The 144179-nt window shown below is 43.8% G+C and overlaps 2 protein-coding genes across 2 annotated transcripts; one reads left to right on the plus strand and one right to left on the minus strand.

The window, feature by feature from the left end:
* Positions 1–6749: 6749 nt before the first annotated feature.
* LOC124037163 (insulin-like growth factor-binding protein 3) lies at positions 6750–108244 on the plus strand. Its single transcript, XM_046351829.1, has 4 exons — positions 6750–7197; positions 30955–31229; positions 66529–66648; positions 107993–108244. The coding sequence occupies exons 1-4, from the start codon at positions 6834–6836 to the stop codon at positions 108116–108118; spliced, it is 885 nt and encodes a 294-aa protein (XP_046207785.1). The 5' UTR covers positions 6750–6833; the 3' UTR covers positions 108119–108244.
* An 8361-nt stretch (positions 108245–116605) lies between these two features.
* Positions 116606–118840, minus strand: LOC124037164 (insulin-like growth factor-binding protein 1). Its single transcript, XM_046351830.1, has 4 exons — positions 118245–118840; positions 117871–117998; positions 117365–117493; positions 116606–116834 (listed from the first exon to the last, which is right to left on the minus strand). Exons 1-4 carry the CDS (start codon positions 118633–118635, stop codon positions 116724–116726), a joined length of 759 nt encoding a protein of 252 aa, XP_046207786.1. The 5' UTR covers positions 118636–118840; the 3' UTR covers positions 116606–116723.
* Between the last annotated feature and the right edge of the window lie 25339 nt (positions 118841–144179).

A 144179-nucleotide genomic window follows, 5' to 3' on the forward strand; every position in this document is an offset into this window, starting at 1 on the left:
CTCTGGAGCAGGTTTTCATCAAGGATCTCTCGGTACTTTGCTCTGTTCATCTTTCCTTTGATCCTGACTAGTCTCCCAGTCCCTGCCGCTGATGGTGCCAGGTATTCTCCATACGTGACACTTGGCATTCAAGCCAAAGAGTTCAATCTTGGTTTCATCAGACCAGAGAATCTTGTTTCTCATGGTCAGAGAGTCCTTTAGGTTCCTTCTGACAAACTCCAAGTGCGCTCTCATCTACCATAAAGGACTGATTGGTGGAGTGCTGCAGAAATGGTTGTCCTTCTGGAATATTCTCCCATCTCCACTGAGAAACTCTAGAGCTCTGTCAGAGTGACCACTGGGTTATTGGTCACCTCCCTGACCAAGGCCCTTCCCTCCAATTGCTCAGTTTGGCCGGGCGGCCAGCTCTAGGAAGAGTCTTGGTGGTTCCGAACTTCTTCCATTTAAGAATGATGGAGGTTGGACCTTTTGTTCTTGGGGACCTTTTGCTCTGACGTACCCTGTCAACGGTGGGACCTCATATAGACAAATGTGTGCCTTACCAAATCTTGTCCAATCAAATAAATTTACCACAGGTGGACTCCAATCAAGTTGTAAAAAGATCTCAAAGATGATCAATGGAAGCAGGGTGCACCTGAGCTCAATTTCGAGTCTCATAGTAAAGGGTAATTCTGTTGTTATTAGTGCATTTTTTTATTTGATCAACTTTGGAATAAACCTATAACGTAACAAAATGTGGAAAGAGTCAAGGGGTCTGAATACTTTCCGAATGCACTGTATTCAATAAACCATTTAACGATGTTAGAAGCAGTGTTCGGGTTTCCTCAAAATAATAAATATTGAAGCAATGACATGATGTAATAAATTAATTTGAATATGTGACAAGAGCAAAGATAATTTGCCTTATTAAACCTGCCAGATCATTTCCCATCAATGGATGGTTAAACAATGAGGCACAAGGGGGTATGGTAAATGCCCAATATACCACGGCTAAGGGCTGTTCTTAAGCGTGATGCAACGAGGAATGCCTGGATACAGCCATTAGCCGTGGTATATTAGCCATATACCACAAACCCTCAGGGTGCCTTATGCTATTGTAAACTGGTTACCAACGCAATTATGACAGTAAAAAGTAATGGTTTGTTATACCTGTGGTATATGGTCTGATATACCATGGTGTCACACATTGGTCTTAGTATTTTGTGTTTTCTTTATTTATTTGGTCAGGCAAGGGTGTGACATGGGTTATTGTGGTGTGTTTTTTGTCTTAGGGTTTTGTGGGGTGTCTAATTAGTCTATGGCTGCCTGAGGCGGTTCTCAATCAGAGTTAGGTGATTATCGTTGTCTCTGATTGGGAGCCATATTTAGGCAGCCATATTCTGTGAGTGTTTTCGTGGGTGATTGTTCCTGTCTCTGTGTTATTTGTCACCAGACAGGCTGTATAGTTTTTCACGTTCCGTTTGTTGTTTTTGTATATATATAGTTATTTCATGTATCGTCTATTCTTCATTAAAGAACATGAGTAACCACCACGCTGCATCCGATCCTTGTTCTACCTCTACATCAGAGGAGGAGATAGAAGAACGCCGTTACAGAATCACCACCACACACGGACCAAGCAGCGTGGTAACAGGCAGCGACAGCAGGAGCAGCGAAAGGAGGAATGGACATGGGAAGACGTGTTGGATGGCAAGGGTTGTTACACTTGGGAGGAGACACTGGCTGGAAGAGATTGCCTCCCATGGGAACAGGTGAAGGCACTTAGAAGAACAGAGGCAGCCGGAGAGAGGAGCCGACGATACGAGGGAACACGGTTGGCAAGGAAGCCAGAAAGTCAGCCCCAAAAATGTATTGGGGGGGCTCAGGGGGTGTGTGAGTCAGGAGACAGACCTGTCAGGAGACAGACCTGAGCCAACTCCCCCTGTTAATCGTGAGGAGCAGCGATCAAAGGACCCTGGGCTCAGCCTGGTGAATATCGACGCCCCAAAGAAGAACTGGAGGCGGGGAAAGCGGAGAGAGGCGCTGGTATGAAGAGGCAGCACGACGACGTGGATGGAAGCCTGAGTGTCAGCCCCAAAAATGTATTGGGGGGGGGCTCACATGGAGTATGGCTATGCCAGGTAGGAGACCTGCGCAAACTCCCTGTGCTTACCGGGGGCCTAGAGAGACCGGGCAGGCACCGTGTTATGCTATGGAGCGCACGGTGTCTCCAGTGCGGGTGCATACCCCGGTGCGGTACATACCAGCCCTTCGTATTGGCCGGGCTAGAGTGGGCATCGAGCCAGGTAAGGTTGGGCAGGCTCGGTGCTCAAGAGCTCCAGTGCGCCTGCACGGACCGGTCTATCCAGAGCCACCTCCACACACCAGTCCTCCGGTGGCAGCTCCCCGCACCAGGCTTCCTGTGCGTGTCCTCGATCCAGTACCACCAGTTCCAGCACCACGCACCAGGCCTTCAGTGCGCCTCGCCTGTTCAGCACAGCCAGAGCCTTCCTTCCCTCTAGCGCTGTCGGAGCCTCCCGCCTGTTCAGCGCAGCCAGCGCTTTCCTCCTCTCCTGCGCTGCCGGAGTCTCCCGCCTGTTTAGCGCAGCCAGAGCTTTCCTCCTCTCCTGCGCTGCTGGAGTCTCCTGCCTGCATGGAGCAGCCAGAGCTGCCAGTCTGCATGGAGCTGCCAGTCTGCATGGAGCAGCCAGAGCTGCCAGTCTGCATGGAGCAGCCAGAGCTGCCAGTCTGCATGGAGCAGCCAGAGCTGCCAGTCTGCATGGAGCAGCCAGAGCAGCTAGATCCGCCAGTCAGCCAGACTCTTCCAGATCTGCCAGTCAGCCAGACTCTTCCAGATCTGCCAGTCAGCCAGACTCTTCCAGATCTGCCAGTCAACCAGACTCTTCCAGATCTGCCAGTCAGCCAGACTCTTCCAGATCTGCCAGTCAGCCAGACTCTTCCAGATCTGCCAGTCAGCTAGACTCTTCCAGATCTGCCAGTCAGCCAGACTCTTCCAGATCCGCCAGCCAGCCAGGATCTGCAAGAGCCAACTACCTGTCTGAGCTTCCTCTCAGTGCTGAGCTTCCTCTCAGTGCTGAGCTTCCTCTCAGTGTTGGGCTTTCCCTCAGTGCTGGGCTTCCCCTCAGTGCTGGGCTTCCCCTCAGTCCCGAGCTGCCCCTCAGTCCCGAGCTTCCCCTCAGTCCCGAGCTACCCCTCAGTCCCGAGCTGACCCTCAGTCCCGAGCTACCCCTCAGTCCCGAGCTACGCCTCAGTCCCGAGCTGCCCCTCAGTCCCGAGATGCCCCTCAGTCCCGAGTTGCCCCTCAGTCACGAGCTGCCCCTCAGTCCCGAGATGCCCCTCAGTCACGAGCTGCCCCTCAGTCCCGAGATGCCCCTCAGTCACGAGCTGCCCCTCAGTCCAGTGAGGTTCTGGGTGAGGACTATAAGGCCATGGTCGGCGGCGAGGGTGGATTATCCCAGGACGCGAGGGGGAGGAACTATGACATTAATGGAGTGGGGTCCACGTCCCGAGCCGGAGCCGCCACCATGGACAGACGCCCACCCAGACCCTCCCTATGGTTTTGAGGTGCGTCCGGGAGTCCGCACCTTAGGGGGGGTTTCTGTCACGCCTTGGTCTTAGTATTTTGTGTTTTCTTTATTTATTTGGTCAGGCCAGGGTGTGGCATGGGTTATTGTGGTGTGTTTTTTGTCTTAGGGTTTTGTGGGGTGTCTAATTAGTATATGGCTGCCTGAGGCGGTTCTCAATCAGTCAGGTGAATATCGTTGTCTCTGATTGGGAGCCATATTTAGGCAGCCATATTCTGTGAGTGTTTTCGTGGGTGATTGTTCCTGTCTCTGTGTTAGTTGTTACCAGACAGGCTGTATAAGTTTTCACGTTCCGTTTGTTGTTTTTGTGTTTATATAGTTATCTCATGCATCGTCTATTCTTCATTAAAGAACATGAGTAACCACCACGCTGCATTTTGGTCCGCTTCTCCTTCAACATACGTATGACGTTACACACGGCTTTGAGACAATCAGCATTCAGGGCTCGAACCAGGTTTATAGTTGTAAATACATCCCCTTTGTGCATGTGCACGACTATAGCTACATCATACAGGAGAGTGATGGAAGTTGGACAGAGGATCTCGAAATCTCTGAGCAAGAAACATTTGGATTAACATTAAAAAAACGAATGTTAGGCTATTTGTTGGCAATTGTGCTGTCATTGTGTGTCAGGTGTGAAGACTACAAACCGTTAAAAATAGCCCATTTGCGAGATTGACTTGTCAATGCATAGGCTACAGACAAAAATCTGGGTTTATAATTCTTATAAAATGTTGCTATAGTTTGTTTAGATAAAGGCAAGTAGCCCATAGCCGCTGATAGGCCTATATCTCATTTCAAATAGTCTACAGTAGCCTAGACAAGATGTAGGCAAGATGTAAACTGAACGATTTAGCAGCTTGCTTCGTTCAAATGAACATACACATTTATTCAACATGAATAGCAAGGCCATTTCGCAGTAAGAGGTGCTTGTTTCCCCAATAGCCTGCTGGAATAGGCTACTGAGGATGGGGTCATAATTTCAATCACTGAATCAAATATTAATAATATGTATAAATGTGTTTTACGTGTAGCTTAATTAGACTACTGTTACCATCAATCGAATGCGTTCATAATAACACAGGGCTACAACAACAATAAACTGAAGTTATAGGCTATGTATTCAATTGGTTTGCCAGCTCCAGGTAGGCTGCAGAAGTGGCACAAATTGATTTGCAACTCTAGTGATATCGTAATTTCAACATATGTATTGTATCAAATGGTAGCATACAATGGCATTTACCTTAATAGGCTACTTGAGGGACAACAGAGGCAAATGTATTATTCTCCATATTTAGCCTGTCCGTTTATTGAAGACTTTTCCCCATACAAAAATAACCACGCAAGGGAGTTCCAAAATGTCCACTTCAAATTTCCACTCCAGCAGCCCACAAGACCCAAGAAATGAGCATACATAAAACACTTCGCTTGATACCGATTTCTTTAAGCATTCAACATTAGAATGCAGTTTAAACCACCTCCGAGCAGATTTATGTAATGCCCAAAGTCGTTTCCCAGTTCTTTGCGCTCTAGTGTGCCCAAAGTCGTTTTCCAGTGCTTTGTCTCCATTATTTCTTGATGTGCATCAGTTATAGAGTATTAATATGTTTCATGGAAAAAGGTTTGGAAATAGGTGTCTCCATAAGGACGATCTAAATAGCCTTCCTACAACTGGTAAAAGGTTGACACAACGTGCGAACGTGCTGCTCTCTCTCATCTCGCTCACTGACTCAGCCAATAACTGTAGTGCTATCTCTTTCAATTCAATTCAATCTCAATTCAAGGGGCTTTATTGGCATGGGAAATATGTGTTAACATGAGGTAGATAATATACCAAAGTGAAATAAACAATAAAAATGAACAGTAAACATTACACATACAGAAGTTTCAAAACAATAATGACATTACAAATGTCATATTATGTATATATAGTGTTGTAACAATGTACAAATGGTTAAAGTACACAAGGGAAAATAAATAAGCATAAATATGGGTTGTATTTACAATAGTGTTTGTTCTTCACTGGTTGCCCTTTTCTTGTGGCAACAGGTCACAAATCTTGCTGCTGTGATGGCACACTGTGGTATTTCACCCAGTAGATATGGGAGTTTGGGTTTGTTTTCGAATTCTTTGTGTGTAATCTGGGGGAAATATGTGTCTCTAATATGGTCATACATTGGGCAGGAGGTTATGAAGTGCAGCTCAGTTTCCACCTCATTTTGTGGGCAGTGTGCACATAGCCAGTCTTCTCTTGAGAGCCATGTCTGCCTACTGCGGCCTCTCTCTCTCCTACTACTACTACTACTCACTCACTCAGCAACAGCCTGTCTCACTCAGGAGCAGGTCACATGGAAATATATTTATTTTTAAGAGTAATGCATTGGCGGCCCACCGTGCAACTTAGAAATAGCCCGAAAACCCACAACCCGTGACCAAAACATTTTCCCCCGCGACATAATTTTCAAAGTAGCCCAATTTTTTTGGCAGGAAAACCACGAACATGGCAGCACTGATCAATCCGTCTTTGCAAACTTCCTGGTAGTTGGCCACAAGAAAAAGTATGTTCACTCAAAATTTGAGCATTTCTATATCCCCAAACCCATATGAGTGATATTAGAGTCATTTAACAAGCAATTTTACAAGGAAATCTTAATTACTGTTCAATATTTTTAACAAATAAGACTACCTATGCCATGTAAACTGGACTAACACCTCAGTAATGGGTGTAATAAATCCAACCTCTTACTGATTGGATAATCAGTAAGTAATACTCAGTAAGTTATCTACTGATACGTTATTTATCTTTGTATAGTATAAGATCAATTCATCAATCAATTAAATCAAGCTATTCTAATAATTCTACCTGCAAAAAAAGCATATTAGGAAATTTAACGGTGCACCTCCCCATCTTTTTAACTTTGAAAGACATTACACATCAATTTCTAATGACTAAATGCACTCTAAGCAGGACAATGTGTAAATCAACACATAAATAAACACTTGGGAGTTATAGGTTACAGGAGCCTGTGTGTCGATGTCCGTGGTACCTCGAGATCCGGGCTCTCCGTTTACATTATTCATACGAAGGGTGTGACTTGTTGGCTGTTTTTTTCAGCCTGTATAAAACAACAAGTTCGCGTAAAATAAAATAGATGGAGAAGGCTATCCGGCACTCTTTGACACGGAGAGTTCCCGTAAGCCTAGTTGACAACTTGCCTACTGTCCCTTTGTGACCAGCTTTTCCTCAGAATGCCCGGTCTATGCTTGTTTTGTCTCACTGCCGTGCTCGCTGCATTCACACGGTTCGCGGAGACCGTGGGGACGGTGGTCCGATGCGAGCCGTGTGACACCGTGGCTCTCATGCAGTGCAAGCCTCTGGCAAAAGACTGCGCCGACAGGGTAAGGGAGCCTGGCTGTGGGTGCTGTCTGACGTGCGCCCTTGCGGAGGGCCAGGCGTGTGGAGTGTACACCGGGCGCTGTGGCTCCGGGCTGACTTGTCAGCACCAACCCGGGGAGACCCGACCACTGCAAGCCCTACTAGAGGGACGGGGAGCGTGCTCCAGCGTCGCGTTCAAAACACTCAGCCCCATTGCGCTCCCCACAGAGAAACAAGGTAAGCACCGTTCTATGTGTCTCTCTTTCTGTGAAGGGACTGAGCTGGGTGCCTGGGTAGGTGTGTTTCTATTAGAGAACTCTTACTGTATCCCTATTGGAGTATAGCCTGCAGTTTGGTGTTGGTGCGTTTAACAGGGCACTTCTTTCTATCAACATTAGCGCACTTAAGTTACATGACCTATTAACTCATGGCAATCGGTAGTATCTAGCTACTCAGCGGACTGCGACTGCCTTGTGACCCGCTTTCCATGAGTGCTGTGCAGTAGCCCTGCACACCCCTCTGGCAGGTTCGGGTGACTGTTGCAAATTGCAACGCATGGTTCAATTCATTCAATACTAAGAAGGTGTTCTTAATAGTCCGTTTACTTAGTCTAAATCTGTAAGTATAGACCGCTTAACTACAACATTCTCGGTAATGGTAACATCCTCTTTTTACTTGCTATGACTGTCCGTTTACTTAGTCTAAATCTGTAAGTATAGACCGCTTAACTACAACATTCTCGGTAATGGTAACATCCTCTTTTTACTTGCTATGACTGTGGTATATTATTGTTTACCTTAGTTTAATACACTGACTGTAAGTCGCACTGGATACAAGTGTCTGCTAAATGGTCAAAATGTAAATGTAAAAATGAACACTTGTAAAACACACTGCTGGTTATTATTCTAATGACCTTAGTCCGCAAACAAGGGCACATTTGATCAGAATACAAACAGTTTGAGGGCGGAGCTCGCTGGAATAATTACCCAGCAGTGTGCTTTGCAAGTTTTCGTAAGACATTTACATTTTAATAATTTAGCAGATGCTCTTGTCCAGAGCATAGTCAGTGCATTCAGCTGTGGTTGATTTAAAAAACACAGTCATAGCAAGTAGTAGCTGTCTAAGTATCTGTAACCGTTACAGGGAATGATGTTGTAGTTAACCATACATTGGCCTTCATAATACCTATTATTATTACTAAAATACCTTTTGAATGTAATTATGTAATGAGTTAGTTAGTGTAAAGTATGTCACTATAATGTTGATAGTGACTTGCGGCCAGCTTATTTGAGGTTACTGGAAAATGCAGTGCAATGACACAGAACAATGCTTTTACGTTAGCTGTATGTTTTGTGTGAAAGTAAATGTTGCTGACAGCGTGCTGGTGTGTTACAGTATATTTGTTTAATTAGATGGGATTAGTGCAAGCAGGTTGGCTGCTAGGTATTTGTATATAGTGCCTTCGGAAAGTATTCAGACTCCGTTACTTTTTCCACATTTTCTTACATTACAGCCTCAAAATTGAGCTCGGGTGCATCCTGTTTCCATTGATCATCCTTGAGATGTTTCTACAACTTGATTGGAGTCTGCCTGTGGTAAATTCAATTGATTGGACATGATTTGGAACGGCTCACACCTGTCTATATAAGGTCCCCACAGAGCAGAAACAAAGCCATGAGGTTGAAGGAATTGTCTGTAGGGCTCCGAGACAGGATTGTGTCGAGGCACAGATCTGGGGAAAGGTACAAACAACTGTCTGCAGCATTGAAGGTCCCCAAGAACACAGTGGCCTCCATCATTCTTAAATAGATGAAGTTTGGAACCACCAAGACTCTTCCTAGAGCAAGCCGCCCCGGCCAAACTGAGCAATGGGGGGAGAAGGGCCTTGGTCAGGGAGTTGACCAATAACCCTATGGTCACTCTGACAGAATTCTAGAGTTCCTCTGTGGAGATAGGAGAACCTTCCAGAAGGACAACCATCTCTGCAGCACCCCACCAATCAGACCTTTATGCTAGAGTGGCCAGACGGAAGCCACTCCTCACTAAAATGCACATGACAGCCTAATTGGAGTTTTGCACCTAAAGGACTCTCAGACCATGAGAAACAAGATTCAAGATTGAACTATTTGGCCTGAATGCCAAGTGTCACGTCTGGAGGAAACCTGGCACCATCAAATCAAAGTTTATTTGTCACGTCCAACGAATAGACCTTACAGTGAAATACTTACTTACAGGCTCTAACCAACAGTGCAATTAAAAAAGAAAGTGTATTAGGTGAACAATAGATAAGTAAAGAAATAAAAACAACATTAAAAAAGGCCTTGTCGGACTGATTGAGGTTGTACATGTAGGTATGGTTAAAGTGACTATACATATATGATGAACAGAGAGTAGCAGTAGAGTAAAGAGGGGTTGGTGGGTGGTGGGACACAATGCAGAGAGTCCGGGTAGCCACCGGTTAGTCGGGCTAATTGAGGTAGTATGTACATTAATGTATAGTTAAAGTGACTATGCATATATGATAAAAAGAGAGTAGCAACAGCCAGGACAATGCAAGAGTGGCTTTGTCATAAACAAATCTATAATAATAATAATATAATATATGCCATTTAGCAGACGCTTTTATCCAAAGCGACTTACAGTCATGTGTGCATACATTCTACGTATAGGTGGTCCCGGGAATCGAACCCACTACCCTGGCGTTACAAGCGCCATGCTCTACCAACTGAGCTACAGAAGGACCACGAGTATAACACATCGCAAGCTCCCAGCTACTACAGTTGAAGTCGGAAGTTTCTATATACCTTAGCCAAATACATTTAAACTCAGTTCTTCACAAGTCCTGACATTTAATCCTAATAAATATTCCCTGTCTTAGGTCAGTTAGGATCACCACTTTATTTTAATAATGTGAAATGTCAGAATAATAGTAGAGTGATTTATTTCAGCTTTTATTTCTTTCATCACATTCCCAGTGGGTCAGAAGTTTACATACACTCAATTAGTATTTGTTAGCATTGCCTTTAAATTGTTTTACTTGGGTCAAACATGTCGGGTAGCCTTCCACAAGCTTCCCACAATAAGTTGGGTGAATTTTGCCCCATTCCACCTGACAAGGCTGGTATAACTGGGTCAGGTTTGTAGGCCTCCTTGCTTGCTCATGCTTTTTCAGTTCTGCCCACACATTCTATGGGATTGAGGTCAGGGCTTTGTGATGGCCACTCCAATACCTTGACTTTGTTGTCCTTAAGCCATGTTGCACAACTTTGGAAGTATCCTTGGGGTCATTGTCCATTTGGAAGACCCAATTGTGACCAAGCTTTAACTTCCTGATTGATATCTTGAGATGTTGCTTCAATATATCCACATAATTTTCCTTCCTTCAATGCCATCTATTTTGTGATGTGCACCAGTCCCTCTTGCAGCAAAGCACCCCCAAAACATGATGCTGCCACCCCCATGCTTCACGGTTGGGATGGTGTTCTTCGGCTTGCAAGCCTCCCCCTTTTTCCTCCAAACATAACGATGGTCATTATGACCAAAAAGTTATATTTTTGTTTCTTCAGACCAGAGGTCATTTTTCCAAAAAGTACAATCTTTGTCCCCATGTGCAGTTGAAAACCGTAGTCTGGCTTTTCTTACGGCGGTTTTGGAGCATTGGCTTCTACCTTGCTGAGCGGCCTTTCAGGTTATGTCGATATAGGACTTGTTTTACTGTTGATATAGATACTTTTGTACCTGTTTCCTCCAGCATCTTCATAAGGTCTTTTGCTGTTGTTCTGGGATTGATTTGCACTTTTCGCAATAAATTACGTTTATCTCTAGGAGACAGAACGCGTCTCCTTCCTGAGAGGTATGGCGGCTGCGTGGTCCCATGGTGTTTATACTTGCGTACTATTGTTTGTACAGATGAACGTGGTACCTTCAAGCATTTGGAAGTTGCTCCCGAGGATGAACCTGACTTGTGGAGGTCTACAATTGTTTTTCTGAGTTCTTGGCTAGTTTCTTTTGATTTTCCCATGATGTCAAGCAAAGAGGCACTGAGCATGAAGGTAGGACTTGAAATACATCCACAGGTACACCTCCAATTGACTCATAGTATGTGAAGTATGTAAATCAGAAGCTTCTAAAGCCATGACATCATTATCTGGCATTTTCCAAGCTGTTTAAAGGCACAGTCAACTTAGTGTATGTAAACTTCTGATCCACTGGAATTGTGACACAGTGAATTATAAGTGAAATTATCTGTCTGTAAACGATTGTTGGAAAAATGACTTGTGTCATGCACAAAGTGGATGTCCTAACCGACTTATCAAAACTGTAGTTCACATACTCCACACTCCAGTGGTTGAACATTTTTATATTGTTACTACTGCTCCAGACATAAATTATCTGCAGATAATTTATAAAACATTCTCTGAAGATGGTAATTTCTCACTGCAGGAACAATATAGTGACGAGAGAGCCTCATTCCGGTCCATACAATTTTTTTTCAGTGCGTTACATTTTGTCATTATTCTTTTTGCAGGCCATCTAATAGTCTGGTCAGGTTAAAATGTATTTGAACTCACATTTGACTTAGTCTTTAAATTAGATTTTAGTTCAATTTCTAAGCATTACTGAATGAGATAAAGAAAAGACTCGGAATGCCCATCACTAGCAGTTGATCACTAGCACATTAGAGGCTGCTGCCTATATGAATAGACTTAAAATCACTGGCCACTTTAATAGTGTTTACATATTTTGCATTACTCATCTCATATGTATATACTGTATTCTATTATATTCTACTGTATCTTAGTCTATGCCGCTCTGACATTGCTCGTCCTTATATTTAGATATTCTTAACTCCATTCCTTTACTTATAGTTGTATATATTGGGTATATGTTATTAGATATTACATGTTAGATATTACTTGTTAGATATTACTGCGCTGTCGGAGCTAGAAACACAAGCATTTTGCTACACACGCAATAACATCTGCTAAACACGTGTATGTGACCAATAAAATGTGATTTGATACGTAATTTAGGAAAATATCAAACATAATCTGGGGAGAAAAATCACAGATTTTATAGGGCACCCTTAGAGTTTTTGTGAACCATTATTTTAACAGGTATATTGACAGAAGACACAGTGCACTACATTATCTTGTACCTGGAGAAGAGTTGCTGGTGAACGGAGAAGAGAAGAATGTGCCTATTCGATAGCTAGGAAAAGATTAGTAGCTTGTGACATGTTTCATTTTTAAAAGTAGCTGTCATGTAAGGGTGTCTAGAATGATGGAGTTGATGTGTACCATAACCAGCCTTTCAAAGCACTTCACAGATGTGAGGGCTACAGGGCGGTAGTTATTGTGGCATAAAAAGTTATTCTTAATGATGCGATGTGAACCGGGGAGGGACGACGGGTGCGCTCGGTTATTAGCAGCAGAACAAGGCGGTAGGAACCAGGGAGGGTGGGAACCCACGCAGAAGGCTCAGGGGCCTTGTAGTAGCTGACGCACACATACTAATATAGACTTGGCACATATATCACATCCATGTGAACCACTACTTTCTTCACCTTGCATTATCATGAGGAAAAGGGTATATTTGCCTAGTTAAAAAAAGGTGAAATAAAATACAAGGATGGATCCCAAATGGCACCCTATTCCCTATACAGTGCACCTTGGTCAAAAGTACTGCACTATGTAGGGTGTCATTTGGGATACAAATTAAAAAGTACAGACCCAGGTATGTGTGTGTCGGGGACCTTTAACAGAATGTGACTGGCCGAACGGGTGTTCTATGTGGAGGATGAGGGCTGCAGTATAAATCTCAGATAGGGGAGAATGAGGCCTAAGAGGGTTTTATAAATAAGCATCAACCAGTGGGTCTTGTGGCAGGTATGCAGAGATGACCAGTTTACAAAAAGAGTATAGAGTGGAGTGATGTGTCCTGTAAGGAGCATTGGTGGCAAATCTGATGGACGAATGGTAAAGAGCCTCTTGCCGCTCGAGAGCACCCTGACCTGCCGATCTATAAATTACGTCTCGATAATCTAGCATGGGCAGGATGGTCATCTGAATCAGGGTTAGTTTAGCAGCTGGGGTGAAAGAGGAGTAATTACGAGCCATTATGTGTTACTGCATGTGAAGGTTACAGATTCAGATCATTTTATAGCCAAAATGATCATGTAAAGGCAGCCATGATTGGGATCTCTTCATCTGAGGGGTAGTGTTCAGGTGTGTTTGCTGACAGGCAATATAGATTAAATGCCTGGTGAATAGAGGTATATGCCCATACTGTATGCTAGAATCCCAAATGACACCCTACTCAGTACACTACTGTGACCAAAGCACACAGAACTGAAATACAATAGAATGTCATTTGGGACAGGGATAATGACTCTCTCTCTCTCTCTGTCTCTCTCTGTCTCTCTCTCTCTCTCTCTCTGTCTCTCTCTCTCTGTCTCTGTCTCTGTCTCTCTCTCTCTCTCTCTCTCTCTCTCTCTCTCTCTCTCTCTCTGTCTCTGTCTCTCTCTGTCTCTCTCTCTCTCTCTCTCTCTCTCTCTCTCTCTCTCTCTCTCTCTCTCTCTCTCTCTCTCTCTCTCTCTCTCTCTCTCTCTCTCTCTCTCTCTCTCTCTCTCTCTCTCTCTGTCTCTCTGCTGTTTACCCCACTGCCATTAGAAAAACAAGTTGCGTAAGATATTATACAGAAAAAAAATTCAGTAGAGGATTACATTGCAAATAAATTGTGATGTTCTTCATGAATCCAAAAATAGACTGGTCTCTCCCCTTGGATTCTTTACACTTTTTTCAGTTTTCTTTAAGGAGTTAGTCGAAGCGATTTGCCTTATTTCTGGGTGAAGGTGACGGACAGAGCATCTATATCTATTCTATTGTTATGTTGTTGTCGCCATGGCGCTATTAACAGTTACGTCGATGTGGGAAACAATTTGACCCATGTGGGAGCGTGTGCTGCCTGGTTACCATGGTTACTAATTGATCAAGTTGTCAGGAAAGGGTAGGGTGCCACCCGCCCATCCCTGTTCACGGCTCTGCAACACAAAATCTGGTTCTACTTAATCCTTACAACGTGTTTGTGTGTGCATGTGTGTGAATTTGTAAGCGTAACTGTGTGTGTGTGTGTGTGTGTGCCCTTTTGTGGTCATGTGTGTATTTGAATACATGACTGCTTGTATGTGTGTTTGTTTGTGTGTGTGTGTAGGTGCATGCATGCGTACTGTATGTGTGTGCACGTAGTATGTGCAGGGTTGGGTGAGTGAATTTGTAAATATAAGCTGTAATAGTTACTACACTTCTGGGTTATTTGGTAACCCAGCACTGGGTAAATGTTGTACTGAAAACACACTGGGTTATTTTGACCAAGCCAGTTTGGTTGGGTGAATAACCGAACATGTTGTTCTGTAATTTAACCATCAATTAGGTTATTTTCACGTTCATGCTGGGTTGAACCAACAGCTGTGTCTTTTTTAAATCAAATCAAATCAAATGTATTTCTAAAGCCCTTCCTACATCAGCTGATATCTCAACGTGCTGTACAGAAACCCAGCCTAAAACCCCAAACAGCAAGCAATGCAGGTGTAGAAGCACGCATGTTAATGATTTAATGAGGGATTAAAATGAACATATCAATGAGCATACACCTTTCTCTTGGTTGTAAATACAACAAAGTATTTTAAAGTGGGTTATTTTCAGGAGATGTGGCTTATTGCGAGTGTGGCTTTCAGATAGTTCATTTTTGCTGATAAGTTGGTACAATGCAAATATAAATGTGCAATAAATAGGTTTGCACATGACATATTTTAATATAATATTAGTAACATGAGTATTTACATATTGTAGTAATGTGGGATTTGCATAGGCTTATAAGGAACTACAGTTGTCTCATTAAAGCTACAAATATAGTGTTCCCTTCTAATGAGGAACTGATTTAAATCTGGGTCACTAGATGGGTGCAATTAATTATCAGGTAGAACAGAAAACCAGCAGTAGATTTTATATGGTAAGAGTTGACTACCCCTGCTCTAGAGTCTTTCCATAGAGGGATCATGTGTTTGAACACTACAGATTGTATATGGTAAGAGTTGACTACCCCTGCTCTAGAGTCTTTCCATAGAGGGATCATGTGTTTGAACACTACAGATTGTATATGGTAAGAGTTGACTACCCCTGCTCTAGAGTCTTTCCATAGAGGGATCATGTGTTTGAACACTACAGATTGTATATGGTAAGAGTTGACTACCCCTGCTCTAGAGTCTTTCCATAGAGGGATCATGTGTTTGAACACTACAGATTGTATATGGTAAGAGTTGACTACCCCTGCTCTAGAGTCTTTCCATAGAGGGGTCATGTGTTTGAACACTACAGATTGTATATGGTAAGAGTTGACTACCCCTGCTCTAGAGTCTTTCCATAGAGGGATCATGTGTTTGAACACTACAGATTGTATATGGTAAGAGTTGACTACCCCTGCTCTAGAGTCTTTCCATAGAGGGATCATGTGTTTGAACACTACAGATTGTATATGGTAAGAGTTGACTACCCCTGCTCTAGAGTCTTTCCATAGAGGGATCATGTGTTTGAACACTACAGATTGTATATGGTAAGAGTTGACTACCCCTGCTCTAGAGTCTTTCCATAGAGGGATCATGTGTTTGAACACTACAGATTGTATATGGTAAGAGTTGACTACCCCTGCTCTAGAGTCTTTCCATAGAGGGATCATGTGTTTGAACACTACAGATTGTATATGGTAAGAGTTGACTACCCCTGCTCTAGAGTCTTTCCATAGAGGGATCATGTGTTTGAACACTACAGATTGTATTGTTATATAGGTAGAGGGATCATGTGTTTGAACACTACAGATTGTATATGGTAAGAGTTGACTACCCCTGCTCTAGAGTCTTTCCATAGAGGGATCATGTGTTTGAACACTACAGATTGTATATGGTAAGAGTTGACTACCCCTGCTCTAGAGTCTTTCCATAGAGGGATCATGTGTTTGAACACTACAGATTGTATATGGTAAGAGTTGACTACCCCTGCTCTAGAGTCTTTCCATAGAGGGATCATGTGTTTGAACACTACAGATTGTATATGGTAAGAGTTGACTACCCCTGCTCTAGAGTCTTTCCATAGAGGGATCATGTGTTTGAACACTACAGATTGTATATGGTAAGAGTTGACTACCCCTGCTCTAGAGTCTTTCCATAGAGGGATCATGTGTTTGAACACTACAGATTGTATATGGTAAGAGTTGACTACCCCTGCTCTAGAGTCTTTCCATAGAGGGATCATGTGTTTGAACACTACAGATTGTATATGGTAAGAGTTGACTACCCCTGCTCTAGAGTCTTTCCATAGAGGGATCATGTGTTTGAACACTACAGATTGTATATGGTAAGAGTTGACTACCCCTGCTCTAGAGTCTTTCCATAGAGGGATCATGTGTTTGAACACTACAGATTGTATATGGTAAGAGTTGACTACCCCTGCTCTAGAGTCTTTCCATAGAGGGATCATGTGTTTGAACACTACAGATTGTATATGGTAAGAGTTGACTACCCCTGCTCTAGAGTCTTTCCATAGAGGGATCATGTGTTTGAACACTACAGATTGTATATGGTAAGAGTTGACTACCCCTGCTCTAGAGTCTTTCCATAGAGGGATCATGTGTTTGAACACTACAGATTGTATATGGTAAGAGTTGACTACCCCTGCTCTAGAGTCTTTCCATAGAGGGGTCATGTGTTTGAACACTACAGATTGTATATGGTAAGAGTTGACTACCCCTGCTCTAGAGTCTTTCCATAGAGGGATCATGTGTTTGAACACTACAGATTGTATATGGTAAGAGTTGACTACCCCTGCTCTAGAGTCTTTCCATAGAGGGATCATGTGTTTGAACACTACAGATTGTATATGGTAAGAGTTGACTACCCCTGCTCTAGAGTCTTTCCATAGAGGGGTCATGTGTTTGAACACTACAGATTGTATATGGTAAGAGTTGACTACCCCTGCTCTAGAGTCTTTCCATAGAGGGATCATGTGTTTGAACACTACAGATTGTATATGGTAAGAGTTGACTACCCCTGCTCTAGAGTCTTTCCATAGAGGGATCATGTGTTTGAACACTACAGATTGTATATGGTAAGAGTTGACTACCCCTGCTCTAGAGTCTTTCCATAGAGGGTCATGTGTTTTCCTACCCTGCTCTAGAGTCTTTCCATAGAGGGATCATGTGTTTGAACACTACAGATTGTATATGGAGGGACCCCTCATGTCTTTGTTTGAACACTACAGATTGTATATGGTAAGAGTTGACTACCCCTGCTCTAGAGTCTTTCCATAGAGGGATCATGTGTTTGAACACTACAGATTGTATATGGTAAGAGTTGACTACCCCTGCTCTAGAGTCTTTCCATAGAGGGAGTGTTTCCATTGTATATGAGCTCTAGAGTCTTTCCATGTGTTTGAACACTACAGATTGTATATGGTAAGAGTTGACTACCCCTGCTCTAGAGTCTTTCCATAGAGGGATCATGTGTTTGAACACTACAGATTGTATATGGTAAGAGTTGACTACCCCTGCTCTAGAGTCTTTCCATAGAGGATCATGTGTTTGAACACTACAGATTGTATTTGAGTTGACTACCCCTGCTCTAGAGTCTTTCCATAGAGGGATCATGTGTTTGAACACTACAGATTGTATATGGTAAGAGTTGACTACCCCTGCTCTAGAGTCTTTCCATAGAGGGATCATGTGTTTGAACACTACAGATTGTATATGGTAAGAGTTGACTACCCCTGCTCTAGAGTCTTTCCATAGAGGGATCATGTGTTTGAACACTACAGATTGTATATGGTAAGAGTGACTACCCCTGCTCTAGAGTCTTTCCATAGAGGGGTCATGTGTTTGAACACTACAGATTGTATATGGTAAGAGTTGACTACCCCTGCTCTAGAGTCTTTCCATAGAGGGATCATGTGTTTGAACACTACAGATTGTATATGGTAAGAGTTGACTACCCCTGCTCTAGAGTCTTTCCATAGAGGGATCATGTGTTTGAACACTACAGATTGTATATGGTAAGAGTTGACTACCCCTGCTCTAGAGTCTTTCCATAGAGGGATCATGTGTTTGAACACTACAGATTGTATATGGTAAGAGTTGACTACCCCTGCTCTAGAGTCTTTCCATAGAGGGGTCATGTGTTTGAACACTACAGATTGTATATGGTAAGAGTTGACTACCCCTGCTCTAGAGTCTTTCCATAGAGGGGTCATGTGTTTGAACACTACAGATTGTATATGGTAAGAGTTGACTACCCCTGCTCTAGAGTCTTTCCATAGAGGGATCATGTGTTTGAACACTACAGATTGTATATGGTAAGAGTTGACTACCCCTGCTCTAGAGTCTTTCCATAGAGGGATCATGTGTTTGAACACTACAGATTGTATATGGTAAGAGTTGACTACCCCTGCTCTAGAGTCTTTCCATAGAGGGATCATGTGTTTGAACACTACAGATGGAAGTTGGCCGATCAGCATTAATGAATGGAATGGTTTGGACACACCTACTCTATGTACTATATACAGTACCAGTCAAAGGTTTGGACACACCTACTCTATGTACTATATACAGTACCAGTCAAAGGTTTGGACACACCTACTCTATGTACTATATACAGTACCAGTCAAAGGTTTGGACACACCTACTCTATGTACTATATACAGTACCAGTCAAAGGTTTGGACACACCTACTTTATGTACTATATACAGTACCAGTCAAAGGTTTGGACACACGTACTCTATGTACTATATACAGTACCAGTCAAAGGTTTGGACACACCTACTCTATGTACTATATACAGTACCAGTCAAAGGTTTGGACACACGTACTCTATGTACTATATACAGTACCAGTCAAAGGTTTGGACACACCTACTCTATGTACTATATACAGTACCAGTCAAAGGTTTGGACACACGTACTCTATGTACTATATACAGTACCAGTCAAAGGTTTGGACACACCTACTCTATGTACTATATACAGTACCAGTCAAAGGTTTGGACACACCTACTCTATGTACTATATACTGTACCAGTCAAAGGTTTGGACACACCTACTCATTGTACTATACAGGTACCAGTCAAAGGTTTGGACACACCTACTCATTCCAGGTTTTTTTTTTTTTTTTTTTACTATGTTCTACATTGTAGAATAATAATGAAGACATCAAAACTATGAAATAACACATATGGAATCATGTAGTAACCAACAAAAGTGTTAAACAGATAAAAACTTATGTTATATTTGAGGTTCTTCAAAGTAGCCACCCTTTGCCTTGATGACAGTTTTGCACACTCTTGGCTTTCTCTCAACCAGCTTCATGAGGTAGTTACCTGGAATGCATTTCAATTAAGAGGCGTGCCTTGTTAAAAATTAATTTGCTTTGAAACAATCAGTTGTGTTGTGACAAGGTAGAGGTGGTATACAAAAGATAGCCCAATTTGGCAAGAACAGCTCAAATAAGCAAAGAGAAACAACAGTCCATCATTACTTTAAGACATGAAGGTCAGTCAATGTGGAACATTTCAAGAACAGTCACAAAAGCCATCAAGCGCTATGATGAAACTGGCTCTCATGAGGACTGCCACACGAAAAGAAAGACTCAGAATTACCTCTGCAGCAGAGGTTAAGCTCATTAGAGTTACCAGCCTCAGAAATTGCATCCCAAATAAATGCTTCAAAGAGTTCAAGTAACAGACACATCTCAACATCAACTGTTCAGAGGAGACTGTGTGAATTGCTGCAAAGAAACCACTACTAAAGGACACCAATAAGAAGAAGAGACTTGCTTGGGCCATGAAACACAAGCAATGGACATTAGACCGGTGGAAATCTGTCCTTTTGTCTGATGAGTCTAAATGAGAGATGTTTGGTTCCAGCCGCTGTGTCTTTGTGAGACGCAGAGTAGGTGAACGGATGATCTCCGTATGTGTGGTTCCCACCGTGAAGCTTGGAGGAGGAGGTGTGATGGTGTGGAGGTGCATTGTTGGTGACACTGTCTGTGATGTATTTAGAATTCAAGGCACACTTAACCAGCATGGCTACCACATCATCCCATCTGGTTTGCTCTTACTGGCACTATCATTTCAACAGGACAACGACCCAACACACCTCCAGGCTGTGTAAGGACTATAAGACTTTTGGAAAAGCATTTCAGGTGAAGCGGGTTGAGAGAATGCCAAGAGTGTGCAAAGCTGTCATCATGGCCAAGGTTGGCTACTTTGAGGAATCTCAAATATTAACTATATTTTGATTTGTTAAAAACTTTTGTGGTTACTACATGATTCCATATTTCATAGTTTTGATGTCTCCAATATTATTCTACAATACAGAAAATATAAACAATAAAGAAAAACCCTTGAATGAGTACCTGTGTCCATACTTTTGACTGGTACTGTACGTGTTCCATTATTGGGTTATAACAGTTCATAGGTCAAACCATATGGATGCTATAGACATTTTTGTGAGAAGACTGATTTTTGGGATGCCTAATGGACTGACTGACACCGATAGTTGCGGAAGGCCGATATCAGTGAATGTGGTGGATTGAGACGCAGACCCTGGAAAAAACACATACAGTGGGGCAAAAAAGTATTTAGTCAGCCACCAATTGTGCAAGTTCTCCCACTTAAAAAGATGAGAGAGGCCTGTAATTTTCATCATAGATACACTTCAACTATGACAGACAATTATTTGCAAATTATGGTGGAAAATAAGTATTTGGTAAATAACAAAAGTTAATCTCAATACTTTGTTATATACCCTTTGTTGGCAATGACAGAGGTCAAATGTTTTCTGTAAGTCTTCACAAGGTTTTCACACACTGTTGCTGGTATTTTGGCCCATTCCTCCATGCAGATCTCCTCTAGAGCAGTGATGTTTTGGGGCTGTTGCTGGGCAACACGGACTTTCAACTCCCTCCTAAGATTTTCTATGGGGTTGAGATCTGGAGACTGGCTAGGCCACTCCAGGACCTTGAAATGCTTCTTACGAAGCCACTCCTTCGTTGCCCGGGCGGTGTGTTTGGGATCATTGTCATTCTGAAAGACCCAGCCACGTTTCATCTTCAATGCCCTTGCTGATGGAAGGAGGTTTTCACTCAAAATCTCACGATACATGGCCCCATTCATTCTTTCCTTTACACGGATCAGTCGTCCTGGTCCCTTTGCAGAAAAACAGCCCCAAAGCATGATGTTTCCACCCCCATACTTCACAGTAGGTATGGGGTTCTTTGGATGCAACTCAGCATTCTTTGTCCTCCAAACACGACGAGTTGAGTTTTTACCAAAAAGTTATATTTTGGTTTCATCTGACATTCTCCCAATCTTCTTCTGGATCATCCAAATGCTCTCTAGCAAACTTCAGACGGGCCTGGACATGTACTGGCTTAAGCAGGGTGACACGTCTGGCACTGCAGGATTTGAGTCCCTGGCGGCGTAGTGTGTTACTGATGGTAGGCTTTGTTACTTTGGTCCCAGCTCTCTGCAGGTCATTCACTAGGGCCCCCCATGTGGTTCTGGGATTTTTGCTCACCGTTCTTGTGATCATTTTGACCCCACGGGGTGAGATCTTGCGTGGAGCCCCAGATCTAGGGAGATTATCAGTGGTCTTGTATGTCTTCCATTTCCTAATAATTTCTCCCACAGTTGATTTCTTCAAACCAAGCTGCTTACCTATTGCAGATTCAGTCTTCCCAGCCTGGTGCAGGTCTACAATTTTGTTTCTGGTGTCCTTTGACAGCTCTTTGGTCTTGGCCATAGTGGAGTTTGGAGTGTGACTGTTTTGAGGTTGTGGACAGGTGAAGTTTGCTAGAGAGCATTTGGATGATCCAGAAGAAGATTGGGAGAATGTCAGGTGTATTTTATACTGATAACAAGTTCAAACAGGTGCCATTCATACAGGTAACAAGTGGAGGACAGAGGAGCCTCTTAAAGAAGAAGTTACAGATCTGTGAGGGCCAGAAATCTTGCTTGTTGTAGGTGACCAAATACTTATTTTCCACCATAATTTGCAAATAAATTCATAAAAAATCCTACAATGTGATTTTCTGGATTTTTCTTTCTCATTTTGTCTGTCATAGTTGAAGTGTACCTATGATGAAAATTACAGGCCTTTCTCATCTTTTTAAGTGGGAGAACTTGCACAATTGTGGCTGACTAAATACTTTTTTTGCCCCACTGTATCTAGCTTTAACAGAAATATTTTTATCAAACAAATATACAATGCTAATTACATTTCGCGCAGGGATGTGGAAATTGAGAGGATTAACATGTGAAATCAAGAGGATTAACATGTGATAACAATTCAACAGAACAGATTAACAAGAATGATGTTTACTCTCACAAGTGGCCAAAATAACTATCTGAAAGCCTCTCCCCTAAGTGACGCTTCCAGTCTACTGATCGAGGTCTTGTTTCCCAGTTGCGATGTAACTGATACATTACAATGATCGCACCAGATGCATCGTTATTTACGAGCCAACTTTTTAAGTGTTTCCCAAATGATCGTGAAGAGAGAATGTTCCCTAAGTGAGTCATTTGACCATATGTCGATATGGATAGGGTTGAAAGAAAAGCAGCGCTGCACTCAGACCAGCTTTCTCCATTCAAATCTTACCTTAACATTGTAATTTTTCCACAATACTAACGACAGCTCAGCTCCTAGAGAAATTTTACTACCTATGGCTGCAAATAGGCTTTTGGGGCGGCTTATTATGCTTACCCAATAATAATGAACTAAATCAAAGATTGGGCACATCATTGCACACATGTTGTCACACATCATGAACCACAATAAGGCAAAAATGACAGATAGAAGCCTAGTTGCAAAATATAACTCGATGGATTGAACATGAAATTAATTTCAATATGATTGAAATAGGCTACATGGGTCTATATAGGCTATGTTTCTTTTAAAGACATTCTCTGGTACTTTGGAGACTAGTAAGTCTTTTTTAAACCTACCTTTTTGGTCTGGATGTGTCAATGTGTAGTTCATACATGCACATGAGCAGAATTACTGTTTTACCTCAATTAGCCACAAAATCCCTAGTTTGAAAGCAACTTTTTCTGTAAGCCATGCGTGCCATTTTCCCTACATTTACATCGAAAGGACAGCAGTGGAGAAGGTGGAAAGTTTTATGTTCCTTGGCGTACACGTCACAGACAAGCTGCAATGGTCCAACCACACAGAGTGGCGCAACAGCGTCTCTTCAACCTCAGGAGGCTGAAGAAATTTGGCGATTCACTCAAAACCCTGACAAACTTTTACAGATGCACAATCGAAAGCATCCTGTTGGGCTGTATCACAGCCTGGTAAGGTAACTGCACCGCCCTCAACCGCAAAGCTTTCCACAGGGTGGTGCGGTCAGCACAACACATCACTGGGGGCAAGCTACCTGCCCTCCATAACATCTACAGCTCCTGATGTAACAGGAAGGCCAGAAAACAAAGATAACTAAGGTCAGGGCGTGACAGTACCCCCCCCCCCCCAAAGGTGCGGACTCCCGGCCGCAAACCTAAACCTATATGGGAGGGTCTGGGTGGGCATCTAACCTTGGTGGCGACTTTGGTTCTGGACGCCGCCCCCCCCTTTACACTGAGTCCCCTCTTGTAGCACTGACCCATGGATCATTGCCAGAGGCTCTGGACTGCGGATCCTCGCCGTAGGCCCTGGGCTGGGGACCCTCGCTGCGTGGATCATCGCCAAATGTTCTGGACTGGGGACCGTTGCTGGAGACCCCGGGCTGGGGACCGTTTCTGGAGACCCCGGACTGTGGCCCGTCGTTGGAGGTTCCGGACTGTGGCCCGTCGTTGGAGGTTCCGGACTGTGGACCGTCGTCGGAGGTTCCGGACTGTGGCCCGTCGTTGGAGGTTCCGGACTGTGGCCCGTCGTCGGAGGTTCCGGACTGTGGCCCGTCGTCGGAGGTTCCGGACTGTGGCCCGTCGTTGGAGGTTCCGGACTGTGGCCCGTCGTCGGAGGTTCCGGACTGTGGACCGTCGTTGGAGGTTCCGGACTGAACTGTCGCCGCGCGCTCTGGACTGGGTACTGTCGCCGGATGCTATGGACTGCCGAGGCGCACTGTAGGCCTGGTGCCGAAACTAGTGGTACCGGGCTGGGGACACGCACCTCAGGGCGAGTGCGAGGAGAAGGAACAGGGCGTACTGGACCCTGGAGGCGTGGTGCTGGAACTGGTGGTACCGGGCTGTGGACACGCACCTCAGGGCGAGTGCGAGGAGGAGGAACAGGACGTACTGGGCTGTGGAAGCGTACTGGAGGTCTGGAGTGTAGAGCTGACACAACCCGTCCTGGCTGGATGTTTATTTTCGTCCTGTAAATGCAGGGCGCTGGCACAGGACGCACTGGGCTGTGCAGACTCACCGTGGCAGGGTCTTGTCCCCTGCCATTACCTCCTCCCAGGTCCATGATGACCTCCACTCCTCTTTCTCCCGAGTCCAAGGACACTGCTTGGTCCTTTTTTGGTGGGTTGTTCTGTCACAGTCGTCATAAAGAGGAGACCAAGGCACATCGTGGTAAGCGAACATAACTCTTTAATTAAAGAGAGAACACTGAACAGAACTAAACAAAACGAACCGTGACGCAATATGGCTAGTGCAGACAGGCAACTAAACATAGAATAACAACCCACAAAATAACCAAGGAATATGGCTACCTAAATAGGGTTTCCAATCAGAGACAACGATAATCAGCTGCCTCTGATTGGTTCTCAATCTAGGCAACCATAGACATAAACACCTAGACTAGAAAAACCACTAGACAACACAAAACTAAACAAACCACCCTTGTCACATCTTGACCTAACCAAATAATAAAGAAAAAAGATAACTAAGGTCAGGGCGTGACAGTAATAAAACAAATTGTAGCCTGCCCTATACGATATTTCAGAATTTGCAGTCCATCATATTTCGGTTGAGGGAAAAGTCGACGCAAAACATTGTTGAATGAATGTTCTGCTGACAATGACAGTCCCCATTTCAGATCCAATAGTTCCAAATTAGCCCTATGCATCAAATAAAGGTCATTATTGACACCATAAGGTGAATGGAGGGTGTTTTCCAAACTTTTAATGCTGGTTCACACGTGCACAGTTTTACAACAGGTCTGATTTATAACTGGAAACATGCACATGTATGGCGTGATCCAAGTGTATAAATCTCCATTTTTTTTGTACATACGCAGAATAATAAATGGCGCACACAGAAATGTAGTGAGAAATATAGAACTCAACGGTTGATTAGTGGGGTCCTGTGACTGAAGTCCTGTGGTTGATGGCTGACCCTGGTCATGTGGTGGATTGTTCGTCCCTTTCCTATATTAGAGACCGGTGTTTATACCCCCCTCCCACCTCCTCTACCCCTACTCTCTCCCCTTCTGGCCAAGACAGGTGGTCTGTTTATACCCCCCTCCCACCTCCTCTACCCCTACTCTCTCCCCTTCTGGCCAAGACAGGTGGTCTAAACCCCCGTTGGCCAAGACAGGTGGTCTGTTTATACCCCCCTCCCACCTCCTCTACCCCTACTCTCTCCCCTTCTGGCCAAGACAGGTGGTCTAAACCCCGTTGGCCAAGACAGGTGGTCTGTTTATACCCCCTCCCACCTCCTCTACCCCTACTCTATCCCCTTCTGGCCAAGACAGGTGGTCTAAACCCCCTCCCACCTCCTCTACCCCTACTCTATCCCCTTCTGGCCAAGACAGGTGGTCTAATCCCCCCCTCCCACCTCCTCTACCCCTACTCTATCCCCTTCTGGCCAAGACAGGTGGTCTAAACCCCCTCCCACCTCCTCTACCCCTACTCTCTCCCCTTCTGGCCAAGACAGGTGGTCTAAACCCCCTCCCACCTCCTCTACCCCTACTCTACCCCTCCCCTTCTGGCCAAGACAGGTGGTCTAAACCCCCTCCCACCTCCTCTACCCCTACTCTCCCCCTTCTGGCCAAGACAGGTGGTCTAATCCCACCTCCTCTACCCCTACTCTCTCCCCTTCTGGCCAAGACAGGTGGTCTAAACCCCCCTCCCACCTCCTCTACCCCTACTCTCTCCCCTTCTGGGCAAGACAGGTGGTCTAAACTCCCCTCCCACCTCCTCTACCCCTACTCTCTCCCCTTCTGGCCAAGACAGGTGGTCTGTTTATACCCCCTCCCACCTCCTCTACCCCTACTCTCTCCCCTTCTGGCCAAGACAGGTGGTCTGTTTATCCCACCTCCCCTCCCACCTCCCCCTGGCCAAGACAGGTGGTCTACCCCTACTCTCTACCCCCTTCTGGCCAAGACAGGTGGTCTGTATACCCCCTCCCACCTCCTCTACCCCTACTCTCTCCCCTTCTGGCCAAGACAGGTGGTCACCCCTCCCACCTCCTCTACCCCTACTCTCTCCCCTTCTGGCCAAGACAGGTGGTCTGTTTATACCCCCCTCCCACCTCCTCTACCCCTACTCTCTCCCCTTCTGGCCAAGACAGGTGGTCTGTTTATACCCCCCTCCCACCTCCTCTACCCCTACTCTCTCCCCTTCTGGCCAAGACAGGTGGTCTGTTTATACCCCTCCCACCTCCCACCCCTACTCTCTCCCCTTCTGGCCAAGACAGGTGGTCTGTTTATACCCCCTCCTCCTTCACTACCCCTCTCCCCTTCAAGAGAGGTGGTCTGGGCTCTCCTCTACTCTGTCTTTAACGATTTGTCAGGAATCTTTGCCAGAGACATGGTCTATAAATATAAGTGACTGAGTTCCTCTCTTTCTCTCGCTCAACCTCTACCTCTCACTCTGCTTCCCCTCCTGTCTTGCTCTCTCACTCTCTCTGCCCCTTGACGTTACTCTACCTTTCCCTAAATCTGTCACTTTCTGTTTCTGTTTCTGTTTCTGTTTCTCTTTCTCTCTCTCTCTCTCTCTCTCTCTCTCTCTCTCTCTCTCTCTCTCTCTCTCTCTCTCTCTCTCTCTCTCTCTCTCTCTCTCTCTCTCTCTCTGTGTTTGTCTCTCTCTCTGTCTCTCTCTGTCTCTCTCTCTCTCTCTCTCTCTCTCTCTCTCTCTCTGCTCTCTCTCTCTCTCTCTCTCTCTCTCTCTCTCTCTCTCTCTCTCTCTCTCTCTCTCTCTCTCTCTCTCTCTCTCTCTCTCTCTCTCTCTCTCTCTCTCTCTCTCTCTCTCTCTCTCTCTCTCTCTCTCTCTCTCTCTCTCTCTCTCTGTGTCTCTCTCTCTCTTTCTGTGAGCCTGCTATGTTCTATAGATGATTGTAGATGTACAGTTGAAGTCTGAAGAGAACATACACCGTGTGTATGTGCGTGCATGCGTGTGTGTCTGCATGCAGGTATATACAGTTGAAGTTTACATACACCTTAGCCAAATACATTTATATTCAGTTTTTCACAATTCCTGAAATTTAATCCTAGTCAAAACTCCCTGTCTTAGGTCAGTTAGGATCACCACTTTAATTAAAGAATGTGAAATGCCAGAATAATAGTAGAGAAAATGATTTATTTCAGCTTTTATTTCTTTCAACACATTCCCAGTGGGTCAGAAGTTTGCATAAACTCAAATAGTAATTGGTAGCATTGCCTTTAAATTGTTTAACTTGGGTCAAACGTTTCGGATAGCCTTCCACAACCTTTCCAGAATAAGTTGAGTGAAATTTGGCCCATTCCTCCTGACAGAGGCAGGTTTTTAGGCCTCCTTGCTCGCATATACTTTTTCAGTTCTGCCCACAAATGTTCTATAGGATTGAGGTCAGGGCTTTTTGATGGCCACTCCAAAACTTAACTTTGTTGTCCTTAGGCCATTTTGCCACAACTTTGGAAGTATGCTTGAGGTCATTGTCCATTTGGAAGACCCATTTGCGACCAAGCTTTAACTCACTGACTGATGTCTTGAGATGTTGCTTCAATATATCCACATAATTTTCCTCCTCGTGATGCCATCTATTTTGTGAGGTGCACCAGTCCTTCCTACAGCAAAGCACCCCCAAACATGATGCTGCCAACCCCGTCCTTCACGATTGGGATGGTGTTCTTCAACTTGCAAGCCTACCCATTTTTCCTCCAAACATAACGATGGTCATTATGGCCAAAGAGTTCTATTTCTGTTTCATCAGACCAGAGGACATTTTTCCAAAAAGTACGATCTTTGTCCTCATGTGCAGGTTCAAAAGTCTGGCTTTTTTATGGCGGTTTTGGAGCAGTGGCTTCTTCCTTGCTGAGCGGCCTGTCAGGTTGTGTCGATATAGGACTCATTTTACTGTGTATTTAGATACTTCTGTATCTGTTTCCTCCAGTATCTTCACAAGGTCCTTTGCTGTTGTTACTGGGATTGATTTGCGCTTTTCGCACCAAAGTACATTAATCTCTAAGAGACAGAACATGTCTAGCTCCTGAGCAATATTTTATTTTTACCTTAATTTAACTAGGCAAGTCAGTCATGCTTTTTTCAGGAGTAGAACAACAGATTTTTATCTTGTCAGCTCAGGGATTTGATCTTGCAACCTCTCGGTTACTAGTCCAATGCTCTAACCACTAGGCTACCTGCCACCCCGGCTGTGTGGTCCCATGGTGTTTATACTTGCATGCTATTGTTTGTGCAGATGAACGTGGTACCTTCAGGATTTTGGAAATTGCTCCCAAGGGTGAACCAGACTTGTGGAGGTCTACAATTGGAGGTATTGGCTGATTTCTTCAGATTTTACCATGATGTCAGCAAAGAGACATTCAAATAATGTAAATTAGCCTATCAGAAGCTTCTAAAGCCATGACATAATTTTCTGGAATTTCCCAAGCTGTTTAAAGGCACAGTCAACATAGTGTATGTAATCTTCTGACCCACTGTAATTGCGATACAGTGAATTATAAGTTAAATAATCTGTCTGTAAGCAATTGTTGAAAAATTACTTGGGTCATGCACAAAGTAGATGTCCTAACCAGATCACTGCACCTGTACACAGCTCATCTGTAAATAGCCCATCCAATCTACCTCATCCCCATACTGTATTTATTTATTTATCTTGCTCCTTTGCACCCCAGTATCTCTACTTGCGCATTCCTCTTCTGCACACCCTACCATTCCAGTGTCTTATGGCTTGAATCCCGCTAATGTCAAAAGCACACCAAACGATTATGTTAGGTCTGCATCTAGTCACAGAAAAACACAGCCATTTTTCCAGCCAAAGAGAGGAGTCACAAAAATCAGAAATGGAGATAAAATGAATCACTAACCTTTAATGATATTCATAAGATGACACTCATAAGACTTCATGTTACACAATACATGTATGTTTTGCTCTATAAAGTTCATATTTATATACAAAAATCTGAGTTTAAATTGGCGCGTTATGTTTAGTAGTTCCAAAACATCCGGTTATTTTGCAGAGAGCCACATCAATTTACAGAAATACTCATAATAAACATTGATAAAAGATTCAACTATTATGCATGGAATTATAGATACACTTCTCCGTGTCAGATTTCAAAAAAGCTTTACCGAAAAAGCATAGAAACATGTCAAACAATGTATAGAATCAATCTTTAGGATGATTTTATCATAAATCTTCAATAATGTTCCAACCGGAGAATTCCTTTGTCTTCAGAAATACAATGGAACTCAAGCTAACTCTCACGTGAATGTGCGTGACCAGCTCGTGGCACTCTGCTAGACCACTGACTCATCCAGCTCCCATTCCCCCCTGCCTCACAGTAGAAGCCTCAAACAAGGTTCTAAAGGCTGTTGACATCTAGTAGAAGCCTTAGGAAGTGCAATTTGACCCCATAGACACTGTATATTCGATAGAAAAACTACAAACCTCAGATTTCCCACTTCCTGGTTGGATTTTTCTCAGGGTTTCGCCTGCCATATGAGTTCTGTTATACTCACAGACATCATTCAAACAGTTTTTGAAACTTCAGAGGGTTTTCTATCCAATACCACTAATATGCATATATTAGCAACTGGGCCTGAGTAGCAGGCAGTTTACTCTGGGCACCTTATTCATCCACTCAACTCAATACTGGCCCCAGCCATAACAAGTTATTTGCTATTGTTACGTCCGTCATTAGAATGAGAATGTGCAGCGAGGTAAGCTTACATTTTTTCTTTATTTAAAATGACACCGAAAAACAACTAAGTAAGAAAACGAACGTAAAGCTATATGCAGTGCAGAACGCAACTACACACAAACAAGATTCCACAACTTAAGTTGGGAAAAAGGGATGCCTAAATATGATCCCCAATCAGAGACAACGAATGACAGGTGCCTCTGATTGGGAACCATACCTGGCCAAAGAAGAAATAGACAAACTAGAATGCCCACCCAAATCGCACCCTGACCTAACCAAATAGAGAAATAAAAAGGCTCTCTAAGGTCAGGGCGTGACAGCTGTATTGTAATTACTTCGCCACCATGGCCTATTTATTGCCTTACCTCTCTTATCCTACCTCATTTGTACATGCTGCATATAGATTTTTCTACTGTATTATTGATTGTATGTTAGTTCAACTCTGTGTTGTTGTATGTGTCGAACTGCTTTGCTTTATCTTGGCCAGGTCACAGTTGTAAATCAGAACTTGTTCTCAACTAGCCTACCTGGTTAAATAAAAGTAAAATAAATAAAAAAATTAATGAAATAACCGACTTTCTAAAACTATAGCTTGTTAATTAACAAGAAATGTGTGGAGTGGTTGAAAAACTAGTTTTAATGAAAGTGTATGTAAACTTCCAACTTCAATTGTATATGTGAAAACTCTGATAGTATCCGAAAGCACCATAATCTCAGTAAAACTTTTCCTCAGGCTAATATAATGGTGTTCCATCTCCTTACCAGTACAAAGGTCATATTCTATGACAATCTAACAACACCAATTATCCATCAAGCTTTTTGGACTTAATTTCGAAACTATGACATCATTTCCTGTTGTTTTGACAGAGAACGCAGGCAGGGAGCAGGTGGTGGCGGGGGAAGAGTGGCGTACCAATGTCACTGTGATGACTACCATGGCGGGGGGTGTGGTTGTTGTTGAAGGCGGAGGCAGCAAACACCGAGTGGCGATAGAGGCCAAACCGCCGCTGCAACCCAAGCTGGATGTGATCAAGAAGGAGCAGAATAAGAAGAGCCAGAGCTACAAGATGGAGTCAGGATCTGGGGGAGTCAAAGCCAACATTCCCAGGTTTTCTCTGGAGGACAAGAGGGAGACCGAATATGTAAGTAATGACTCCGTCTAGCAGCATGGATATAGATATTTAACTAATACCAACCACCCCTATTTCTCACATACCATACAGAGACCCACCTGTTTACTGACACACACAGACCCCCCACCTCATCTGTTTACTGACACACACAGACCCCCCCCCCCCCTCATCTGTTTACTGACACACACAGACCCCCCCTCATCTGTTTACTGACATACACAGACCATCCCCCTCATCTGTTTACTGACACACACAGACCCCCCTCATCTGTTTACTGACACACACAGACCCCCCTCATCTGTTTACTGACACACACAGACCCCCCCTCATCTGTTTACTGACACACACAGACCCCCTCTCATCTGTTTACTGACACACACAGACCCCCCCTCATCTGTTTACTGACACACACAGACCCCCCTCATCTGTTTACTGACACACACAGACCCCCCTCATCTGTTTACTGACACACACAGACCCCCCCCCCTCATCTGTTTACTGACACACACAGACCCCCCCCTCATCTGTTTACTGACACACACAGACCCCCCTCATCTGTTTACTGACACACACAGACCCCCCCTCATCTGTTTACTGACACACACAGACCCCCTCATCTGTTTACTGACACACACAGACCCCCCTCATCTGTTTACTGACACACACAGACCCCCCCTCATCTGTTTACTGACACACACAGACCCCCCTCATCTGTTTACTGACACACACAGACCCCCCCCTCATCTGTTTACTGACACACACAGACCCCCCCCCCTCATCTGTTTACTGACACACACAGACCCCCCTCATCTGTTTACTGACACACACAGACCCCCCCTCATCTGTTTACTGACACACACAGACCCCCCCCTCATCTGTTTACTGACACACACAGACCCCCCCCTCATCTGTTTACTGACACACACAGACCCCCCCCCCCCTCATCTGTTTACTGACACACACTCATGTTAGTACAGTGTTACTACAGTGTTAGTGCTGTGTTTCTACAGTGTTAGTACTGTGTTAGTACTGTGTTTCTACAGTGTTAGTACTGGTTTAGTGCTGTGCTAGTCCTGTGTTGCTACAGTGTTACTACAGTGTTAGTACTGTGTTTCTACAGTGTTAGTACTGGTTTAGTGCTGTGCTAGTCCTGTGTTAGTACTGTGTTTCTACAGTGTTAGTACTGGTTTAGTGCTGTGCTAGTCCTGTGTTGCTACAGTGTTACTACAGTGTTACTACAGTGTTAGTACTGGGTTAGTACAGTGTTAGTACTGGGTTAGTGCTGTGTTAGTACAGTGTTAGTACTGTGTTGCTACAGTGTTAGTACTGTGTTGCTACAGTGCTAGTACTGTGTTGCTACAGTGTTGCTACAGTGTTGCTACAGTGTTGCTACTGTGTTGCTACAGTGTTGCTACAGTGTTACTACAGTGTTGCTACAGTGTTACTACAGTGTTACTACAGTGTTGCTACAGTGTTGCTACAGTGTTACTACAGTGTTTCTACAGTGTTAGTACTGTGTTAGTACTGTGTTTCTACAGTGTTAGTACTGGTTTAGTGCTGTGCTAGTCCTGTGTTGCTACAGTGTTACTAAAGTGTTACTACAGTGTTAGTACTGGGTTAGTACAGTGTTAGTACTGGGTTAGTGCTGTGTTAGTACAGTGTTAGTACTGTGTTGCTACAGTGTTAGTACTGTGTTGCTACAGTGCTAGTACTGTGTTGCTACAGTGTTGCTACAGTGTTGCTACTGTGTTGCTACTGTGTTGCTACAGTGTTGCTACAGTGTTACTACAGTGTTGCTACAGTGTTGCTACAGTGTTACTACAGTGTTACTACAGTGTTGCTACAGTGTTGCTACAGTGTTGCTACAGTGTTACTACAGTGTTTCTACAGTGTTAGTACTGTGTTAGTACTGTGTTTCTACAGTGTTAGTACTGGTTTCGTGCTGTGCTAGTCCTGTGTTGCTACAGTGTTACTACAGTGTTAGTACTGTGTTTCTACAGTGTTAGTACTGGTTTAGTGCTGTGCTAGTCCTGTGTTGCTACAGTGTTACTACAGTGTTAGTACTGTGTTTCTACAGTGTTAGTACTGGTTTAGTGCTGTGCTAGTCCTGTGTTGCTACAGTGTTAGTACTGGGTTAGTACAGTGTTAGTACTGGGTTAGCGCTGTGTTAGTACAGTGTTAGTACTGTGTTGCTACAGTGTTAGTACTGTGTTGCTACAGTGCTAGTACTGTGTTGCTACAGTGTTGCTACAGTGTTGCTACAGTGTTGCTACTGTGTTGCTACAGTGTTGCTACAGTGTTACTACAGTGTTGCTACAGTGTTGCTACAGTGTTACTACAGTGTTGCTACAGTGTTGCTACAGTGTTACTACAGTGTTGCTACAGTGTTGCTACAGTGTTACTACAGTGTTGCTACAGTGTTAGTACTGTGTTAGTACTGTGTTTCTACAGTGTTAGTACTGGTTTAGTGCTGTGCTAGTCCTGTGTTGCTACAGTGTTACTACAGTGTTACTACAGTGTTAGTACTGGGTTAGTACAGTGTTAGTACTGGGTTAGTGCTGTGTTAGTACAGTGTTAGTACTGTGTTGCTACAGTGTTAGTACTGTGTTGCTACAGTGCTAGTACTGTGTTGCTACAGTGTTGCTACAGTGTTGCTACAGTGTTGCTACTGTGTTGCTACAGTGTTGCTACAGTGTTGCTACAGTGTTGCTACAGTGTTGCTACAGTGTTACTACAGTGTTACTACAGTGTTGCTACAGTGTTGCTACAGTGTTGCTACAGTGTTACTACAGTGTTTCTACAGTGTTAGTACTGTGTTAGTACTGTGTTTCTACAGTGTTAGTACTGGTTTCGTGCTGTGCTAGTCCTGTGTTGCTACAGTGTTACTACAGTGTTAGTACTGTGTTTCTACAGTGTTAGTACTGGTTTTGTGCTGTGCTAGTCCTGTGTTGCTACAGTGTTACTACAGTGTTAGTACTGTGTTTCTACAGTGTTAGTACTGGTTTAGTGCTGTGCTAGTCCTGTGTTGCTACAGTGTTACTACAGTGTTACTACAGTGTTAGTACTGGGTTAGTACAGTGTTAGTCCTGGGTTAGTGCTGTGTTAGTACAGTGTTAGTACTGTGTTGCTACAGTGTTAGTACTGTGTTGCTACAGTGTTAGTACTGTGTTGCTACAGTGTTGCTACAGTGTTGCTACAGTGTTGCTACAGTGTTACTACAGTGTTGATACAGTGTTGATACAGTGTTGCTACAGTGTTACTACAGTGTTGCTACAGTGTTGCTACAGTGTTACTACAGTGTTGCTACAGTTTTGCTACAGTGTTGCTACAGTGTTGCTACAGTGTTGCTCCAGTGTTTCTACAGTGTTAGTACTGTGTTAGTACTGTGTTTCTACAGTGTTAGTACTGGTTTAGTGCTGTGCTAGTCCTGTGTTGCTACAGTGTTACTACAGTGTTACTACAGTGTTAGTACTGGGTTAGTACAGTGTTAGTACTGGGTTAGTACAGTGTTAGTACTGGGTTAGTACTGGGTTAGTACAGTGTTAGTACTGGGTTAGTACTGGGTTAGTACTGGGTTAGTACAGTGTTAGTACTGGGTTAGTGCTGTGTTAGTACAGTGTTAGTACTGTGTTGCTACAGTGTTAGTACTGTGTTGCTACAGTGCTAGTACTGTGTTGCTACAGTGTTGCTACAGTGTTGCTACAGTGTTGCTACAGTGCTAGTACTGTGTTGCTACAGTGTTGCTACAGTGTTGCTACTGTGTTGCTACAGTGTTGCTACAGTGTTACTACAGTGTTACTACAGTGTTAGTACTGGGTTAGTACAGTGTTACTACAGTGTTAGTACTGTGTTAGTACAGTGTTAGTACTGGGTTAGTACTGGGTTAGTACAGTGTTAGTACTGTGTTAGTACTGGGTTAGTACTGGGTTAGTACAGTGTTAGTACTGGGTTAGTGCTGTGTTAGTACAGTGTTAGTACTGTGTTGCTACAGTGTTAGTACTGTGTTGCTACAGTGCTAGTACTGTGTTGCTACAGTGTTGCTACAGTGTTGCTACTGTGTTGCTACAGTGTTGCTACAGTGTTGCTACAGTGTTACTACAGTGTTGCTACAGTGTTACTACAGTGTTACTACAGTGTTGCTACAGTGTTGCTACAGTGTTGCTACAGTGTTACTACAGTGTTTCTACAGTGTTAGTACTGGTTTAGTGCTGTGTTAGTCCTGTGTTGCTACAGTGTTTGTACTGTGTTAGTACTGTGTTTCTACAGTGTTAGTACTGTGTTGCTACAGTGCTAGTACTGTGTTGCTACAGTGCTAGTACTGTGTTGCTACAGTGTTGCTACAGTGTTGCTACAGTGTTGCTACTGTGTTGCTACAGTGTTGCTACAGTGTTACTACAGTGTTGCTACAGTGTTGCTACAGTGTTGCTACAGTGTTGCTACAGTGTTGCTACAGTGTTGCTACAGTGTTGCTACAGTGTTGCTACAGTGTTAGTACTGTGTTAGTACTGTGTTTCTACAGTGTTAGTACTGGTTTAGTGCTGTGCTAGTCCTGTGTTGCTACAGTGTTTGTACTGTGTTAGTACTGTGCTTCTACAGTGTTAGTACTGTGTTGCTACAGTGCTAGTACTGTGTTGCTACAGTGTTGCTACAGTGTTGCTAATGTGTTGCTACAGTGTTGCTACAGTGTTACTACAGTGTTGCTACAGTGTTGCTACAGTGTTACTACAGTGTTACTACAGTGTTGCTACAGTGTTGCTACAGTGTTGCTACAGTGTTGCTACAGTGTTTCTACAGTGTTAGTACTGTGTTAGTACTGTGTTTCTACAGTGTTAGTACTGGTTTAGTGCTGTGCTAGTCCTGTGTTGCTACAGTGTTTGTACTGTGTTAGTACTGTGTTAGTACTGGGTTAGTGCTGTGCTAGTACTGTGTTGCTACAGTGTTAGTACTGTGTTGCTACAGTGTTAGTACTGTGTTGCTACAGTGTTAGTACTGTGTTAGTACTGGGTTAGTGCTGTGCTAGTACTGTGTTGCTACAGTGTTAGTACTGTGTTGCTACAGTGTTAGTACTGTGTTGCTACAGTGTTAGTACTGTGTTGATACAGTGTTACTACTGTGTTAGTACTGGGTTAGTACTGGGTTAGTGCTGTGCTAGTACTGTGTTGCTACAGTGTTAGTACTGTGTTGCTACAGTGTGAATACTGTGTTAGTACTGGGTTAGTACTGGGTTAGTACTGTGTTTCTACAGTGCTAGTACTGTGTTGCTACAGTTTTAGTACTGTGTTAGTACTGGGTTAGTGCTGTGCTATTATTGTGTTGCTACAGTGTTAGTACTATGTTAGTACTGGGTTAGTGCTGTGCTAGTACTGTGTTACTACAGTGTTAGTACTGGGTTAGTGCTGTGCTAGTACTGGGTTAGTGCTGTGCTAGTACTGGGTTTCTACAGTGTTAGTACGGTGTTGCTACAGTGTTGCTAATGTGTTGCTACAGTGTTGCTACAGTGTTACTACAGTGTTGCTACAGTGTTGCTACAGTGTTACTACAGTGTTACTACAGTGTTGCTACAGTGTTGCTACAGTGTTGCTACAGTGTTGCTACAGTGTTTCTACAGTGTTAGTACTGTGTTAGTACTGTGTTTCTACAGTGTTAGTACTGGTTTAGTGCTGTGCTAGTCCTGTGTTGCTACAGTGTTTGTACTGTGTTAGTACTGTGTTAGTACTGGGTTAGTGCTGTGCTAGTACTGTGTTGCTACAGTGTTAGTACTGTGTTGCTACAGTGTTAGTACTGTGTTGCTACAGTGTTAGTACTGTGTTAGTACTGGGTTAGTGCTGTGCTAGTACTGTGTTGCTACAGTGTTAGTACTGTGTTGCTACAGTGTTAGTACTGTGTTGCTACAGTGTTAGTACTGTGTTGATACAGTGTTACTACTGTGTTAGTACTGGGTTAGTACTGGGTTAGTGCTGTGCTAGTACTGTGTTGCTACAGTGTTAGTACTGTGTTGCTACAGTGTGAATACTGTGTTAGTACTGGGTTAGTGCTGGGTTAGTACTGTGTTTCTACAGTGCTAGTACTGTGTTGCTACAGTTTTAGTACTGTGTTAGTACTGGGTTAGTGCTGTGCTATTATTGTGTTGCTACAGTGTTAGTACTATGTTAGTACTGGGTTAGTGCTGTGCTAGTACTGTGTTACTACAGTGTTAGTACTGGGTTAGTGCTGTGCTAGTACTGGGTTAGTGCTGTGCTAGTACTGGGTTTCTACAGTGTTAGTACGGTGTTGCTACAGTGTTAGTACTGTGTTGCTACAGTGTTAGTACTGTGTTGCTACAGTGTTGCTACAGTGTTGCTACTGTGTTGCTACAGTGTTGCTACATTGTTGCTACAGTGTTACTACAGTGTTGCTAAAGTGTTACTACAGTGTTACTACAGTGTTGCTACAGTGTTACTACAGTGTTTCTACGGTGTTAGTACTGTGTTAGTACTGTGTTTCTACAGTGTTAGTACTGGGTTAGTGCTGTGCTAGTCCTGTGTTGCTACAGTGTTTGTACTGTGTTAGTACTGTGTTTCTACAGTGTTAGTACTGTGTTAGTACTGGGTTAGTGCTGTGCTAGTACTGTGTTGCTACAGTGTTAGTACTGTGTTGCTACAGTGTTAGTACTGTGTTGCTACAGTGTTAGTACTGTGTTAGTACTGGGTTAGTGCTGTGCTAGTACTGTGTTGCTACAGTGTTAGTACTGTGTTGCTACAGTGTTAGTACTGTGTTGCTACAGTGTGAGTACTGTGTTAGTACTGGGTTAGTACTGGGTTAGTACTGTGCTAGTACTGTGTTGCTACAGTGTGAGTACTGTGTTAGTACTGGGTTAGTACTGGGTTAGTACTGTGCTAGTACTGTGTTGCTACAGTGTTAGTACTGTGTTAGTACTGGGTTAGTACTGTGCTAGTACTGTGTTGCTACAGTGCTAGTACTGTGTTGCTACAGTGTTAGTACTGTGTTGCTACAGTGTTGCTACAGTGTTGCTACTGTGTTGCTACAGTGTTGCTACAGTGTTACTACAGTGTTGCTACAGTGTTGCTACAGTGTTACTACAGTGTTACTACAGTGTTGCTACAGTGTTACTACAGTGTTGCTACAGTGTTGCTACAGTGTTACTACAGTGTTACTACAGTGTTGCTACAGTGTTGCTACAGTGTTGCTACAGTGTTGCTACAGTGTTTCTACAGTGTTAGTACTGTGTTAGTACTGTGTTTCTACAGTGTTAGTACTGGTTTAGTGCTGTGCTAGTCCTGTGTTGCTACAGTGTTTGTACTGTGTTAGTACTGTGTTAGTACTGGGTTAGTGCTGTGCTAGTACTGTGTTGCTACAGTGTTAGTACTGTGTTGCTACAGTGTTAGTACTGTGTTGCTACAGTGTTAGTACTGTGTTAGTACTGGGTTAGTGCTGTGCTAGTACTGTGTTGCTACAGTGTTAGTACTGTGTTGCTACAGTGTTAGTACTGTGTTGCTACAGTGTTAGTACTGTGTTGATACAGTGTTACTACTGTGTTAGTACTGGGTTAGTACTGGGTTAGTGCTGTGCTAGTACTGTGTTGCTACAGTGTTAGTACTGTGTTGCTACAGTGTGAATACTGTGTTGTACTGTTAGTACTGGGTTAGTACTGTACTACAGTGCTAGTACTGTGTTGCTACAGTTTTAGTACTGTGTTAGTACTGGGTTAGTGCTGTGCTATTATTGTGTTGCTACAGTGTTAGTACTATGTTAGTACTGGGTTAGTGCTGTGATAGTACTGTGTTACTACAGTGTTAGTACTGGGTTAGTGCTGTGCTAGTACTGGGTTAGTGCTGTGCTAGTACTGGGTTTCTACAGTGTTAGTACGGTGTTGCTACAGTGTTGCTAATGTGTTGCTACAGTGTTGCTACAGTGTTACTACAGTGTTGCTACAGTGTTGCTACAGTGTTACTACAGTGTTGCTACAGTGTTGCTACAGTGTTGCTACAGTGTTGCTACAGTGTTTCTACAGTGTTAGTACTGTGTTAGTACTGTGTTTACTGTGTTTCTACAGTGTTAGTACTGGTTTAGTGCTGTGCTAGTCCTGTGTTGCTACAGTGTTTGTACTGTGTTAGTACTGTGTTAGTACTGGGTTAGTGCTGTGCTAGTACTGTGTTGCTACAGTGTTAGTACTGTGTTGCTACAGTGTTAGTACTGTGTTGCTACAGTGTTAGTACTGTGTTAGTACTGGGTTAGTGCTGTGCTAGTACTGTGTTGCTACAGTGTTAGTACTGTGTTGCTACAGTGTTAGTACTGTGTTGCTACAGTGTTAGTACTGTGTTGAGTACAGTGTTACTACTGTGTTAGTACTGGGTTAGTACTGGGTTAGTGCTGTGCTAGTACTGTGTTGCTACAGTGTTAGTACTGTGTTGCTACAGTGTGTACTGTGTTAGTACTGGGTTAGTACTGGGTTAGTACTGTGTTTCTACAGTGCTAGTACTGTGTTGCTACAGTTTTAGTACTGTGTTAGTACTGGGTTAGTGCTGTGCTATTATTGTGTTGCTACAGTGTTAGTACTATGTTAGTACTGGGTTAGTGCTGTGCTAGTACTGTGTTACTACAGTGTTAGTACTGGGTTAGTGATGTGCTAGTACTGGGTTAGTGCTGTGCTAGTACTGGGTTTCTACAGTGTTAGTACTGTGTTGCTACAGTGTTAGTACTGTGTTGCTACAGTGTTAGTACTGTGTTGCTACAGTGTTGCTACTGTGTTGCTACAGTGTTGCTACAGTGTTGCTACAGTGTTGCTACAGTGTTACTACAGTGTTGCTACAGTGTTGCTACAGTGTTACTACAGTGTTGCTACAGTGTTACTACAGTGTTTCTACGGTGTTAGTACTGTGTTAGTACTGTGTTTCTACAGTGTTAGTACTGGGTTAGTGCTGTGCTAGTCCTGTGTTGCTACAGTGTTTGTACTGTGTTAGTACTGTGTTTCTACAGTGTTAGTACTGTGTTAGTACTGGGTTAGTGCTGTGTTAGTACTGTGTTGCTACAGTGTTAGTACTGTGTTGCTACAGTGTTAGTACTGTGTTGCTACAGTGTTAGTACTGTGTTAGTACTGGGTTAGTGCTGTGCTAGTACTGTGTTGCTACAGTGTTAGTACTGTGTTGCTACAGTGTTAGTACTGTGTTGCTACAGTGTTAGTACTGTGTTAGTACTGGGTTAGTACTGTGTTAGTTACTGTGCTAGTACTGTGTTGCTACAGTGTTAGTACTGTGTGTTAGTACTGGGTTAGTACTGGGTTAGTACTGTGCTAGTACTGTGTTGCTACAGTGTTAGTACTGTGTTAGTACTGGGTTAGTACTGTGCTAGTACTGTGTTGCTACAGTGCTAGTACTGTGTTGCTACAGTGTTAGTACTGTGTTGCTACAGTGTTGCTACAGTGTTGTACTGTGTTGCTACAGTGTTGCTACAGTGTTACTACAGTGTTGCTACAGTGTTGTACTACAGTGTTGCTACAGTGTTAGTACAGTGTTGCTACAGTGTTGCTACAGTGTTGCTAGTACTGTGTTGCTACAGTGTTTCTACAGTGTTAGTACTGTGTTGCTACAGTGTTAGTACTGTGTTAGTACTGGGTTAGTGTGTGCTAGTACTGTGTTGCTACAGTGTTAGTACTGTGTTGCTACAGTGTTGTACTGTGTTAGTACTGGGTTGTGCTGTTGCTACTGTGTTGCTACAGTGTTAGTACTGTGTTACTGTGTTACTGTGTTGTGTTACTGTGTTGCTACAGTGTTAGTACTGTGTTAGTACTGTGTTAGTACTGGCTGTTAGTGCTGTGCTGTACTAGTTTCTACAGTGTTAGTACTGGTTTAGTGCTGTTGTACTGTGTTTAGTGTTTGTACTGTGTTAGTACTGTGTTAGTACTGGGTTAGTGCTGTGCTAGTACTGTGTTGCTACAGTGTTAGTACTGTGTACTGTGTTGCTACAGTGTTAGTACTGTGTTGCTACAGTGTTAGTACTGTGTTAGTACTGGGTTAGTGCTGTGCTAGTACTGTGTTGCTACAGTGTTAGTACTGTGTTGTTACAGTGTTAGTACTGTGTTGCTACAGTGTTAGTACTGTGTTGCTACAGTGTTTACTACTGTGTTAGTACTGGGTTAGTACTGGGTTAGTGCTGTGCTAGTACTGTGTTGCTACAGTGTTAGTACTGTGTTGCTACAGTGTTAGTACTGTGTTAGTACTGGGTTAGTACTGGGTTAGTACTGTGTTTCTACAGTGCTAGTACTGTGTTGCTACAGTGTTAGTACTGTGTTAGTACTGTGTTAGTGCTGTGCTATTATACTGTGTTGCTACAGTGTTAGTACTATGTTAGTACTGGGTTAGTGCTGTGCTAGTACTGTGTTACTACAGTGTTAGTACTGGGTTAGTGCTGTGCTAGTACTGGTTAGTGCTGTGCTGTGCTAGTACTGTGTTTCTACAGTGTTAGTGTTAGTACTGTGTTGCTACAGTGTTAGTACTGTGTTGCTACAGTGTGTTAGTACTGTGTTGCTACAGTGCTACAGTGTTGCTACAGTGTTACTGTGTTGCTACAGTGTTGCTACATTGTTGCTACAGTGTTACTACAGTGTTGTGTGTTGCTACAGTGTTAGTACAGTGTTGCTACAGTGTTACTACAGTGTTGCTACAGTGTTAGTACTGTGTTGTACAGTGTGTTGTACAGTGTTAGTACTGGGTTAGTGCTGTGCTAGTACTGTGTTGCTACACTGTGTTACTGTGTTACTACTGTGTTAGTACTGGTTAGTTAGTGCTGTGTACTGTGTTGCTACAGTGTTAGTACTGTGTTGCTACAGTGTTAGTACTGTGTTGCTACAGTGTTAGTACTGTGTTAGTACTGGGTTAGTGCTGTGCTAGTACTGTGTTGCTACAGTGTTAGTACTGTGTTGCTACAGTGTTAGTACTGTGTTGCTACAGTGTTAGTACTGTGTTAGTACTGTGTTGTACTGTGTTAGTACTGTGGTTAGTGTTAGTACTGTGTTGCTACAGTGTTAGTACTGTGTTAGTACTGTGTTAGTACTGGGTTAGTACTGTGCTAGTACTGTGTTGCTACAGTGTTAGTACTGTGTTAGTACTGTGTTAGTACTGTGTTAGTACTGTGTTGCTACAGTGCTAGTACTGTGTTGCTACAGTGTTAGTACTGTGTTGCTACAGTGTTGCTACTGTGTTGTACTGTGTTGCTACAGTGTGCTACTGTGTTACTGTGTTGCTACAGTGTTGCTACAGTGTTACTACAGTGTTAGTACTGTGTTGCTACAGTGTTAGCTGTGTTGCTACAGTGTTAGTACTGTGTTGCTACAGTGTTAGTACTGTGTTGCTACAGTGTTAGTACTGTGTTAGTACTGGGTTAGTGCTGTGCTAGTACTGTGTTGCTACAGTGCTAGTACTGTGTTGCTACAGTGTTAGTACTGTGTTAGTACTGGGTTAGTGCTGTGCTAGTACTGTGTTGCTACAGTGTTAGTACTGTGTTAGTACTGGGTTAGTGCTGTGCTAGTACTGTGTTACTACAGTGTTAGTACTGTGTTAGTACTGGGTTAGTGCTGTGTTAGTACTGTGTTGTACAGTGTTAGTACTGTGTTGCTACAGTGTTAGTACTGTGTTGCTACAGTGTTAGTACTGTGTTGCTACAGTGTTGTACTGTGTTTAGTGTTGCTACTGTGTTGCTACAGTGTTGCTACAGTGTTACTACAGTGTTGCTACAGTGTTGCTACAGTGTTACTACAGTGTTGCTACAGTGTTGCTACAGTGTTGCTACAGTGTTACTACAGTGTTTCTACAGTGGTGTTAGTACTGTGTTAGTACTGTGTTTCTACTGTGTTGTTAGTACTGGGTTAGTGCTGTGCTAGTCCTGTGTTGCTACAGTGTTTGTACTGTGTTAGTACTGTGTTTCTACAGTGTTAGTACTGTGTTAGTACTGGGTTAGTGCTGTGTTAGTACTGTGTTGCTACAGTGTTAGTACTGTGTTGCTACAGTGTTAGTACTGTGTTGCTACAGTGTTAGTACTGTGTTGCTACAGTGTTAGTACTGTGTTGCTACAGTGTTAGTACTGTGTTGCTACAGTGTTAGTACTGTGTTGCTACAGTGTTAGTACTGTGTTGCTACTGTGTTAGTACTGTGTTAGTACTGGGTTAGTGCTGTGCTAGTACTGTGTTGCTACAGTGTTAGTACTGTGTTGCTACAGTGTTAGTACTGTGTTAGTACTGGGTTAGTGCTGTGCTAGTACTGTGTTGCTACAGTGCTAGTACTGTGTTGCTGCAGTGTTACTACTGTGTTACTGCTGTGTTACTACTGTGTTAGTACTGGGTTAGTACTGGGTTAGTGGTGTGCTAATACTGTGTTTCTACAGTGTTAGTACTGTGTTGCTTCAGTGTTTGTACTGTGTTAGTACTGTGTTAGTACTCGGTTAGTGATGTACTAGTACTGTGTTTCTACAGTGCTAGTATTGTGTTGCTACAGTTTTAGTACTGGGTTAGTGCTGTGCTAGTACTGTGTTGCTATAGTGTTAGTACTGTGTTGCTACAGTGTTAGTACTGGGTTAGTGCTGTGCTAGTACTGGGTTAGTGCTGTGCTAGTACTGTGTTGCTACAGTGTTTGTACTGTGTTAGTACTGTGTTAGTACTGTGTTAGTACTGGCTTAGTGCTGTGCTAGTACTGTGTTACTACAGTGTTAGTACTGGGTTAGTGCTATGCTAGTACTGGGTTAGTGCTGTGCTAGTACTGTGTTGCTACAGTGTTAGTACTGTGTTAGTACTGGGTTAGTGCTGTGTTAGTACTGTGCTGTGCTAGTACTGTGTTAGTACTGTGTTGGTTCAGTGTTTGTACTGTGTTAGTACTGGGTTAGTACTGGGTTAGTGCTGTGCTAGTACTGTGTTGCTCCAGTGTTTGTACTGTGTTAGTACTGTGTTAGTACTCGGTTAGTGATGTACTAGTACTGTGTTTCTACAGTGCTAGTATTGTGTTGCTACAGTTTTAGTACTGGGTTAGTGCTGTGCTAGTACTGTGTTGCTATAGTGTTAGTACTGTGTTGCTACAGTGTTAGTACTGGGTTAGTGCTGTGCTAGTACTGGGTTAGTGCTGTGCTAGTACTGTGTTGCTACAGTGTTTGTACTGTGTTAGTACTGTGTTAGTACTGTGTTAGTACTGGGTTAGTGCTGTGCTAGTACTGTGTTACTACAGTGTTAGTACTGGGTTAGTGCTGTGCTAGTACTGGGTTAGTGCTGTGCTAGTACTGTGTTGCTACAGTGTTAGTACTGTGTTGCTACAGTGTTTGTACTGTGTTTCTACAGTGTTAGTACTGTGTTGCTAAAGTGTTAGTACTGTGTTAGTACTGGGTTAGTGCTGTGCTAGTACTGTGTTGCTACAGTGTTAGTACTGTGTTGCTACAGTGTTAGTACTGTGTTGCTACAGTGTTTGTACTGTGTTAGTACTGGGTTAGTGCTGTGCTAGTACTGTGTTGCTACAGTGTTTGTACTGTGTTAGTACTGGGTTAGTGCTGTGCTAGTACTGTGTTGCTACAGTGTTAGTACTGTGTTAGTACTGGGTTAGTGCTGTGCTAGTACTGTGTTGCTACAGTGTTAGTACTGTGTTGCTACAGTGTTAGTACTGTGTTAGTACTGGGTTAGTGCTGTGCTAGTACTGTGTTGCTACAGTCTTAGTACTGTGTTGCTACAGTGCTAGTACTGTGTGCGTACTGTGTTCGTACTGCATTAGTACAGTGTTAGTACTGTGTTGCTACAGTGTTTGTACTGTGTTAGTACTGGGTTAGTGCTGTGCTAGTACTGTGTTGCTACAGTGTTAGTACTGTGTTAGTACGGGGCTAGTGCTGTGCTAGTACTGTGTTGCTACAGTGTTAGTACTGTGTTAGTACTGGGTTAGTGCTGTGCTAGTACTGTGTTGCTACAGTGTTAGTACTGTGTTGCTACAGTGTTTGTACTGTGTTAGTACTGGGTTAGTGCTGTGCTAGTACTGGGTTAGTGCTGTGCTAGTACTGGGTTTCTACAGTGTTAGTACTGTGTTGCTACAGTGTTAGTACTGTTTGCTACAGTGTTAGTACTGTGTTGCTACAGTGTTTACTACTGTGTTAGTACTGTGTTGCTACTGTGTTAGCTACAGTGTTGTACAGTGTTACTACTGTGTTGCTACAGTGTTAGTACTGTGTTGCTACAGTGTTGCTACAGTGTTTGTGTTGCTACAGTGTTGTACAGTGTTGCTACAGTGTTGCTACAGTGTTACTACAGTGTTAGTACTGTGTTAGTACTGTGTTTCTACAGTGTTAGTACTGTGTTAGTACAGTGTTAGTACTGTGTTAGTACTGGGTTAGTGCTGTGTTAGTACTGTGTTGCTACAGTGTTTGTTAGTACTGTGTTAGTACTGTGTTGCTACAGTGTTACTGTGTTGCTACAGTGTTAGTACTGTGTTGCTACAGTGTTTGTACTGTGTTAGTACTGGGTTAGTGCTGTGCTAGTACTGTGTTGCTACTGTGTTTGTACTGTGTTAGTACTGGGTTAGTGCTGTGCTAGTACTGTGTTGCTACTGTGTTAGTACTGTGTTAGTACTGTGTTAGTACTGTGTTAGTACTGTGTTGCTAGTACTGTGTTGCTCAGTGTTTGTACTGTGTTGTACAGTGTTAGTACTGTGTTAGTGCTGTGCTAGTACTGTGTTGCTACAGTGTTGTACTGTGTTGTTAGTACTGTGTTAGTACTGGTTGTGTACTACATGTACTAGTACTGTGTTGCTACAGTGTTAGTACTGTGTTGTGTTGCTACAGTGTTAGTACTGGGTTAGTGCTGTGCTAGTACTGTGTTGCTACAGTGTTAGTACTGTGTTGCTACAGTGTTAGTACTGTTAGTGCTGTGCTAGTACTGGGTTAGTGCTGTGCTAGTACTGTGTTGCTACAGTGTTGTACTGTGTTGTACTGTGTTAGTACTGTGTTAGTACTGGGTTAGTGCTGTGCTAGTACTGTGTTGCTACAGTGTTAGTACTGTGTTAGTACTGTGTTAGTACTGGGTTAGTGCTGTGCTAGTACTGTGTTGCTACAGTGTTAGTACTGTGTTGCTACAGTGTTTGTACTGTGTTAGTACTGGGTTAGTGCTGTGCTGTACTGTGTTGCTACAGTGTTGTACTGTGTTGTTGCTACAGTGTTAGTACAGTGTTAGTACTGTGTTGCTACAGTGTTAGTACTGTGTTGCTACAGTGTTAGTACTGTGTTGCTACAGTGTTAGTACTGTTAGTACTGGGTTAGTGCTGTGCTAGTACTGTGTTGCTACAGTGTTAGTACTGTGTTGCTACAGTGTTAGTACTGTGTTGCTACAGTGTTTGTACTGTGTTAGTACTGTGTTGTACTGTGCTAGTACTGTGTTGCTACAGTGTTTGTACTGTGTTACTACTGTTAGTGCTGCTGTGCTAGTACTGTGTTGCTACAGTGTTAGTACTGTGTTAGTACTGGGTTAGTGCTGTGCTAGTACTGTGTTGCTACAGTGTTAGTACTGTGTTGCTACAGTGTTGTACTGTGTTAGTACTGGGTTAGTGCTGTTAGTACTGTGTTGCTACAGTGTTTGTACTGTGTTAGTACTGTGTTAGTGCTGTGTAGTACTGTGTTGCTACAGTGTTAGTACTGTGTTAGTACTGGGTTGTGCTGTGCTAGTACTGTGTTGCTACAGTGTTAGTACTGTGTTAGTACTGTGTTAGTACTGTGTAGTACTGTGTTGCTACAGTGTTAGTACTGTGTTGCTACAGTGTTAGTACTGTGTTGCTACAGTGTTAGTACTGTGTTGCTACAGTGCTAGTACTGTGTTGCTACAGTGTTAGTACTGTGTTAGTACTGTGTTGCTACTGTGTTAGTACTGTGTTGCTACAGTGTTAGTACTGTGTTGCTACAGTGTTAGTACTGTGTTGCTACAGTGTTACTGTGTACAGTGTTAGTACTGTGTTGTGTTGTACAGTGCTAGTACTGTGTTGCTACAGTGCTAGTACTGTGTTGCTACAGTGTTAGTACTGTGTAGTACTGTGTTGCTACAGTGTTAGTACTGTGTTGCTACAGTGTTAGTACTGTGTTGCTACAGTGTTAGTGCTACAGTGTTAGTACTGTGTTGCTACAGTGTTAGTACTGTGTTGCTACAGTGTTAGTACTGTGTTAGTACTGGGTTAGTGCTCTGCTAGTACTGTGTTGCTACAGTGTTAGTACTGTGTTGCTACAGTGTTTGTACTGTGTTAGTACTGGGTTAGTGCTGTGCTAGTACTGTGTTGCTACAGTGTTAGTACTGGGTTAGTGCTGTGCTAGTACTGTGTTGCTACAGTGTTAGTACTGTGTTGCTACAGTGTTAGTACTGTGTTAGTACTGGGTTAGTGCTGTGCTAGTACTGTGTTTCTACAGTGGTAGTACTGTGTTGCTACAGTGCTAGTACTGTGTGCGTGCTGTGTTACAGTGTACTGTGTTAGTACAGTGTTAGTACTGTGTTGCTACAGTGTTAGTACAGTGTTAGTACTGTGTTGCTACAGTACTGTGTTGTACTGTGTTAGTACTGGGTTAGTGCTGTGCTAGTACTGTGTTGCTACAGTGTTAGTACTGTGTTAGTACTGGGTTAGTGCTGTGCTAGTACTGTGTTGCTACAGTGTTAGTACTGTGTTGCTTCAGTGTTTGTACTGTGTTAGTACTGGGTTAGTACTGGGTTAGTGCTGTGCTAGTACTGTGTTGCTACAGTGTTTGTACTGTGTTAGTACTGTGTTAGTACTCGGTTAGTGATGTACTAGTACTGTGTTTCTACAGTGTTAGTACTGTGTTGCTACAGTGCTAGTACTGTGTTGCTACAGTGTTAGTACTGTGTTGCTACAGTGTTAGTACTGTGTTGCTACTGTGTTAGTACTAGTGCTGTGCTAGTACTGTAGTAGTGTACAGTGTGCTAGTACTGTGTTGCTACAGTGTTTGTACTGTGTTAGTACTGTGTTAGTACTGTGTTAGTACTGGGTTAGTGTGTACTGTGCTAGTACTGTGTTACTACAGTGTTAGTACTGGGTTAGTGTTGTGCTAGTACTGGGTTAGTGTGCTAGTACTGTGTTGCTACAGTGTTAGTACTGTGTTGCTACAGTGTTAGTACTGTGTTGCTACAGTGTTAGTACTGTGTTGCTACAGTGTTAGTACTGTGTTAGTACTGGGTTAGTGCTGTGCTAGTACTGTGTTGCTACAGTGTTAGTACTGTGTTGCTACAGTGTTAGTACTGTGTTGCTACAGTGTTTGTACTGTGTTAGTACTGGGTTAGTGCTGTGCTAGTACTGTGTTGCTACAGTGTTTGTACTGTGTTAGTACTGGGTTAGTGCTGTGCTAGTACTGTGTTGCTACAGTGTTAGTACTGTGTTAGTACTGGGTTAGTGCTGTGCTAGTACTGTGTTGCTACAGTGTTAGTACTGTGTTGCTACAGTGTTAGTACTGTGTTAGTACTGGGTTAGTGCTGTGCTAGTACTGTGTTGCTACGTCTTAGTACTGTGTTGCTACAGTGCTAGTACTGTGTGCAGTGTTAGTACTGTGTTGCTACAGTGTTAGTACAGTGTTAGTACTGTGTTGCTACAGTGTTTGTACTGTGTTAGTACTGGGTTAGTGCTGTGCTAGTACTGTGTTGCTACAGTGTTAGTACTGTGTTAGTACTGGGTTAGTGCTGTGCTAGTACTGTGTTGCTACAGTGTTAGTACTGTGTTAGTACTGGGTTAGTGCTGTGCTAGTACTGTGTTGCTACAGTGTTTACTGTGTTACTACAGTGTTGTACTGTGTTTGCTACAGTGTTAGTACTGGTGTTAGTGCTGTGCTAGTACTGTGTTACTACAGTGTTAGTACTGGGTTAGTGATGTGTTTGTACTGTGTTAGTACTGGGTTAGTACTGGGTTAGTGCTGTGCTAGTACTGTGTTGCTACAGTGTTAGTACTGTGTTAGTACTGGGTTAGTGCTGTGCTAGTACTGTGTTACTACAGTGTTAGTACTGGGTTAGTGATGTGCTAGTACTGGGTTAGTGCTGTGCTAGTACTGGGTTTCTACAGTGTTAGTACTGTGTTGCTACAGTGTTAGTACTGTGTTGCTACAGTGTTAGTACTGTGTTGCTACAGTGTTGCTACTGTGTTGCTACAGTGTTGCTACTGTGTTGCTACAGTGTTGCTACAGTGTTGCTACAGTGTTACTACAGTGTTACTACAGTGTTACTACAGTGTTGCTACAGTGTTACTACAGTGTTGCTACAGTGTTGCTACAGTGTTACTACAGTGTTGCTACAGTGTTTAGTACTGTGTTAGTACTGTGTTTCTACGGTGTTAGTACTGTGTTAGTACTGTGTTTCTACAGTGTTAGTACTGGGTTAGTGCTGTGCTAGTCCTGTGTTGCTACAGTGTTTGTACTGTGTTAGTACTGTGTTGCTACAGTGTTAGTACAGTGTTAGTACTGTGTTGCTACAGTGTTTGTACTGTGCTAGTACTGGGTTAGTGCTGTGCTAGTACTGTGTTGCTACAGTGTTTGTACTGTGTTAGTACTGGGTTAGTGCTGTGCTAGTACTGTGTTGCTACAGTGTTAGTACTGTGTTAGTACTGGGTTAGTGCTGTGCTAGTACTGTGTTGCTACAGTGTTAGTACTGTGTTACTTCAGTGTTTGTACTGTGTTAGTACTGGGTTAGTACTGGGTTAGTGCTGTGCTAGTACTGTGTTGCTACAGTGTTTGTACTGTGTTAGTACTGTGTTAGTACTCGGTTAGTGATGTACTAGTACTGTGTTTCTACAGTGCTAGTATTGTGTTGCTACAGTTTTAGTACTGGGTTAGTGCTGTGCTAGTACTGTGTTGATATAGTGTTAGTACTGTGTTGCTACAGTGTTAGTACTGGGTTAGTGCTGTGCTAGTACTGGGTTAGTGCTGTGCTAGTACTGTGTTAGTACTGTGTTAGTACTGGGTTAGTGCTGTGCTAGTACTGTGTTACTACAGTGTTAGTACTGGGTTAGTGCTGTGCTAGTACTGGGTTAGTGCTGTGCTAGTACTGTGTTGCTACAGTGTTAGTACTGTGTTGCTACAGTGTTTGTACTGTGCTAGTACTGGGTTAGTGCTGTACTAGTACTGTGTTGCTACAGTGTTAGTACTGTGTTGCTACAGTGTTAGTACTGTGTTTCTACAGTGTTAGTACTGTGTTGCTAAAGTGTTAGTACTGTGTTAGTACTGGGTTAGTGCTGTGCTAGTACTGTGTTGCTACAGTGTTAGTACTGTGTTGCTACAGTGTTAGTACTGTGTTGCTACAGTGTTTGTACTGTGTTAGTACTGGGTTAGTGCTGTGCTAGTACTGTGTTGCTACAGTGTTTGTACTGTGTTACTACTGGGTTAGTGCTGTGCTAGTACTGTGTTGCTACAGTGTTAGTACTGTGTTAGTACTGGGTTAGTGCTGTGCTAGTACTGTGTTGCTACAGTGTTAGTACTGTGTTGCTACAGTGTTAGTACTGTGTTAGTACTGGGTTAGTGCTGTGCTAGTACTGTGTTGCTACAGTCTTAGTACTGTGTTGCTACAGTGCTAGTACTGTGTGCGTACTGTGTTGTACTGCATTAGTACAGTGTTAGTACTGTGTTGCTACAGTGTTAGTACTGTGTTAGTACTGGGTTAGTGCTCTGCTAGTACTGTGTTGCTACAGTGTTAGTACTGTGTTAGTACGGTGCTACTGTGCTAGTACTGTGTTGCTACAGTGTTAGTACTGTGTTGCTACAGTGTTAGTACTGTGTTACTTCAGTGTTTGTACTGTGTTAGTACTGGGTTAGTACTGGGTTAGTGCTGTGCTAGTACTGTGTTGCTACAGTGTTTGTACTGTGTTAGTACTGTGTTAGTACTCGGTTAGTGATGTACTAGTACTGTGTTTCTACAGTGCTAGTATTGTGTTGCTACAGTTTTAGTACTGGGTTAGTGCTGTGCTAGTACTGTGTTGCTATAGTGTTAGTACTGTGTTGCTACAGTGTTAGTACTGTTGTTAGTGTGCTGTGCTAGTACTGGGTTAGTGCTGTGCTAGTACTGTGTTGCTACAGTGTTTGTACTGTGTTAGTACTGTGTTAGTACTGTGTTAGTGCTGTGCTAGTACTGTGTACAGTGTTAGTACTGGGTTAGTGCTGTGCTAGTACTGGGTTAGTGCTGTGCTAGTACTGTGTTGCTACAGTGTTAGTACTGTGTTGCTACAGTGTTTGTACTGTGTTAGTACTGGGTTAGTGCTGTACTAGTACTGTGTTGCTACAGTGTTAGTACTGTGTTGCTACAGTGTTAGTACTGTGTTTCTACAGTGTTAGTACTGTGTTGCTAAAGTGTTAGTACTGTGTTAGTTAGTACTGGGTTAGTGCTGTGCTAGTACTGTGTTGCTACAGTGTTGTACTGTGTTACTACAGTGTTAGTACTGTGTTGCTACAGTGTTTGTACTGTGTTAGTACTGGGTTAGTGCTGTGCTAGTACTGTGTTGCTACAGTGTTTGTACTGTGTTAGTACTGGGTTAGTGCTGTGCTAGTACTGTGTTGCTACAGTGTTAGTACTGTGTTAGTACTGGGTTAGTGCTGTGCTAGTACTGTGTTGCTACAGTGTTAGTACTGTGTTGCTACAGTGTTAGTACTGTGTTAGTACTGGGTTAGTGCTGTGCTAGTACTGTGTTGCTACAGTCTTAGTACTGTGTTGCTACAGTGCTAGTACTGTGTGCGTACTGTGTTGTACTGCATTAGTACAGTGTTAGTACTGTGTTGCTACAGTGTTTGTACTGTGTTAGTACTGGGTTAGTGCTGTGCTAGTACTGTGTTGCTACAGTGTTAGTACTGTGTTAGTACGGGGCTAGTGCTGTGCTAGTACTGTGTTGCTACAGTGTTAGTACTGTGTTGCTACAGTGTTAGTACTGTGTTGCTACAGTGTTAGTATTGTGTTGCTACAGTGCTAGTACTGTGTTGCTACAGTGCTAGTACTGTGTTGCTACAGTGTTAGTACTGTGCTAGTACTGTGTTGCTACAGTGTTAGTACTGTGTTGCTACAGTGTTAGTACTGTGTTGCTACAGTGCTAGTACTGTGTTGCTACAGTGTTAGTACTGTGTTAGTACTGGGTTAGTGCTCTGCTAGTACTGTGTTGCTACAGTGTTAGTACTGTGTTGCTACAGTGTTTGTACTGTGTTGCTGGGTTAGTGCTGTGTTAGTACTGTGTTGCTACAGTGTTAGTACTGTGTTAGTACTGGGTTAGTGCTGTGCTAGTACTGTGTTGCTACAGTGTTAGTACTGTGTTGCTACAGTGTTAGTACTGTGTTAGTACTGTGTTAGTACTGTGTTAGTACTGTGTTTCTACAGTGGTAGTACTGTGTTGCTACAGTGCTAGTACTGTGTGCGTACTGTGTTCGTACTGCATTAGTACAGTGTTAGTACTGTGTTGCTACAGTGTTAGTACAGTGTTAGTACTGTGTTGCTACAGTGTTTGTACTGTGTTAGTACTGGGTTAGTGCTGTGCTAGTACTGTGTTGCTACAGTGTTAGTACTGTGTTAGTACTGGGTTAGTGCTGTGCTAGTACTGTGTTGCTACAGTGTTAGTACTGTGTTGCTACAGTGTTAGTACTGTGTTGCTACAGTGTTAGTACTGTGTTGCTACAGTGTGTTGTTGTACTGTTGTTAGTACTGGGTTAGTGCTACAGTGTTAGTACTGTGTTGTTACACTGTGTTACTACTGTGTTAGTACTGTGTTGCTACAGTGTTTAGTACTGTGTTAGTGCTGTGTTAGTACTGTGTTGCTACAGTGTTAGTACTGTGTTGCTACAGTGTTAGTACTGTGTTTACTGGGTTACTACAGTGTTTGTACTGTGTTTGCTGCAGTGTTAGTACTGTGTTAGTACTGTGTTGCTACAGTGTTTGTACTGTGTTAGTACTGGGTTAGTGCTGTGTTAGTACTGTGTTGCTACAGTGTTAGTACTGTGTTGCTACAGTATTAGTACTGTGTTGCTACAGTGTTAGTACTGTGTTGCTACAGTGTTAGTACTGTGTTGCTACAGTGTTAGTACTGTGTTGCTACAGTGTTAGTACTGTGCTAGTACTGTGTTGCTACAGTGTTAGTACTGTGTTGCTACAGTGTTAGTACTGTGTTGCTACAGTGTTAGTACTGTGTTGCTACAGTGCTAGTACTGTGTTGCTACAGTGTTAGTACTGGGTTAGTGCTGTGCTAGTACTGTGTTGCTACAGTGTTAGTACTGTGTTGCTACAGTGTTTGTACTGTGTTAGTACTGGGTTAGTGCTGTGCTAGTACTGTGTTGCTACAGTGTTAGTACTGTGTTGCTACAGTGTTTGTACTGGGTTAGTGCTGTGCTAGTACTGTGTTGCTACAGTGTTTGTACTGTGTTAGTACTGGGTTAGTGCTGTGCTAGTACTGTGTTGCTACAGTGTTAGTACTGTGTTGCTACAGTGTTAGTACTGTGTTAGTACTGGGTTAGTGCTGTGCTAGTACTGTGTTGCTACAGTGCTAGTACTGTGTTGCTGCAGTGTTACTACTGTGTTACTACTGTGTTACTACTGTGTTAGTACTGGGTTAGTACTGGGTTAGTGGTGTGCTAGTACTGTGTTTCTACAGTGTTAGTACTGTGTTGCTACAGTGTTTGTACTGTGTACTGTTGTGCTGCTAGTACTGTGTTGCTACAGTGTTTGTACTGTGTTAGTACTGGGTTAGTGCTGTGCTAGTACTGTGTTGTACAGTGTTAGTACTGTGTTAGTACTGTGTTAGTGCTGTGCTGTGTTGCTACAGTGTTACTGTGTTGCTACAGTGTTAGTACTGTGTTGCTACAGTGTTAGTACTGTGTTGCTACAGTGTTTGTACTGTGTTGTGTTAGTACTGTGTTAGTACTGTGTTGCTACAGTGTTTGTACTGTGTTAGTACTGGGTTAGTGCTGTGCTAGTACTGTGTTGCTACAGTGTTAGTACTGTGTTAGTACTGGGTTAGTGCTGTGCTAGTACTGTGTTGCTACAGGGTTAGTACTGTGTTGCTACAGTGTTAGTACTGTGTTAGTACTGGGTTAGTGCTGTGCTAGTACTGTGTTGCTACAGTCTTAGTACTGTGTTGCTACAGTGCTAGTACTGTGTGCGTACTGTGTTCGTACTGCATTAGTACAGTGTTAGTACTGTGTTGCTACAGTGTTTGTACTGTGTTAGTACTGGGTTAGTGCTGTGCTAGTACTGTGTTGCTACAGTGTTAGTACTGTGTTAGTACTGGGTTAGTGCTGTGCTAGTACTGTGTTGCTACAGTGTTAGTACTGTGTTGCTACAGTGTTAGTACTGTGTTGCTACAGTGTTAGTATTGTGTTGCTACAGTGCTAGTACTGTGTTGCTACAGTGCTAGTACTGTGTTGCTACAGTGTTAGTACTGTGCTAGTACTGTGTTGCTACAGTGTTAGTACTGTGTTGCTACAGTGTTAGTACTGTGTTGCTACAGTGCTAGTACTGTGTTGCTACAGTGTTAGTACTGTGTTAGTACTGGGTTAGTGCTCTGCTAGTACTGTGTTGCTACAGTGTTAGTACTGTGTTGCTACAGTGTTTGTACTGTGTTAGTACTGGGTTAGTGCTGTGCTAGTACTGTGTTGCTACAGTGTTAGTACTGTGTTAGTACTGGGTTAGTGCTGTGCTAGTACTGTGTTGCTACAGTGTTAGTACTGTGTTGCTACAGTGTTAGTACTGTGTTAGTACTGGGTTAGTGCTGTGCTAGTACTGTGTTTCTACAGTGGTAGTACTGTGTTGCTACAGTGCTAGTACTGTGTGCGTACTGTGTTCGTACTGCATTAGTACAGTGTTAGTACTGTGTTGCTACAGTGTTAGTACAGTGTTAGTACTGTGTTGCTACAGTGTTTGTACTGTGTTAGTACTGGGTTAGTGCTGTGCTAGTACTGTGTTGCTACAGTGTTAGTACTGTGTTAGTACTGGGTTAGTGCTGTGCTAGTACTGTGTTGCTACAGTGTTAGTACTGTGTTGCTACAGTGTTAGTACTGTGTTGCTACAGTGTTAGTACTGTGTTGCTACAGTGTTAGTACTGTGTTGCTACAGTGTTAGTACTGTGTTAGTACTGGGTTAGTGCTGTGTTACTACAGTGTTTGTACTGTGTTGCTGCAGTGTTACTACTGTGTTACTACTGTGTTGCTACAGTGTTAGTACTGTGTTAGTACTGGGTTAGTGCTGTGCTAGTACTGTGTTGCTACAGTGTTAGTACTGTGTTGCTACAGTGTTAGTACTGTGTTGCTACAGTGTTAGTACTGTGTTGCTACAGTGCTAGTACTGTGTTGCTACAGTGCTAGTACTGTGTTGCTACAGTGTTAGTACTGTGCTAGTACTTTGTTGCTACAGTGTTAGTACTGTGTTGCTACAGTGTTAGTACTGTGTTGCTACAGTGTTAGTACTGTGTTGCTACAGTGCTAGTACTGTGTTGCCACAGTGTTAGTACTGGGTTAGTGCTCTGCTAGTACTGTGTTGCTACAGTGTTAGTACTGTGTTGCTACAGTGTTTGTACTGTGTTAGTACTGGGTTAGTGCTGTGCTAGTACTGTGTTGCTACAGTGTTAGTACTGTGTTGCTACAGTGTTTGTACTGTGTTAGTACTGGGTTAGTGCTGTGCTAGTACTGTGTTGCTACAGTGTTTGTACTGTGTTAGTACTGGGTTAGTGCTGTGCTAGTACTGTGTTGCTACAGTGTTAGTACTGTGTTGCTACAGTGTTAGTACCGTGTTAGTACTGGGTTAGTGCTGTGCTAGTACTGTGTTGCTACAGTGCTAGTACTGTGTTGCTGCATTGTTACTACTGTGTTACTACTGTGTTACTACTGTGTTACTACTGTGTTAGTACTGGGTTAGTACTGGGTTAGTGGTGTGCTAGTACTGTGTTTCTACAGTGTTAGTACTGTGTTGCTTCAGTGTTTGTACTGTGTTAGTACTGGGTTAGTACTGGGTTAGTGCTGTGCTAGTACTGTGTTGCTACAGTGTTAGTACTGTGTTGCTACAGTGTTAGTACTGTGTTGCTACAGTGTTAGTACTGTGTTGCTACAGTGTTAGTACTGTGTTAGTACTGGGTTAGTGCTGTGCTAGTACTGTGTTGCTACAGTGTTAGTACTGTGTTGCTACAGTGTTTGTACTGTGTTAGTACTGGGTTAGTGCTGTGCTAGTACTGTGTTGCTACAGTGTTTGTACTGTGTTAGTACTGTGTTAGTGCTGTGCTAGTACTGTGTTTCTACAGTGTTAGTACTGTGTTGCTACAGTGTTAGTACTGGGTTAGTGCTGTGCTAGTACTGTGTTGCTACAGTGTTAGTACTGTGTTTCTACAGTGTTAGTACTGTGTTAGTGCTGTGCTAGTACTGTGTTGCTACAGTGCTAGTACTGTGTTGCTTCATTGTTACTACTGTGTTACTACTGTGTTAGTACTGGGTTAGTACTGGGTTAGTACTGGGTTAGTGGTGTGCTAGTACTGTGTTTCTATAGTGCTAGTATTGTGTTGCTACAGTTTTAGTACTGTGTTTCTACAGTGTTAGTACTGTGTTAGTACTGTGTTGCTACAGTGTTAGTACTGTGTTTCTACAGTGTTAGTACTGTGTTAGTACTGTGTTAGTACTGGGTTAGTACTGGGTTAGTGCTGTGCTAGTACTGGGTTAGTGCTGTGCTAGTACTGTGTTGCTATAGTGTTTGTACTGTGTTAGTACTGTGTTAGTACTGTGTTAGTACTGGGTTAGTGCTGTGCTAGTACTGTGTTACTACAGTGTTAGTACTGGGTTAGTGCTGTGCTAGTACTGGGTTAGTGCTGTGCTAGTACTGTGTTGCTACAGTGTTAGTACTGTGTTGCTACAGTGTTTGTACTGTGTTAGTACTGTGTTAGTACTGTGTTAGTACTGGGTTAGTGCTGTGCTAGTACTGTGTTACTACAGTGTTAGTACTGGGTTAGTGCTGTGCTAGTACTGGGTTAGTGCTGTGCTAGTACTGTGTTGCTACAGTGTTTGTACTGTGTTAGTACTGTGTTAGTACTGGGTTAGTGGTGTGCTAGTACTGTGTTTCTACAGTGTTAGTACTGTGTTGCTTCAGTGTTTGTACTGTGTTAGTACTGGGTTAGTACTGGGTTAGTGCTGTGCTAGTACTGTGTTGCTACAGTGTTACTACTGTGTTACTACTGTATTACTACAGTGTTTGTACTGTCTTAGTACTGGGTTAGTACTCGGTTAGTGATGTACTAGTACTGTGTTTCTACAGTGCTAGTATTGTGTTGCTACAGTTTTAGTACTGTGTTTCTACAGTGTTAGTACTGTGTTAGTACTGTGTTGCTACAGTGTTAGTACTGTGTTTCTACAGTGTTAGTACTGTGTTAGTACTGTGTTAGTACTGGGTTAGTACTGGGTTAGTGCTGTGCTAGTACTGGGTTAGTGCTGTGCTAGTACTGTGTTGCTATAGTGTTTGTACTGTGTTAGTACTGGGTTAGTGCTGTGCTAGTACTGTGTTGCTACAGTGTTAGTACTGTGTTAGTACTGGGTTAGTGCTGTGCTAGTACTGTGTTGCTACAGTGTTAGTACTGTGTTGCTACAGTGTTTGTACTGTGTTAGTACTGGGTTAGTGCTGTGCTAGTACTGTGTTGCTACAGTGTTAGTACTGTGTTAGTACTGGGTTAGTGCTGTGCTAGTACTGTGTTACTACAGTGTTAGTACTGGGTTAGTGATGTGTTTGTACTGTGTTAGTACTGGGTTAGTACTGGGTTAGTGCTGTGCTAGTACTGTGTTGCTACAGTGTTAGTACTGTGTTAGTACTGGGTTAGTGCTGTGCTAGTACTGTGTTACTACAGTGTTAGTACTGGGTTAGTGATGTGCTAGTACTGGGTTAGTGCTGTGCTAGTACTGGGTTTCTACAGTGTTAGTACTGTGTTGCTACAGTGTTAGTACTGTGTTGCTACAGTGTTAGTACTGTGTTGCTACAGTGTTGCTACTGTGTTGCTACAGTGTTGCTACTGTGTTGCTACAGTGTTGCTACAGTGTTGCTACAGTGTTACTACAGTGTTACTACAGTGTTGCTACAGTGTTACTACAGTGTTACTACAGTGTTGCTACAGTGTTGCTACAGTGTTGCTACAGTGTTACTACAGTGTTTCTACGGTGTTAGTACTGTGTTAGTACTGTGTTTCTACAGTGTTAGTACTGGGTTAGTGCTGTGCTAGTCCTGTGTTGCTACAGTGTTTGTACTGTGTTAGTACTGCTACAGTGTTAGTACTGTGTTTAGTTAGTGCTGTGTTAGTACTGCTACAGTGTTACTGTGTGCTACAGTGTTAGTACTGTGTTGCTACAGTGTTAGTACTGTGTTGCTACAGTGTTAGTACTGTGTTGCTACAGTGTTAGTACTGTGTTGTACTACTGGGTTAGTGCTGTGCTAGTACTGTGTTGCTACAGTGTTAGTACTGTGTTGCTACAGTGTTAGTACTGTGTTAGTACTGGGTTAGTGCTGTGCTAGTACTGTGTTGCTACAGTGCTAGTACTGTGTTGCTACAGTGTTAGTACTGTGTTTGCTGTGTTAGTACTGTGTTAGTACTGGGTTAGTACTGGGTTAGTGCTGTGCTAGTACTGTGTTGCTACAGTGTTAGTACTGTGTTGCTACAGTGTTTGTACTGTGTTAGTACTGTTAGTACTGGGTTAGTACTGTGCTAGTACTGTGTTGTGTGTTAGTACTGTGTTGTACTGTGTTTGTACTGTGTTGCTACAGTGTTAGTACTGTGTTGCTACAGTGTTTGTACTGTGTTAGTACTGGGTTAGTACTGTGTTGCTACAGTGTTAGTACTGTGTTGCTACAGTGTGTACTGGGTTAGTACTGTGTTAGTACTGGGTTAGTGCTGTGCTAGTACTGTGTTGCTACAGTGTTAGTACTGTGTTGCTACAGTGTTAGTACTGTGTTAGTACTGGGTTAGCTGTGCTGCTGCTACAGTGTTAGTACTGTGTTGCTACAGTGTTGTACTGTACTGTGCTTGCTAGTACTGGTTGTTAGTGTTAGTACTGTGTTGTTAGTACTGTGTTGCTACAGTGTTTGTACTGTGCTAGTACTGTGTTAGTGCTGTGTTAGTACTGTGTTGCTACAGTGTTAGTACTGTGTTGCTACAGTGTTAGTACTGTGTTGCTACAGTGTTAGTACTGTGTTGCTACAGTGTTAGTACTGTGTTAGCTACTGTGTTAGTACTGTGTTAGTACTGTTTGCTGTGTGTTAGTACTGTGTTGCTACAGTGTTAGTACTGTGTTGCTACAGTGTTAGTACTGTGTTAGTACAGTGTTAGTACTGTGCTACAGTACTGTGTTGCTACAGTGTTAGTACTGTGTTAGTACTGGGTTAGTGTACTGTGCTACAGTGTTTGTACTGTGTTGCTGCAGTGTTAGTACTGTGTTACTACTGTGTTGCTACAGTGTTAGTACTGTGTTAGTACTGGGTTAGTGCTGTGCTAGTACTGTGTTGCTACAGTGTTAGTACTGTGTTGCTACAGTGTTAGTACTGTGTTGCTACAGTGTTAGTACTGTGTTGCTACAGTTAGTACTGTGTTAGTAGTACTGTGTTGCAGTACAGTGTTGTACTGTGTTGCTACAGTGTTAGTACTGTGTTAGTACTGTGTTGTTACTGTGTTAGTACTGTGTTGCTACAGTGTTAGTACTGTGTTGCTACAGTGTTTGTACTGTGTTAGTACTGGGTTAGTGCTGTGCTAGTACTGTGTTGCTACAGTGTTAGTACTGTGTTGCTACAGTGTTAGTACTGTGTTAGTACTGGGTTAGTGCTGTTGCTAGTACTGTGTTGCTACAGTGTTAGTACTGTGTTGCTACAGTGTTAGTACTGTGTTAGTACTGTGTTAGTACTGTTAGTGTTAGTACTGTGTTGCTACAGTGTTAGTACTGTGTTGCTACAGTGTTAGTACTGTGTTTACAGTGTTAGTACTGTGTTACAGTGTACTGTGTTGTACTGTTACTGTGTTGCAGTGTTTGCTACAGTGTTAGTACTGTGTTTGCTGTGTTAGTACTGTGTTGCTACAGTGTTAGTACTGTGTTAGTACTGGGTTAGTGCTGTGCTAGTACTGTGTTGCTAGTGTTAGTGTGTTAGTACTGTTGTTGCTAGTACTGTGTGCTAGTACTGTGTTAGTACTGTGTTGCTAGTACTGTGTTAGTACTGTGTTAGTACTGTGTTAGTACTGTGTTAGTACTGTGTTTAGTACAGTGTTAGTACTGTGTTACTACTGTGTTGTACTGTGTTAGTACTGTGTTAGTACTGGGTTAGTGCTGTGCTAGTACTGTGTTGCTACAGTGTTACTGTGTTGTACAGTGTTAGTACTGTGTTGTGCAGTGTTAGTACTGTGTTGCTACAGTGTTGTACTGTGTTGTACAGTGCTGTACTGTTGCTACAGTGTTAGTACTGTGTTTGCTACAGTGTTAGTACTGTGTTGCTACAGTGTAGTACTGTGTTGTTAGTACTGTGTTGCTACAGTGCTAGTACTGTGTTGCTACAGTGCTAGTACTGCGTTGCTACAGTGTTAGTGCTGTGCTAGTACTGTGTTGCTACAGTGTTTGTACTGTGTTAGTACTGTGTTAGTACTGGGTTAGTGGTGTGCTAGTACTGTGTTTCTACAGTGTTAGTACTGTGTTGCTTCAGTGTTTGTACTGTGTTAGTACTGGGTTAGTACTGGGTTAGTGCTGTGCTAGTACTGTGTTGCTACAGTGTTACTACTGTGTTACTACTGTATTACTACAGTGTTTGTACTGTCTTAGTACTGGGTTAGTACTCGGTTAGTGATGTACTAGTACTGTGTTTCTACAGTGCTAGTATTGTGTTGCTACAGTTTTAGTACTGTGTTTCTACAGTGTTAGTACTGTGTTAGTACTGTGTTGCTACAGTGTTAGTACTGTGTTTCTACAGTGTTAGTACTGTGTTAGTACTGTGTTAGTACTGGGTTAGTACTGGGTTAGTGCTGTGCTAGTACTGGGTTAGTGCTGTGCTAGTACTGTGTTGCTATAGTGTTTGTACTGTGTTAGTACTGTGTTAGTACTGTGTTAGTACTGGGTTAGTGCTGTGCTAGTACTGTGTTACTACAGTGTTAGTACTGGGTTAGTGCTGTGCTAGTACTGGGTTAGTGCTGTGCTAGTACTGTGTTGCTATAGTGTTAGTACTGTGTTGCTACAGTGTTTGTACTGTGTTAGTACTGTGTTAGTACTGTGTTAGTACTGGGTTAGTGCTGTGCTAGTACTGTGTTACTACAGTGTTAGTACTGGGTTAGTGCTGTGCTAGTACTGGGTTAGTGCTGTGCTAGTACTGTGTTGCTACAGTGTTTGTACTGTGTTAGTACTGTGTTAGTACTGGGTTAGTGCTGTGCTAGTACTGTGTTGCTATAGTGTTAGTACTGTGTTGCTACAGTGTTTGTACTGTGTTGCTACAGTGTCAGTACTGTGTTGCTACAGTGTTTGTACTGTGTTGGTACTGGGTTAGTGCTGTACTAGTACTGTGTTTCTACAGTGTTAGTACTGTGTTGCTACAGTGTTAGTACTGTGTTAGTACTGGGTTAGTGATGTGCTAGTACTGTGTTGCTACAGTGTTAGTACTGTGTTGCTACAGTGTTAGTACTGTGTTAGTACTGGGTTAGTGCTGTGCTAGTACTGTGTTGCTACAGTGCTAGTACTGTGTTAGTACAGTGTTAGTACTGTGTTGCTACAGTGTTAGTACAGTGTTAGTACTGTGTTGCTACAGTGTTTGTACTGTGCTAGTACTGGGTTAGTGCTGTGCTAGTACTGTGTTGCTACAGTGTTAGTACTGTGTTAGTACTGGGTTAGTGCTGTGCTAGTACTGTGTTGCTACAGTGTTAGTACTGTGTTGCTACAGTGTTAGTACTGTGTTAGTACTGGGTTAGTGCTGTGTTACTACAGTGTTTGTACTGTGTTGCTGCAGTGTTACTACTGTGTTAGTACTGGGTTAGTGCTGTGTTACTACAGTGTTTGTACTGTGTTGCTGCAGTGTTACTACTGTGTTACTACTGTGTTGCTACAGTGTTAGTACTGTGTTAGTACTGGGTTAGTGCTGTGCTAGTACTGTGTTGCTACAGTGTTAGTACTGTGTTGCTACAGTGTTAGTACTGTGTTGCTACAGTGTTAGTACTGTGTTGCTACAGTGTTAGTACTGTGTTGCTACAGTGCTAGTACTGTGTTGCTACAGTGTTAGTACTGTGCTAGTACTGTGTTGCTACAGTGTTAGTACTGTGTTGCTACAGTGTTAGTACTGTGTTGCTACAGTGTTTGTACTGTGTTGGTACTGGGTTAGTGCTGTACTAGTACTGTGTTTCTACAGTGTTAGTACTGTGTTGCTACAGTGTTAGTACTGTGTTAGTACTGGGTTAGTGCTGTGCTAGTACTGTGTTGCTACAGTGTTAGTACTGTGTTGCTACAGTGTTAGTACTGTGTTAGTACTGGGTTAGTGCTGTGCTAGTACTGTGTTGCTACAGTGCTAGTACTGTGTGCGTACTGTGTTCGTACTGCATTAGTACAGTGTTAGTACTGTGTTGCTACAGTGTTAGTACAGTGTTAGTACTGTGTTGCTACAGTGTTTGTACTGTTAGTACTGGGTTAGTGCTGTGCTAGTACTGTGTTGCTACAGTGTTAGTACTGTGTTAGTACTGGGTTAGTGCTGTGCTAGTACTGTGTTGCTACAGTGTTAGTACTGTGTTGCTACAGTGTTAGTACTGTGTTAGTACTGGGTTAGTGCTGTGTTACTACAGTGTTTGTACTGTGTTGCTGCAGTGTTACTACTGTGTTACTACTGTGTTGCTACAGTGTTAGTACTGTGTTAGTACTGGGTTAGTGCTGTGCTAGTACTGTGTTGCTACAGTGTTAGTACTGTGTTGCTACAGTGTTAGTACTGTGTTGCTACAGTGTTAGTATTGTGTTGCTACAGTGCTAGTACTGTGTTGCTACAGTGCTAGTACTGTGTTGCTACAGTGTTAGTACTGTGCTAGTACTGTGTTGCTACAGTTTTAGTACTGTGTTGCTACAGTGTTAGTACTGTGTTGCTACAGTGTTAGTACTGTGCTAGTACTGTGTTGCTACAGTGTTAGTACTGTGTTGCTACAGTGTTAGTACTGTGTTGCTACAGTGTTAGTACTGTGTTGCTACAGTGTTAGTACTGTGTTGCTACAGTGTTAGTACTGTGTTGCTACAGTGCTAGTACTGTGTTGCTACAGTGTTAGTACTGTGTTAGTACTGGGTTAGTGCTGTGCTAGTACTGTGTTGCTACAGTGTTAGTACTGTGTTGCTACAGTGTTTGTACTGTGTTAGTATTGGGTTAGTGCTGTGCTAGTACTGTGTTGGTACAGTGTTAGTACTGTGTTGCTACAGTGTTTGTACTGTGTTAGTACTGGGGTAGTGCTGTGCTAGTACTGTGTTGCTACAGTGTTTGTACTGTGTTAGTACTGGGTTAGTGCTGTGCTTGTACTGTGTTGCTACAGTGTTAGTACTGTGTTGCTACAGTGTTAGTACTGTGTTAGTACTGGGTTAGTGCTGTGCTAGTACTGTGTTGCTACAGTGTTAGTACTGTGTTAGTACTGGGTTAGTGCTGTGCTAGTACTGTGTTGCTACAGTGTTAGTACTGTGTTGCTACAGTGTTTGTATTGGGTTAGTACTGTGTTAGTACTGGGTTAGTGCTGTGCTAGTACTTTGTTGCTACAGTGCTAGTACTGTGTTGCTGCAGTGTTACTACTGTGTTACTACTGTGTTAGTATTGGGTTAGTGGTGTGCTAGTACTGTGTTTCTACAGTGTTAGTACTGTGTTGCTACAGTGTTTGTACTGTGTTAGTACTGGGTTAGTGCTGTACTAGTACTGTGTTGCTACAGTGTTACTACAGTGTTACTACAGTGTTAGTACTGTGTTAGTACTGTGTTAGTACTGTGTTGCTACAGTGTTAGTACTGTGTTAGTACTGGGTTAGTGCTGTGCTAGTACTGTGTTGCTACAGTGTTAGTACTGTGCTAGTACTGTGTTGCTACAGTTTTAGTACTGTGTTGCTACAGTGTTAGTACTGTGTTGCTACAGTGTTAGTACTGTGCTAGTACTGTGTTGCTACAGTGTTAGTACTGTGTTGCTACAGTGTTAGTACTGTGTTGCTACAGTGTTAGTACTGTGTTGCTACAGTGTTAGTACTGTGTTGCTACAGTGTTTGTACTGTGTTAGTACTGGGTTAGTGCTGTGCTAGTACTGTGTTGCTACAGTGTTTGTACAGTGTTAATACAGTTTTATAGAGGTGTTATGTACTGTTAGTACAGTGGTAGTACAGTGTTAGTACAGTGTTAGTACGGTGTTAGTACAGTTCTATTGAGGTGTTGTGTACTGTTAGTACAGTGTTAGTACAGTGTTAGTATGGTGTTAGTATGGTGTTAGTACAGTGTTAGTACAGTTCTATTGAGGTGTTGTGTACTGTTAGTACAGTGTTAGTACAGTGTTAGTATGGTGTTAGTATGGTGTTAGTACAGTGGTAGTACAGTTCTATTGAGGTGTTGTGTACTGTTAGTACGGTGTTAGTACAGTGTTAGTACGGTGTTAGTACAGTGTTAGTACAGTGTTAGTACAGTGTTAGTACAGTGTTAGTACAGTGTTAGTACGGTGTTAGTACGGTGTTAGTACAGTTCTATTGAGGTGTTATGTACTGTTAGTACAGTGTTAGTACAGTGTTAGTACGGCGTTAGTATGGTGTTAGTACAGTTCTATTGAGGTGTTATGTACTGTTAGTACAGTGTTAGGACGGTGTTAGTACGGTGTTAGTATGGTGTTAGTACAGTTCTATTGAGGTGTTATGTACTGTTAGTATAGTGTTAGGACGGTGTTAGTATGGTGTTAGTACAGTTCTATTGAGGTGTTATGTACTGTTAGTACAGTGTTAGGACGGTGTTAGTATGGTGTTAGTACAGTTCTATTGAGGTGTTGTGTACTGTTAGTACAGTGTTAGTACAGTGTTAGTACGGTGTTAGTACGGTGTTAGTACAGTGTTAGTACAGTGTTAGGATGATGTTAGTACAGTTCTATTGAGGTGTTATGTACTGTTAGTACAGTGTTAGTACAGTGTTAGTACATTGTTAGTACAGTGTTAGTGTGGTGTTAGTACGGTGTTAGTACAGTGTTAGTACAGTGTTAGTATGGTGTTAGTACAGTGTTAGTATGGTGTTAGTACAGTTCTATTGAGGTGTTATGTACTGTTAGTACAGTGTTAGTATGGTGTTAGTACAGTGTTAGTATGGTGTTAGTACAGTGTTAGGACGGTGTTAGTATGGTGTTAGTACAGTTCTATTGAGGTGTTATGTACTGTTAGTACAGTGTTAGGACGGTGTTAGTATGGTGTTAGTATGGTGTTAGTACAGTTCTATTGAGGTGTTGTGTACTGTTAGTACAGTGTTAGTACAATGTTAGTACAGTGTTAGTACGGTGTTAGTAGTGTTAGTATGGTGTTAGTACAGTGTTAGTATGGTGTTAGTATGGTGTTAGTACAGTTCTATTGAGGTGTTATGTACTGTTAGTACCGTGTTAGTACAGTGTTAGGACGGTGTTAGTATGGTGTTAGTACAGTGTTAGTACAGTGTTAGTACAGTTCTATTGAGGTGTTATGTACTGTTAGTACAGTGTTAGTACAGTGTTAGTACGGGGTTAGTACAGTTCTATTGAGGTGTTATGTACTGTTAGTACAGTGTTAGTACAGTTCTATTGAGGTGTTATGTACTGTTAGTACAGTGTTAGTACAGTGTTAGTACGGGGTTAGTACAGTTCTATTGAGGTGTTATGTACTGTTAGTACAGTGTTAGTACAGTGTTAGTACAGTGTTAGTACAGTGTTAGTACAGTTCTATTGAGGTGTTATGTACTGTTAGTACAGTGTTAGTACAGTGTTAGTACAGTGTTAGTATGGTGTTAGTACAGTGTTAGTACAGTGTTAGTACAGTTCTATTGAGGTGTTATGTACTGTTAGTACAGTGTTAGTACAGTGTTAGTACAGTGTTAGTATGGTGTTAGTACAGTGTTAGTACAGTGTTAGTACAGTGTTAGTACGGGGTTAGTACAGTGTTAGTACAGTGTTAGTACAGTTTTAGTATGGTGTTAGTACAGTGTTAGTACAGTGTTAGTACAGTTCTATTGAGGTGTTATGTACTGTTAGTACAGTGTTAGTACAGTGTTAGTACAGTGTTAGTACAGTGTTAGTACGGTGTTAGTACAGTGTTAGTACAGTGTTAGTACAGTGTTAGTACAGTGTTAGTACAGTTCTATTGAGGTGTTGTGTGCTTTGTATGCAGGGCCCATGCAGGAGAGAGATGGAGAGCATTCTGAACAGTCTTAAAATCTCCAATGTGCTCATCCCCAGAGGCATCCGCATCCCCAACTGTGACAAAAAAGGCTTCTACAAGAAAAAACAAGTGAGTCTCGCTTTGCTTTAAGTATTACACACACACACACACACACACACACACACACACACACACACACACACACACACACACACACACACACACACACACACACACACACACACACACACACACACACACACACACACACACACACATTCACTATACAGGCTTCAAAAAGAAACCCCGCCCAGGCCCCCCAATGCATTCTTTGACAGTACCTTGACAGAAACAGAAACATCAATAGCATTATCAACATAAATAATAACCAGGTATTACAGAGACAACTACACACTGCTGACTCACTACACTCTTACCAATTCTGGGTTTAAAAACATCTTATTATTAGGTTAACCTAGCACTGAGTAAATATTGGCCAGAACACACACTTAGTTATTTTGACCCAGCCAATTGGGTTGAGTGAATAACCCAACTGATTGCGATTGGGTGATTTAACCATCAGTTGTTTTTTGTACTGTTAAGTTGGGTTGCCTTAGCAGCGGGATTATACTCATTTGATTTTAATATGTGATGACTATACAGCAGAACAGCTTAACAGGAATGGCATTTACGCTCATGGGTGGCTAAAAAGAACTATCTGAAGGCCACGCCCCAACTAAACTACGCCTCCAGTCTTTTGATCTGACCCATTGGATCATATCTCAATAACCCTGCACCAATAACCCAAACGTTTTTAAAGAAAACAACCCAGCAGCTAATGACCCAACGCCTGCAACCCAGCAGTTGGGTCAACCAAACAACCCAGCATTTTTTAGAGTGTAGGAACAGCAAATTCAATTGTTAAAGAACATTTTCAAAAATGTCAACTTGATATCTATCGTTTTCAGCACCACCCCAACATCAACATAATATGTGAAAATGGCGCTATTGGTAGTAAAAAGATACAGGAAGATGTGTTTCCAATGACATCATTGGTATGCATCGTGATTTTAATTCAATATGAGTAGGCGTTGCCTACTAATTGTCTACTAATTGTTTGATGATGTCATTGGGAACACTTATTTTCCTCCATCTTTTTTACTACAAAACATAGAATCCATTTCTCACGTACAGTATGTTGATGTTGGGGTGGTGCTGAGATGATGAATATTAGGTAGAACATTCTAGAAATGTCCCTTTTAAGTGAGTGTGTGTTTGAGAGAGAGGATGTGAGTGTGGTCTGAGCCTGTGTGTGACACTAGATGTAATAATAATAATATAATAATAATAATAATAATAATAATAATAATAATGAATAATATATGCCATTTAGCAGACGCTTTTATCCAAAGCGACTTACAGTCATGTGTGCATACATTCTATGTATGGGTGGTCCCGGGGATCGAACCCACTACCCTGGCGTTACAAGCGCCATGCTCTACCAACTGAGCTACAGAAGGACCACGTGTGGTGGGGGAGGAGGAGTGTGGCTGGCATGCATCTGGTGGAGAGCAAAGAAAGCAAGTATTTTGGTGAGGGCGATGGGAGGTCTCACTAGAGAAAACACAGAGACTTACCACTGGTGTTGTTCTTGAAGTCTGTGGCGGGACAGACGTCGGCCACCCATGGTCTATACACCGACGGAGAATAGAGGGAGTGGAAATACATCCGATAGTTGCAGAATGCTGGATCTGTGTTGGGCATACAATATGCTTCATATCAATTGTAAATGCATTACATTTATGACATAATATATTATCCATACGGAGAGGATATGAAGCAACAGCCTACTGGACGGAGGGAGGGGGGTGGTCCACACACACACACACCATCCAACCCAGTAAATACCCCTATCATCCCACTTCCCAGCAGCAGAAGGTCTGACAAATGGTCTCTGACGATTCTGAGAAATGGAATGAGTCATATTATAACCCCCTTTAACATCACTCTAATGTCTAATGTTGTTATGGTCTAATGTTGTTATGGTCTAATGTTGTTATGGTCTAATGGTCTAATGTTGTTATGATCTAATGTTGTTATGATCTAATGTTGTTATGATCTAATGGTCTAATGTTGTTATGGTCTAATGTTGTTATGGTCTAATGTTGTTATGGTATAATGTTGTTATGGTCTAATGTTGTTATGGTCTAATGGTCTAAATGGTCTAATGTTGTTATGGTCTAATGTTGTTATGGTCTAATGTTGTTATGGTCTAATGCTGTTATGGTCTAATGGTCTAATGTTGTTATGGTCTAATGTTGTTATGGTCTAATGGTCTAATGTTGTTATGGTCTAATGGTCTAATGTTGTTATGGTCTAACGATCCCCGGGACCACCCATACGTAGAATGTATGCACACATGACTGTAAGTCGCTTTGGATAAAAGCGTCTGCTAAATGGCATATATTATTATATTATATTATCACCGTGGCTCAGAGAACATTGGAACGCACCACACGCACATACAGTTGTGGCCAAAAGTTTTGAGAATGACACAAATATAATTTTCACAAAGTCAAGCATTTCATGAGTGTCAAAGGCTTTTATTGACAATTACAGGAAGTTGATGCAAAGAGTCAATATTTGTAGTGTTGACCCTTCTTTTTCAAGAACTCTGCAATCTGCCCTGAAATGCTGTCAATTAACTTCTGGGCCACATCCTGACTGATGGCAGCCCATTCTTGCATAATCAATGCTTCGAGTTTGTCAGAATTTGCTGGTTTTTGTTTGTCCAGCCACCTCTTGAGGATTGACCACAAGTTCTCAATGGGATTAAGGTCTGGGGGGTTTCCTGGCCATAGAACCAAAATATCGATGTTTTGTTCCCCGAGCCACTTAGTTATCACTTTTGATAACCAGTGAGATATACCTGCTGGACCGCGTGCTATGGGTGGGTGGTGCTATGGTGACCAGTGAGCTGAGATAAGGCGGGCTTTACCCACTACTCACTTTTGCCTTTTGGTAAGGTGCTCCATCATGCTGGAAAAGAGATTGTTCGTCACCAAACTGTTCCTGGATGGTTGGGAGAAGTTGCTCTCGGAGGATGTGTTGGTACCATTCTTTATTCTTGGCTGTGTTCTTAGGCAAAATTATGAGTGAGCCCACTCCCTTGGCTGAGAAGCAACCCCACACATGAATGGTCTCAGGATGCTTTACTGTTGGCATGACACTGGACTGATGGTAGCGCTCACCTTGTCTTCTCCGGACAAGCTTTTTTCCGGATGCCCCAAACAATCGGAAAGGGGATTCATCAGAGAAAATGACTTTACCCCAGTCCTCAGCAATCCCTGTACCTTTTGCAGAATATCAGTCTGTCCCTGATGTTTTTCCTGGAGAGAAGTGGCTTCTTTGCCACCCTTCTTGACACCAGGCCATCCTCCAAAAGTTTTTGCCTCATTGTGCATGCAGATGCACTCACACCTGCCTGCTGCCATTCCTGAGCAAGCTCTGTACTGGTGGTGCCCGGATCCAGCAGCTGAATCAACTTTAGGAGATGTCCTGGCGCTTGCTGGACTTTCTTGGGTGCCATGAAGCCTTCTTCACAACAATTGAACCCAATTGAACCCTCGGATCTTGATGATCCGATGAATGGTTGATTTAGGTGCAATCTTACTGGCAGCAATATCCTTGCCTGTGAAACCCTTGTTGTGCAAAGCAATGATGACGGCACGTGTTTCCTTGCAGGTAACCATGGTTGATAGAGGAAGAACAATGATTCCAAGCACCACCCCCATTTTGAAGCTCACAGTCTGTTATTCGAACTCAATCAGCATGACAGAGTGATCTCCAGCCTTGTCCTCGTCAATACTCACACCTGTGTTTACGAGAGAATCACTGACATGATGTCAGCTGGTCCTTTTGTGGCAGGGCTGAAATGCAGTGGAAATGTTTTTTGGGGATTCAGTTCATTTGCATGGCAAAGAGGGACTTTGCAATTAATTGCAATTCATCTGATCACTCTTCATAACATTCTGGAGTATATGCAAATTGCCATCGTACAAACTGAGGCAGCAGACTTTGTGAAAATTAATATGTCATTCTCCAAACTTTTGGCTACGACTGTGCGCACATATACATGTACAAGGGCACACACACACACACACACACACACACACACACACACACACACACACACACACACACACACACACACACACACACACACACACACACACACACACACACACACACACACACACACACACACACACACACATGCAGTGACATGTATAACAGTTGGATATGTGAATTGATTTCGATGCTCAGTATATATCTGGTTTGGTTGGAGAGAGTGTGGTTAGATTGGGGCTGTAGCCACTATGGCAGTAACCTACTAGTCAGGGATCCATGATGATTTTTTTACAAGGAGCTTGTGTTCCTAAATTGAAAAAGTAAGGAGCACATACAGATATTTAGGAGCACAATGAAAGTATTTGAGGAAGACTGTTCAATATACTAAATATTTGAGTCACTTACGTGAGACAAAATTGTTTAGCTGCCCCTTTAATGGGCGGGCCGTTACCATTGTAACGGTGGGACTCGCATGTCTGTCTGTTAGTGATGTGAAGTTTGACTCTTTTTTACTGACTCGCTCAGTTTTCGACTCGTTTAGTCAATAGAACAAACCTTTCGACTCATTTCGTTCGTTTGAGTTAGTAATGCCCAGAGCACGCAGGACCCCCTATCAGAGAATGATGATCTGAAAACTCTAACGAGTCATGATTCTACAAGCCTCTCGTTCACATTGTTCATTATAGGGGGGCTTATTAGAGCTGTCATTTGTGACTGAGACAAGTGTAAACGTGTGCTTTAAACAATGTAGGCCACATTTGTTGATTGCTAGGCATACAAATATGATTATTTCTTGATATATTTGAAAGGAGGTCTAGTTGTGGCCGTGACTGGACTGTATTGTGAATGACTGTTGGAGGAATGCATTGCTTGGCTGCCATGAGGGTGATAAGCAAAATATAGTTCACTAACTTCAGCCCCCCCAAATGATTCATTCTTAAGTTCGAGTTTATTGAGCAGAGGCTGTTTATGTTTTGGTTGTACAAAACTGTGTCCATCTTAACATTCAATAATTAATTCATTGCATTCATTCTTGCACCATGAGATCAATTATCAGTTCTAAACATGTATTTCTCTTCTCTATGCTGCCTGCAGCGTGATCTGTTTTCCTGCAGTCGGAGCACGTCTCTGGAGCTGCTGAGCCAGAGGAGCGTGTATCGATCCTGCTGTACAACTCAAATAAACGAGTCACTGACAATCTAGTCAGTAAAAATAGTAATTGAAAAGATCAAATCGTTTGCGAACTTCACGTCACTACTGACTGTGAGAGATGAGATTCTCCAATGTCTCTCTTCGTTAGCAGTTGAGCTCAAACTAACATTGAAAATCCACCTAGCGTGTTAACAAAACAATGTACATAGTCAAGAGGACAAATTCACACTTTCGGGTAAATTTGACCAACTTCTATGCCTGTGCCCTTCTAAAAAATGAATCTTTCAGCACTTCACTCACGGTGCGCAAAGCCCCCCAGGAACTGTTGCTGCTCGAGGTGGGATAGCTATATTGGAATCGTAGTTCTTTGTGTGATTAGCTAACACCTATGAATCAAAATGGAAGAAATACTTTGAAAATATCTAATAGCAATTGTTTTTGCTATAAATCACAACTCGCACATGTGCTCAAACTTTACTTTCTCAGTTCAAACAGGTCTATTTTAGGTGCATAAGCGTGTAAAATGGTCTTACTGTAGAGCCCTGCTAAGAGTACTATGTGGCCTGGTCTCTCTCTGTCTCCCATGGTCTCTCTCTAGCTTCTATAGCCTGGCCTCTCTGTCTGTTAACCTTTGTCCTACTAAGATGTTCTCTTAGAAACATGTGTCCCTCAGATGACTGGGTGGGAGTTTATATGAATCTGTAAATGTTAAGTCAAGCTCCAGCTCCTGCCCCCCTCAGTGTGGATAGATAGAGGGGAGTAGGGATTAGGGGGGAGTGCTAGAGGCACGGGCGAGCCGGCAGGGGTGTTGTGGTATACCAATCGAGGGGAATGTGCGGTCATGGTGTGTTCCAGACATTTAAGACCGGAAAATACAGTGAAGAGGAGACCGTGTGAACAGTCTAGACTGTAGTGACAATACTGAGAGAAGGAGAAAGGAGGGGGGGTTTAGAAAGAATGGGAAGAGAGGAGTGGAAAGAAGGAAGGAGGGAGGGAGTAGAGTCATGAAAGTGTGTGTGTGTGTGTGTGTGTGTGTGTGTGTGTGTGTGTGTGTGTGTGTGTGTGTGTGTGTGTGTGTGTGTGTGTGTGTGTGTGTGTGTGTGTGTGTGTGTGTGTGTGTGTGTGTGTGTGTGTGTGTGTGTGTGTCTGTGTGTGTCTGTGTGTGTCTGTGTGTGTGAGAGGGTCAGCTGTTTGTTCACCAGCACCCGACCGCAATTGCTAGTAACCCATCTGCAACCACCTGACTATACAGTGCATTCGGAAAGTATTCAGACACCTTGACTTTTTCCACATTTTGTTACATTACAGCCTTATTTTAATATTGATCAAATAAATGTTGTGGAAACGGCTGATTTCTAATGGAATATCTACATAGTCATACAGAGGCCCATTATCAGCAACCATCACTCCTGTGTTCCAATGGCACATTGTGTTAGCTAATCCATGTTTATCATTTTAAAAGGCTAATTGATCATTAGAAAACCCTTTTGCAATTATGTTAGCACAGCTGTAAACTGTTGTACTGATTAAAGAAGCAATAAAACTGGCCTTCTTTAGACTAGTTGAGTATCTGGAGCATCAGCATTTGTGGGTTCGATTGCAGGCTCAAAATGTCCAGAAACAAAGGCCTTTCTTCTGAAACTCGTCAGTATATTCTTGTTCTGAGAAATGAAGGCTATTCCATGCGAGAAATTGCCAAGAAACTGAAGATCTGGTGCAACGCTGTGTACTACTCCCTTCACAGAACAGCTCAAACTGTCTCTAACCAGAATTGAAAGAGGAGTGGGAGGCTCCGGTGCACAACTGAGCAAGAGGACACGTACATTTGAGTGTCTAGTTTGAGAAACAGTCGCCTCACAAGTCCTCAACTGGCAGCTTCATTAAATAGTACCCCCAAAACATCAGTCTCAACGTCAACAATGAAGAGGCCACTCCAGGATGCTGGCCTTCTAGGCAGACTTCCTCTGTCCAGTCTCAATGTCAACAGTGAAGAGGCGACTCCAGGATGCTGGCATTCTAGGCAGACTTCCTCTGTCCAGTCTCAACGTCAACAGTGAAGAGGCGACTCCAGGATGCTGCCCTTCTAGGCAGAGTTCCTCTGTCCAGTCTCAACGTCAACAGTGAAGAGGCGACTCCAGGATGCTGGCATTCTAGGCAGACTTCCTCTGTCCAGTCTCAACGTCAACAGTGAAGAGGCGACTCCAGGATGCTGGCCTTTAGGCAGACTTCCTCTGTCCAGTCTCAACGTCAACAGTGAAGAGGCGACTCCAGGATGCTGTCCTCTTAGGCAGACTTACTCTGTCCAGTCTCAACGTCAACAGTGAAGAGGCGACTCCAGGATGCTGGCCTTTAGGCAGACTTCCTCTGTCCAGTGTCTGTTCTTTTGCCCATCTTAATCTTTTATTTTTATTGGACAGTCTGAGATATGGCTTTTTCTTTGCAACTCCGCCTAGAAGGCCAGCATCCCGGAGTCGCCTCTTCACTGTTGACTTTGAGACTGGTGTTTTGAGGGTACTATTTAACGAAGCTGCCAGTTGAGGACTTGTGAGGCGGAAAGGTGGCCGAAGGAAGAATTGGCTTTGGGGGTGACCAGTGAGATATACCTGCTGGACCGCGTGCTATGGGTGGGTGGTGCTATGGTGACCAGTGAGCTGAGATAAGGCGGGGCTTTACCCAGCAGAGACTTATAGATGACCTGGAGCCAGTGGGTTTGGCGATGAGTATGAAGCGAGGGCCAGCCAACGAGAGCGTACAGGTCGCAGTTGTGGGTAGTATATGGGACTTTGGTGACAAAACGGATGGCACTGTGGTAGACTGCATCCAATTTGTTGAGTAGAGTGTTGGAGGCTATTTTGTAAATGACATCGCCAAAGTCGAGGATCGGTAGGATGGTCAGTTTTACGATGGTATGTTTGGCAGCATGAGTTAAGGATGCTTTGTTGTGAAATAGGAAGCCGATTCTGGATTTAATTTTGGATTGGAGATGTTTAATGTGAAACTGGAAGGAGAGTTTACAGTCTAACCAGACACCTTGGTATTTGTAGTTGTCCACATATTCTAAGTCAGAACCATCCAGAGTAGTAATGCTGGACGGGCGGGCGGGTGCAGGCAGCGATCGGTTGAAGAGCATGCCAGGCCAGGTCGATTAGAAAGGCCTGCTCGCTGAAGTGTTTTTGGAAGCGTTTGACAGTGATGAGGGGTGGTCGTTTGACTGCAGACCCATTACGGATGCAGGCAATGAGGCAGTGATCGTTGAGATCTTGGTTGAAAACAGCAGAGGTGTATTTAGAGGGCAAGTTGGCCAGGATGATATCTATGAGGGTGCACTTATTTACGGATTTGGCGTTTTACCTGGTGGGTTCATTGATTAGTTGTGTGAGATTGAGGTCATCGAGCTTAGATTGTAGGATGGCCGGGGTGTGAAGCATGTCACTCTTTACCTAGCAGTCACCTAGCAGCACGAGCTCTGAGGATAGATGGGGGGGCAATCAATTCACAGGGCACAGCTGGGGGCAGAGGGTGGCATATAGCAAGCGGCAACAGTGAGATACTTGTTTCTGAAAAAGATGGATTTTTAAAAGTAGTATAAGGTCTCACAGTTGACAATGCATGTCAGAGCAAAAATCCATTAGGTCGAAGGAACTGTATGTAGAGGTCAGAGACAAGATTGTATCGAGGTAAAGGTCTGGGGAAGGCTACCAAAACATTTCTGCACCATTAAAGATCCCCAAGAACACATTGGCCTCCATCATTCTTAAAAGGAAGAAGTTTGGAACCAGACTCTTCCTAGAGCTCCAGAGTTCCTCTGTGGAGATGGGAGAACCTTCCAGAAGGAGAACCAGCTCTTCAGCACTCCACCAACCAGGCCTTTTTCGGTAGAATGGCCAGGCGGATGCCACTCCTCAGTAAAAGGCACATGACAGCCTGCTTGGAGTTTGACAAAAGGCACGTAAAGACTCTCAGACTCTCAGAGAAACAAGATTCTCTGGTCTAATGAAAACTAAGATTTGGCCTGAATGCCAAGCATCACATCTGGAGGAAACCTGGCACCATCCCTACGGTGAAGCATGAAGTCATGCTGTGGGGATCTTTTTCATGGACTGGGAGACTAGGCAGGATCGGGGGAAAGATATGTGGAGCAATGTACAGAGAGATCCTTAATTAAAACCTGCTCCAGAGCGCTCAGGACCTCAGACTGGGGTGAAGATTCACCTTCCAACAGGAAAACGACCCTAAGCACACAGCCAAGACAAGTCTCTGAATGTCCTTGAATGGCACAGCCAGACCCCGAACTTGAACCTGATCTAACATCTCTGGAGAGACCTGAAAATAGCTGTGCAGCAATGCTCCCCATCCAACCTGACAGAGCTTGAGAGGATCTGCAGAGAAGAATGGGTGAAATTCCCCAAATACAGGTGTGCCAAGCTTGTAGCGTCAAGAACGCTCAAGTCTGAAATCGCTGCCAAAGGTGCTTCAACAAAGTACTGAATAAAGGGTCTGAATACTTATGTAAATGTGATATTTCAGTTTTTTATTTGTAATAAACTTGCAATAAAACTGTTTTTTCTTTGTCATTATGGGGTATTGTGTGTAAATTGATGAGGAAATAAACACAATTTAATCCATTTTAGAATACGGCTGTAACATAACAACATGTGGAAAAGTCTAGTTGTCTGAATACTTTCCAAATGCACAGTATGTGATGAAGTGAAAATCTGAGGCCCGCACCCAACCCAAACCCGCTAATATAGAAAATGTGCAGTAGGGTACAGTCAAAGACTGCGGAACAATTTTTTGACAGGGGGTGCAGGATTTATTTTGCCCGATTTAGTTTTTGCTTTTAATTTTCAACATTTTTGTAGGCTATTTGTTAGTCAACTTGTCTATAATTAGATATGTGCCGCTTCTCTTCTGTCATTATATGTTGCCCAAGAAGACTAAATAAACCCTTGCTCACCAGATGAATAGAAGGAATGACATCAGTAAAGTTTATCTGTTATCGTCTTTTGCAGAGCAGATGTTTGGGACTGGGGAGAAAATGTAATAACATTTTTAAATAGTCAAAGAATGTCTCTGAAAAATGTCCACGAGTTGTAAGGAAATAGAAAGCTGTGAAAACGACCCAACATGTTTCTGATTGCAGTTTGGCTTGGAGTCTTATTTTAAGTGGTTGAAATACAATCAGTGTTTATGATGCTGATAAGATTGCACCTCTACAGACGGTATCTAACTCATATCTTTCCACTTCTGTTCTCCAGTCAACATTTGGCGTATCATGTTACTGCAAGAAATGCTTAATTCTGTAGGAGTTAATATGAAGTCTATGTGAGAGGTTATAGACCTACAGTCAGATTTCATTTTCCATTTAACCCATCTGAACAGAAGGCTACAGTTCCCTTGAACGTCCCTATTCGAAGTCCATGTCTTGTGACTGTCGAATTTGTATAGCGCCTCACGTTCATCACACATTTTATTTTATTTATGTATTTATTTCACCTTTATTTAACCAGGTAGGCACGTTGAGAACAAGTTCTCATTTACAATTGCGACCTGGCCAAGATAAAGCAAATCAGTTCACATAAACACATCCGACACTGCCATCATCCTCTTTTACCACTTCACCAAATCTTTCCTGAACATTACTTTTCTGGAATTACTTTTCTCCCTTCGCTTTATTTTCAACTCTCCGTTTCGCAGCTTTTCTCTTCTTAAATTATACTCTGACGTTATCCTTTTTGCCTACGTGGATGACGCAAACGTTTTCTGCCTGTTCACCAAAAGCATTTGGCGATTGGTGTGTAGGCTATTTGGTGCGTGTACAGTTAGGCCCTTAAGCTGACACACTAATGCCAGATAGCCTAAAATACCTCAATGTAGTCTATAGATATAAATTGCACAAGAATGATACACTATATATACAAAAGTATTTGGACACCCCTTCAAATGAGTGGATTCGGCTTTTCAGTCACACCATTTGGTGACAGGTGTATAAAATCAAGCACACCGCCATGCAATCTCCATAGACAAACAATGCCAGTAGAATGTCCTTACTGACGATGTCAATGACTTTCAAAGTGGCACCTGTCGTAGGATGCCACCTTTCCAACAAGTCAGTTTGTAAAATGTCTGCCCTGCTAGAGCTTCCCGGTCAACTGTACAGTACATTATTGACCTGGATCTCCCTGCCTCTCCATGTTAGAACCTCACAATCCATACACATATTCAAGTCCACACTAAATATACACCTCTTCACACAGGCTCACCCAGATAATCTGTTGTCTTAGCTTATTCTCTGTGTAGTTATTTTCCTTGGTTAGTCTGACATCATATTTAGTGGTCTCCTTGGTTAGTCTGTCATCATGTTTAGTGGTCTCCTTGGTTAGCCTGTCATCATGTGTAGTGGTCTCCTTGGTTAGTCTGTCATCATGTTTAGTGGTCTCCTTGGTTAGTCTGTCATCATGTTTAGTGGTCTCCATGGTTAGTCTGACATCATGTTTAGTGGTCTCCTTGGTTAGTCTGTCATCATGTTTAGTGGTCTCCATGGTTAGTCTGTCATCATGTTTAGTGGTCTCCATGGTTAGTCTGACATCATGTTTAGTGGTCTCCTTGGTTAGTCTGACATCATGTTTAGTGGTCTCCATGGTTAGTCTGTCATCATGTTTAGTGGTCTCCTTGGTTAACCTGTCATCATGTTTAGTGGTCTCCATGGTTAGTCTGTCATCATGTTTAGTGGTCTCCTTGGTTAGCCTGTCATCATGTGTAGTGGTCTCCTTGGTTAGCCTGTCATCATGTGTAGTGGTCTCCTTGGTTAGCCTGTCATCATGTTTAGTGGTCTCCATGGTTAGCCTGTCATCATGTGTAGTGGTCTCCTTGGTTAGCCTGTCATCATGTTTAGTGGTCTCCTTGGTTAGTCTGTGCTTATGTTTAGTGGACTTTTATATAGTTACTTATTTTAAGGTGTGATTCTATTGCTTTTCATCCTAATGATTTTCTTCTGTATGTAAAGTGACATGAAAAGCGCTTAAATAAAATCTATTATTATTATTTCAATTAACAGAGAGAGAGAGAGAGCTGCTGCCCCTTGGCCATGCATTCTGATGCACATGGAATCATTAAACAGGGGTAGGAAAGGACCAGGAGAAAAAGCATTTGTGATAGAGAGAAATCCATAGCAAAAAGACATCGACAGATTGCAAAATATGTGAGAGAACGATTTCGTTTGACAGCGTATCCATAACGCATGTATTACACATCTGTAAGCATTTCACGAATGTGTTATAACAGGTCCCAACTGCATGATTAAAGATGAACCAAATATATCCATATCTATAGCACTTTAATGTCATGCTATACAAGTGCTCATATTTAGGTATCTGTCACGCCTTGGTCATTGTATCTTGTGTTTTTGTTATATGTTTGGGTAGGCCAGGGTGTGACATGGGTTTATATGTTGTATTTCGTATTGGGGTTTGTATTAATTGGGAGTGTGTATTATTAGGGGTGTGTCTAGTTAGGCTTGGCTGCCTGAGGCGATTCCTAATTGGAGTCAGCTGATTCTCGTTGTCTCTGATTGGGAACCATATTTAGGCAGCCTGAGTGCGCGTTGTATTTCGTGGGTGATTGTACCTGTCTCTGTGTTAGTCACCAGATAGGCTGTAATTAGTTTCACTCGTTTGTTGTTTTCATATTTTCAGTTATTTCATGTACCGCTTTATCTTTATTAAAAGTCATGAGTAACCTACACGCTGCATTTCGGTCTGACTCTCTTCAAACAACAGACGAACAACATTACAGAATCACCCACCACCATTCACAGACCGAGCAGCGTGTGAACTGGCAGGATCTGAAGGTGGACGTTATGGATAACAGAAGCAAGGAGTATACTACGTGGGAGGAAATCGACAGGTGGGCGGCCGACCCAGAGCGAGTGCAGGAGCCCCCCTGGGATTCCCTACAGCAATGCGAAGAGGGCTATACACGGATGGAATCGAAAAGGAAAGCACGGCTATACAGAGCGAAAACCGTAGGTAACGGGGAAAGCGCAGAGAGAGAGTGGCAGAGTCAGGAGTCAGACCTGAGCCTACTCTCCCTGTTAATTGTGAGGAGCAGCAATATGAGGACTTCTGGTCTTGGGAGATGATATTAGACGGAAAAGGACCCTGGGCGCAGCCGGGAGAATATCGCCGTCCCAAGGAGGAAATAGAAGTAGCTAAAGTGGAGAGGCGCGAGTATGAGGAGGCAGCACTGCGACGCAGTTGGAAACCGGAAAGTCACCCCAAAAAATGTATTGGGGGGGAGCTAAAAGGGAGAATAGTTATGCCAGGTACGAAACCTGCGCATACTCCCTGTGCTCACCGTTGGGCTAGAGAGACCGGTCAGGCACCGTGTTATGCTATGGAGCGAACGGTGTTTCCAGTGCGGGTGCAGAGCCAGCTGCGACTCATACCAGCCCTTCCTATTGGCCGGGCTAGAGTGGGCATCGAGCCAGGTAAGCTTGGGCATGCTCGGTGCTCAAGAGCTCCAGTGCGCCTGCACGGTCTGGTCTATCCAGAGCCACCTCTACACACCAGTCCTCCGGTAGCAGCTCCCCGCACCAGGCTTCCTGTGCGTGTCCTCGCGCCAGTACCACCAGTTCCAGCACCACGCACCAGGCCTCCAGTGCGCCTCGCCTGTTCAGCGCAGCCAGTGCTTTTCTCCCCTCCTGCGCTGCCGGAGTCTCCCGCTTGTTTAGCGCAACCAGAGCTGTTCTCTTCTCCTGCGCTGTCGGAGTCTCCCGCCTGTTTAGCGCAGCCAGAGCCTTTCTCCTCTTCTGCGCTGCCGGAGTCTCCTGTCTGTCCAGCGCCACCAGTGCTACCAGTCGGCCCAGCGCGTCCAGTGCGCCTCGCCTGTTCAGCGCAGCCAGAGCTTTTCTCCTCTCCTGCGCTGTTGGAGTCTCCCGCCTGTTTAGCGCAGCCAGAGCCTTTCTCCTCTCCTGCGCTGCCGGAGTCTCCTGTCTGCCCAGCGCCGCCAGTCGGCCCAGCGTCACCAGTCTGCCAGGATCCACCAGAAGTGCCAGTCTGCCAGGATCCGCCAGAAGTGCCAGTCTGCCAAGATCTTCTAGATCGGCCAGACAACCTGAATCATCCAGGTCCACCAGCCAGCCAGGATTTACCGGAGCCTACTACCTGCCTGAGCTTCCTCTCAGTACTGAGCTTCCTTTCAGTACTAGGCTTCCTCTCTGTACTGGGCTCCCTCTCAGTACCGGGCTTCCCCTCAGTACTGGGCTGCTTCGGTCCCGGGCTGCCCCTCTGTCTCGGGCTGCCCCTCTGTCCCGAGCTGCCCCTCTGTCCCGGGCTGCCCCTCTGTCCCGAGCTGCCCCTCTGTCCCGGGCTGCCCCTCTGTCCCGAGCTGCCCCTCTGTCCCGAGCTGCCCCTCTGTCCCGAGCTGCCCCTCTGTCCCGAGCTGCCCCTCGGTCCCGAGCTGCCCCTCGGTCCCAAGCTGCCCCTCAGTTATGTGGGGATCAGGGTGAGGACTATTAGGCCATGGTCGGCAGAGACGGTGGATTATCCTAGGACGCGAAGGGGAGGAACTAGGACATTTATGGAGTGGGGTCCACGTCCCGAGCCAGAACCGCCACCATGGACAGACGCCCACCCGGACCCTCCCTATGCTCTTGAGGTGCGTCCCGGAGTCCTCACCTTAGGGGGGGGGGGTTCTGTCACGCCTTGGTCATTGTATCTTGTGTTTTTGTTATATGTTTGGGTAGGCCAGGGTGTGACATGGGTTTATATGTTGTATTTCGTATTGGGGTTTGTATTAATTGGGAGTGTGTATTATTAGGGGTGTGTCTAGTTAGGCTTGGCTGCCTGAGGCGATTCCTAATTGGAGTCAGCTGATTCTCGTTGTCTCGGATTGGGAACCGTATTTAGGCAGCCTGAGTGCGCGTTGTATTTCGTGGGTGATTGTACCTGTCTCTGTGTTAGTCACCAGATAGGCTGTAATTAGTTTCACTCGTTTGTTGTTTTCATATTTTCAGTTATTTCATGTACCGCTTTATCTTTATTAAAAGTCATGAGTAACCTACACGCTGCATTTCGGTCTGACTCTCTTCAAACAACAGACGAACAACATTACAGTATCTTAATGGATGCATCATTACAATGACAGCGGTGTCATCATTATGACTGTTCTCAAAAGTCTGCTACTGTCATACCAGTGTTAGTGAATATGGCAAAAGGCCAAAGCTCGTTTACAAAATGATACTGAAATATACAGTGCATTCGGAAACATTTTCTAAATGTTTTTACGTTATAGCCTTTATTCTAAAATTGTTTCTTCATCAATCTATACACAATACCCCATAATGACAAAGGAAAAACTGTTTTTTAGAAATGTTAGCAAATTTATATTTAAAAAAAAAACAAATCATATAATTTACATAAGTATTCAGACCCTTTACTCAGTACTTTGTTGAAGCACCTTTGGTAGCAATTAAAGCCTTGAGTCTTCTTGGGTATGACACTACAACCTTGGCACATCTGTATTTGGGCAGTTTCTCCCATTCTTCTCAGCGTTGCTGCACAGCTATTTTTAGGTCTCTCCAGAGATGTTTGATCGAATTCAAATCCGGGCTCTGGCTGGGCCACTCAAAGAAATTCAGAGACTTGTCCCGAAGCCACTCCTATGTTGTCTTGGCTGTGTGCTTAGGGTTGTTGTCCTGTTGGAAGGTGAACCTTCGCCCCTGTGTGGACTCCATCAAGTTGTAGAAACATCTCAAGGATGATCAATGGAAACAGAATCTGTCTCATAGCAAAAGGTCTGAATAAATATGTAAATAAGGTATTTCTGTTTTCTAAAAACCAGTTTTTTCTTTGTCATTGTGTGTAGATTGATGACAATCAATCAATCAATACATTTTAGAATAAGGCTGTAACGTAACAAAATGTGGAAAATGGTAAGGGGTCTGAATACTTTCCGAATGCACTGTAGCATACTAGCCCCATTTCCCTTATTGCCTGAAATAAGCCTGTCTTTCTGTCTTTCTCCTTCTCACTGAGGTCGATGGTGCATGAATATCTCCACAGGGTTGAATCCTCAGGGTAAATTTTACCTATCAAATCGTGTAGTTGAGGGTCATATCCTAATTCTTTAGGAAATCATCAACAGCCCTCCTCCACATACCAATTAGGGGTAAATTGGTCACACTGGTCTATAACGCAGACATGAAGGGTATATGTATGAATTATATGCAGTCAAAGTAAAGTCTAATATATTTAGAAAGCATTTATAGCTAAGTACTTTATGGTAATTAACTGTGCAGTTTGCCATGTGATCTACAGTACATTGTATTTACATTAGAAACGTTAGAAACCTTTTAAAACACAACAAATTAACAGACAGAAACCAGTTGCTTTCATTTTGACTACAGAGAAGAGGTGCGAGGTTAGTCTGACATCACTTCTGGGTGACAGCCAAGTGTTCTTCTGGCTTCTTCTTGGCTATTTGTGTTATTTTACATGTGCAAACGTACAATGTCAGTCATGAAATAGTGAACAAAAAGGTTAACTAAATGTTTAATTCATTTTTTGACGATTTTTGTTGACCCTAGAGGTCACCAGGAAGTGATATTTCAGAGACCTCTCACATCGCGTATTCTCTTCCAGTGTAGCCAAAATGTAAAGCTCCATGCTATCCGGGATCCTTGGGACAACATTTGAATCTGAAAAGTATACTGAACAAAAATATAAACACAACATGTAACATGTTGGTCCCATGTTTCATGACCTGAAATAAAAGATCTCTGAAGTTTTCCATATACACAAAAAGTTTATTGCACAAATTAAAAATTAAAAATGTGGGGCACAAATTTGTTTACATCCCTGTTAGTGAGCATTTCTCCTTTGCCAAGGTGTCACGTTCTGACCTTTATTTCCTTTGTTTTGTCATTATTTAGTATGGTCAGGGCGTGAGTTGGGGTGGGCAGTCTATGTTTGTTTTTCTATGATTTGGGTATTTCTATGTTTTGGCCTAGTATGGTTCTCAATCAGAGGCAGGTGTCATTAGTTGTCTCTGATTGAGAATCATACTTAGGTAGCCTGGGTTTCACTGTGTGTTTGTGGGTGGTTGTTCCTGTCTCTGTGTTTGCACCAGATAGGGCTGTTTCAGGTTTTCACGTTTCTTGTTTTTGTTAGTCTGTTCATGTATAGTTTTCTTCATTAAAGAACCATGAATAGAAACCACGCTGCATTTTGGTCCGCCTCTCCTTCAAGTCAAGAAAACCGTTACACAAGGTAATTCATCCAACTGACAGGTGTGGCATATCAAGAATGTCCACCACAGCAGTTGCCAGCAAATGTAATATTTATTTCTGTACCATAAAATGTCTTCAACAAAAATGTTGAAAATTTGGCAGTATGTCCAACCGGCCTCACAACCGCAGACTACGCGTAACAACTCCCGACCAGGACCTCCACATCCGGCTTCTTCCCCTGCAGGATCGTCTGAGACCAGCCACCCGGACAGCTGGCACGAAGACTGCACTCAGCTGTATAAGGCTATAAGAAAACATGAAAAGACCGGGGACATTAATATAGGAAAACTTTCAAAGGTTTTACTTCATTTCAACCAGCATGTCACATGTAAATACAGAGAAAAAACTCTAGACCACCTTCACTCTAGACCACCTTCACTCTAGACCACCTTCACTCTAGACCACCTTCACTCTAGGCCACCTTCACTCCACACACGGAGATGCAAACAAAGCTCTCCCTTGCCAGCAAATTTGGCAAATCAGACCATAATTCTATCCTCCTGATTCCTGCTTACAAGCAAAAACTAAAGCAAGAAGTACCAATACATAAATGGTCAGCTATTGCAGATGTTAATTTACAGGACTATTTTGCTAGCACAGACTGGATTATGTTCAGGGAATTATCTGGTGGCATTGAGGAGTACACCACATCAGTCACCGGCTTCATCAATATATGTATCGATGATGTCGTCCCCACAGTGACTGTTCGTACATACCCCAACCAGAAGGCATGGATTGCAGTCAACATCCACACTGAGCTAAAGGGTAGATTTGCCGCTTTCAAGGAGCGGGACTCTAACCCGGACGCTTATAAGAAATCCTGCTAATCCCTCCGACGAACCATCAAACAGGCAAAGTGGACTAAAATGTAATCCTACTACACTGGCTCTGATACTCGTCAGATGTGGCAGGGCTTGCAAACTATTATGGACTACAAAGGGAAGCCCAGCCATGAGCTGCCCAGATGAGCTAAATGACTTCAATGCTCACTTCGAGGAAAACAACACTGAAGCATGCATGAGAGCACCAGCTGTTCAGGACAACTGTGTGATCATGCTCGCTGTAGCCGATGTAAGTAAGACCTTTAAAAAGGTCAATATTCCCAAAGCCGCAAAGCCAGACGGATTACCAGGAAGTGTACTCCGTACATGCACTGACCAACTGGCAAGTGTCTTCACTGCCATTTTCAACCTGTCCCTGATCGTTTCTTTAATACATACAGGTTTCAAGCAGACCACCATAGTCCGTGTGTCCAAGAACACCAAGGTAACCTGCCTAAATGACTACTGTCCAACAGCACTTACATTTGTAGGCATGAAGTGCTTTGAAAGGCTGGTCATGGCTCACATCAACACCCTCATCCTGGAAACTCTAGACCCACTCCAATGTGCATACCACCCCAACAGATCCACAGATAATGCAATCACTATTGATCTCCACACTGCCCTTTCCCACCAATACAAAGGGAACACCAACAGTGAGGGAAAAAAGTATTTGATCCCCTGCTGATTTTGTACGTTTGCCCGCTGACAAAGAATTGATCAGTTGTTGTTGTTATTCTGTCTCTCACTGTTCAAATAAAACTACCATTAAAATTATAGACGGATCATTTCTTTGTCAGTGGGAAAAAGTACAAAATCAGCAGGGGATTAAATACTTTTTTCCCTCACTGTATGTGAGATGCTGTTCATTGACTACAGCTCAGCATACAACACCATAGTGCTCTCAAAGTCCATCACTTAGCTAAGGACACACTCTCTCTGCAACTGGATCCTGGAATTCCTGATGGGTGGTAAGGGTAGGCAACATCAAATCTGCCAAGCTGTTCCTCAACATGGTGCCTTTCAGGGGTATGTGCTTAGTTCCCTCTTGCACATCCTGTACTCCCACAACTCCGTGGCCAAGCACTAAGCTAAGGACCCTGGGACTAAACACCTCCTTCTGCAACTGGATCCTCGACTTCCTGACGGGCCGCCCCCCACAGGGCCCCCTCAGGGGTGCGTGCTCAGTCCCCTCCTGTACTCCCTGTTCACTCATGAATGCATGGCCAGGCATGACTCCAACACCATCATTAATTTTTCAGATGACACAACGGTGGTAGCCTGATCACCGACAACGATGAGACAGCCTATAGGGAGGAAGTCAGAGACTTGGCAGTGTAGTGTCAGGACAACAGCCTCTCCCTCATCGTAACCAAGACAAAGGAGATGATCGTGGTCTACAGGAGGGCCGAACACGCCCACATACTCATCAACGAGGCTATAGAGGAGCAGGTCGAGAGCCTCAAGTTTCTTGGTGTCCAAATCACCAACAAACTATCATGTCCAAACACACCAAGACAGTCATGAAGAGGGCATGACAATGCCTCATCTCCCTCAGGAGACAAAAAGAAAAGATTTGGCATGGGTCCTCAGATCCTCAAAAAGGTCTACAGCTGCACCATCGAGAGCATCCTGACTGGCTGCATCTCCGCCTGGTATGGCAACTCCTCGGCATCCGACTGCAAGGCGCTACAGAGGGTAGTGTGCACGGCCCAGTACATCACTGGGGCCAAACTTCCTGGCATCCTGGACCTCTATACCAGGCGGTGTCAAAGGAAGTCCCTAAAAAAAAATCCAAAGCGCCAAGCCTAGCTCCAAAAGCCTCCTTAAAAGCTGTTACCCCCAAGCCATAAGACTGCTGAACAGCTAATCAAATGGCTACCCTGACTATTTACATTGACCCTACCTTTTTTTATGCTGCTGCCACTCACTGTTTATTATCTATGCGTATTCACTTGACATCAACCTGCATACACAGTACCAGCCAACAGTTTGGACACATCTAATTATTCAACTGTTTTTCTTTATTTTTACTGTGTGTGTAACACTTAATGAGTGAATGGGTGTGGAGTCAGGCGCAGAGAGCAAATTATGCGGGAAAAAACATGCTTTAATGTCCAAAAATCACAGGAACAAAATAGTTATACCCAACACAGGTACAACTACAAAACAAAATTGTACCCTATCGTGGAAATACTAGGACAGCGAGAAACCCAACAAAACACTAACCACTCTAACACATACAGAATGAACAAGCCCGCACAAACAGAAGCGGGCTTAACGAACTTAAATAGCCCCACCCTAACAACCAAACAAGGAACAGGTGAAACCAATTAGACAAAACCAAAACGAACACAGAACAAAGGATCGGTGGCAGCTAGTAGACCGGCGACGACGACCGCCGAGTGCCACCAGAACAAGAAGGGGAGCCGCCTTCGGTGATATTCGTGACAGCTTGCTACATAATAGTAATAGTGAAGCCATCAAAACTATGAAACAGCACATATGGAATCATGTAGTAACCAAAAACCAGTAGCCACCCTTTGCCTTGAAGACAGCTTTGCACACTCTTGGCATTCTCTCAACCAGCTTCACCTGGAATGCTTTTCCAACAGTCTTGAAGGAGTTCCGACATATGCTGAGCACTTGTTGGCTGCTTTTCCTTCACTCTGTGGTCCAACTCATCCCAAACCATCTCAATTGGGTTGAGGTCGGGTGATTGTGGAGGCCAGGGCATCTGATGCAGCGCTCCATCACTCTACTTCTTGGTCAAATAGCCCTTACACAGCCTGGAGGTGTGTTGGCTATTTGTCCTATTGAAAAATAAATTATAGTCCCACTAAGCGCAAACCAGATGGGATGGCGTATCACTGCAGAATGCTGTGGTAGCCACACTGGTTAAGTGTGCCTAGAATTTTAAATAAATCACAGACAGTGTCACCAGCAAAGTGTTTTTCTTTATTTTAACTATTCCACACTCAGCATTCTCTCAGCCAGCTTCAACTCTAATGCTTTTCCAACAGTCTTGAAGGAGTTCCCACATATGCTGAGCACTTGTTGTCTTATTTTCCTTCACTCTGCGGGCCAACTCATCCCAAACTATCTTCATTGGTTTGAGGTCGGGTGATTGTGGAGGCCAGTTCAAATTTGGACAAAGAACAGACTTCCACCGGTCTAATGTCTATTTTTTCTTGGCTCAAGCAAGTAGCTTTTTCTTATTGGTGTCCTTTAGAACTAGTTTCTTTGCAGCAATTCAACCATGAATGTCTGATTCACACAGTCTCCTCTGAACAGCTGATGTTGAGATGTGTCTGTTACTTGAACTCTGTGAAGCATTTATTTGGGCTGCAATTTCTGAGGTTGGTTATTCTAATGTACTTATCCTCTGCAGCAGAAGTAACTCTGGGTCTTCCTTTCCTGTGGCCGTCCTCATGAGAGTCAGTTTCATCATAGCGCTTGATGGTTTTTGCGACTGCACCTGAAAAACTTTCAAAGTTCATGACATTTTCCGTATTGACTGACCTTTATGTCTTATAGTAATGATGCACTGTGGTTTCTCTTTTCTTATTTGAGCTGTTCTTGCCTTAATATGGACTTGTCATCTTACTAAATAGGGCTATCTTCTGTATACCACCCCTATCTTGTCACAACACAACTGATTGGCTCAAACGCATTAAGGAAAGAAATTCCACAAATTAACTTTTAACAAGGCACACCTGTTAATTGAAATGCATTCCAGGTGACTACCTCATGAAGCTGGTTGAGAAAATGCCAAGGGTGTGCAAAGCTAACATCAAGGCAAAGGTTGTCTACTTTGAACAATCTCAAATCTCAAATATATTGTTTTTGGTTACTGCATGATTCCATGTGGGTTATTTCATTGTTTGATGTCTTCACTATTATTCTACAATGTAGAAAACAGTAAACATAAAAAAATCCCTTGAATGAGTAGCTGTGTCCAAACTTTTGACTCGTAATGTATATATTACCTCTACTAACTTGTACCTCCACACACTTGGTACCAGTACCCCATGTATACAGTGCCTTCGGAAAGTATTCAGACCCCTTGACTTTTTCCACATTTTGTTACGTTACAGCCTTATTCTAAAATTGACTTTTTTTAAATCACCCTCAGCAATCTACACATAATACAGCATAATGAAAAGTGAAAACAGTGTTTTAGAATTTTTTTATTTGAAAAAAAAACAGAATTACCTCATTTACATAAGTATTCAGTCCCTTTGCTATGAGACTTGAAATTGAGCTCAGGTGCATCCAGTTTCCATTTATAATCGTTGAGATGTTTTTACAACTTGACTTGAGTCCACCTGTGGTATAATCATTTGATTGGACATGATTTGGAAAAGGCACACACCTGTCAATGTAAGGTCCCATAGTTGACAGTGTATGTGTCATGCTGGTGAAAGAGGACCCAAAAGCGACTTGGCGAAAACAGAGTCTTTAATCCAGTAAAGTAAATACAATCAAAAAAACACAACTTTCACTCGAAATGACGAGGACAAACTGGAGACTCGATCTTGAACAGCAGGTGAACAGCAGGTTGCCTCGGGGAAGGCACTTGAACCAGACAGACTCAGACACCTGCTCACCACGCAGCATCTGAGGAAAACACGACACGACAGGGCGATACACAAACACAGCACAGTGAATTCTAGACAAGGAACCGACAGGGCAGAAACGGGAAACAAGGAGAGAAATAGGGACTCTAATCAGGGAAAAGGATCGGGAACAGGTGTGGGAAGGCTAAATGATGATTAGGGGGAATCAGGAACGGAACGATAGAGAGAAGAGAGAGCGAGAGAGTGAGAGAGGGAGGGGGAGAGAGAGAGATAGAAAGAGGGAAAGAACCTAAGAATAGAATGGGAAGCACAGGGACAAGACGATATATGACAAAACATGACAGTTGGCGCACTCGAAGGAATCCTGGCGGCAACGGAGGAAATCATCAATGAGTGAACGGTCCAGCACGTCCCGAGACGGAACCAACTCCTCTCCTCAGGACCGTAACCCTCCCAATCCACTAAGTATTGTGACCCCGTCCCCGAGAACGCATGTCCATGATCTTATGTACCTTGTAAATAGGTGCGCTCTCGACAAGGACGGGAGGGGGGAGGGAAGACGAACGGGAGTGCGAAGAAAGGGCTTGACACAGGAGACATGGAAGACAGGATGGACGCGACGAAGATGTCGCGGAAGAAAGTCGCACAGCGACAGGATTGACGACCTGGGAGACACGGAACGGACCAATGAACTTGGAGTCAACTTACGAGAAGCTGTCGTGTTGCGAGTGGAAAGCCACACTCTCTGGCCGCAACAATACCTTGGACTCTTAATCCTGCGTTTATTGGCGGCTCTCACAGTCTGTGCCCTGTGACCTCACCCTCCTCCAGGTGCGCTCACAACGTTGGACAAACGCTTGAGCGGAGGGAACGCTGGACTCGGCAAGCTGGGATGAGACAGAGGAGGCTGGTAACAGACTACTCTGAAACGGAGATAACCCGGTCGAAGTGAATTCTGCCCAAGGGAGCTGTTCTGCCCAAGACGCAGGTTTCTGAAAGAAAGGCTGCGTAGTATGACTGATTGGCCCTCTGCTTGACCGTTAGACTGGGGATGAAACCCGGAAGAGAGACTGACGGAACCAATCTTCAGAACTCCCTCCAAAACTGTGACGTGATTGCGGACCTCTGTCTGAAACGGCGTCTAACGGGAGGCCATGAATTCTGAATACATTCTCATAATGATTTGTGCCGTCTCCTTAGCGGAAGGAAGTTTACGAGGGGAATGAAATGTGCCTTAGAGAACCTATCGACAACCGTAAGAATCACAGTCTTCCCCGCAGACAAAGGCAGATGAAGTCTAGGGCGATGTGAGACCATGGTCGAGAAGGAATGGGGAGCGGTCAAGCAGGAGGAGAGTTACCCGACTTTAGTCTGCGCGCAGTCCGAACAAGCAGCCACGAAACGGCGCGTGTCACGCTCCTGAGTCGGCCACCAAAAAGCGCTGGTTAGACGCAAGAGTGCCTCGAACACCGGGATGACCATGGCAGAGTGAGCCCACTGAAGAACAGCCATAGTGGAAACAGGAAATGCGCGGACGCAGTGTGCGTGAGTGCTTGCTTAACCTGTCTTTCAATTCCCCAGACTGTTAACCCGACAACACGCCCATAAGGAAGAATCCCTCGGGATCAGTAGAAGCCACAGAAGAACTAAACAGACGGGATAAGGCATCAGGCTTGGTGTTCTTGCTACCCGGACGGTAAGAAATCACAAACTACGAGCGAAAAACAACGCCCAACGATTGACGGGCATTAAGTTTGGCAGAACGGATGTACTCAAGGTTCTTATGGTCTGTCCAAACGACAAAGGAACTTGTCGCCCTCCAACCACTGTCGCCATTCGCCTAGGGCTAAGCGGATGGCGAGCAGTTCACGGTTACCCACTCAGATGGCGACAGGCTTGATCGTCAGAGCGCTGGGATAGAATGGCTCCCACGACCTCTGAAGCCTCGACAATGAATTGTCTAGTGACGTCAGGAGTAACGAGGATAGGAGCGGGTAAAACGTTTTTTTTAGAAGATTCCCTGGGCGGAACCAGACCACTTAAAACACGTCTTGACAGAAGTAAGAGCTGTGAGAGGGGCAGCAACTTGACCGAAATTACGAATGAAACGCCGATAGAAATTAGCGAAACCTAAAAAGCGCTGCAACTCGACACGTGACCTTGGAACGGGCCAATCACTGACAGCTTGACCTTAGCGGAATCCATCTGAATGCCTTCAGCGAAATAACGGAACCGAGAAAAGTAACGGAAGAGACATGAAAATGCACTTCTCAGTAGAGACAATTCTCTAAAAGGCGCTGTAGAACACAATGAACGTGCTGAACATGAATCTCGAGTGACGGAGAAAAAATCAGGATATCGTCAAGATAGACAAAAACAAAGATGTTCAGCATGTCTCTCAGAACATCATTAACTAATGCCTGAAAAACAGCTGGCGAAGAACGGCAGAACCCGGTACTCAAAATGCCCTAACGGAGTGTTAAACGCCGTTTTCCACTCGTCCCCCTCTCTGATGCGCACGAGATGGTAAGCGTTACGAAGGTCCAACTAAACTTGAATCTCGAAGGCTGATGACATAAGGGGAAGCGGATAACGATTCTTAACCATGTCATTCAGCCCTCGATAATCCAGAGGGGCGCAGAGTTTCCTTCTTCTTAACAAAAAGAACCCCGCCCGCCGGAGAGGAAGAAGGCACTATGGTACCGGCGTCAAGAGACACAGATAAATAATCCTCGAGAGCCTTACGTTCGGGAGCCGACAGAGAGTATAGTCTACCCCGAGGAGGAGTGGTCCTCGGAAGGAGATCAATACTACAATCATACGACCGGTGAGGAGGAAGGGAGTTGGCTCGGGACCGACTGAAGACCGTGCGCAGATCATGATATTCCTCCGGCACTCCTGTCAAAAAGTTCCTCCTGAGAAGTAGGGACAGAAGAAACGGGAGGGATGGCAGACATTAAACACTTCACATGACAAGAAACGTTCCAGGATAGGATGAATTACTAGACCAATTAATAGAAGGATTATGACATACTAGCCAGGGATGACCCAAAACAACAGGTGTAAACGGTGAACGGAAAATCAAAAAAGAAATAGTCTCACTGTGGTTACCAGATACTGTGAGGGTTAAAGGTAGTGTCTCAAATCTGATACTGGGAAGATGACTACATCTAAGGCGAACATGGGCGTAGGCTTCTCTAACTCTCTGAAAGGAATGTCATGTTTCCGAACCCATGCTTCGTCCATGAAACAACCCTCAGCCCCAGAGTCTATCAAGGGTAGCACCCGAACCGGTCCAGCGTAGATGGACCGACAAAGTAGTACAGGATTTTGATGGAGAGACTTGAGTAGCTCACCTGTAGCCCTCCGCTTACAGATGAGCTCTGGCTTTACTGGACATGAATTAACAAAATGTCCAGCAACTCCGCAATAGAGGCACAGGCGGTTGGTGATCCTCCGTTCCCTCTCCTTAGTCGAGATGCGAATCCCTCCCAGCTGCAAGTCTCTGAGCCAGAGGAGGGAGATGGTTGCGATGCGGAGCAGGGAAACAACGTTGATGCGAGCTCTCTTCCACGAGCCCGGTGACGAAGATCTACCCGTCGTTCTATGCGGATGGCGAGAGCAATCAAAGAGTCCACATCTGAAGGAACCTCCCGGGAGAGAATCTCATCCTTAACCACTGCGTGAGTCCCTAGCGAGCAGTTCCACTCACTAGAGGCAGCAAGAGTGCGAAACTCAATAGAATAATCCGTTATGGACCGTTCACCTTGGCATAAGGAAGCCAGGGCCCTAGAAGCCTCCCTACCAAAAACTGAACGGTCAAAAACCCGAATCATCTCCTCTTTAAAGTTCTGGAACTTGTTAGAGCAATCAGCCCTTGCCTCCCAGATAGCTGTGCCCCATTCTCGAGCCCGGCCAGAAAGGAGTGAAATGACGTAAGCAACCCGAGCTCTCTCTCTAGAGTATGTGTTGGGTTGGAGAGAGAACACAATCTCACACTGCGTGAGAAAGGAGCGGCACTCAGTGGGCTGCCCGGAGTAGCAAGGTGGGTTATTAACCCTAGGTTTCGGCAGGCCAGGAAGTAACAGGTGGCACGAGACGTAGACTCTGGAACTCTCCAGAGAGGTCGGAAACCTGAGCGGCCAGGTTCTTGACGAGCAGCAGACAATTCCTCGTGTCTGCCGAGCAGATGATCTCGACGGCAGTGTAACGAGCGTCTGAAGTCGCTGTCCATTCCTTGGTCGGTTCCTTCTGTCATGCTGGTGAAAGAGGACCCAAAAGCGACTTGGCGAAAACAGAGTCTTTAATCCAGTAAAGTAAATACAATCAAAAAAACACAACTTTCACTCGAAATGACGAGGACAAACTGGAGACTGATCTTGAACAGCAGGTGAACAGCAGGTTGCCTCGGGAAGGCACTTGAACCAGACAGACTCAGACACCTGCTCACCAAGCATCTGAGGAAAACACGACACACAGGGCGATACACAAACACAGCACGGTGAATTCTAGACAAGGAACCGACAGGGCAGAAACGGGAAACAAGGAGAGAAATAGGGACTCTAATCAGGGAAAAGGATCGGGAACAGGTGTGGGAAGGCTAAATGATGATTAGGGGAATAGGAACAGCTGGGAGCAGGAACGGAACGATAGAGAGAAGAGAGAGCGAGAGAGTGAGAGAGGGAGGGGGAGAGAGAGAGATAGAAAGAGGGAAAGAACCTAATAAGACCAGCAGAGGGAAACGAATAGAATGGGAAGCACAGGGACAAGACGATATATGACAAAACATGACAGTATGTCAAAGCAAAAACCAAGCCATGAGGTCGAAGGATTTGTCCATAGAGCTCCGAGACAGGATTGTGTCGAGGCACAGATCTGGGGAAGGGTATCAAAAAATGTCTGCAGCATTGAAGGTCCCCAAGAACAAACTGGCCTCCATCATTCTTAAATGGAAGAAGTTTGGAACCACCAAGGCTCTTCCTAGCGCTGTCCGTCCGGCCGAACTGAGCAAATGGGAGGAAGGGCCTTGGTCAGGGAGGTGACCAAGAACCTGATGGTCACTCTGACAGAGCTCTAGAGTTCCTCTTTGGAGATGGGAGAATCTTCCAGAAGGACAACCAGCTCTGCAGCACTCCACCAATCAGGCACTTATGGTAGAGAGGCCAGACGGATGCCACTCCTCAGTAAAAGGCACATGACAGCCCACTTGAAGTTTGCCAAAAGGCACCTAAAGACTCTCAGACCATGAAAAACAAGATTCTCTGGTCTGATGAATCCAAGATTCAACTCTTTGGCCAGAATGGCAAGCATCACATCTGGAGGAAACCTGGCACCATCCCTACGGTGAAGCACGTGGTAGCAGCATTATGCTGTGGGGGTGATTTTCTGCGGCAACGACTGGGAGACTAGTCAAGATTGAGACAAAGATGAACGGAGCAAAGTACAGAGAGACCCTTGATGAAAACCTGCTCCAGAGCCCTCAGAACCTCAGACTGGGGCGAAGGTTCACCTTCCAACAGGACAATGACCCTAAGCACACAGCCAAGATCACGCAGGAGTGTCTTCGGGACAAGTCTCTGAAGGGACTTGAGTGGCCCATCCAGAGCCCGGACTTGAACCTGATCGAACATCTCTGGAGAGACCTGAAAATGTCTGACCAGTATCACTCCCCATCCAACCTGATAGGGCTTGAGAGGATCTGCAGAGAAGAATGGGAGAAACTCCCCAAATACAGGTGTGCCAAGCTTGTAGCGTCGTACCCAAGAAGACTAGGCTGTAGTCACTGCCAAAGGTGCTTCAACAAAGTACTGAGTAAAGGGTCTGAATACTTATATAAATGTGATATTTACAACCCTGTTTTTGCTTTGCCATTATGGGGTATTGTGTGTAGATTGAGAGGGGGAAAAATAATTGGAACTTGGTAGTGAGTGTTGCAACCAGATGTTGCAAATAGATGATTTTTACGAGCTTCAGCACTCGGCAGTCTCGTTCTGTGAGCTTGTGTGGCCTACCACTTCATGGCTGAGCCATTGTTGCTCATAGAAATTCCCACTTCACAATAACAGCACTTACAGTATGTGGACACCAGTCCATTGAGTGCTTTGAAGGTAAGCATGAACAATTTGAAGATGATCCTGTGTTGAACTGGGAGCCAGTGGAGTTTGATGCGGGTAAGGGTGATGTGGGATACGTGAGATAGGGTCTGAGTTGTGAGATGTTTTTGAGGTGGAAGAAGTTATTGCTCATCCAAGTTTTCACTTCACGGAGCCAGTCAACAACAGAGGGGGATGGCAGAGTGGAGTTGGGTTTTGTGTGGATCTAGATTTGTGTGTCATCTGCAGAACAGGGAAATTTGAGTCCAAATTGATGGAGGCTCTGACCAAGGGGTAGCATGTAAATACTAAACCGTAATGGACCTAACACTGAGCCATGTGTGACACCTGGGGCAGACCTGCAGTTGCCAAGGGAGACAAACGTATTTCTATCAGATAGGAGTGGAACCAGACAATGAGTGATCCGGAAACTCCAAGAAGTCTCTCCATGCGGTCAGTTAAAATCTGATGACGGTGTCAAATGCTGTAGACAGGTCCAGGAGGATGAGGATGGAGATGTTCCTAGCATCAGCAGCATAGAGAAGGTCGTTCACTGCCTTTACCAAGGCAGTTTCAGTGTCATGCATAGCCCTGAAGCCCGACTCAAGGGATTAGAAAAGTTTATGAGAGGCCATGTGTTGTTGGATTTCTGATGCTACTCAAAGCACTTTGGCGAGAAAGGGGAGGTTTTAGTGATGCTACCACTCTCTCAAAGCACTTTGGCGAGAAAGGGGAGGTTTGAGTTATGCCGGTAGTTGGTGAGGATCTCAGGGTCCAGGCCCTGTTTTTTCAGAATGGGAGTTATAGCCTCTGTTTTCAGAGTAGGAACAATGCCAGATGTGAGGGATGCATTCACAATATTGACCACCAGGGGGCAGAGAACAGGGCGGCATGCCTTAACTAAGGCAGAGGGCATGGGGTCAAGGGAGCAGGTTGTGGTTTTGGATTTAGAAAAGAGTAATGGTGGTTTCATTGACAAGGGAGAATGCATTAAGTCTTTTCACAGGTGGTGAGTCAGGTAGTCCTGTCGGGGGGAGCAGATGAAGGGGCAGACTGTTGCAGCTGTTGGTAGATAGTATAGGTTGACCGATTAATCGGAATGGCCGATTAAATAGGGCCGATTTCAAGTTTTCATAACAATCGGAAATCGATCTTCTTGGACACCGATTTGGCCGTTTGTTGTTGTTTTTTTACACCTTTATTTATCCTATTTAACTTGGCAAGTCAGTTAAGAACACATTGTTATTATCAATGACGGCCTAGGAATGGTGGGTTAACTGCCTTGTTCAGGGGCAGAATGACAGAATTGTTCCTTGTCAGTTCGGGGATTCAAATTTGCAACCTTACAGTTAACTAGTCCAACGCTCTAACCACCTGATTACATTGCACTCCACGAGGAGACTGCCTGTTACGCGAATGCAGTAAGGAGCCAAGGTAAGTTGCTAGCTAGCATTAAACTTATCTTATAAAAAATATAAAAAATCAATCAATCATAATCAATAGTTAACTACAGATGGTTGATGATATCACTAGTTTATCTAGCATGTCTTGCGTTGCATATAATCGATGCGGTGCGTATTCACGAAAAAGGACTGTCTTGCTCCAATGTGTACCTAACCATAAACATCAATGCATTTCTTAAAACCAATACACAAGTATATATTTTTAAAACTGCATATTTAGTTAATATTGCCTGATAACCTGGCTAGTTGCGAACTCTGTGAAGACTATTTCTTCCTAACAAAGATAACCAACTTTGCCAAACGGGGGATGATTTAACAAAAGCGCATTTGCGAAAAAAGCACAATAGTTGCACGACTGTACCTAACCATAAACATCAATGCCTTTCTTAAAATCAATACACGGAAGTATATATTTTTAAACCTGCATATTTAGCTAAAATAAGTCCAGGTTAGCAGGCAATATTAACCAGGTAAAATTGTGTCACTTCTCTTGCGTTCATTGCATGTAGAGTCAGAGTATATGCAACAATTTGGGCCGTCTGGCTCATTGCGAACTAATTTGCCAGAATGTTACATAATAATGACATAACATTGAAGGTTGTGCAATGTAACAGGAATATTTAGACTTACGGATGCCACCTGTTAGATAAAATACGGAATGGTTCCGTATTTCACTGAAAGAATAAACTTCTTGTTTTCGAGATGATGGTTTCCGGATTCGACCATATTAATGACCCAAGGCTCGTATTTCTGTGTGTTATCATGTTAAAACTAGGTCTATGATTTGATAGAGCAGTCTAACTGAGCGATGGTACGCAGCAGCAGGCTCGTAAGCATTCATTCAAAAAGCACTTTCGTGCGTTTTGCTAGCAGCTCGTCACTGTGCTTCAAGCATTGAGCTGTTTATGACTTCAAGCCTATCAACTCCTGAGATTAGGCTGGTGTAACCAATGTGAAATGGCTAGCTAGTTAGCGGGGTGCACGCTAATAGCGATTCAAACGTCACTCGATCTGAGACTTGGAGTGGTTGTTCCCCTTGCTCTGCATGGGTAACGCTGCTTCGAGGGTGGCTGTTGTCGTTGTGTTCCTGGTTCGAGCGCAGGTAGGAGCGAGGAGTGGCTATACTATACTGTTTCATTATTTGAGGCTAAATTGATTTTATTGACGTATTATATTAAGTTAAAATAAGTGTTCATTCAGTATTGTTGTAAATGTCATTATTACAATGTTGTTGTTTGTTAATCGTCTGATTAATCGGTATTGGCTTTTTTTGGGTCAATAATCGGAATCGGCGTTGAAAAATCATAATCGGTCGACCTCTAGTAGATAGCCTCCACTTTGTTTTGAAAGAAGGCTAGAAAACTGTCACAGAGGTCGGTGGTGATTGTGAGAGAGGAGTTGTCCGATAGGCGAAGAAGTGTGCTGATGGTTTAGAAGAGCACTCTTGGGTTTCCTTGATCATTCCTTATGGTGTTGGAGAAATAGGCAGATTTGGTTGTGGCAAGTGAGTCCTTTACTTGTGAATGTACGCCTGTGTTCTGTGCTCATTTCAGAGTAGCTGCACTGAGGCTCTCATTAGCCCAGCTTTATTTAGAAAAGCAATATCCTGCAGCCATTTGCGGGCCAGGGAGTTACTCACACACACACACACACATACATGCACACACACATGCACACACACACGCATATATATATATATATATATATATACACCCACACACACACACACACACACATGTTCTACGAGCCTGTGTTTACCCTGTGGTCAGCCAGGCACTTTTTAATGTCCGTGAAGCTCGGTGGCGCTGCTATTAGCCCAAAAAAGGGCATTATAAGTGCACACACTCATATACGCACAGAACACACTCACACACCCATAAAGGATGCATTATGAGCACGCACACACGCATGCACACACACACCTATAAATGCAGCATTATGAGCACGCACACACGCATACACACACACACCTATAAATGCAGCATTATGAGCACGCACACACGCATGCACACACACACCTATAAATGCAGCATTATGAGCACGCACACACACACCTATAAATGCAGCATTATGAGCACGCACACACGCATGCACACACACACCTATAAATGCAGCATTATGAATGTGTGGGGTGGATGAAGTGTGCTCTGTTAGCATCGGCCATGTGTACACCGTTAGGTCTCAGTGGCTAGGGCTCAAGGGAGTAGAGTTTAGCATTTAGGGCTTAAGGACTCAAGGGCTAGGGTTTAGCATTTAGGGCTTAGGTGCTAGGGTTTAGAGTCTATGAATCCCCACTCAGGGTCAGACTCATTATGGGGAAAGGAGGGAGACAGGCAGGCTCTTTCACAGACAGTGCTAATAAATATGTTTAGTCTTTAGGCTGAAGAACTGAAACATGCCAGCATCTCTCCTCCAAGGGAAAATAAAGTGATTCCTTTTTTGACCTTTTCATTGTTAAAGTTCCTCCTTTTCCCTCAGTCTGTTTCATATAGGGAGTTTGTCCCTAATGGGATCATATTCCCTATATAGTACACTACTTTTGATCAGATCCCTATTGGCCCTGGTCAAAAGTAGTTCACTTAATAGGGAATAGGGTACCATTTGGGATCAAGCCGGGCTAGGAAGGTTTAAATAGAAGATACTAAGAAAGAGAGAGAGAAAGACTACATGCTAGCGAGTGGAGATGACACTGCTAATAGTTCACAGATGAAACAGAGCCTGAATGGAAACTCACAGGTAGCCAAGCCAATAGGGGAAGCACACGTGCACACTCGCTTACTCTCATTCTCTCTCCTTCTTTCTCTTTCCCACATACTGAGCCACATGAACGAATACTACAGTACTTACCATAGAATTCTATGGTAAACTGTTGTATACTGTAGAATACTATACTACACACTGTAGTATCCCTTAAGCATGTATAGTACTTGCTATATAATGTTTTACTATACTGTAAAATACTACAGTAAATACTACAGTACTTAACCATAGAATTATATGGTAAACTGTTGTATACTGTAGAATACTATACTACACACTGTATCATCCCTTAACCATGTATAGTACTTGCTATATAATGTTTTACTATACTGTAAAATACTACAGTAAATACTACAGTACTTACCATAGAATTCTATGGTAAACTGTTGTATACTGTAGAATACTATACTACACACTGTAGTATCCCTTAAGCATGTATAGTACTTGCTATATAATGTTTTACTATACTGTAAAATACTACAGTAAATACTACAGTACTTACCATAGAATTCTATGGTAAACTGTTGTATACTGTAGAATACTATACTACACACTGTATCATCCCTTAACCATGTATAGTACTTGCTATATAATGTTTTACTATACTGTAAAATACTACAGTAAATACTACAGTACTTACCATAGAATTCTATGGTAAACTGTTGTATACTGTAGAATACTATAGTACACACTGTATCATCCCTTAACCATGTATAGTACTTGCTATATAATGTTTTACTATACTGTAAAATACTACAGTAAATACTAGAGTATTTTCCACACAAAAAAACTCTGTAGTAAATACAACAGCAATATCAAAACACTACAGTCTGCAAAAACACTACACTCACTTTTACTACAGTAAATACTGCAGTATGTTATTTACATGTACCCTACCCATTCCCCTCCCCATATTGAAATTTGAGCCACCCATACGTGAGTAATCTACATGCCAAGTACAGCATATACCATATATTGTATTCCCTACAGGTTATGAAAAGGACCGGAAGTGCTTGTGCTATCCTACATACTTATCGTTTATGGAAATTTGACTCTTTTAGGATTTATACTGAAGGAGAAAGCCTCCACTTGTATGTCAAATATAATCAAACAAAAACACTATGGTAAATACTACAGTAATGTCTGCAAAAACACTTCAGTAAATACTACAGTATACTACAATCCACCAAAACACTACATTAAGTATTTATACTATATTTAACTGTAAATACTAAAGTATAAACAGTATACTGAAGTATACTGAAGTATACTACAGTATTCATTGTAGTATTTTTGTGGACTAGACAGTAAAGTCCACAAAAACACTACAGTGAATACTATAGTATTTATATCATAGTATACTATAGTATATTTTTTGGAGGGGAGTGGGGTGACAATCCTCCCCCTACACATACATGCACGCATGCACACACAGAAACGCACTCACACACATACACAACTACACACACATAAGCATGCGCACACACGCATGCACACACACATTCCCAGGACTCCATCATCATTAACCATCTCAGGAACACAATGCTCTCTTCCCCTGTCTCGTCCACTGGTCATAGAAGAAATAGGACCAGAGGAGAGGAGAGGAGCAAGGCAGGGAAGGAGGGAAGGAGGAGCTGTGGTGAAAGAGAAAAAGAGGGAAAGGAATGATGGGAAGGAAGGACATTCTGTGGGCCGAGATTACAGTACTGAGAGTATGGGGTTACCCTATTCCCTTTATAGTGCCTTAGTCTAAAGTAGTGCACAATATAGGGCATAGGGTGCAATTTCAGTCCTATAGTTGGTGCAGGTATTTTAATTTGTTTTCCAGTCTTTGATCCTAGTGCTCAGCTGGCTGGCTGGCTGGCTGGTGTCTGACTCGCTGTCTGACTGGCTGGCTTGCTTACTGGATGGCTTGACGAATGGGTGGGTGGGTGGCTGGATGATTGGATGGTGGGTGGCTGCTGGCTGGCTGGCAGTTGACTGACTGGCTGGCTGGCTGGCTGACTGACTGGTTTGCTGGCTGGATGGCTGACTAGTTCACTGGCTTGCTGGTTTGCTGAATGGCTGGCTGGCTGGCTGGCTGGCTGGCTGGCTGGCTGGCTGGCTGTGTGTGTGTGTGTGTGTGTGTGTGGTTGTGTGTTTGTGTTTGTGTGGGGGGGCCATAATCAGCTCCAGATGATTTTGAGCTTGTGCCAGATGCCCAAAATAGCAGTGCTCCTTTCTCCACGGCCCTCCAACTGACCCTCACAAATATTATAGCAACTCCATGTTTACCATCACACTATGTCACTCTCAGTCGCTCACGCCTTATCCTCTCCGCTATATGTCCGCTAAATCGAAAATTACATTTGTATCGCAGAATCTGCCACTATTCAGCTTTACAGATTGAATAAAACCCTTACTGTAGCACCCTGCTGATACACAGATCATTTCAGAGAAAAATAGAGACACACACGCACATGTACACACACATTCTTGTTCGTGAACGTGATGTTTGAGTTCTGCTGAAGCCTGGCTTGCACACGATTCTGAATAACATCCAAGTTGAGAAAGGCAAGAGAGAGAGAGAGAGAACATAAGGGTGGGTGGAGAGGAGATAAATTGAGGTCAGCAAACAGGGGAAGAAAGGAGTGGAGCAATAGGACAGTCTGGCAGGTGGCTGTGGAGAAAAGGTGGTATTATTACATTAGGGACAGATCGCAATTTACTGGGGGAGAGAGTTGGTCCAAAATAGGGAGGGTCGTCAAACTTTTTTGTTTTGCTTTGGGGAGGGTTGCGTGTTTTTTTCATTGGGCACAGGGGAGGGTTGTGCATTTTTTCTCCTGGTTAATTTCTTCCATCCGAGCCATCATCAGCTTGCAGGCTCCTCTCCTATATCAATGTGTTTTGGTACTTCCCTTATGTACTACGCTTTTCAATGTGCTTTTACTAGACCACAGGTCAGTACAGTCTGCCAGTGGTCTATCCTGCCCTCATAGTGACAATAGTGGTAGGTGGATTGTTTGTCCAGATCCACAGTAGACTAACTAGCAGTCATAACACACATACAAATATTCAAAGCTGCGTACGGCCTAGGAACAGTGGGTTAACTGCCTGTTCAGGGGCAGAACGACAGATTTGTACCTTGTCAGCTCGGGGATTCGAACTAACCATTAGGCTAGGTTATCCTAGGCTACCCTGCCGCCCCAGGAATCAACAGGAACAAACAGGAATAGCTGATAGGCTGCGGACACGCCAGGTGCGTACAGAGAAGACATTAAACACACAGTTCAAAAAGCTCCCCTATTGATCTTGTTTAGGGACAATTCTCCTACCTGGACTATAGTAGCCTGCAACACATGGTTGCATTATTGTTTTCATGTGACCACAACATTCTAGGCTGCAGTGAAATTTGTCATTTGAATAACGACGCAAAAGTCGATTTGGATCAGCCGTGGGTCGACTCTCTACAGTTCATACGGTCCAGATGGGCGCAATAGCGGGCCAGTCTGGCTGTATTTTAACTTCTGATACTGAATGTTGCAAATCATCATTCTCCCAAGTCGTCCTACAATAATGTGGCCACATATCCTCCCAGCGGGCCCAGTTATTCAGGAAAGCTTAACACACGCTCTCAGATCAAATCAACTGTATTTGTCACATGCGCCGAATACGACCTTACCGTGAAATGCTGACTTACAAGCCCTTAACCAACAATGCAGTTCAAGACAGAGTTAACTTCTACGGGATCGGTGTCCCTAAACCAGGACAGTTGTTGCTCAATATTCAATAATCAAATCATATTTTTATTAGTCACATGCGCTGAATACTACAGATGTAGACCTTACAGTGAAATTGCGAGCCCCTAACCAACAATGCAGTTTTAAAAAATATGGATAAGAGTAAGAAATAAAAGTCAGAAGTAATTAAAGAGCAGCAGTAAAATAACAGTAGCGAGACTATATACAGGGGGTACCGGTACAGAGTCAATGTGGAGGCTATATACAGGGGGTACCGGTACAGAGTCAATGTGGAGGCTATATACAGGGGGTACCGGTACAGAGTCAATGTGGAGGCTATATACAGGGGGTACCGGTACAGAGTCAATGTGCGGGGGCACCGGTCAGTTGAGGTAATATGTACATGTAGGTAGAGTTATTAAAGCGACTATGCATAGATGATAACAACAGAGAGTAGCAGCGGTGTAAATAACCCTAACACCTAGGTAGCCATTTGATTAAATGTTCAGGAGTTTTATGGCTTGGAGGTAGAAGCTGGTTAGATGTCTCTTGGACCTAGACTTGGCGTTCCGTTACTGCTTTCCGTGCGGTAGCAGAGAGAACAGTCTATGACTAGGGTGGCTGGAGTCTGACAATTTTTGGGCCTTCCTCTGACACCGCCTGGTATAGAGGTACTGGATGGCGGGAAGCTTGACCCTAGTGATGTACTGGGCCATTCGCACTACACTCTGTAGTGCCTTGTGGTCGGAGGCTGAGCAGTTGCCGTACCAGACAGTGATGCAACCATGCTCTCCTTGGTGCATGTAGACTATTCTGTGCTTCCAACCTTGTGGCAACAGTTTGGGGAAGGCCCTTTCCTGTTTCAGCATGCCAATTCCCCCGTGCACAAAGCGAGGTCATTAAAGAAATGGTTTGTCAAGATCGGGGTGGAGGAACTTGATTGGCCTGCCGGGAGCCCTGACCTCAACCCCATCGAACAACACCTTTGGGATGTTGGGGGTCTAATCCCCCAACATCAGTGACCAACCACAATAATGCTCTTGTGGCTGAATGGAAGCAAGTCCCCGCAGAAATGTCCCAACATCGAGTGGAAAGGCTTCCCAGAAGAGCGGAGGTTGTTATAGCAGCAAAGTGGTGATTAACTCCATATTAATGCCCAGGATTTTGTAATGAGATGTTCCACGAGCAGGTGTCCACATGGTCATGTAGTCAGTGGCGGCTGCTGAGGGGAGAACGGCTCATCATAATAGCAGGAACGGAGCAAATGGAATGGAAACCGGTTGTTTGATGTATTTGATACCATTCCACTGATTCCGCTCCAGTCATTACCACGAGCAGGTTCTCCCCAAATAAGGTGCCACCAACCTCCTGTGATTGTAGTGTTTTTTTTTAAACTGACAAGTAAATAAATCAATCCAAACTATGCCAAGGCAATTTGAAGAATGGAAAGAGACATCTGTTACAAAACACCAAAAAAGTTGAATACCATTCATAGATTGTCAAGCCAAGCTTTCGGTACTGGGTAGGCCTACAGGGTAGGGAGGGATGTGTCTTCTGTTTGTCCAAGCTTTCGGTACTGGGTAGGCCTACAGGGTAGGGAGGGATGTGTCTTCTGTTTGTCCAGGCTTTCGGTACTGGGTAGGCCTACAGGGTAGGGAGGGATGTATCTTCTGTTTGTCCAAGCTTTCGGTACTGGGTAAGCCTACAGGGTAGAGAGGGATGTGTCTTATGTTTGTCCATGCTTTCGGTACTGGGTAAGCCTACAGGGTAGGGAGGGATGTGTCTTCTGTTTGTCCAGGCTTTCGGTACTGGGTAGGCCTACAGGGTAGGGAGGGATGTATCTTCTGTTTGTCCAAGCTTTCGGTACTGGGTAAGCCTACAGGGTAGGGAGGGATGTGTCTTCTGTTTGTCCAAGCTTTCGGTACTGGGTAAGCCTACAGGGTAGGGAGGGATGTGTCTTCTGTTTGTCCAAGCTTTCGGTACTGGGTAAGCCTACAGGGTAGGGAGGGATGTGTCTTCTGTTTGTCCAGGCTTTCGGTACTGGGTAGGCCTACAGGGTAGGGAGGGATGTATCTTCTGTTTGTCCAAGCTTTCGGTACTGGGTAAGCCTACAGGGTAGGGAGGGATGTGTCTTCTGTTTGTCCAGATTGATAGTCTATTTATCGTGGTGTTGAAAATGCAAACCATGTCTGTATGTTTTGTTTATTGGTTGTGTGGTGCATTGGCACAGAAACCTGTTGGTGGAAAAATGATTGCATATATTTTATATAATTATAATTTCCCCCTAGCTGATCATTGTCAGCAACCGGAAGAGTGTGTTAAATGTATTTTACAGTACAAGAGGAGGGTCATGTGAAAATATATTTTACGTTGAGGAGGGGAGCATCCTTTTTGTCTGACACCTTGTGTCTTTTCTGACACCTTGCGTCTTTTCTGACACCTTGTGTTGGATCAACAATTGATGTGCTTTCCGTGAAAACGCTAATCTGTTTCAAATCGATGTCCTTTCCCCTCTTTGTCATCCTTCCCATTTCTGTCCTCTTACTTCACCCCCTCTCTGTCCTTTTCCCCCTCTGTCCTTTTCCCCCTCTCTGTCCTCTTATCCTCTCTCTGTCGTCTTACTTCAACCCCTCTCTGTCCTCTTACCCTCTCTCTGTCCTCTTACTTCAACCCCTCTCTGTCCTTTTCCCCCTCTCTGTCCTCTTACCCTCTCTCTGTCCTCTTACCCTCTCTCTGTCCTCTTACTTCAACCCCTCTCTGTACTCTTACCCTCTCTCTGTCCTCTTACTTCAACCCCTCTCTGTACTCTTACCCTCTCTCTGTCCTTTTACCTCAACCCCTCTCTCTCCTCTTACCCTCTCTCTGTCCTCTTACTTCAACCCCTCTCTGTACTCTTACCCTCTCTCTGTCCTCTTACTTCAACCCCTCTCTGTCCTTTTCCCCCTCTCTGTCCTCTTACCCTCTCTCTGTCCTCTTACCCTCTCTCTGTCCTTTTACTTCAACCCCTCTCTCTCCTCTTACCCTCTCTCTGTCCTCTTACTTCAACCCCTCTCTCTCCTCTTACCCTCTCTCTGTCCTTTTACTTCAACCCCTCTCTCTCCTCTTACCCTCTCTCTGTCCTTTTACTTCAACCCCTCTCTGTCCTCTTACTTCAACCCCTCTCTGTCCTCTTACTTCAACCCCTCTCTGTCCTTGTCCCCTCTCTGTCCTCTTACTTCAACCCCTCTCTCTCCTCTTACCCTCTCTCTGTCCTTTTACTTCAACCCCTCTCTGTCCTCTTACTTCAACCCCTCTCTGTCCTTTTTCCCCTCTCTGTCCTCTTACTTCAACCCCTCTCTGTCCTCTTACCCTCTCTCTGTCCTCACCCCATTTGTGTCCTCACCCCCTTTACTTCGTCCCTCTCTCCCCCATCCCCTGTGTCTTTCTACCCTTTACCCTGTCTGCGGTCTCCCCCTCTCTGTCCTCTTACCCTCTCTCTGTCCTCACCCCCTTTGTGTCCTCACCCCTTTACTTCGTCCCTCTCTCCCCCATCCCCTGTGTCTTTCTACCCTTTACCCTGTCTGCGGTCTCCCCCTCTCTGTCCTCTTACCCTCTCTCTGTCCTCACCCCTTTGTGTCCTCACCCCCTTTACTTCGTCCCTATCTCCCCTATCCCCTGTGTCTTTCTACCCTTTACCCTGTCTGCCGGTCTCCCCCTCTCTCCCCCTATCCCCTGTGTCTTTCTACCCTTTACCCTGTCTACCGGTCTCCCCCTCTCTCTAAAGGTTCTCTCTCTCTCAATTCAAGTGAAATAGATAATAAACAAAAGTGAAATCAACTATAAAAATGAACAGTAAACATTACACTCACAGAAGTTCCAAAAGAATAAAGACACTGCAAATGTAATATTATGTCTATATACAGTGTTGTAGCGATGTACAAATGGTTGAGGTACAAAAGGGAAAATAAATCAACATAAATATGGGTTGTATTACAATGGTGTTTGTTCCTCACTGGTTGCCCTTTTCTTGTGGCAACAGGTCACAAATATTGCCGCTGTGATGGCACACTGTGGCATTTCACCCAGTAGATATGGGAGTTTATCAACGTTGGGTTTGTTTTCCAATTCTTTGTGGATTTGTGTAATCAGAGGGAAATATGTGTCTCTGATATGGTCATACATTTGGCAGGAGGTTACTCTCTCTCTCTCTCGCTCTCTATCCCTCTCTCCTCTTTCACCCTCGGAGTGTTTCTAGGCTGCCAGGGCTAGTTGAATGGTGCTAGTGTGTTAGTCCTTCCCATACGGGTGTCACCTGCCTATGAGATACAGCTTGCTGAAGACTGCACACATCTGACAGAACAAACTCCCTTTCTAGTCTGTCAAAGTTGAAAGGCGTTTTATATGATAGAATGTTGGTTGTTATATTGAATTAAATGTAACTCTATCTTTCTTTATTTCTCACTCTCTTTCTGTCTCTCTCTCTGCAGTGCCGTCCATCCAAAGGGAGGAAGCGAGGTTACTGCTGGTGTGTGGATAAGTACGGTCAGCCTCTCCCCATCTACCATGGAAAGGAGAGAGGAGAATCCCAGTGCAACAACCTGGAGAACAAATGAGAAGCAGAGAGAGAGTGGATGGATGTAGAGAAAGAACAAAGCAAGGAGGAGAGAGACTTTTTTTCACTCCGGCCCTTCACAAAGCACAGTCAAAAGAGCGCCAGACTGTTGACCTCAGGTCACATGACTGCCGGATAGGGAAGGGGGGGGGGGGCAGAGGGGGGAGGGAGTGAGAAGACTGGGGGAGCACAGCCTATAGGCCAAGCCTTCTGTCCATCGTCTATAGCTATCTGCTCTGCTATGGGAACCTCCTCACCTTGTATGAAAACAAGAGAGAGAGAAACTAATCATCTCCACTATTCTTTTAGAGAGAGATGGAGGGACTTTTCCACTGTATTTAAAGTGTGAGTGACTGTGACCCAACTCAATGTGTGTATGTGTGTTTGTGTGTGTATGCGTGTGTAAATGCTGTCTTTCACTAAAGATCAGTTTAGAGATGTTAGAACACCCAAACCCAAATCCAGCCCCCTTCCATCCTGTCATGCCGAAACTCCTCCTCTTTCTCAGGGTCCATCATTATGAAGTGAAGGCTTATGGTTTGGCCAGCCTCTGATCTCTTTCATGCCATCTTGGACAACACTGGCCTTCCCCACTGTCTCCAAAGCAACCAGCTTGTCCAACCCGATGTGCTGCGTCACATTTACAGGTTTAGGGGGGAACGAATGGAGACAGTGCCCAATAACGGTGCCTTAAAACCCCACACTGCCCCCCTCACCCTCTCCGCCCTCCCTCCCCCACCCCTAACCCCTATCCCTCCATTTCCCATAGTCCTTCCTTTGCCTTCTGCAGTCCTCATAGGTGCTCACATAGTTTTACCACCTGTCAGCCCTGGAGTCTGGTCTGGTTAGTTAGCTGGTGGGTTAGCCGAGCCGAGCTTAGCTGCCAAACCATCACACCTCCAGTCAGGAAATAGGGCCAGCATTGTTGTCATAACAACTTTGGTCCCTCTATCTGCAGTCCTCTTCCTGTTTATGGTGAGTAATGGCCAGTTGTAGGGTCCTTTAGACTGGGTTACTCTCTCTTCAATAGGTCCCCATTCTTCGAGCCCAAGCTCCATCACTTAAAGCACTTCAGCTGCATCCAACCAACCAATTTGGACCAATTATAAATAATTAGGTGGGTGCTTATGTTTGTCCTGTTTATGATACGAGTGTGTATTATACACGTGAAATTAGAAATGTGTTTTTTTGCATATCCCTACTCCACCTGAGACACCCTCGGAGAGTGAGGTCAATGCCAGGTCTTCCATTATCAATGGCAACCCCAGATCAATTAGTCAAGTGCCTTGTTTACGTCATCAGATTTTTCACCTTGTCAGCTTGGGGATTCAAGCTACCAACCTTTCAAACTAGCACAAAGCTCTAACCGCTAGACTACCTGCCTCCCATAGCATAGCAATAATGCAGCACCTTTTCCACAGTGGCAACATTTGACAAGGTTTATAGCACTGTAGAACAAAACAACAAGAACTACAATCAACAACAACACAATATATATATATATATATGCTTCACCAGGACTTCAGACAGTGATCTTACTCAGCCCAGTAAACAAACGGCACTCCTCAGAATATACATTCGATTCAAAGGGTGTTTTATTTTTGTTTATATTGTTCTTGGGTGATGCTTGTATGATCTTATGCCAACAACTCCACAAGATGGACACAGCACCAAATATGCTTGAACAGTGGAGACTGCATAAGAAGGAATGCTAGCCCGGTAGCTTTGGTTGCACTGAATCAGCTACAAAGTAACAACCACAACAACTTCAAAGCGACCTACCCGCTGGTACTATATGACATTTTGTCAGAGCACTTCATTTAACGGTGAGTTGCATAAAAGTATGTTTAAGCTATTGCCCCTTTCCCTGTTATTTGTGTGTCTTTGTCATTATTATAATTTTTTTCCTGGAAGCTATGTGTCTGAATAGACATACAGTGCCTTCAGAAAGTATTCAAACCCCCTTAACTTTTTCCACATTTTGTTAGGTTATTCTAAAATGTATTAAAATCGTTTTTTTCCCCTCATCAATCTACACACAATACCCCATAATGACGAAGCAAAAACAGGTTTTTAGAACATTTTGCAAAAAAAAATGAAATATCACATTTACATAAGTATTCAGACCCTTTACTCAGTACTTTGTTGAAGCACCTTTGGCAGCAATTACAGCATTGAGACTTCTTGGGTATGACGCTTCAAGCTTGGCACACCTGTATTTGGTGAGTTTCACCCATTTTCTGCAGATCCTCTCAAGCTCTGTCAGGTTGGCTGGGGAGCGTTGCTGCGCAGCTATTTTCAGGTCTCCAGAGATGTTTGATTGGGTTCAAGTTCGAGCTCAGGCTGGGCCACTCAAGGACATTCAGAGTCTTGTCCCGAAGCCACTCCAGCGATGTCTTGGCTGTGTGCTTAGGGTTGTTGTCCTGTTGGAAAGTGAACCTCCGCCCCAGTCTGAGGTCCTGAGCGCTCTGGAGCAGGTTTTCATCAAGGGTCTCTCTGTACTTTGCTCCGTTCATCTTTGTCTCAATCTTGACTAGTCTCCCAGTCGTTGCCGCAGAAAATCACCCCCACAGCATAATGCTGCTACCACCGTGCTTCACCGTAAGGATGGTGCCAGGTTTCCTCCAGATGTGATGCTTGACATTCTGGCCAAAGAGTTGAATCTTGTATTCATCAGACCAGAGAATCTTGTTTCTCATGGTCTGAGAATCTTTAGGTGCCTTTTGGCAAACTCCAAGCAGGCTGTCACGTGCCTTTTACTGAGGAGTGGCATCCGTCTGGCCACTCTACCATGAAGGCCTGATTGGTGGTTGTCCTTCTGGAAGGTTCTCCCATCTCCACAGAGGAACTCTAGACCTCTGTCAGAGTGACCATCAGGTTCTTGGTCACCTCCCTGACCAAGGCCCTTATCCCTCGATTGCTCAGTTTGGCCGGGCAGACAGCTTTAGGAAGAGTCTTGGCGGTTCCACATTTCTTCCATTTAAGAATGATGGAGGCCACTGTGTTCTTGGGGACCTTCAATGCTGCAGAAATTTCTTGGTACCCTTCCCCAGGTCTGTGCCTCGACACAATCCTGTCTCGGAGCTCTACGGACAATTCCTTCGACCTCATGGCTTGGTTTTTGCTCTGACATGCACTGTCAACTGTGGGACCTTACATAGATAGGTTTGTGCCTTTCCAAATCATGTCCAATCAAATGATTTACCACAGGTGGACTCCAATCAAGTTGTAGAAACATCTCAAGGATGATCAATGGAAACAGGATGCATCTGAGCTCAATTTTGAGTCTCATAGCAAACGGCCTGAATACTTATGTAAATAAGGTTTTTGTTCTTTATTTTTAATACGTTCGCATTTAATCCATTTTAGAACAAGGCTGTAACTTAACAAAATGTGGAAAGTGTCAAAGGTTCTGAATCCTTTCCGAAGGCACTGTATGTACTGTACATAAAATAAAGTAAATAAAGAAGTAATTTATCTAATAAATAATTAAATGCTGATCCAAACTACGTTTTATTTTCTCATAAAGGATTCAGTGACTTTCGAATAGTAGGGGAGATTGGGGTAAGACTAGCCAAAGGGTAAGTTATAATAGTAGGGGAGATTGGGGTAAGACTAGCCAAAGGGTAAGTTGTAATTGTAGGGGAGATTGGGGTAAGACTAGCCAAAGGGTAAGTTGAACCACACTTGTTTCTAGGAAAATATACACAAAATTAATAATTTGAACAATTATTTAGGAAGAGGTGATCATGGAGTCTGTTAAGGAAGAAACCACATGGAAAAAGTGGTGAGCAAGTTACATCCAAAAAAAACAAATTTTTACCAAGTCAAATGGATTTCATCCTGAAATATATGTAGATAGCTTCGTAAGAAATAATACTATATATTTACCTTAATGTGTGATTACATTCAAGCGATGTTGAATGTAAAAAAAAATGGCTCAACTTACCCCACTCTCCCCTACCACAAAGTGGAAGTTGATTCAGTGTATAATTACTAATTAAAATTTTAAAAAATGGCTCAACTTACCCCACTCTCCCCTACCACAAAGTGGAAGTTGATTCAGTGTATAATTACTAATTAATGTTTATATTTTAATTAACACTTTTAAACTCCATACATCTCCAGGTCTGTTGCCCACGGAAACTATCAGTCAGTCACTCAGGTCACTGGTCTGTCTAATAGGTGTATGACAGAGTTGGGGTCATTATTGTTTCAATGCACTCAATACAGTATTCTAAAGTTCTTAATGAGCAAAATGTTAATTTCAAAATGTTAACTTCCTGAATTGACAATGTGGCTAAACCCAATCCTGTTGTGTTTTCCTATGGGTCTGCCATCCAGTGGAACTCTGTCAGTCAGTCGGTCACAACTCCACTACTTCTCTCTGTGCACGCCAACGTGCACGCCATGCCATTCTGTCTCAGTCTGGGTCCACTGGTCACATAAGAATCTCTGTTGTTCACGGGTAATTGTACTTTTTAAAAAATGTTTATTTATATTTATTCAAATTGTACCATTTAAAGAGTTTTGATTCTTTAAAGAATAAAAGCTTTTCATGTTACTAAACTAGAAAATCACACAGCTATTCTTTCCATTGAGAATGGAAAATTATTTTGTTCAAATATAATGTATATTGAATGTATTTTTTAAATAAAAAATTAACACAATTTGTATTTACTGTTGAATGGCTTGAGGACATTTTTTACGAGTCAGGCTATATGACCTCAGAGAGCTGAGTAGTACATTCAGCACTCAATACGGTCTCATTCAGAGTTATAGTATGTAGACATTAAATAAAGTGTGTACATCACATGTTCAAGCAGATGGGGAAACAGTTGGCAACCAAAAAGATGACCAGAGGAACCAGAGGAACCAGAGGAAAAGGTTCAAAGGTTCTGTTTTTCTCATCAAATCCCTCCCTCTCTCTCTCTCTCTCTCTCTCTCTCTCTCTCTCTCTCTCTCTCTCTGTCTCTCTCTCTCTCTCTCTCTCTCCCTCTCTCTCTCTCTCTCTCTCTCTCTCTCTCTCTCTCTCTCTCTCTCTCTCTGTCTCTTATAATGTGTTCATTTTATATAAATGGCAGTCAGTAAAGAGAGGTCAAGGTAGACACCCGTCAGAACAAGGGACAATGCAGGAGCATTTACCCATCATGCAATTCTGCAAAACCCACATTGAGTTTCTTGAAAGGTAAGAATGTCCAAATGAGTCATTTTCTGCATTCACTGATGTAGCCGAGTGTCATCATGTATGAATCATATCAGAAATAAAAACAAACAAAACCATGTCAGTGAACATGAAAAACTATTAAAAGTCACATAATATTTAGAAATCCTTCAAAAATGAATTTGGGTCACACAGTACTTTGTTTGGTTTGTTTCAAAAGTAAACCACCAGACAAACTCCAAAAGACCTGGACCCAGTTTCCAGATAGCGATGGAATTTAGGCTTATGAGAGTTTGAAGGATGCATCTTTCCTGCAATGACCAAGGTCATTATAATTATTCCACAATACAGACAACGGATCAGCTCCTAGAACGATCATATCACCTATTATGGCTGCAAATATTGAAGTGGCTCATTCTAATTCTTACCCTATAAAGTAACCGAAAGGTTGCTGGATTGAATCCCCGAGCTGACAAGGTAAAAATCTGTCGTTCTGCCCCTGAGCAAGGCAGTTAACCCACTGTTCCCCTGAGCAAGGCAGTTAACCCACTGTTCCCCTGAACAAGGCAGTTAACCCACTGTTTACCTGAGCAAGGCAGTTAACCCACTGTTCCCCTGAACAAGGCAGTTACCCACTGTTCCCCTGAACACGGCAGTTAACCCACTGTTCCCCTGAACAAGGCAGTTAACCCACTGTTCCCCTGAACAGGGCAGTTAACCCACTGTTCCCCTGAACAAGGCAGTTAACCCACTGTTCCCCTGAACAAGGCAGTTAACCCACTGTTCCCCTGAACAAGGTAGTTAACCCACTGTTCCCCTGAGCAAGGCAGTTAACCCACTGTTCCCCTGAACAAGGCAGTTAACCCACTGTTCCTCTGAACAGGGCAGTTAACCCACTGTTCCCCTGAACAAGGCAGTTAACCCACTGTTCCCCTGAACAGGGCAGTTAACCCACTGTTCCCCTGAACAAGGCAGTTAACCCACTGTTCCCCTGAACAAGGTAGTTAACCCACTGTTCCCCTGAACAAGGCAGTTAACCCACTGTTCCCCTGAACAAGGCAGTTAATCCACTGTTCCCCTGAACAAGGCAGGTAACCCACTGTTCCCCTGAACAAGGCAGTTAACCCACTGTTCCCCTGAACAAGGTAGTTAACCCACTGTTCCCCTGAACAAGGCAGTTAATCCACTGTTCCCCTGAACAAGGCAGTTAACCCACTGTTCCCCTGAACAAGGCAGTTAACCCACTGTTCCCCTGAACAAGGCAGTTAACCCACTGTTCCTCTGAACAGGGCAGTTAACCCACTGTTCCCCTGAACAAGGCAGTTAACCCACTGTTCCCCTGAACAGGGCAGTTAACCCACTGTTCCCCTGAACAAGGCAGTTAACCCACTGTTCCCCTGAACAAGGTAGTTAACCCACTGTTCCCCTGAACAAGGCAGTTAACCCACTGTTCCCCTGAACAAGGCAGTTAATCCACTGTTCCCCTGAACAAGGAAGTTAACCCACTGTTCCCCTGAACAAGGCAGTTAACCCACTGTTCCCCTGAACAAGGTAGTTAACCCACTGTTCCCCTGAACAAGGCAGTTAACCCATTGTTCCCCTGAACAAGGCAGTTAATCCACTGTTCCCCTGAACAAGGTAGTTAACCCACTGTGCCCCTGAACAAGGCAGTTAACCCACTGTTCCCCTGAACAAGGCAGTTAACCCACTGTTCCCCTGAACATGGTAGTTAACCCACTGTTCCCCTGAACAAGGAAGTTAACCCATTGTTCCCCTGAACAAGGCAGTTAATCCACTGTTCCCCTGAACAAGGCAGTTAACCCACTGTTCTCCGGATGCTGAAGATGTTTGATTAAGGCCCCCTGCACCTCTCTGATTCAGAGGGGTTAAATGCACCCCTGCACCTCTCTGATTCAGAGGGGTTAAATGCACCCCTGCACCTCTCTGATTCAGAGGGGTTAAATGCAGAAGACACATTTCAGTTGAAGGCATTCAGTTGAACAACTGACTCACTATTCCCCTTTCCCTTAATAATGCACTGTTGTAACCTGAATCTCCAATCCCTCTTTGAGTTAATCCCTTAATAATGCACTGTTGTAACCTGAATCTCCAATCCCTCTCTGAGTTAATCCCTTAATAATGCACTGTTGTAACCTGAATCTCCAATCCCTCTCTGAGTTAATCCCTTAATAATGCACTGTTGTAACCTGAATCTCCAATCCCTCTCTGAGTTAATCCCTTAATAATGCACTGTTGTAACCTGAATCTCCAATCCCTCTCTGAGTTAATCCCTTAATAATGCACTGTTGTAACCTGAATCTCCAATCCCTCTCTGAGTTAATCCCTTAATAATGCACTGTCGAGATTTGGCAGATCACATGTTAGGCTCCATATCATGAGATATATTGATATATTGAATGAACATATCAATTGAATGAACATGCAATAGATTTCAATACCATTGATATATAGGCCTATGTAGAATATACTGTAGGAAGGCTATTTATCTTTTAACGCAGTCATCTCGGGCTTTCATTTGAAGGATCTTTAAATCGTTTGCTTGTTTGTAACAATGGCAAAGACATTGGCAACTTTCTATTTATAGTCAACTTTGTTGTGAAGTTATCGGCGGTCACAGAGAGACAGATAAACATCTTGATTCTATGTTTAGCAGAGGCTCTTCTGTGTATAAAGTGAAAAACACATCCAACGATGTTCTATGAGTCATATGGGTAAATAATGAGTGTTTTTTCAAGTGCAACTTTAGCAATGATAGTTTTGGGAAACAGTGCAGAAATTTAACGATGCTCCTATGAATGTTTTGAAGATGAACTTAGCCTTAAAATGCCTTTGGAAAACCGGGCCCAGAGCAACATGGAGTAACTCAGGGCGTCGATACATATATATACACTTTATACACTGATAATAAAGCACACATAATAATAATGACAATAATAATAATGAAAATAAGGCTAAATTATATAAATATTAAAATACAATTACAAATGAATACATACAGTACATAATGTGAAATAAGTAAGGCTGTAGAGTTAATATAAAAAAAATGATTTTCTCTTTGGTGGGGAGGGACGGGGTTCAGGGATTGGGGGTTGGGTTCCAGGGCTGAGGGTCAGGGGACATCAGTTCCACAGTGATAGTGTGTACCTGAATACCAAACACTACCGTGGACAATTAATAAATAACAAGTGTCTAAAGAAAATCAGTGGTTTACTGTGTGTGTGTGTGTGTGTGTGTGTGTGTGTGTGTGTGTGTGTGTGTGTGTGTGTGTGTGTGTGTGTGTGTGTGTGTGTGTGTGTGTGTGTGTGTGTGTGTGTGTGTGTGTGTGTGTGTGTGTGTGTGTGTGTGTGTGTGTGTGTGTGTGTGTGTGTGTGTGTGTGTGTGTGTGTGTGTGTGTGTGTGTTCTGCATCAGTGGTTGATCTCTTAAGAACATTCTGCATCTCCAGACAGATCAGTGGATCCTGGAATCTTCTGTCCATTCCAGGAGGACACACACCAACACCTGCCTCTCTGTCCATCAAGAGACGACTCACACTGGCGAGAGAAAAGGAAAGAGAGAGAGCAAGAGCGAGAGAAAGAGATTAGAATCCCTGGGTATTTTTTACACAATTTAACACACCTCCACCTAACCACCTGTTCAGATATGCTATGACCCTCATCTGTGTGCAGCCGCAACCTACAGTACGAGGTAAGCACACACCAACTCCAAGACACGAATGTACAGGAGCACACACAGAGAGACACACGTGTATAGTCACGCTGCGCCAAGGCGATGACATCAAAGCGAATATAGCTGAATGTGCTCAAAGGTGTAAACACTGCTATACAAATCTGAGCTGTAGTTGGCACAATATTGGCTACACACACACACACACACACACACACACACACACACACACACACACACACACACACACACACACACACACACACACACACACACACACACGCACACACAAACACACACACACACACAACCAGGTGAGATTATTTCACACTGACAGGAATCATGAATTGCGCACCAATGCCAGGTGCACACACACACACAGATAAGGTATTTCTACCTGTTTGGCTTTGTAGAGCCCGTGTTTGTTACAGTTTGGCAGGTAGAACCTGGTCAGATTGTCTCCTAGCTTCTGCTGTGACTCAGCGATCTTCTCCAGAGCTCTCTGCAACTCCACTTGACAGGGAGCCTGGGAGGAGAGAGAAGGGGGGTCACTTACTTGAGATGGGGACTTTCTGTATATTTGGGGACTTGGTTTATTTGATGTGTTTTATCTATGTTCATTCGCTTCTAAATGCGACTCTGAACAGGCTACATGGGTGACATACCAGATAGAGTGTCTCACGAGTAATCAAATAGTTCCATGATAGGTCATGGGTAGGCTGAAGAACACACATACGCACGCACGCACGCGCGTGCACACACACACAAACTTCAAAGGCACTCGAACGCCCCCTTGCGGTATGACGCTTAATACCCACCAGCCAAACATGCTTTGACTACAAAAGTTTTAAGCATGTTGATTATAGTTGCAAAACGGCTAATAAATGTTCCATGGCCGCTCACTTGCTCCGCCAGTTTCTTCCTGATTGCGCTGACTTTGGCTTTCACTCTCTCCTGCGCGTCCGCGGCAGACGGGGGATCGAAGGTCTTTCTGTTGCCAGGATGGCTGAACGTGAAGCAGGTGATTGACACTGCGGCAGACGGAGAAAAGAGGGAATGAGAGTGTCAAGAAGGGGAAAAGCAGAAATCACAGTATTGCACTTCTGCACAAATACATTAGTAAATGATGAATAATATGCAATCTAATTATTATTAGCCTATCATTATCAATCAACTATTAAAACGATAAAACACATTGGCTATTATTATCATAGGTCTATTACAGATATATGACATATACGCAATGTATAAGCATTCTGCAATATGCGTTTGAATACCTGGATTTTGGGGAATTGGGCTACTTTCGGGCTCGGGGTTCGCCATACACACCCCCTGGCTGCGAATAAGGGAGTGCAGCGGCTGGAGGTCACCGGGTATTGGGGTGCACCTCAGTCCATACCCGCATGGCGCCGTGTAGATTCCGCACAGTTCCCCCGTCATCAGGGCGCAGACAAGGCAGCATCCGCAACCCGGCTCACTCAGAACCTCCATACAGCCTTGCGCCACCACTGGACACTCGCTCAGCTTCTCCGGCGCGCACGGAGCGCATCGGATCGGCTCTTGAGCTAACATCGGGGACCCCAACAGAGACCCCAGTACCGCAGTGACCAGCACCGAGCAACATACCGCTGCTGCCACCAATACATTTTTCAGAAATAATCCACTCATTGTAAACGGAGAGTCTGGTAGACTAAATATAGAACAAGGAATAAAAGTAGTTATCAAAGGTTAGGTAAAGGACACATAACCAGGATTCGTTTCTATTCCTTAGTTTCTATCCTTTCATTTTGAAAAAATGACTAACTACTCCAGCCATATTTATTCCAGGGTCCTCGTACAAACGTTTGACGCATCGGCATTATGAATGATTTCTGAAAAGAAGGTGTACTGATCTGAGGGCTTCTGATTGGCCCGCGTTCGTCCGATCAGTGAGCTTATTTCAATACAACAACACTTCAATATTTATATTGGAACAGACGGAGCCCACATGACGCGCTCTATGTACACTGAAAAAAAAGGTACTTAAATGGTTCTTCTTCAGCCTAAAATTACCTACCCAAATCTTACTGCCTGTAGCTCAGGACCCGAAACAAGGATATGCATAGTCTTAATATAATAATAATAATATATGCCATTTAGCAGACACTTTTATCCAAAGCGACTTACAGTCATGTGTGCATACATTCTACGTATGGGTGGTCCCGGGGATCGAACCCACTAGTCTTGATACCATTTGAAAAGAAACACTTTGAAGATTGTGGAAATTTGAAATTAATGTAGAAGAATATAACACATTATATCTGGTTAAACATAACACAAAGAAAAAAACGTTTTTTTTTGGCAGCTTTGAATGCAAGAGCAAGGCCACAATGTATTATTCCAGTTTAGATGCAATTTAGAGTTTGGCCACTATATGGCAGCAGTACATGTGTAAAGATTAACCTGATCCAATGAACCATTGCATTACTGTTCAACATGTTGTATCAAGTCTGCCCAAATATGCCTAATTGGTTTATTGATACATTTTCAAGTACTTTCCTCAAACAATAGCATGGCATTCTTTCACTGTAATAGCTACTGTAAATTGTACAGTGCAGTTGGACTAACAAGAATGTCAGCTTTCTGCCCATATCAGATATGTCTATGCCCTGGGAAATGTTCTTGTTACTTACAACGTCATGCTGGTCACGTTAGCACATTTTAGCTCAACCATCCTGCGGGGACACACCGATCCTGTAGAGGTTTTAAGGTTCCTTGGATAGCTTTTCCTGATAAAGAACATTTGAGTTAATTGTGGGGTTCTTGACATGACATCTATGGTGCTTCAGATTTTTTAAATGTTATTGCAATGTATGAAAACCTGCACATATGTCACCTTCATAGCACAAAGAAAATTGTTAACTAGTGTTGATTTTTCAGTGTCACATTTCTAGTGTTGAGTCAAGGGTTAAATTAACACTGTAGTTAAATTAACACTCAGTGGTGAAAAATAACACTTTGTTAATACAAGTTCAACCAAAAACATGCCCATCATTATCATATTTCCCAGCATGCTCTATTACATGTTGAGTTTTAGAATTGTTTGTTCCAATATCTATGTTTTCGCACGTACATTAATCAATTAATTAATCTTAAGCAACGCATATATAAGTGGCATACATTTTTCTAAACTATTTGAATCTGTGACTTGGATTTATTGCCCTCGTTACAGAAATGGTTATTCCAGATTATTTGTTTAGTCCTTCTCAAATCAAATCAAATCAAATGTATTGTCATAGCCCTTCGTACATCAGCTGATATCTCAAAGTGTTGTATAGAAACCCAGCCTAAAACCCCAGACAACAAGCAATGCAGGTGTAGAAGCACGGTGGCTAGGAACAACTCGCTAGAAAGGCCAAAACCTAGGAAGAAACCTAGAGAGGAACCAGGCTATGTGGGGTTGCCAGTCCTCTTCTGGCTGTGCCGGGTGGAGATTATAACAGAACAAGGCCAAGATGTTCAAATGTTCATAAATGACCAGCATGGTCCAATAATAATAAGGCAGAACAGTTGAAACTGGAGCAGCAGCACGGCCAGGTGGACTGGGGACAGCAAGGAGTCATCATGCCCGGTAGTCCTGAGGCATGGTCCGAGGGCTCAGGTCCTCCGAGAGAGAGAAATAAAGAGAGAGAATTAGAGAGAGCATACTTAAATTCACACAGGACACTGGATAGGACAGGAGAAGTACTCCAGATATAACAAACTGACCCTAGCCCCCCAACACATAAACTACTGCAGCATAAATACTGGAGGCTGAGACAGGAGGGGTCAGGAGACACTGTGGCCCCATCCGATGACACCCCTGGACAGGGCCAAACAGGAAGAATATAACCCCACACACTTTGCCAAAGCACAGCCCCTACACCACTAGAGGGATATCTTCAACCACCAACTTACCATCCTGAGACAAGGCCGAGTATAGCCCACAAGGATCTTTTATACCGACCCTAGGGGGGGGCGCCAACCCAGACAGGAAGATCACATCAGTGACTCAACCCACTCAAGTGACGCACCCCTCCTAGGGATGGTATGAAAGAGCACCAGTAAGCCAGTGACTCAGCCCCTGTAATAGGTTTGGAGGCAGAGAATCCCAGTGGAAAGAGGGGAACCGGCCAGGCAGAGACAGCAAGGGCGGTTCGTTGCTCCAGAGCCTTTCCGTTCACCTTCACACTCCTGGGCCAGACTACACTCAATCATATGACCCACTGAAGGGATGAGTCTTCAGTAAAGACTTAAAGGTTGAGACCGAGTTTGCGTCTCTCACATGGGTAGGCAGACCATTCCATAAAAATGGAGCTCTATAGGAGAAAGCCCTACCTCCAGCTGTTTGCTTAGAAATTCTAGGGACAAATAGGAGGCCTGCGTCTTGTGACCATAGCGTACGTGTAGGTATGTACGGCAGGACCAAATCAGAGAGATAGGTAGGAGCAAGCCCATGTAATGCTTTGTAGGTTAGCAGTAAAACCTTGAGATCAGCCCTTGCCTTGAAAGGAAGCCAGTGTAGGGAGGCTAGCACTGGAGTAATATGATCACATTTTATGGTTCTAGTCAGGATTCTAGTAGCCGTATTTAGCACTAACTGAAGTTTATTTAGTCTAACCTAGAAGTGACAAAAGCATGGATAATTTTTTCTGCATCATTTTTGGACAGAAAGTTTCTGATTTTTGCAATGTTATGTAGATGGAAGAAAGCTATCCTTGAAACAGTCTTGATATGTTCTTCAAAAGAGAGATCAGGGTCCAGAGTAACGCAGAGGTCCTTCACAGTTTTATTTGAGACGACTGTACAACCATCAAGATTAATTGTCAGATTCAACAGAAGATATATATTTTTGGGGGGGACCTAGAACAAGCATCTCTGTTTTGTCCGAGTTTAAAAGTAGAAAGTTTGCAGCCATCCACTTCCTTCTATCCCTGGCCATTCCTTCTGAATGCAGGTTGATGCTGAATAAAAATCAAAATGGTGGATATCCTCACTTCGGCTCTATTCCAATAAGAATTGCACATCACTTTGCAAACCAGCATAATGTGACTTGCAGGTCTGGTGTAGCGTGTAAACTATGAGTTTCAGGTCCCTTTGTTCCAGTGAAACTTGTCCCTAACAACAACAAAAAACAAGTGAGATTCATATTTTAAAGACTTTAGTGAGAAGATATTCACTCATGAATGAATGCAACAACAACATCTCTGTCACTAGCAAACACAGTCACAGGTGGCACTGATAACTCTGACATTTTGAGTGAACTGACATTCACTCAAAAGGCACATTGGAAAATATGTAAATAAGGCTTGAAACCTTACAGCAGGGCTATTCAATTTAGATCCTGGAGAGGCCAGAATATGTCTGGTATGGTATCCCTAAAATGGTTCCCCTATGGCATTGCTCTCAATAACCTTACTTGGTTTTTGATTTGATTTTTAAGAGTGTCGGCACAACATCAACCAGTGACGCTGTTTGCAAATGTAAAAATAATAAAAAGTAACACAATAACGTAACAATAATGGGGATATACTGTATACACGGGGTACCGGTACCGAGTCAGTGTGTGGGGGTACAGGTTAAAGGTCATTTTTACATGTAGGTAGGGGTGAAGGGACTATCCATAGACAATAAACAGCGAGTAGCAGCAGTGTCAAAACAAATGGAGAGGGAGGGGGGTCAATGTAATCGTCCGGTGACCATTTGATTAATAGTTCAACAGTCTTATGGATTGGGGCTTGGGGGTAGAAGCTGTTAAGGAGCCTTTTGGTCCTAGACTTGGCGCTCCGGTACTGCTTGACGTGCGGTAGCAAAGAAAACAGTCTATGACTTGGGTGACTGGAGTCTCTGACAATTTTATGGGCTTTCCTATGACACCACCTATTACAGTGGGGCAAAAACTTATTTAGTCAGCCAACAATTGTGCAAGTTCTCCTACTTAAAAATATGACAGAGGCCTGTAATTTTCATCAAAGGTACACTTCAACTATGACAGTCAAAATGAGAAGAAAATAAATCCAGAAAATCACATTGTAGGATTTTTTATTAATTTATTTGCAAATTATGGTGGAAAATAAGTATTTGGTCAATAACAAAAGTTTATCTCAATACTTTGTTATATACCCTTTTTGTTGGCAATGACAGAGGTCAAACGTTTTCTGTAAGTCTTCACAAGGTTTTCACACACTGTTGCTGGTATTTTAGCCCATTCCTCCATGCAGATCTCCTCTAGAATAGTGATGTTTTGGGGCTGTTGCTGGGCAACACGGACTTTCAACTCCCTCCAAAGATTTTCTAGATTCAGTCTTCCCAGCCTGGTGCAGGTCTACAATTTTGTTTCTGGTGTCCTTTGACAGCTCTTTGGTCTTGGCCATAGTGGAGTTTGGAGTGTGACTGTTTGAGGTTGTGGACAGGTGTCTTTTATACTGATAACAAGTTCAAACAGGTGCCATTAATACAGGTAACGAGTGGAGGACAGAGGAAGAAGAAGAAGTTACAGGTCTGTGAGAGCCAGAAATCTTGCTTGTTTGCAGGTGACCAAATACTTATTTTCCACCATAATTTGCAAATAAATTCATAAAAAATCCTTACAGGCCTCTCTCATCTTTTTAAGTGGGAGAACTTGCACAATTGGTGGCTGACTAAATACTTTTTTGCCCCACTGTATGTGTTTTGATATAGAATGGACCATTATCATGTGTCTCGAAGCAGGGGAAAAGGAAGGAAGCTATTCCTGTGGATCATTTTCATGCCAGCCGGTAGCATTCCAGAGGGACATCAGAGACTGTAACGTTCTTTGCTTCACAGAAACATGGCTCACTGGAGAGACGCTATCAGATTCGGTGCAGCCAGCTGGTTTCTCCACGCATCGCGCCGACAGAAACAAACATCTTTCTGGTAAGAAGAGGGGCGGGGGCGTATGCCTTATGGCTAACGAGACGTGGTGTGGTCACAAAAGCATACAGGAACTCAAGTCCTTCTGTTCACCTGATTTAGAATTCCCCACAATCAAATGTCGACCGTATTATCTACCAAGGGAATTATCTTCGATTATAATCACAGCCGTATATATTCCCCCCCAAGCAGACACATCAATGGCTCTGAACGAACTTTATTTGACTCTTTGCAAACTGGAATCCATACATCCTGAGGCTGCATTCAATGTAGCTGGGGATTTTAACAAGGCTAATCTGAAAACAAGACTCCCTAAATTGTATCAGCATATCGATTGCACAACCAGGGCTGGCAAAACCTGACCAAATACTTATTTCTTATTATTACTTCTTACTTATTATTGCCTTCCACTGTTGGGTTGTCAGCAAACTTAATGTTGGTTTTGGAGTCATGTTTGGCCACGCAGTCGTGAGTGAACAGAGAGAACAGGAGGGGACTAAGTACACACCCCTGAGGGGACCCAGTGTTGAGGATCAGCATTGTTGTTGCCTACCCTTACCACCTGGGGGCTTCCCGTCAGGAAGTCCAGGATCCATTTGTGAGAGGGAGGTGTTTAGTCCCACGGTCCTTAGCTTAGTGATGAGCTTTGTGAGCACTATGATGTTGAACGTTGAGCGCTAGTCAACAAAAAGCATTCTCATATAGGTGTTCCTTTTGTCCAGGTGGGAAAGGGCAGTGTGGAGTACGATTGAGATTGTGTCATCTGTGGATCTGTTGGGGTGGTATGCAAATTGGAGTGGGGCTAGAGTATCTGGGGGAAATGCTGTTGATGTGAGCCATGACCAGCCTTTAAAAGCACTTCATGGCTACAGATGTGAATGCTACAGGGAGGTGGTCATTTAGGCAGGTTACCTTCGGTTCCTTGGGCACAGGGACTTTGGAGGTCTGCCTGAAACATGTATGTACAGTATTACAGACTCAGTCAGGGAGTGGTTGAAAATGTCAGTGAAGACACTTGCCAATTGGTCCGCGCATGCTTTGAGTACATGTCCTGGTAATCCATCTGGCCCCACGGCTTTGTGAATGTTTACCCTGTTAAAAAAATTTTTTTCATTTTAATTTCACCTTTATTTAACCAGGTAGGCTAGTTGAGAACAAGTTCTCATTTGCAACTGCGAGATAAAGCAAAGCAGTTTGACACATACAACAACACAGAGTTACACATGGAATAAACAAACATACAGTCAATAATACATTAGAAAAAGTCTATATACAGTATGTGCAAATGAGGTAGGATAAGGGAGGTAGGGCAATAAATAGGCCATGGTGGCCTATTGGTAATTACAATATAGCAATTAAACACTGTAATGGTAGATGTGCAGAAGATGAATGTGCAAGTAGAGACACTGGGGTACAAAGGAGCAAGATAAATAAATAAATAAATACAGTATGGGGATGAGGTAGTTGGGTGGGCTATTTACAGATGGGCTATTGGTCTTGCTCACATGGGCTATTGAAAGCGTTATCAAACAGTCATCCAGAACAGCTGGTGCTCTCGTGCATGCTTCAGTGTTGCTTGCCACGAAGCGAACATGAAAGACATTTAGCTCGTCTGGTAGGCTCATGTCACTGGGCAGCTCGCGTCTGGGTCTCCCTTTGTAGTCCGAAATAGCTTTCAAGCCCTGACACATCCGACGAGCGTCAGAGCCGTTGTAATAGGATTTAATCTTAATCCTGTATTGACGCTTTGCTTGTTTGATGGATCGTCTGAGGGCATAGAGGGATTTCTTCTAGGCGTCCGGATTAGGGTCCCACTCCTTTGAAGCGGCAGCTCTAGCCTTATGCTCGATATGGAAGTTGCCTGTAATCCGTGGCCTCTGGTTGGGATATGTACGTACGGTCACTGATGGGACGACGTCATCGATACACTTATTGATGAAGCCGATGACTGAGGTGGTATACTCCTCAATCTAGAGGCGAAAGAAACACACACCCTTTTAGGCAAGGTGCTGGCTAGCAGAGTAGAACACTTGAAATTAAAAGGAGAGCAGCACACTCTAGGATCTCAGAATCAATCATTTAATAACCTAATAACCAACGTTTCGACAGAGAAGCTGTTTTCATCAGGGTATAAAAACAAACACTGCATGGTGACTAGTTTATAGAGTGTCAAAGAACACACACAGGTGTCTGTAATCATGGCCGGGTGTGACCTGATATTATTGGTTAACTCTCAGATATAAAAAATAACATCCCAAAAACATGAATGGATAGCATACAATTATATATACAATTTGGCTACATAGGCCTACAAATATTTACAATAGCAAAATCACAATTATCACATGAATGGCCTCAGATAAAAGTTTACGCTGAGACCGAAGGGAGCAATAGTCTTTAAATTAAATATCCAGGCAGCCTCTCATTTGAACAATAAATTGCAGAGGTCACCCCCGATATAACGTAGGAACAAAATCGAGTGGTGTGCTTCCAAAAAGTGGGCCGCAACTGGGCAAGTCGAGTTTTTGCACCTAATAGTGCTACGATGCTCCAAGATTCGTACTTTTTATTCTCGCTTTGTTTTACCCACATCATTTTTACTACTAGGACAAGTTATAAGATAAATAACTGTCTTAGTGGAGCACGTGATAACACCTTTGATTGGGATCTGTTTCCCTTTTGTGGGATGTTGAAAGGATCTACATTTACAAGTGCCACTGCATTGAGCACAGCCATTACACTTGTAGTTTCCATTCAGTAGGGGCGTGAATAGACGTTGTGCAGAGATATCTTGGGGTGGTAAATCAGAGTGTACGAATTGATCTCTGAGATTTCTGCACCGCGAGAATACGATCAAGGTGAGGGTACGAAAACACATTACCGATACCGTCATCGGAGCCTAGTAATGTACCAGTGTTTGTGAACGATTCCCTTGTAATAGCGCATAATTAGAATGCAAGAATGCTTATTTTTGTAAGACTGTCCATGTCTCAGTTTTAATTTTCTCAATGGCAGTATTAATCTGACCTTTTTTGTACCCCCTCTCTCCTTTCATTTTCTTTGAGCCTCAGCCATATTTTGGTCGAAATCTGATTGTTTTTTACACATTCTTTTCATTCAACATAATTGGCTGTAAGACAAACAGTTTTTCAAGGGAAGCGGGTGACAACTATCAGCCCTCAACAATCTGTTACGATCAGTAGGTTTCCTGTAAAGATCAGTGTATAGAACATTATCATGACAAGATCAGAAGATCAAGGAAACTGATTTGACGTGTGTCAGATTGCATAGTAATTCTCAGATGCTCAGAACAGGAATGTCTGGAGCTGTTTCTGGAGCTGTTTTGCATCACCCCTCCATAGAACAAAAATATCATCAATATACCTCTTCAGAATAATGATGTTAGGCAAGAAAACATTATTGAGAGGATGGAAAATGGACTGTTTGTCCATGTAACCCACATGCAGTTGAGGTCAGAAGTTTACATACACTTAGGGTGGAGTCATTAAAACTCGTTTTTCAACCAGTCCACAAATGTCTTGTAAACAAACTACAGTTTTGGCAAGTCAGTTAGGACATCTACTTTGTGCATGACACAAGTCATTTTTCTAACAATTGTTTACAGACAGATTATTTCACTTATAATTCACTGTGTCACAATTCCAATGGATCAGAAGTATACATACACTAAGTTGACTGTGCCTTTAATAAACAGCTTGGAAAATCCCAGAAAATTATGTCATGGCTTTAGAAGCTTCTGATAGGCTAAATGACATTGAGTCAATTGGAGGTGTACCTGTGGATGTATTTCAAGGCCGACCTTCAACCTCAACCTTTCCTTGACATCATGGGATCATCAAAAGAATTCAGCCAAGACCTCAGAAAAGAATTGTAGACCTCCACAAGTCTGGTTCATCCTTGGGAAGAATTTCCAAATGCCTGAAGGTACCACGTTCATCTGTACAAACAATAGTACGCAAGTATAAACACCATGGGACCACGCAGCCTTCATACCGCTCAGGAAGGAGACGCGTTCTGTCTGCTAGAAATGAATGTACTTTGATGCTAAAAGTGCAAATCAATCCCAGAACAGCAGCAAAGGACCTTGTGAAGATGCTGGAGGAAACAGGTACAAAAGTATCTATATCCACAGTAAAATGAGTCATATATCGACATAAACTGAAAGGCCGCTCAGCAAGGAAGAAGCCACTGCTCCAAAACTGCCATAAAAAAGCCAGACTATGGTTTGCAACTGCACATGGGGACAAAGATTGAACTTTTTGGAGAAATGTCCTTTGGTCTGATGAAACTGTTTGGCCATAATGACCATCGTTATGTTTGGAGGAAAAAGGGGGAGGGTTGCAAGCCGAAGAACACCATCCCAACCTTGAAGCACGGGGTTGGCAGCATCATGTTGTGGGGGTGCTTTGCTGCAGGAGGGACTGGTGCACTTCACAAAATGGATGGCATCATGAGGCTGAAAAATTATGTGGATATATTGAAGCAACATCTCAAGACATCAGTCAGGAAGTTAAAGCTTGGTCGCAAATGGGTCTTCCAAATGGACAATAACCCCAAGCATTCTTCCAAAGTTGTGGCAAATTGGCGCTAAGGACATCAGAGTCAAGGTATTGGAGTGGCCATCACAAAGCCCTGATTTCAAACCTGTAGAAAATTTGTGGGCAGAACTTTAAAAGCGTGTGTGAGCAAGGAGGTATACAAACCTGACTCAGTTACACCAGCTCTGTCAGGAGCTCTGCCGGGAGGAATGGGCCAAAATACACCCAACTTATTGTGGGAAGCTTGTAGAAGGCAACCCAAAACGTTTGACCCAAGTTAAACAATTTAAAGGCAATGCAACCAAATACTAATTGAGTCTATGTAAACTTCTGACCCATTGGGAATGTGATGAAAGAAATAAAAGCTGAAATAAATCATTCTCTCTACTATTATTCTGACATGTCATACTTTTAAAATAAAGTGGTGATCCTAACTGACCTAAACAGGGAATTATTACTCTGATAAAATTTCTGAAATTGTGAAAATCTGAGTTTAAAAGTATTTGGCTAAGGTGAATGTAAACTTCTGACATCAACTGTTCAAGTTAGCATAGTATACTCCTCAATGCCATTGGATGAATCCTGGAACTGTGCTAGCAAAACAGTCCTGTAGCTAGCATCCGCGTGACCACTTCCGTATTGAGCGAGTCAGTGGTTCTTCCTGCATTAGTTTTTTGCTTGTAAGCAGGAATCAGGAGGATATAGTTATGGCAATTTTGCCAAATGAAAGGCGAGGGAGAGCTTTGTATGCATCTCTGTGTGTGAGTAATGGTGGTCTAGAGTTTGTTTCCCTCTGGTTGCACTGACATACTGGTAAAAATTTGGTAAAACTGATTTAAGTTTGCCTGCATTAAAGTCCCCGGCCACTAGGAGTGGCACTTCTGGGAGAACATTTTCTTGTTTGCTTAAGGCCTTATAGAGTTGGTTGAGTGCTGCCTTAGTGCCAGCATCGGTCTGTGGTGGTAAATAGATGGTTACAAATAATATAGATGAGAACTCTCTTGGTAGATAGTGTGGTCTACAGCTTATCATAAGGTACTCTACCTCAGGCGAGAAATACCTGGAGACTTCTTTAATATTAGACATTGCGCACCAGCTGTTATTGACAAAAAGACACACATCCCAACCACTCGTCTGACCAGATGTAACTTATCTGTTCTGCAATCCCTCCAACTCTATATTATCCGTGTCGTCGTTCAGCCATGACTCAGTGAAATATAAAATATTACAATTCTTAATGTCCCGTTAGTTAGTAGGATAATCATAATCGTAGGTCATTCCAATGATTGCATGTTAGCAAGTAGATTTGATTGCAGTGGGAGTTTACTCACTCGCCTACGGATTCTCAAAAGGACGTGTGACCTGTGTCCTCTCTTTCTCTGTCTTTTCTTCACGCAAATGACGGGGTTCTGGGCCTGTTCCCAGGAGAGAAGTATATATTTCTCGTTGGACTTGTTGAAGGATAAAGCTTCTTCCAGTTCATGGTGAGTAATCCCAGTTCTGATGTCTAGAAGTTATTTACAGTCATAAGAGACAGTGCAGCAACATTATGTACAAAATAAGTTACAAACAATGCAAAAAATGAACTAAATAGCACAATTGGTTACAGGTTTGTAAAACGTCAGCCATCCTCTTCGATGCCATCTTAAAATCACAGGAGAGGCCTTTCAACGTAAACATGTATCTTTTTAATCAAAACGCGTTTATTTTGGCGGAAATATCTTCTGGAACCTATGAACTTTTATCTGCCTTAATAACAAACATGTATGTCATCTGTAAATACTGTTAAAATTGTTAAATTATGAGCCTAGTTCGTTTAACCATGGAAAAGCCAGGAACATTCCCGCTACTGCTAGCCATGATTTGCTAAGATAATGGATGGGTTGGATAAGTTCGAATTGGTCTACCATGTAGCATGCTTCTGTCTATAACATGAGCTGCTCAGTATGTGAAGGTAATCCTTTCAAACACAGCTTTTTTGAAAGATAACACAAAGGAGGCCTGCAATATAGAAGTTGACCAAGTTTTGAAATCAGTGGAAGCAGAGTATGATCACTAAAGACATGGAGAAAATTCTAGTGTTTGAAATATGTGAAGGGAGTCAAAAAGAGATAACACAGAAGGCTGTTGTATAAAACATCTGTCTCCGGATTACATCTTCAAACTAAGGGAAACCATGGCATCCGTGACAGAGAGGAAGAAGCGTTCATCCATATATATGGTTAAGAGAGTCTAGCGCGCTTCATTTTCAGATGTTAAACATTTTTAATTTGGTCAGAAAGTTGTTTTCATTGCAATTTAAAGCGTATTGTTAGCTAGCCAGCTAACGTTAGCTGGCTGGCTCACTAGATAAATTTAGCTGACTCGCTCACTAGCTAAAGTTATATGTATGACTAATGATAATTAATGTAGGAGAATATAACACAAAGATCTTGTAAAAGATTATACAAAGAAAAAAAAAACGTTCTTTTGTTCTTTTGTATTTTTTTTTACCATCATTGTAAATGCGTCTGGCTGTAGCTGGTGAGATGAGCCAGGCGCAGGTCAGCAGATATGAGTAAAAAAATAATTTACTCATAAATTCAAACATAACACGTAATATACACGGCCACAAAATACGGACCACAATACAACAAACAATCACTCACAAATGCCACATGTAGAACAGGGGGGTTAAATAATAAACAACAATTGATTAAGTGAAGCAAAGACAGCACAAATGGAAAATGAAAAGTGGATCAGTGGAAAGCTGGTGACGTCAACCTCCGTATGCCGCCCAAACAACCTACTTCGGCGGAAGTCGTGACAGTACCCCACCCCTCCCCACCCCACCCCCCTGACGTGCGGCTCCAGCAGCGCCCTCCACCGGTACCCAGCGTCTCTCCCCCGGACCGTACCCCTCTTAATCCACGAGGTCCTGAAGGCCCCTCGCCCCTCGCCCCTTGCTCGGCGCCTCGTGTCCAGGATGGCTCGAACAGCATATGTCGGGCCCCCTCGATGACCAGAGGGGGTGGAGGAACCTCTCACACTTCAGCTTCTTGGAGTGGACCAGCCACCACCGGCCTGAGTAGAGACACATGGAACGAGGGATTCATGCGATAATCTGGGGGGGAGCTGGAAACTGTAGCATACCTCATTCAGTCTCCTCAGGATTTTAAATGGCCCCACAAACCACTGACCCAGTTTCCGGCAGGGCAGGCGGAGGGTCGAGAGCCAGACCCTGCGGTCTCACTGCGGTGGCGGTCGGCACTCGCTTTTTGCTGCCTCACGTTGTAGGTGCACATGGGCGGCGTCCCAGGTCTCATCCGAGTGCTTGAACCATTCGTCCTCCACTGCAGAAGCTTCCATCTGGCTCTGATTCCATGGTGCCAGAACCAGCTGATATCCCAGTACACATTGGAAAGGTGAGAGGTTAGTGGAGGCAGAGTGAGTTTTGGGCCATCACTGCTCAGGTGATGAACCTCGCCCACTCCCCCAGCCGGTCTGGCAACATGACCGCAGAAACCTACCCACATCCCTGATTTACTCTCTCCACATGCCCGTTACTCTCGGGGTGAAAACCTGGATGGTGCTCTATAGGAGAAAGCCCTGCCTCCAGCTGTTTGTTTAGAAATTCTAGGGACAAAATAGGAGGCCTGCGTCTTGTGACCGTAGCGTACGTGTAGTTATGTACGGCAGAACAAAATCGGAAAGATAGGTAGGAGCAAGCCCATGTAATGCTTTGTAGGTTAGCTGTAAAACCTTGAAACCAGCCCTTGCCTTAACAGGAAGCCAGTGTAGAGAGGCTAGCACTGGAGTATTATGATCACGTTTTTGCGTTCTAGTCAGGATTCTAGCAGCCGTATTTAGCACTAACTGAAGTTTATTTAGTGCTTTGTCCTAAAACAGAACCTTGAGGAACACCAAAATGTACAGTTGATTTGTCAGAGGACAAACCATTCACAGAGACAAAAGAATGTGGTGATCGATGGTATCAAACGCAGCACTAAGGTCTAGGAGCACGAAGACAGATGCAGAGCTTTGTTCTGACGCCATTAAAAGGTCATTTACCACCTTCACAAGTGCAGTCTCAGTGCTATGATGGGGTCTAAAACCAGACTGAAGCATTTCGTAAACATTGTTTGTCTTCAGGAAGGCAGTGAGTTGCTGCACAACAGCTTTTTCTAAAATATTTGAGAGGAATGGAAGATTCAATATAGTCTAATAGTTTTTTATATTTTCTGGGTTAAAGTTTGGCTTTTTCAAGAGAGGCTTTATTACTGCAGCTTTTAGTGAGTTTGGTACACATCCGGTGGATAGAGAGCTGTTTATTAAGTTCAACATAGGAGGGCCAAGCACAGGAAGCAGCTCTTTCAGTAGTTTAGTTGGAATAGGGTCCAGTATGCAGCTTGAAGGTTTAGAGGCCATGATTATTTTGTGTCAAGAGATATAGTATTAAAACACTTGAATGTCTCTCTTGATCCTAGGTCTTGACAGAGTTGTGCACTCAGGACAACTGAGCTTTGGAGGAATATGCAGATTTAAAGAGGAGACCGTAATATGCTTTCTAATGATCATGATCTTTTCCTCAAAGAAGTTCATGAATTTATTACTGCTGAAGTGAAAGCCATCCTCACTTGGGGAATGCTGCTTTTTAGTTAGCTTTGCGACAGTATCAAAAATAAATTTCTGATTGTTCTTATTTTCCTCAATTAAGTTGAAAAATAGGATGATCGAGCAGCAGTGAGGGCTCTTCGATACTGCACGGTACTGTCTTTCCAAGCTAGTCGGAAGACTTCCAGTTTGGTGTGGCGCCATTTCCGTTCCAATTTTCTGGAAGATTGCTTCAGAGCTCAGGTATTTTCTGTATACCAGGGAGCTAGTATCTTATGACAAATGTTTTTAGTTTTAGGGGTGCAACTGCATCTAGGGTATTGCGCAAGGTTAAATTGAGTTCCTCAGTTAGGTGGTTAACTGATTTTTGTCCTCTGGCATCCTTGGGTAGACAGAGGGAATCTGGAAGGACATCAAGGAATCTTTGTGTTGTCTGAGAATCTATAGCACGACTTTTGATGCTCCTTGGTTGGGGTCTGAGCAGATTATTTGTTGCGATTGCAAACGTAATAAAATGGTGGTTCGATAGTCCAGGATTATGAGGAAAAACATTAAGATTGTCATGTTTTGTCTTATATTGTCTTGTCATTTTGCTTTTCCCTCTGTTCGTTTTCCCCCTGCTGGTCTTTTTAGGTTCGTTCCCCTTTTTCTCTCTCCCTTCCTCTCTCTCTTCTCTCTATCGTTCCGTTCCTGCTCCCAGCTGTTCCTATACCCCTAATCAATCATTTAGTCTTCCCACACCTGTTCCCTATCTTTTTTCCTGATTAGAGTCCCTATTTCTCCCCTTGTTTTCCGTTTCTGCCCTGTCGGATCCTTGTCTATTGTTCACCGTGCTGTGTCTGTGTATCGCCCTGTCGTGTCGTGTTTCCCTCAGATGCTGCGTGGTGAGCAGGTGTCTGAGTCTGCTACGTTCAAGTGCCTTCCCGAGGCAACCTGCAGTTCATGATCGAGTCTCCAGTCTGTTCTCGTCATTACGAGTGGTATTGTGCTTTATGATTGTATATTTACTTTACTGGATTAAAGACTCTGTTTTCGCCAAGTCGCTTTTGGGTCCTCATTCACCTGCATAACAGAAGGATCCGACCAAAGAATGGACCCAGCGACTACAGACGCTCGTAACACTGCCGTCGAGATCCAAGGAGCCATGCTCGGCAGACACGAGCAGGAATTGTCTGCTGCTCGCCATGCCGTGGAGAACCTGGCCGCTCAGGTTTCCGACCTCTCTGGACAGTTCCAGAGTCTTCGTCTCGTGCCACCTGTTACTTCCTGGCCTGCCGAGCCTCCGGAACCTAGGGTTAATAACCCACCTTGCTACTCCGGGCAGCCCACGGAGTGCCGCTCCTTTCTCACCCAGTGTGATATTGTGTTCTCTCTCCAACCCAACACATACTCTAGAGAGAGAGCTCGGGTTGCTTACGTCATTTCACTCCTTACTGGCCGGGCTCGAGAGTGGGGCACAGCTATCTGGGAGGCAAGGGCTGATTGCTCTAACAATTACCAGAACTTTAAAGAGGAGATGATTCGGGTTTTTGACCGTTCAGTTTTTGGTAGGGAGGCTTCTAGGGCCCTGGCTTCCCTATGCCAAGGTGATCGATCCATAACGGATTACTCTATTGAGTTTCGCACTCTTGCTGCCTCTAGTGAGTGGAACGAGCCGGCGCTGCTCGCTCGTTTTCTGGAGGGACTCCACGCAGTGGTTAAAGATGAGATTCTCTCCCGGGAGGTTCCTTCAAGTGTGGACTCTTTGATTGCTCTCGCCATCCGCATAGAACGACGGGTAGATCTTCGTCACCAGGCTCGTGGTAGAGAGCTCACGTCAACCGTGTTTCCCTGGTCAGCATCGCAACCATCTCCCTCCTCTGGCTCAGAGACTGAGCCCATGCAGTTGGGAGGTATTCGCATCTCGACTAAGGAGAGGGAACGGAGGATCACCAACCGCCTGTGCCTCTATTGCGGATTTGATGGACATTTTGTCAATTCATGTCCAGTAAAAGCCAGAGCTCATCAGTAAGCGGAGGGCTACTGGTGAGCGCTACTACTCAGGTCTCTCCATCTAGATCCTGTACTACTTTGTCGGTCCATCTACGCTGGACCGGTTCGGGTGCTACATGCAGTGCCTTGATAGACTCTGGGGCTGAGGGTTGTTTCATGGACGAAGCATGGGCTCGGAAACATGACATTCCTTTCAGAGAGTTAGACAAGCCTACGCCCATGTTCGCCTTAGATGGTAGTCATCTTCCCAGTATCAGATTTGAGACACTACCTTTAACCCTCACAGTATCTGGTAACCACAGTGAGACTATTTCTTTTTTGATTTTTCGTTCACCTTTTACACCTGTTGTTTTGGGTCATCCCTGGCTAGTATGTCATAATCCTTCTATTAATTGGTCTAGTAATTCTATCCTATCCTGGAACGTTTCTTGTCATGTGAAGTGTTTAATGTCTGCCATCCCTCCCGTTTCTTCTGTCCCCACTTCTCAGGAGGAACCTGGCGATTTGACAGGAGTGCCGGAGGAATATCATGATCTGCGCACGGTCTTCAGTCGGTCCCGAGCCAACTCCCTTCCTCCTCACCGGTCGTATGATTGTAGTATTGATCTCCTTCCGGGGACCACTCCTCCTCGGGGTAGACTATACTCTCTGTCGGCTCCCGAACGTAAGGCTCTCAAGGATTATTTGTCTGTGTCTCTTGACGCCGGTACCATAGTGCCTTCTTCCTCTCCGGCCGGGGCGGGGTTTTTTTTTTTGTTAAGAAGAAGGACGGTACTCTGCGCCCCTGCGTGGATTATCGAGGGCTGAATGACATAACGGTTAAGAATCGTTATCCGCTTCCTCTTATGTCATCAGCCTTCGAGATTCTGCAGGGAGCCAGGTGCTTTACTAAGTTGGACCTTCGTAACGCTTACCATCTCGTGCGCATCAGAGAGGGGGACGAGTGGAAAACGGCGTTTAACACTCCGTTAGGGCATTTTGAGTACCGGGTTCTGCCGTTTGGTCTCGCCAATGCGCCAGCTGTTTTTCAGGCATTAGTTAATGATGTTCTGAGAGACATGCTGAACATCTTTGTTTTAAGCATTATTGGTCCGTTCCGTGTCTCCCAGGGTTCAAAGTCGCTGTGCGAGTCCCAAGGTATTGTTGTCTCCTGTGTCAAGAGTCCTTTCGCACTCTATTTACAAGGTACGTAGGATCATGGACATTCCTCCTGGAGGAGACAGCTTCTCGTACTTATTGTTGACTCCGTTGCCGCCAGGATTCCTCCTGTTTATCTTGACGATATCCTGATTTTTTCACCGTCACTCGAGATTCATGTTCAGCACGTTCGACGTGTTCTACAGCGCCTTTTAGAGAATTGTCTCTACGTGAAGGCTGAGAAGTGCTCTTTTCATGTCTCCTCCGTTACTTTTCTCGGTTCCGTTATTTCCGCTGAAGGCATTCAGATGGATTCCGCTAAGGTCCAAGCTGTCAGTGATTGGCCCGTTCCAAGGTCACGTGTCGAGTTGCAGCGCTTTCTAGGTTTCGCTAATTTCTATCGGCGTTTCATTCGTAATTTCGGTCAAGTTGCTGCCCCTCTCACAGCTCTTACTTCTGTCAAGACGTGTTTTAAGTGGTCCGGTTCCGCCCAGGGAGCTTTTGATCTTCTAAAAGAACGTCCTCATTTTACGTCCGCCCCTATCCTCGTTACTCCTGACGTCACTAGACAATTCATTGTCGAGGTTGACGCTTCAGAGGTAGGCGTGGGAGCCATTCTATCCCAGCGCTTCCAGTCATGGGGAAAACCGGTTGAAAGTTTCCAACCAGTGAGCATGACGATAAGGTTCATCCTTGCGCTTATTTTTCTCATCGCCTGTCGCCATCTGAACGCAACTATGATGTGGGTAACCGTTTTCGAACTGCTCGCCATCCGCTTAGCCCTAGGCGAATGGCGACAGTGGTTGGAGGGGGCTGACCGTTCCTTTTGTCGTTTGGACAGACCATAAGAACCTTGAGTACATCCGTTCTGCCAAACGACTTAATGCTCGTCAAGCTCGTTGGGCGTTGTTTTTCGCTCGTTTCGAGTTTGTGATTTCTTACCGTCCGGGTAGCAAGAACACCAAGCCTGATGCCTTATCCCGTCTTTTAGTTCTTCTGTGGCTTCTACTGATCCCGAGGGGATTCTTCCTTATGGGCGTGTTGTCGGGTTGACAGTCTGGGGAATTGAAAGACAGGTTAAGCAAGCACTCACGCACACCGCGTCGCCGCGCGCTTGTCCTAGTAACCTTCTTTTCGTTCCTGTTTCCACTCGTTTGGCTGTTCTTCAGTGGGCTCACTCCCCAAGTTAGCTGGTCATCCCGGTGTTCGAGGCACTCTTGCGTCTATTCGCCAGCGCTTTTGGTGGCCGACTCAGGAGCGTGACACGCGCCGTTTCGTGGCTGCTTGTTCGGACTGCGCGCAGACTAAGTCAGGTAACTCTCCTCCTGCCGGTCGTCTCAGACCGCTCCCATTCCTTCTCGACCATGGTCTCACATCGCCCTAGACTTCATTACCGGTCTGCCTTTGTCTGCGGGGAAGACTGTGATTCTTACGGTTGTCGATAGGTTCTCTAAGGCGGCACATTTCATTCCCCTCGCTAAACTTCCTTCCGCTAAGGAGACGGCACAAATCATCATCGAGAATGTGTTCAGAATTCATGGTCTCCCGTTAGACGCCGTTTCAGACAGAGGCCCGCAATTCACGTCACAGTTTTGGAGGGAGTTCTGTCGTTTGATTGGTGCGTCCGTCAGTCTCTCTTCCGGGTTTCATCCCCAGTCTAACGGTCAAGCAGAGAGGGCCAATCAGACGATTGGTCGCATACTACGCAGCCTTTCTTTCAGAAACCCTGCGTCTTGGGCAGAACAGCTCCCTGGGCAGAATACGCTCACAACTCGCTTCCTTCGTCTGCTACCGGGTTATCTCCGTTTCAGAGTAGTCTGGGTTACCAGCCTCCTCTGTTCTCATCCCAGCTTGCCGAGTCCAGCGTTCCCTCCGCTCAAACGTTTGTCCAACGTTGTGAGCGCACCTGGAGGAGGGTGAGGTCTGCACTTTGCCGTTACAGGGCACAGACTGTGAGAGCCGCCAATAAACGTAGGATTAAGAGTCCAAGGTATTGTTGCGGCCAGAGAGTGTGGCTTTCCACTCGCAACCTTCCTCTTACGACAGCTTCTCGTAAGTTGACTCCGCGGTTCATTGGTCCGTTCCGTGTCTCCCAGGTCATCAATCCTGTCGCTGTGCGACTGCTTCTTCCGCGACATCTTCGTCAGTGGGGCACAGCGTCCATCCTGTCTTCCATGTCTCCTGTGTCATTTAGAGGGGCCTCCAGCCCTTTCTTCGCACCCCCGTTCGTCTTCCCTCCCCCTCCCGTCCTTGTCGAGAGCGCACCTATTTACAAGGTACGTAGGATCATGGACATGCGTTCTCGGGGACGGGGTCACCAATACTTAGTGGATTGGGAGGGTTACGGTCCTGAGGAGAGGAGTTGTGTTCCGTCTCGGGACGTGCTGGACCGTTCACTTATTGATGATTTCCTCCGTTGCCGCCAGGATTCCTCCTCGAGTGCGTCAGGAGGCGCTCGGTGAGTGGGGGGGTACTGTCATGTTTTGTCTTATATCATCTTGTCATTTTGCTTTTCCTTCTGTTCGTTTTCCCCCTGCTGGTCTTTTTAGGTTCGTTCCCCTTTTTCTCTCTCCCTTCCTCTCTCTCTTCTCTCTATCGTTCCGTTCCTGCTCCCAGCTGTTCCTATTCCCCTAATCAATCATTTAGTCTTCCCACACCTGTTCCTTATCTTTTCCCCTGATTAGAGTCCCTATTTCTTCCCTTGTTTTCCGTTCCTGCCCTGTCGGATCCTTGTCTATTGTTCACCGTGCTGTGTTTGTGTATCGCCCTGTCGTGTCGTGTTTCCCTCAGATGCTGCGTGGTGAGCAGGTGTCTGAGTCTGCTAAGTTCAAGTGCCTTCCCGAGGCAACCTGCAGTTCAAGATCAAGTCTCCAGTCGGTTCTCGTCATTACGAGTGGAAATTGTTTTATTTGATTGTATTTTTACTTTACTGGATTAAAGACTCTGTTTTCGCCAAGTCGCTTTTGGGTCCTCATTCACCTGCATAACAAGTTCTTACATATGCTGAGCACTTGTTGGCTGCTTTTACTTCACTCTGTGGTCCAACTCATCCCAAACCATCTCAATTAGGTTGAAGTCGAGTGATTGTGGAGGCCAGGTCAACTATTGCAGCACTCCATCACTCTCCTTCTTGGTCAAATAGCCCTTACACAGCCTGGAGGTGTGTTTGGTCATTGTCCTGTTGAAAACTAAATGATAGTCCCACTAAGCGCAAACCAGATGGGATGGCAAATCACTGCGTAATGCTGTGGTAGCCACGTTGGTTAAGTGTGCCTTGAATTTTAATTGAATCACAGACAGCGTCACCAGCAAAGCACACCCACATCATCACACCTCCTCCTCCATGCTTCACAGTGGGAACCACACATGCAGAGATCATCCGTTCACCTACTCTGCGTCTCACAAAGACACCAAATATCTCAAATTTGGACTCATTAGAACAAGGACAGATTTCTACCGGTCTGATGTCCAGTGCTCATGTTTCTTGGCTGAAGCAAGTCTCTTCTTCTTACTGGTGTCCTCTAGTAGTGGTTTATTTCCAGCAATTCAACCATGCAGTCTCCTCTGAAAAGCTGATGCTGAGATGCGTCTGCTACAGTGCCTTGCAAAAGTTTTCACCCCCTTGGTGTTTTTCCTATTTTGTTACATTACAACCTGTAGTTTAAATGTATTTTTATTTGGATTTCATGTGATTGACATACACAAAATAGTCCAAATTGGTAAAGTGAAATGAAAAAAAAAATTGTTTCAAAAATTCTAAAAAATAAAACATGGAAAAGTGGTCCTTGCATATGTATTCACCACCTTTGCTATGAAACCCCTAAATAAGATCTGGTGCAACCAATTACCTTCAGAAGTCACATAATTAGTTAAATAAAGTCCACCTGTGTGCAATCTAATTGTCAGATTATCTGTCACATGATCTCAGAATATATAGACCTGTTCTGAAAGGCAACAGTATCTGCAACACCATTAAGGAAGGGAGACAACCAAGCAAGTAGCACCATGAAGACCAAGGAGCTATCCAAATAGGTCAGGGACAAAGTTGTGGAGAAGTAGAGATCAGGTTTGGGTTGTGAAAAAATATCTGAAACAGCCCACGGAGCACAGTTAAATCCATTATAAAAAAATGGAAAGAATATGGCATCACAACAAACCTGCCAAGAGAGGGCCGCTCACCAAAACTCATGGACCAGACAAGGAGGGCATTAATCAGAGAGGCAACAAAGAGACCAAAGATAACCCTGAAGGAGCTGCAAAGCTCCATAGCGGAGATTGGAGTACTGTATCTGTCCATAGGACCAATTTAAGGCATACACTCCACAGAGCTGGGCTTTACGGAAACGTGACCAGAAAAAACATTGCTTAATTAAATAAATAAGCAAACATGTTTGGTGTTCGCCAAAAAGCATGTGGGAGACTCCCCAAACATATGGAAGAACATACTCTGGTCAGATGAGACTAAAATGTAGCTTTTTGGCCAGCAAGGAAAACACTATGTCTGGCGCAAACCCAACACCTCACATCACCCCAAGAACACCATCCCCACAGTTAATCATGGTGGTGGCAGCATCATGCTGTGGGGATGTTTTATTCAGCAAGGACTGGGAAACTAGTCAGAATTTAAGGAATGATGGATGGTGCTAAATACAGAGACATTTTTGAGCGAAACCTGTTTCAGTCTTCCAGAGATTTGAGACTGGGACGGAGGTTCACCTTCCAGCAGGACAATGACCCTAAGCATACTGCTAAAGCAACACTTGAGTGATTTAAGGGGAAACATTTACATGTCTTGGAAAGGCCTAGTCAAAGCCCAGACCTCAATCGAATTGAGAATCTGTGGTATGACTTAAAGATTGTTCTACACCAGTGGAACCCATCCAACTTGAAGGAGCTGGAGCAATTTTCCCTTGAAGATTTGGCAAAAATCCCAGTGGCTAGATGTGCAAAGCTTATAGAGACATACCCCAAGATACTTGCGGCTGTAATTGCAGCAAAAAAGTGACTCTACAAAGTATTGACTTTGGGAGGGTTGAATAGTCTCAATTTGTCTGTTTTCTTTGTATTATTTATTATTTCTCAATTTGCAAGAGGATCAATATATCTCACCGGAAAAAGCATCCGATCGAACGAAACAGTGCCCTTCTGTCTCTGTATGTGTAGGCCATCTATCTGATGATGTCTGGTCCAAAAGACTATTACATTGTTGCCATCAAATCCAGCGAGCCTCCCTTGATAAAAAAAAAAACGTTTTAAATAACAACCAATCAGCATTGAGCTAAACTCAGTGATCTCAACTGTGAATGGTCCTGGTGCACCAAAAAAAGGTCAAGGAAAGACCGTTTGAATTTTGTTCTCACTCAAATAACATTGAGAGCATAAGTCAATGACAGAAACAACTTGAATTATTGAATCTTGTTGTGTTGTCCTCCGGAGGCTAGAAAGCCAGAAAAAAATGGCGCCTTCCTAAATTAGCCATGGATGAAGATAGGGAATTTGACTTGTGGTTTTAATTAATTCTATGAACTGATCAATGATTATAACAGCAATTCTGAGCCAACCATTAATTCATACATTGTGTCCCTGGCCTGAGAGGATGGAAGTTAAATATGTAGCTAGATGTAGAAAGTCAATGTTAACTAGCTAATGTTGCCCATGAAAGGAAGTTAGGCCAACGAGCAAGCATTTTAGCCAGGTGGCCTAGGACAACAAAAAATGAAAGCGTGTACTGTTTTTATTTTACTAGGCAAGTCAGTTAAGAACAAATTCTTATTTTCAATGACAACCTAGGAACAGTGGCTGTACACATTTTGTACCTTGTCAGCTCGGGGATTTGAACTTGCAACCTTTACGGTTACTAGTCCAATGCTCTAGCCACTAGGCTACCCTGCCGCCCCAGAGTGATAGACTGTTTCGTCAACATGAAAGAGAGGATGGCATTGCCGTTACTCTACAAGTATGAGTCAACATGTTTTTCTACTTACACACACAAATCAGAACCATGGACAGCCATATCATATTTAGCTTAGGTTGATTGGACTAAATAGTTTTTGGTAACTTTTAGTTGTCACTGTAATAGACTCAGCATAGGTTATGTGATGGTGTTTACATTTTGTAGTTTAAATGGTGCTGGAATAGTGGAGGCAGCTCCTGTTTTCTTTGCGACTTGTGGTAACTGTGGTTCGAAATGAATAGTTGTTTAGTGGTACAAAAATGTTGGAAACATTAACTTCCTTGACCATACTGTAGATAACTGTTTGTTACATGCAATGTGATACGTGGACTTCACAGGACAGAGGTTTCTCTCTGGTTTTGTGATGAAACAAAGGTGTGGTTGAATGTATTCTGCAACAGTACTTTCTTATTGTCTCGGACTTAGTCTTATATACTGTATCACGGTCTCAAGTCACATGAGAACTAACAGGTTATAGAGCAAACAACGCAATTATCACAACCCATAGTTTGTAATACGGCATCTTTTTCTGGCATCCCTAGTGATTTTAGCACCGCCACCAATGTCAGACACATCAACTGCAAGAAGAATCAAAGTTCGTGTTATGGAGTTTTTGGGGGACAGAATGAAGGTGATGTCACTTGCTGTGGACGAGGCAATACTGACAATGCAGTTGTTTATTTGTGAAATGGTTCGGTGGAGAGTGCTTTCGGTTGGATGTTATCACGCCTGCTCCCGCTCTTCCCCCCCTGGCGCTCGAGGGCGCCAGGCTGCCCTGCATCACGCACTCCTGCCATCATCTATTATGCACACCTGCCTTCCCTCGTCACGTGCATCACCGATATTGGACTCACCTGGACTCACACATCACCTGTTTGTTACCTCCCCTATATGAGTCAGTTCCCTCTGTTCCCCACTGCTTCATTCGTTCAAGGGATTTAAAAAAATATATATTTTTTACCTTTTTTACCAGGCAAGTCAATTAAGAACATATTCTTATTTTCAATGACGGCCTGGGAACAGTGCCTGTTCAGGGGCAGAACAACAGATTTGTACCTTGTCAGCTAGGGGGTTTGAACTCGCAACCTTCCGGTTACTAGTCCAACGCTCTAACCACTAGGCTATGCTGCCGCCCCACATCTGGCGCCAGAGAGGCGAAGCAGGTATGGGGAGTCAAACATTTCATATGGAACAGACATAAAACTAGACAGGAACAGCATCAGCATATGGGTAACACAGACAAATTACAATTAATGCAGCAGCATACCTAGCATACCTAAAGTCAAAAATAAAAAGTAACAATAAAATAACAATAACAATAACAAAACTATATATAGGGGGTACCGGTACCGAGTAAATGTGTGGGGGTACAGGTTAGTTGAGGTAACATGTACATGTAGGTAAGGGTAAAGTGACTATGCATAGATAATAAACAGTGAGTAGCCGCATTGTAAAAACTGGGGGCGGTGTCAATATAAATAGTCCTGGTGGCCATTTGATTAATTGTTCAGCAGTCTTCTGGCTTGAGGGTAGAAGCTGTTAAGGAGCTTTTAGGACCTAGACTTGGCACTCCTCTGATGCCTAGCATATAGGTCCTGGATGGCAGGAAGCTTGGCCCCAGTGATGAACTGGGCCGTACACACTACCCTCTGTAGAGCCTTAAGGTCGGATGGAAAGCAGTTGCCATACCAGGCAGTGATGCAACTGGTCAGGATGCACTCGATGGTGTATCTGTAGAATTTTTTGAGGATCTTGGGACCCATGTCAAATCTTTTCAGTCTCCTGAGGGGGAAAAAGTATTGTCGTGACCTCTTCATGACAGCCTTGTTGTGTTTGGACCATGATAGTTTGTTGGTGATGTGGACACCAAGGAACTTGAATCTCTCGACCCGCTCCTCTACAGCCCCATCAATGTTAATGGGGGCCTGTTCGGCCCTCCTTTTTCTGTTCAATCAGCTCCTTTGTCTTGCTCACAATGAGGGAGAGGTTGTTGTCCTGGCACCACACTGCCAGATCTCTGAACTCCTCCCTATAGGCTTTCTCATCATTGTCAGTGATCAGGCCTA

This window comes from Oncorhynchus gorbuscha, linkage group LG06, assembly GCF_021184085.1.
Source record: "Oncorhynchus gorbuscha isolate QuinsamMale2020 ecotype Even-year linkage group LG06, OgorEven_v1.0, whole genome shotgun sequence".
Lineage (NCBI taxonomy): Eukaryota > Metazoa > Chordata > Actinopteri > Salmoniformes > Salmonidae > Oncorhynchus > Oncorhynchus gorbuscha.

Bases quoted from the DNA above. Each gene is read 5' to 3' on its own strand.
- LOC124037163 (XM_046351829.1), top strand. From the start codon at position 6,834: ATGCCCGGTCTATGCTTGTTTTGTCTCACTGCCGTGCTCGCTGCATTC. The intron at 7,198-30,954 runs GTAAGCACCGTT...TTGTTTTGACAG, and splicing joins GCTCCCCACAGAGAAACAAG to AGAACGCAGGCAGGGAGCAG. The intron at 31,230-66,528 runs GTAAGTAATGAC...CTTTGTATGCAG, and splicing joins ACAAGAGGGAGACCGAATAT to GGCCCATGCAGGAGAGAGAT.
- LOC124037164 (XM_046351830.1), bottom strand. From the start codon at position 118,635: ATGAGTGGATTATTTCTGAAAAATGTATTGGTGGCAGCAGCGGTATGT. The intron at 117,999-118,244 runs GTATTCAAACGC...CGTCTGCCGCAG, and splicing joins CCCAATTCCCCAAAATCCAG to TGTCAATCACCTGCTTCACG. The intron at 117,494-117,870 runs GTGAGCGGCCAT...CTCTCCTCCCAG, and splicing joins GGAAGAAACTGGCGGAGCAA to GCTCCCTGTCAAGTGGAGTT.